Source organism: Coregonus clupeaformis, chromosome 20 (genome assembly GCF_020615455.1).
Source record: "Coregonus clupeaformis isolate EN_2021a chromosome 20, ASM2061545v1, whole genome shotgun sequence".
In the NCBI taxonomy this organism is placed as follows: Eukaryota; Metazoa; Chordata; class Actinopteri; order Salmoniformes; family Salmonidae; genus Coregonus; species Coregonus clupeaformis.
Window position 1 is genome coordinate 56,680,707 of NC_059211.1, and position 116,720 is coordinate 56,797,426.

A 116,720-nucleotide genomic window follows, 5' to 3' on the forward strand; every position below is an offset into this window, starting at 1 on the left:
GCAGGCTCAGAATCTTGAGGGGGCGGTGCTGCTCAAGTAGGTCTCTGACCGTATTTATTTCTCTGTTTAGGCTGCATACTCACAGCAGGTCCATAAAAGAGATGGGAACTTCTCTTTGGTGTATGGGTCGCTCAGGTGGGTGTCCAGGTTATAGGGTTAGGGATCTTTCCATCATGATAGGACAATGGAAAATTAGATTAGATGTATACTATATTTAAAAATGTATATCCCTCATCTACACAAAATTGAAAGCTCTCTCTCACTACCCCTGCTCATAGACCCCCGGTCGGCTCTGGGATATGCAACCATTTCCCCTCTCACTCACTTAACGCCGCACCTTTTCAAACACAAAAATGAACACCACATGGTTGACTGTGGAAGAAATGGGCCGAGCGTGCAAACGCACCCGCATCCACATCTGCTGAAAGGGGGAAAGGACGCCAGAGAGAACACAGGACCAACCACAACAACCATCCGCCAAAACAACAACCTCCCGCCAAAAAAGCCATGTTCTAATTATTTGTATTATTCTGCTTGTTATGTCGTTTTATCATTTTATAAAATACTATACTTACTATAAATGTTATTTAATATTACAATCCCTATCATTGCTAGTATCAGGTGCTCCAATATTCGACTCCTCTATTACAACTTTTAGAATAGCCATGGAGTAGTCTTTGTGTCTCTGAACATTTGGTTGTCAATATATAGTTTATCCACCACGAGTGCAACACGTTTCCCTTTTAATCTGTTTTCCTTGAAGATTGGATACAGAACTTTGCGCCTGTCACAAGAATTTCTATCTCTAATTCAACCTAAGCTTGAATCATTACCAGGGGTTGTAAGGCCCTGGTTTTAATCATAAATGATTCAAGGTCCACAACCAGCAAGAATGATCTGTATTTTTATTCATGGAGAGCTCTGGCGCCAAAACCCATACACTCCTGTTTTATACCCCTTGACACACAAAGGCACTTTGCTCCGCCCACCTTTAGGAGGCTTTTTTTAACCCGTTTTCTCAGTCCCCTTCACCCTGGAATGTTTAGTCCCGCCCCCCTCTGTTAGTGGGTTGCCACTACATTATAACTCTAACACCGTTCACACATTTATACTGTATTTGGGGTGAAATCCTTTAGTCATTATTCTTAAAATACAAATTAATCTAACAGCACCTGTGGTGTAAAGACAACTATGCTGATAATGCCGTGATGATAAGAAGATCCGCTGACACTGTACTTTGATTATAAAGGTTTATTATAACAAAGAGTTTCAGCGTCAGATTTACAGATACCTGCAGATATCTGAAGAACAGCCGGACCCAATTCTGTGATTTGCTATTCTTCCCTTCTTTGTTCAAGACATGGTATTTATATCCTATGTGACATAGTATGGCGTGATTTTAATACACCAATCCCTGACTTTTCACATATCTTCCCATATCCTTTTTTCCAGGAACTTAGTAATGTTTTCCAGATGTTTCCGAAAGCAGAGCCAAGTTTCCTCTAACACACTTTTGCAAACGTCAGCACAATCATAGACCCTCAGACACTACATATTTCCCCCCTTCGAGACTAATTAAGTCTCGAAAACAAAAAGAATAGGATTATGACAAATAACAATTTTTGTTCTTGAGTAACTTTAGCAATAAATCAAAATGTATGGAGAGTAAACACATGTTTATATAGACACATTTTTGTATGTAGTGTAAATACATTGTTATGGAGTGTAAGAGCAAAAAACCTGTCTGGCAGCTTTCATTCCAAATATCCATCAGTCAATCAAGACAGGAAAATTCTCTCACGGCCCCTCTGCCCTAGGCGACCACCTAAGTACTCCAGATCAATTTATAAATCTTTATCAATGCATTTTAAGCTATGATGCAATTGAATACATATGAAAACCCCAGCAAACAAAATACAATCAAAAATGTCCACATTCAGGCTGGTCGACCCATCGGACCCTCCTGTGGATGCTCTCTGTCCCTGCCTAGACCCAATATCCCTAAACTTCAACGAAATAAACAAAAACATCTGAGGTCCCCACATGTACCCAACAACAGAAAACATAATTCTTCAAAAAAAATTATACAGAAAGAATATAACACTGGAATGTAGTCCACTACACTGCAGCTCCTCCACAGTGTCGACTTTCAATGCATCGTTGATGATGGAATCGGAACATTTCCACACCTTCCTTGTTCCACTTTCTCCAGTCCATTCATATTGTCCATGTTTGAGTATTTGAGTCCCTTCTACACATTCCCATATGCTTCTGGAAGAAAAGAAAAGACCAAACAGTATATTTTGCAAAACAACACATGCAAATTAAAACATCAATATCAACTAAAAATGATATATAAAATGATATATAAAATGAATCACATTCCATTTCCCCCCTTTGATTAATAACAAAACACTAAATATCACAATAATATAATTATCCCACAATCAGATAGTCCAAATTTCCTAGAGTTATTTCAACCCTAGTTTTCATAACATTTTAGTCTGACTTTTTTCCAAAATCATCATTTTGAGAAATCGCTGATCTTCACTCCTCCAAATCCTTCTCATAATTAGTTGATTTGACATAGTGAGATGTGTAACCTCTTCAGGCTGAACACAGATAAAAGCCTTTCTGCTATCCATCATCACTTCCCACAGTCCATTGTTTATTTTCACTTCAATTGTTGGATCTTTTCCCCTAACTGGTGCTACCAGCTGACACCCCCCTTTCGGATCTTCTGGGCACCTCTAGAATCCTTGCTCCTTTCCCCTAAAGGGTTCACCTGTCCTCCAGATGATCTTCACTTGCTCCTGTATCTTCCTCTGAAATTCTTTCTTTCCAGAAACTATCTATGGATATGAAACAACTTGTACCACTAGTTGTGGCTGGTACAGTTGCATTTGACCTTGTTCAGTTGAAGCTGTAGCAGTGATTGTTGATTTGGTTCACACTGATTCTTCATAACCAAAGCTTTTCTTCTCCTTCTTCTTCTCCACCAGTTGTATTTGATTGAGTTTTCTGAGAGTTTCTTGGTCCTGTTCTTTCTGGTTGTGTTCCTTTTTCCGGTACAGATCCACTTGATGGGCTATATGATCTGTATAGACACCTTTTGTCATGCTTCCAAGTCCAACCACCTCTGCCAGTTTGCTCCTTACTGGTGAGGGCAGTCCCATCTGTAGTTTAGCTCTCAAGATTGACTGCTCAATTTGACTCACATCTGGATCATTTCCGGTAATATTTCTCCACACTTGATGAACTCTTGACACGTAGGCTCTTGGATTTTCTTGTTGTCCTAGTGGGTCAATCAGAATGTTGTCAGGATGCACATTTGTTGGAAACGTATCTCTCAGTGCTCTCCACAGCCGATTTCTACTTGCAGCCAACAATTCAGGGTCGTTCACTGCAGTCCCCACATATCTATGAAGTCCAGCTCTCTGAAAAATTTCTTCCATGCCTGGAATCCCAAGGAGATTAGCCAAAAGTCTCTTAATGTCTCCTATGGCAGACTGTGTTCCCACCGTAATTTATTCCAACTTTGAAATCAAAGGATATGCTCCATCTTGAAGAGTAGGCAGCTTCTCAAGTATATCTGACATATCGGTATTCTGCAAAGGCTTATATTCTAGGTTTTGTCCTCGAATGATCACTGGCATCATCTTCTTACTTATGCTCCCTTGTCTTGGCCTCAATGTATACTTCTCCAATTATTGGGATCCTTTTTTTCAGCAGTTTTTTCTTCTGTATCTTCAGCTTCTTGAGTTGTTCTTCCAATTGGCTTACTTCTTCTAAATTATTGGCCTTATCCAGGCATGATATGCATCGGTCTATATATCTCTTTCTATTTCTTCTGTGCTAGTCATTGTAGGATAAAATCCTCTTGAATATGAAGCACCTTTAATCTCCAAATCTTCATCGTTGTCTCCATCTTCATTTTTATCAGAACTCGAATCTCTTGTATTCTTCTTCTTCCAACTTCCATCACCCCTTCTTTCCGCTCTGGTCAACCTCTGTCTGATGACAGGGTCATATCCACCCATGATCTCTTCTGAATCACTCTGATCATCATCATCATCATCATCAAGTTCCATCCTCCTGAACCTCACTCTACCCTTAGTTTCCAGACATCTCGTTTTCTTCCTACTTTTGGAGTTTGGATTCATCTTTATGGTCGTTTCTGCTTGTCCTCTCTCTATTATTCGTTCATCTTCATCTCTGATGCAATAATCACCCTCCTGAATGATCACTGGAAGCTGAGGATAGACGTCCTTAAACTTGACTTCTTTCTCATAAGGTGGGGGTGTTTTTGCTGAATCCATATGTGAGAAAGGTGTATTGACTTCTGCCATTAGTTTTTCTGTCACCTTCACCTCTTTTGCCATTGTCTCTGTACCTCTGTCTCTCTTATCTTTTGTATCTTTTATCAGTTTTTGTCCTTCATTTTCAAACAGCTTAAGAACACCCAGCTCTCTTTGTCTCTTTTTTATTTACGTTGTTGTCCTTTTTCCCCCTTCTTTTGATCTGCCTTATACGTGGATACAAGCACTTGCATTATCTTGATGACGTCTGGGTTAAGAGTCCCTTCCACTGGCCATGGTTGTTCAATGTCAGGCCAACGTTTATTCCATTTTTCAGATAACCTTGCAATACCATTAACTAGAGGATTACTATTCTGTACTACATCAAGAGGAGTAATTGCTTTTGTAGTTTTGATGTCCTTTTTCCCCATTGTAACGACTCTGTTATATATTTCCCTCTTTTTTTTCTTCTTTTTTTTCTCAATTAAAATTAATTAATTAATCAATCAATCAATCAAATAATTAATCAATATATCAATTTATTTTATGAATTTTATTTTACCAAATTATTGATTAGTGGCAATCTTACCACATCTGATCAGGAAAAGTAAAGGAAAGTAGTCAACTTCAGAGCAATCCAAAAAGAAAAGACCTGTAATCCAGCAACACTACAGCACTCACAAACCAATTGCTTATTAATCACCCAATTACCTTAATTTTACAGAATAATGTCAATGCTGGATTTCCAACACAACTCTAATCAAAACAAGTCATTCACAAAAACTCTAATGTGCAATTATCAATTACATCAATTAATCAGTCTGTTGCTAAGTTCCTGCGAAATGGTCGCAACATGAAATATTCTATGTATACACAATGTATGTATTATATCCTGTAAGGGAAAGTAGGTTTTGTGGATAAGAACAGTACTGGCCTTTAATTGGACTTGATTGTTGTCGCTTAATGTACTGGTCAGCACCTCCTCTCTCTCTCTCTGTCTCCTCCTTCTCGTCTCTCATATGACAGAAGAACAAAGGAACAGACAAGAATTTAGGATTTTATGCATACTTATATTCACATTCACGCTAAGAAATAAGCAAACAGCTTAACTCAGGAATATTATAAATAGCTCAATAACATTTTATTTTATTTATTTATTTTATTATTATTATTTTTAATCCGTCAATATATCTCTCATTCACCAAACAGTTCCACAGTCAAGCAACAGTTAATTCAACAAGCAGAACATTCCACTTGTGTGCAAGTTTCCCCCTCCGTCTTTGTCTGCTCTAAGACTGCGTCCCCCAGCAGTTCAGTGCAGGGGAGTGGCACATCTGTTCTACGTAACTCTAAACTCATAAAATCCCACGCGTGCGCAGTTCAGTCACCAATGCGATTTCAGAGTGAACAGAACTCTCCTAAACAGCTCTCTCCCAGCTAAACAACAGAGTAGACAAACCAGCTGTCGCTCCGTTCTCTCCCCCTTTTGACAAACAATAACACTTAACAGAGCTCACAAACGAACACGAAAAACATAGAACATAGAACACAAATCCTACTTCCAAGTTTGTTATCTGCACTTATCCTAATCGGCAGATTTATAGTTATGTTGTTATCAATTACAAAACATCTCTATACACTTCTTAAAAAGTCCTCCCTGTAGGCTCATGCTATTCTAATAGTTAGTGAACGTTCTCTTTTTATAGAGACTCATAAGGTTTTAGCCATAACTAACATATTTCCTTACAAAAAACTAAAACCCCTGTTGTCATAGCCTTAGTCGACACACAGCTGGAACACATCAGAGACCTCTTTTTTTTTTCTCTCACACAAGTAGGTTCTCCTCTCATACACACACATACACACATGAAAAGAATGCATCAGTTCATACAAAGCATGCTACCGCCGTTCCTATTTTCCTTTATATTCCTTTTCTGCTACCTCAGGTTGTAGACATTCAATGAGAGGATTACTTCAGACAAATACTTCGTCAAATAGATTCTGAGAGGTAACATACAATTGAATATATCTTCTACAATCTGCAGTTCCCAGAACTGACTTGAGAGTTAATCTAATAACTATCAAGATTCATGGCCCATCATATTGATCGCCTTGTTTCAAGGGCTTCCTTAAATCAACGGCGTCCTAAAAGTATACTTTTTCCTTATTCCTGGCCTTATTCCTTCATGCTTTTCCTGGACACTCCTTTTACTTTTATTCAAGCCAAATATCGGTGTGCCCTATCGGTGTGCGCTATAGACACTCCCCCCTTTTTGCGTTGTTCCCAACGCAAACGAATTTAGAAGATTTTGAACGGAATTCTCATCACACAGCAAATACCAGCAAAACGCACACACAGGTTATTTGACGGTACATCTGAACGCACACACCCTGGACTCACAAAACGACCAGCGCCCAATGTTTGTGATTAAGCTCACCTTACCTGCCGGCCTCTTGAGCGGGAGTCACTTTGTAGCCCAGGAATGGAATGCAGAGAAAAGACGTAACACGTCCCAAAAACCTCGTGTCCATTAAAATGTGGTGTAAAGACAACTATGCTGATAATGCCGTGATGATAAGAAGATCCGCTGACACTGTACTTTGATTATAAAGGTTTATTATAACAAAGAGTTTCAGTGTCAGATTTACAGATACCTGCAGATATCTGAAGAACAGCCGGACCCAATTCTGTGATTTGCTATTCTTCCCTCCTTTGTTCAAGACATGGTATTTATATCCTATGTGACATAGTATGGCGTGATTTTAATACACCAATCCCTGACTTTTCACATATCTTCCCATATCCTTTTTTCCAGGAACTTAGTAATGTTTTCCAGATGTTTCCGAAAGCAGAGCCAAGTTTCCTCTAACACACTTTTGCAAACGTCAGCACAATCATAGACCCTCAGACACTACACGCCTTTCTACAATCTCCCTCGGGAACTGATCATTCATGCCTATTTTCGTGCCAGCAAGTCTTTTCCCTAGGCTTTTCACCATAGCTTTATCTTTTAAAAAAAAGCAAATTTGGCACGATTGGGCGCTCATATTTCTGTCCTCTTTTTCAGAAACGGTGTACACGTTCGAGTTGGATTTTATCGACAGCCTCGAGTGGGATTTGTAGCGCTGTATGCAGGAAGTCCTTCATAATATTCTCTGTTATTTCTCCCTCCTTTTCCTGAATACCCGTAAGTACTAGATTTTACCTCATCGATCTAGTTTGGATGTCTAGTAAGGCTTCTCTCAGAAGGTTGTTCTCCTTTTTTAGTTCCCTAACGTCCGTTTCTATTTTAGAGACTGTCACGTTTAATTTTTTGGTTTCTTTCTCCATTACCAAAGCTTTTGTCACTCATTTGAAGACTCGCTTTCAACTCTTTTACGTCTTTACTGACCAATTCTAGTATGCCCAATTTGTCATTTATCGACTTCAACAGGTCGCTTTCCACACTTACCATACCCAGTGGTGAAAAGCATATATCATCTGTATCAGTCGATGAGTCGCATTTCCTTTTGGGGATCGGCTCTCCACGCTTATCTTCAGTCATGTTTGGGTGTTGCGTGTTGTTGTAATATTTGTCGATATATTTCTCTAGCCTTATGATCTGTTTTGTGTTATTATCCAGATTGAATTATATTAACTGCGAATATATGAAATGCTAATATTTAGTCTAACTTACTGATTTTGAATATTATGTTTTTATCTTGAGGTGTTTTGTACCACATTCTATTCAATACGCCATCTTGTCATTAGGTAATGTTGCTTTTTATTTGTATTATTATTATGTAAGTTATATGCACGTTTTTGTATTATTATTATTATTATTTAATTGTTATTAGTTGCCATATTATTATTGTTGTTAAGTTTTGTTTTTTCATTTGGGCACTTGAAAACGAGATGGTGCATCTCAAGAGATTTCGTCCTGCAACATCTTTTATAAATAAAATATGTAAACTCAGCAAAAAAAGAAACGTCCCTTTTTCAGGACCCTGTCTTTCAAAGATAATTCGTAAAAATCCCAATAATTCACAGATCTTCATTGTAAAGGGTTTAAACACTGTTTCCCATGCTTGTTCAATGAACCATAAACAATTAATGAACATGCACCTGTGGAATGGTCATTAAGACACTAACAGCTTACAGATGGTAGGCAATTAAGGTCACAGTTATGAAAACGTAGGACACTAAAGAGGCCTTTCTACTGACTCTGAAAAACACTAAAAGAAAGATGCCCAGGGTCCCTGCTCATCTGCGTGAACATGCCTTAGGCATGCTGCAAGGAGGCATGAGGACTGCAGATATGGCCAGGGCAATAAATTGCAATGTCCGTACTGTGAGACGCCTAAGACAGCGCTACAGGGAGACAGGATGGACAGCTGATCGTCCTCGCAGTGACAGACCACGTGTAACAACACCTGCACAGGATCGGTACATCTGAACATCACACCTGCGGGACAGGTACAGGATGGCAACAACAACTGCCCGAGTTATACCAGGAACGCACAGGTGTGAGAAAATTACAGTTTGGGCTATATTTTTTATACAGTGCTAAGAAGTTGAAATTGTAAAATCTGGAAGATTGCCCCTTTCCCTAATAAACATGAAGTGGTGCCAGTGGCTTCCTGCTTGTTTCTACTGTATATTCTTAAACACGTAGGATCACACTGGAACATACCAGACAAGCTTGATTTAATGACATGAGTAGGAATGTGTGTGATGATCTACAGTGGCTTGCGGAAGTATTCACCCCCCTTGGCATTTTTCCTATTTTGTTGTCTTACAACCTGGAATTAAAATTGATTTTTTGGGGGGGGTTTATCATTTGATTTACACAACATGCCTACCACTTTGAAGATGCAAAATATTTTTTATTGTGAAACAAACAAGAAATAAGACAAAACAGAAAACTTGAGCATGCATAACTATTCACCCCCCCCAAAGTCAATACTTTGTAGAGCCAGCTTTTGAAGCAATTACAGCTGCAAGTCTCTTGGGGTATGTCTCTATAAGCTTGGCACATCTAGCCACTGGGATTTTTGCCCATTCTTCAAGGCAAAACTGCTCCAGCTCCTTCAAGTTGGATGGGTTCCGCTGGTGTACAGCAATCTTTAAGTCATTCCACAGATTCTCAATTGGATTGAGGTCTGGGCTTTGACTAGGCCATTCCAAGACATTTAAATGTTTCCCCTTAAACCACTCAAGTGTTGCTTTAGTAGTATGCTTATGGTCATTGTCCTGCTGGAAGGTGAACCTCCGTCCCAGTCTCAAATCTCTGGAAGACTGAAACAGGTTTCCCTCAATAATTTCCCTGTATTTAGCGCCATCCATCATTCCTTCAATTCTGACCAGTTTCCCAGTCCCTGCCGATGAAAAACATCCCCACAGCATGATGCTGCCACCACCATGCTTCACTGTGGGGATGGTGTTCTCGGGGTGATGAGAGGTGTTGGGTTTGCGCCTGACATAGTGTTTTCCTTGATGGCCAAAAAGCTCAATTTTAGTCTCATCTGACCAGAGGACCAGAGTCTCCCACAAACGTGTTTGCTTATTTTTTTCTGGCCACTCTTCCGTAAAGCCCAGCTCTGTGGAGTGTACGGCTTAAAGTGGTCCTATGGACAGATACTCCAATCTCCGCTGTGGAGCTTTGCAGTTCCTTCAGGGTTATCTTTGGTCTCTTTGTTGCCTCTCTGATTGATGCCCTCCTTGCTTGGTCCGTGAGTTTTGGTGGGCGGCCCTCTCTTGGCAGGTTTGTTGTGGTGCCATATTCTTTAAATGTTTTAATAATGGATTTAATGGTGCTCCGTGGGATATTCAAAGTTTCTGATATTTTTTTATAACCCAACCCTGATCTGTACTTCTCCACAACTGTGTCCCTGACTTGTTTGGAGAGCTCCTTGGTCTTCATGGTGCCCCTTGCTTAGTGGTGTTGCAGACTCTGGGGCCTTCTTCTTCTTCTTCAGTGGGGTTTATCGGCGGTTGGCATCCAACATTATGGTGCATTACCGCCACAGACTCTGGGGCCTTTCAGAACAGGTGTATACATACTGAGATCATGTGACAGATCATGTGACACTTAGATTGCGCTCAGGTGGACTTTAACTAATTATGTGACTTCTGAAGGTAATTGGTTGCACCAGATCTTATTTAGGGGCTTCATAGCAAAGGGGGTGAATAGATATGCACGCACCACTTTTCCGTTATTTTTTTTTAAATTACTTTTTTGAAACAAGTTATTTTTTTTCATTTCACTTCACCAATTTGGACTATTTTGTGCATGTCCATTACATGAAATCCAAATAAAAATCCATTTAAATTACATGTTGTAATGCAACAAAATAGGAAAAACATGCAACAATTTCAAAGATTTGACTGAGTTACAGTTCATATAAGGAAATCAGTCAATTGAAATAAATTCATTAGGCCCTAATCTATAGATTTCACATGACTGGGAATACAGATATGCATCTGTTGGTCACAGATACCTTAAAAAAAAAAAGTAGGGGCGTGGATCAGAAAACCTGTGAGTATCTGGTGTGACCACCATTTGCCTCATGCAGCGCGACACATCTCCTTCGCATAGAGTTGATCAGGCTGTTGATTGTGGCCTGTGGAATGTTGTCCCACTCCTCTTCAATAACTGTGCGAAGTTGCTGGATATTTCCAGGAACTGAAACATGCTGTCGTATGCGTCGATCCAGAGCATCCCAAACATGCTCAATGGGTGACATGTCTGGTGAGTATGCAGGCCATGGAAGAACTGGGACATTTTCAGCTTCCAGGAATTGTGTGCAGATCCTTGCGACATGGGGCCATGCATTATCATGCTGAAACATGAGATGATGGCGGCGGATGAATGGCACAACAATGGGCCTCAGGATCTCGTCACGGTATCTCTGCATTCAAATTGCCATCGATAAAATGCAATTGTGTTCGTTGTCCATAGCTTATGCCTGCCCATACCATAACTCCACCGCCACCATGGGGCACTCTGTACACAACGTCGACATGAGCAAACCACTCGCCCACACCTTTGCCATCTGCCCAGTACAGTTGAAACCTGGATTCATCCGTGAAGAGCACACTTCTCCAGTGTGCCAGTGACCATCCAAGGTAAGCATTTTCACACTTTAGTCAGTTACAACGCCAAACTACAGTCAGGTCAAGAGCCTGGTGAGGACGACGATCACGCAGATTAGTTTCCCTGAGACGGTTTCTGACAGTTTGTGCAGAAATTCTTCAGTTGTGCAAACCCAGTTTCATCAGCTGTCCAGGTGGCTGGTCTCAAACGATCCTGCAGGTGAAGAAGCCAGATGTGGAGATCCTGGGCTGGCCTAGTTACACGTGGTCTGCGGTTGTGAGGCCGGTTGGACGTACTGCCAAATTCTCTAAAACGACGTTGGAGGTTGCTCATGGTAGAGAAATTAACATTAAACTCTGTCAACAGCTCTGGTGGACATTCCTGCAGTCAGTATGCCAATTGAACGCTCCCTCAAAACTTGAGACATCTGTGGCATTTTGTTGTGACAAAACTGCACATTTTAGAGTGGCCTTTTATTGTCCCAGCACAAAGTGCACCTGTGTAATGATCAAGCTGTTTAATCAGCTTCTTGATATGCCACACTTGTCAGGTGGATGGATCATCTTGGTAGAGGATAAATGCTCACTAACAGGGATGTAAACATATGTGTGCACAGCATTTTAGAGAAATAATATTTTCTGGGATCTTTTATTTCACCTCGTGAAACATGGGACCAACACTTTACATTGCGTTTATATTTTTGTTCCGTGTAGAAGAAAAAACCCTCCCATATAAAGGCCATTCCTAAATACATTCATCTTGAATGGAGGCAGAGACTGTATACTTTTTCCCAGGACCAAATTAAAATAGACATGATGCCACCCCCTCAGAGCAAACAGCTGCTCTTGGTAAACCCCTTCTCTCCAACTCTTTAAACACAGTTGTGTCTGTAAGGATGTAGCTGTGCATGGAGACAGGCCGTGTTCGAGAGCATCGAAACGACTGCCAAGTGACTGACCTACAAATCACCTTGCATCATAAATAACCACTCATTATTACGTGTAGATCTGTTACTCAGTGAATTTACCCATGATACATTGCGGTTTTGATCCTCTCGAACACAGCCACAGGCCTCATCCCAAAAGGCACCCTATTCCTCATATGGCAGTTTGTTGGCGGGTGTGAACAGTCATCTTACTCTGTCCAAACACATACACTTTCAATTGCATTCCAAACTAACCACAATTCATAAATACTTGTCTTTACCGTTTCCTTTAGAGTATTGGCAACTATTTTATGTGTCTTTATGGAAACAATGGACATGACTTATGATGATGCTTATGTTGTTAACCTCAAAGTACTCAAACTTATGACGTTTCTTTTGTTGTAATTTAAAAAAATGTCACAAATAAAAGAGACATTTTAAAAAGAAACGAGAAAATGAGACCTATTTAAAAGATAGGAATGAACTTGTGCATTTTCTATGCAGCAAAATATAACCACACTAAAAAACAATAATGGCATTCTTCCCCCAAAAAAAATCCAATCAGCAAGGAACACACCTTTTGATTAACAGAGATCATGAGGGGCAGGTCTAGGCCTGTACCACGTTGTCAGTGTCTCTAGGTTCTAGGAGATTGGCTGAGTAACTCTGTTCCACACTGTTACCCTCTGGTCCATAGTAACTGTTTCATAATTGGCTAGTTCAAATGCCTATTACACAGAGAGATTTTTTCCATGACAACATCAGTGGAGAGGTTCATGTCTCATGTTGAGTGAGTGTGTGTGTGTGTGTGTGTGTGTTCTCAGAACAGTTCAAGCAGCATGTTGAGTTTGCGTGTGTACGTGAGCGTGTCCCCTCAGAAGAGTGCCATCAGCAAGGCGTAGTTGACGGGCAGGTTCAGGCGCTCCTCTGTCACTGGCAGGACCTTGAGCAGCTCTGGGGAGGCTAGGAGACTGGCCGTGGGGCCGACACGCTGCAACACACACGCCCCACACATAGGACCTCCATCGTCTGCACTATCCATCTACAACACACCGAGACAGAGTCAGTCACACACACACTTCACTCAAGAATAAGCTTTGTGAATGAACAGGAGTTCAGCATCTCAACTACCATCAACTGTATGTCCTAAATCCCTTTTATGACTTAACATTCACCGCCTCATCACAGCTCAGGCACACTAAATGTAACAGTGATAACATTATTTCCCCGTAGGTGCCCTTTGACCAACTGACTAACTATTCCAGTTGGTTAACAGGTCTGACTTGTTAGCGGAATGTGGGCCAATTTTCTAAACCTCCTGCACCCACACCTGTCTGAAGTGATCAGGTCTGGTTGAGAGACATCGCAAATCAGAATTTGGTATGGTGGCGGGGAGGAGGATGCGGGGCCTTACGTATTTGAGTGGCAGCTTGCGCATGGCGAGGGGCCAGTCGGGCATGATGTGGTTATGACACTCCCGCACGGAGCAGCGGGGGGGCTGGCCCTCGGTCAGCAGGGCGCTGGTCAACTCTGTCCTCAGGAAGTACTCCTGGGGAACAACAGGAAGTTAAAGGGTTAACCATGGGAGAAGTTAGCCTGGTCCTGTATTCACAAAGAGTCTCAGAGTAGGAGTGCTGATCTAGGATCAGTTTGGCCTTTTAGATCACAAGGAAAATAATTATATGGACAGGGGGACCTGGTCCTAGATCAGCACTCCTGCTCTGAGAAGCAGAGAAGCCTTGGTCCCATACTGTACGTGCTGTAGTGTTTCCTACTGTCCTATCACTGTCAAGCCATACACACAGAGGGCTGGATAATAACACAGACTGGACCACCAGGCTATGGGAGGAGGCTTTCACAGAACACAAATTCAATTGGAACACATTCACTTGCACAGTGACGTGCTCATTTGCGTCACATAAAATGTCACCCACAGAAGAATAAGGCTTTCTCAGAATTACATAACCACAACATCTTGCTTCAATGAACAGCTAGTACATTTCTCTGAGATCTGAGATGGTGTTTGAGAACAGTACACACATAGAAAAAAGAACGACTGGGAATAGGAGAGAGTTAAGTAGAGCAAAGGAGTGTTTTAGAGAGTGATGGAGAGGATTATGGAGGGGTAGAGGGAGACAAGCGAAGAGGGAAGGAGTGTAGTAGAGGGGGTCAGTGCCAGTGGAGGCTGCTGAGGGGCGGACGACTCATAATAACGGCCGGAATGGAATGGAATCAAACATGGTTTTCATGTGTTTGATTTCACTCCATTCCAGCCATTATTATGAGACGTCCTCCCCTCAGCAGCCTCCACTGGTCAATGCTCTCACCCCAGCCAGTGTGAGGATGTTGGTGATGTTCTTGGTGATGACCAGAGAACTCTTGGCCCGCGTCACCGCCACATACAGCAGGTTCCACTCATCCTCTAGGATGTCACCTAGAGGAGGGAGAAAACAGCCAACAGTCATTGGCCTTAGATCAGAGTTGGTATATGGATAGTTTTTCCAAATGCCTAATGATTGCTTGGATCATCTTCCATGGAATGCTTAGTGTGTCTTTAGTAGTCTAGTTCAAAAGAATTGTGGTGCAGCCATACACACACACACACACACACACACACACACACACCTCCTGAGCAGCTGGAGAGTCTGGGTAAGTTGTGGGCGGCACAGGGGACCTTAGCGAAGTCATCAGTGATCACCACCGTCTCAAACTCCAGACCCTTCGATTTATGGACTGTCCCCAGGATAAAATCTAAGAGAGAGCAGGGGAGGGTTGAGAAACATTTGAAAGATCACTCTCAAAATACAAATACAGCAATTCATAACGCTGTGTGTCTGTACAGTTGTGTGTGTGTGTGTGGCATGTACTGTACTTGTGTGTATGTCTATGTGTTTGCGCGTGTACAGTATGTACCTGTGTGGAAGTTTGTCAGTACAGTGTGTGTGTGTGTGTACCTGCGTGTTGGGCCTCTCTCTCTGCGCATCCGTAGAGGCGCTCCACCAGCTCAGGGATGCGGCTGTTGTATTTCTCCACCATGGAGAGTTTGCCCTCCAACTCACGGTCCTCTGTGTTTTTAGCATAACTCTTCAGCCCACAGTAGCCCCCCAGACTCTGCTTGGTGAACCTACGGATGAAGCTGTCCTTGATGCCTAGAGAACAGGGAGAAGAAGAAGAAGAAGGGAGCAGGTTTAAAAAGGGACAGAGCTAGCTACTGTTGGGTTCTAGTTTGAAATACTTGCTATACTAGAAGTTAATGGTTACACGTATGAGGAATGTATATAATATAATAATATAAAATAATATGCCATTTAGCAGACGCTTTATCCAAAGCGACTTACAGTCATGCGTGCATTTTTTTTTTTTGTATGGGTGGTCCCGGGGATCGAACCCACTACCTTGGCGTTACAAGCGCCGTGCTCTACCAGCTGAGCTACAGAGGACCACATGGTGGTCGATGGAGGTTGGATAAGAGCCAAGGCCCTGGAGAGTTACTAAGTAAGGGAAAGGTCAATCACATGGTTGCGGTCACTGATGAAGGTGGATAGCTGTGCATTCGTGAGGAATGTGGGCAGAGGTCAGGTCAGCTCACATGAAGGGAGAAGGAACAGTTTATTACCCACATCATTTAACTTCCTGCCTAGCAACAGAGATGTAGTGTTAGAGAAAAGGAGGACACTGCCTAAAGGGGGGTATAAATACTTGTGCTGGTGGAAACATGTCTTTGTCTTATGCAGCTGTTTGACCCAGTGGGTGAATAAAATTGGTTTGAGCTTTGACTAATTGTCCGTTAAGAGTAAAAACTAACACTACTCACACTGTAGAGTAGAGCTATTGACTGACACACAATAATCTACCAATAAAACAATGAGCATTGAGAACCAAGGCAGAATACTGTCTTACCAAAAACAGATATATCACACAGGTACAACATACTAATTCACTTGTATTAGAATTGCGGAACTGAGGCAAGGGGCAGTGTGTGTGCCACTCACCTCGAGAGCGGTTGTTTTCTGGCTGCATCAGAACCCAAATGTCCATGATTCTGTTCAGCCCAAAATTCTCCAACCCCTGGAGTGGAAAATATATGTCTTACCATGTGTTACACAAGACCCAAACACATTGTGCGTGTGTGGGTGTGTATGGACACTCACCCCTACGATGTGCAGCCTACAGCGGGGGTTGTCGTCGGTGAGTCTAACAGCTTGGTCGAACACAGAGACGTTAGAGCGAGACAGCACTGCTAACTTGCCCCGGCCAGGACTCAACCCTGTAGTCAGGGGACGCAGTGAGTCCACAGCCTTACCCTGCACACAGCCTGTGGACGGACACACACATTAAAAGGGCAGGTTGCACTATATATTTCCACAAATCTAACAACGTAGATTGATGATATTCCATCTAAAAACGGTCTTTACGCTCTTAGTTGTTGCTGAAATTGACCCACTATGCTGTTGACTTTGTGCACCTACTTCATATTGCTAGGTCTAAGGATGATTTTCTGAACTGTGTAATCATGCCAGTAAAATATCCATGGTGTTCCATGACTACTGTGCTCTTATTTGGTTTCTTTGGTTCTGATTGGATCAGTTTGTTTTAAAGGTAAGATTTTTTTTTTTTTATTACACAGTTCTATTTTCTCCATTTGAATTACATTGATCAAAAACGCATACAAACAATATATTGCATCTTTGATGTCAAGAAGAGAACAGCCTGGTGGTGGCGGCAGTGAACTACAACTGCTGTTTACCGGCATGCATGTTTGGTCGAAATGCGAGAAGTTGGGAAGAAACTGCTTCATGAGGATACGGCGGGCAGACTGGGCCAGGGAAACCCCTGGCGCTTCAGTCATATGCGGGGCTCAATTTTCCCCTAAACGATTGCGATGGCTACAAACAGTGGAAGAGTGATTTAAAAAAAAGCTAGCCTGCTAAGTGCACCGGGCCGTGCAAAACGAACTGGCCCACTCTAGCACGGTGTTTGGTGAGGGAATAAGTTAGCTACCTAGCAAGCAAGCTACAACAACTCCATCAACAGAATACTGCATGTTTTAAAGAAACGGACAGTGGCTTCACTCCTGCTCGTGTATTGTTCCTCTTTAAGTCACTTTTCCGACATATCTTTGGTCAAATAAAATATTAAATTCTCCCAAAATACAAATGTAAAGTGATATGTCGTATTGGGACTTTTAGTTAGAAGGATGAAACAAATCAGAATGTTTAACAGCAACCTAATTCTACAATCTTACCTTTAAAACAAACTGATCCAATCAGAACCAAAGAAACAATAAGAGCACAGTAGTCATGGAACACCATGGATATTTTACTGGCATGATTATACAGTTCAGAAAATCAACCTTAGACCTAGCAATATGAAGTAGGTGCACAAAGTCAACAGCATAGTGGGTCAATTTCAGCAACAACTAAGAGCGTTAAAGCGTGAGGCTAAACTTCTCCGTTTTGGTTCCATTCCCACCACGCTCTAACAACGTGAAGCGAACCCATGCACATGCGAAGATACTGTGTGTGACCGTGTGAGAGTGAAGTCTTGCATCTCGCTCAATGCAACGTCATTTCGCTGAGTCAACCTTTAAAAATGTCCAATGCAGCCATTCTTATTTTAATATCAAATCATTTGAGTAACAATTAAGTCCTTTAGTGTAATAGTTTTACATAAAAAATGGTCACAAAAAAACAAATACCCTTTTAGCAAAAAGCTATTTCTCAAGCAAGAATGTTGCTGTCTGAGTGGGGGCGGGGAAGGGCACCAAAGCGGTGCATTAACCACAGTGTGGATCAATCGCCGGAGCGGTGAGGCCTAATAGGAGGGATATGTAATCTGAAAACTAGCTATTGGCAGAGAGGTTTGGAAATCTATTTGTTATTGGTCTATTAACTTATACCGCCTGGTGATGTCACCAGGCAAGCCAAAACTCCACCAATAGGCCCACACGGGAAAGTGACGTTTTCAACGAAAATCACAGGAGCAGGGTATGGAAGCAATCTTTCCCCATTGAAAGCAGTGCAGCCAAGCCTGAAGTCAAGCAATAACGACACACATAATTTACATTTTCTTTATAGCTCCCGTCCAAATGTTGTGAATTATATACACAGTTTATTAGGTACACCACCCCCGTTCACAAAAATGGTTCGCTCCTACAGACAGTGAGTCGCGCTATATAAAGCAGGCAGACGGGCATCGAGGCATTCAGGTTACTGTTCTTTTGAACGATAGAATGGGCAAAACGAGTGACCTAAGCGACTGAGCGTGGTACGATAGTCGGTGCCAGGCGTGCCGGTTCCAGTATCTCAGAAACCAGAAGCGGCTCTAGTGGACACGCAATCACCAACACTCGACAATTGAGGAGTGGAAAAACATTGCATGGTCCGACGAATCCCGGTTCCTGTTGTGTCATGCTGATGGCAGAGTCAGGATTTGGAGTAAGCAGCATGAGTCCATGGCCCCATCCTGCCCGGTGTCAACAGTACAGGCTGGTGGCGGTGGTGTAATGGTGTGGGGAATGTTTTCCTGGCACACGTTAGGTCCCTTTATCCCAATTGAGCAACGTTTCCATGCCCCAAAGAATTCAGGCTGTTCTGGAGGCAAAGGGAGGTCCGAGCCGGTACTAGATGCTACTAAGTGTATATTCATGTCATCGTCACCAGTCAACTCCATTACACTCAAGTTACTTCAACTTCAACCAGTGAATGCTAGCGATGGCTAGCTATTCTACCAGTCTTTTCTAATGATTGTTAGCATGCTAATAGCACACCTGCACACTATTTGTTGTATTTTTAAGGGGTATGCAGTAGGTTGATAACTATCACCAAAGTATGTTGCATTGGACATTTCAAACAACTTTCCCAGCTAATGAGAAAACAGACATGGTATTTAATTTAAGAGAATGAACAAGATTGGACAAGGCAACCTTGGGGATAATTTGAATGGGTGCCAACAGCAGATTGAGGGATTTTGAAATCCGTTCCCCAACACGACCTACATGACCATAGTGGGCCAGGAAATAACACTGATACATTTTTTTTTACAGTGTTCGTTACATCTGCTGTTGTACAATGTGATACAAAACACAGGAAAACTGTCATTAGTGTTTTTTCACTCACCTTCCTGTTTTCCTCCTACCAGAATCTTCTTCACTTTCTTACACACTTGGAGAATCGTGGCTCCAATGTAGGCAATCTCAGAACCAAACCTAAAGCTCTGAGAAGAGAAAAAATACATATTCAATACAAACACTGAGCTTTTGTTTAGAGAGTATATACCTGAGCGAGGGAGAAGTGTGTGTGTGTGTACCTGGGTGAGGTAGTAGAGGTGTGTGTGTTCCACCAGATTCAGAGCATTGACTGCTCCTCTGAAGGTGTAGATCTGCTGGTGAGGGTCTCCCACCAGGATCTTCCCACAGTGCTGAGGCAGCATGATGTCCATGATGGCTAAGACACATACACACACACACTTATCATGGACCTGCTATCAGGTGAGTGGTGCCTGGTGCAGGTGTAATGTAGACCCAGGTTTGGTCCAGGTGTGGTACAGTGCAGTGGTGTAGTTAAGTTGTGTACCTGGAGTGCAGTCCTGTGCCTCGTCTATAAAGATTACATCATACTTGTCCAGAGTCGGCCTCTGCAGCTGCCACAGCTTCAGATACCCTGGAAGACATTCAGTAAGGACCCAATCCTAAAACACTGACATATTCAAAAGTTCAAACACATCTCCAATGGATTACTAAGTAGGCTTAAGTTACACCTGTGCATCTCAAGTTAGGATTTGGAAAAAAGCTAACCGTTTTTGGGCTTACCATCATGGGTCATGTGGTATGCAGACTCCCTGGTTTCTTCTAAGGCAACCATTTTGTCCCAGATCCTCTGAGCATCCCTCGCAAACATCTGCAAAATAAAAAGTTTGTTCAATTGTGGAGATGACCTGTGTGTGACCTGTTTGTGTGTTTTCTGGAGTGTGACTATATGTGTGTGTGGGATGTTTCTTTGGGAGGAGAGGTGTTTGTGGATTTGGGTATAACACTTACCCTTTTTGCATTGCGGTCAGGCACGGTCAATGTGCCATGTGTGTTTTTGTACATGTTTGGGACGTGGTTGGGGGTGATGTGTGTGTCGGCCGACGCCATGTAGGCATTGAGGGTCAGGGTGACCACCTTGGCGTTGACGAAGCCCCCGCTGCCCTTAGGCAGCACCCAGGCCACAGAGAAGGGCTTCACGTTACCAGACAACTTCTTCAACTCCTGGTACCTGGGAGAGGGGGGAAAGGGATATGAACTACTGACCAACTGGATGACTGATTGAACAACTGATTGAATAGCTTTACTGAAAGACTTGACGACAGCCAGACATACGGACAGAAACTGGTCTAGACCGACAGACAGAAAAGTAGACCTCTTGCCGACGGCTCCGAAGGCCATGGAGTGGACCGTCCTGCAGTCCACGTTGCTGGGGAAACAGCTCTGGGCCTGGGTGGCCACCGACTTGTTGAAGGCCATATAGAGGAAGTGGAGGTGTGGCCTCTGCTGGGCGTACCGAACCAGGGTGGTGGTCTTCCCTGTGCCTGAAACACAGCAACAACATTTAACCCCTACACTGCATTCTAGCAGGAACATTCACACATAAGGCACAATCAACAGCTCACAATGTGGGGTGGACCATGTGTGTGTATCCACTTGAAATACTCTGCAATTGTCACGATATAGAAAGAGTACTCTCATTCTCATCCTGAACTGATGAATCACAGACTGAGCTGAACTGACAGGGAGAGGGTGCCCTCTAGCGATAATTCAGAGAATGCTAGCAAAAGTACCAACTCTATATCTAACTTGTTTTCTGTTAAAAAATATTTTAAAAACACAGGTGTGACATGATGTTGGTAGTAGCGGTCTGGTGGTACCTGCGAAGGCCATGATCTTGACCACGTGGTCTCTATGGATGTCGTGGTTGAGGATCTGCTGCTGTTCGTGGGTCACCTGAACCTGGGCTCTCCTGGGAGAGAGAGGACTAGGCATGAGACTCAGGTTATGACTGATTCATTAAAAATACTTCCTTCCAGAAAGATATCAGTCCTCACCCACTCTGATTGGTTATTGCTGTGGGCAGGGCGTTCTCCATCAGGTGAAGGACGTAGAAGATATTGTAGTGCCACCTGGAGTGGAGGAAGGAGAAGAGAGGTGCAGAGAGAGACAGTCAATGTCCGCCTGTCTATCCATCTGTTTGTACATGTCTGTATCTTTCCATCTGTATATAACTTATATCTTGACCTGTTGCTGATGTTGATGTCCTTCCTCCTCATGGCGAGCAGCATGGTTGCCATGGCGCTGAGGTACTCTGTGATGGCACTGGCTGAAGGCAGGCAGCCTCTGAGACAGACCACCAGGTCCAGAACATCTCCCACCCCGTCACACAGCACCAGCATCAGGGCCATGGCTGCCCACGGGTTAGGGCCCTGACAAACACACACACAGTCCAATCAGATCAGCTCAGAAGTATAGTAGTAGTTCCAACCGTGTATACAGTGGGGGAAAAAAGTATTTAGTCAGCCACCAATTGTGCAAGTTCTCCCACTTAAAAAGATGAGAGAGGCCTGTAATTTTCATCATAGGTACACTTCAACTATGACAGACAAAATTAGAAAGAAAATCAGAAAATCACATTGTAGGATTTTTAATGAATTTATTTGCAAATTATGGTGGAAAATAAGTATTTGGTCACCTACAAACAAGCAAGATTTCTGGCTCTCACAGACCTGTAACTTCTTCTTTAAGAGGCTCCTCTGTCCTCCACTCGTTACCTGTATTAATGGCACCTGTTTGAACTTGTTATCAGTATAAAAGACACCTGTCCACAACCTCAAACAGTCACACTCCAAACTCCACTATGGCCAAGACCAAAGAGCTGTCAAAGGACACCAGAAACAAAATTGTAGACCTGCACCAGGCTGGGAAGACTGAATCTGCAATAGGTAAGCAGCTTGGTTCGAAGAAATCAACTGTGGGAGCAATTATTAGGAAATGGAAGACATACAAGACCACTGATAATCTCCCTCGATCTGAGGCTCCACGCAAGATCTCACCCCGTGGGGTCAAAATGATCACAAGAACGGTGAGCAAAAATCCCAGAACCACACGGGAGGACGTAGTGAATGACCTGCAGAGAGCTGGGACCAAAGTAACAAAGCCTACCATCAGTAACACACTACGCCGCCAGGGACTCAAATCCTGCAGTGCCAGACGTGTCCCCCTGCTTAAGCCAGTACATGTCCAGGCCCGTCTGAAGTTTGCTAGAGTGCATTTGGATGATCCAGAAGAGGATTGGGAGAATGTCATATGGTCAGATGAAACCAAAATATAACTTTTTGGTAAAAACTCAACTCGTCGTGTTTGGAGGACAAAGAATGCTGAGTTGCATCCAAAGAACACCATACCTACTGTGAAGCATGGGGGTGGAAACATCATGCTTTGGGGCTGTTTTTCTGCAAGGGACCAGGACGACTGATCCGTGTAAAGGAAAGAATGAATGGGGCCATGTATCGTGAGATTTTGAGTGAAAACCTCCTTCCATCAGCAAGGGCATTGAAGATGAAACGTGGCTGGGTCTTTCAGCATGACAATGATCCCAAACACACCACCCGGGCAACGAAGGAGTGGCTTCGTAAGAAGCATGTCAAGGTCCTGGAGTGGCCTAGCCAGTCTCCAGATCTCAACCCATAGAAAATCTTTGGAGGGAGTTGAAAGTCTGTGTTGCCCAGCGACAGCCCCAAAACATCACTGCTCTAGAGGAGATCTGCATGGAGGAATGGGCCAAAATACCAGCAACAGTGTGTGAAAACCTTGTGAAGACTTACAGAAAACGTTTGACCTGTGTCATTATCAACAAAGGGTATATAACAAAGTATTGAGAAACTTTTGTTATTGACCAAATACTTATTTTCCACCATAATTTGCAAATTAATTAATTAAAAATCCTACAATGTGATTTTCTGGAGAAAAAAAATCCTAATTTTGTCTGTCATAGTTGACGTGTACCTATGATGAAAATTACAGGCCTCTCATCTTTTTAAGTGGGAGAACTTGCACAATTGGTGGCTGACTAAATACTTTTTTTCCCCCACTGTATATACACACGTGTGTGTGTGTGTGGCTACGTACCCCCTCGATACCCTCCAGTTTTGGGAGTCTGTGTTTAATGCAGGCCTCAGCCTGAGGGAACAGACAATGTGTCCTCACACGCTGTAACACTGCCTCAGGTTTCACCCTCTGACTGGGCTTATACTGGGCCATGAACCTGAAAAAAAAAAAAAACACACACACACAGAATAGATCAGAAATGATCAGAAATGGCCCAAAGGAACAGTTTACAGTAAAGAGTCCTTACTCGACTATATGGAGGATGCTCTCCTGGTCGTTCTTTTTGATTCTATGGGTTTCCAGGATGGCGTCGATCTCCTTCACCGCCTCGCTCTCCTTCTTTGTGTAGCGGTAATACAGCTTCTTCCAGGGCACAAACTACACATAGGGCCCAAAGACACAACTTAACCCCCAAAAAATCTACACAGCACATATATTAACATTTTCACACTAGCTAATCTTCATAACTTGAACCCTAACTTCCTCCCCCTGTCCCAGGTTCTCACCAGTGACTGGGTGACAATGTTCCTCCAGCGTTGGCAGACCAGGCTGACATGACAGTAGAGGTCCTCAGCAGGCAGGAGGCTCAACACCAGCATCAGCACCTCCTCTGGGAGGTCGTCCACGTGGCCCTGGGGATGGGCCAGGCTCCTGCTGCTTCCCAAGAGGCCGTAGTGGGCGTCAGGCAGGGCCTCCACCTCCTCATCATGGTGGTTCATAAAGGCTGGGGCTGGATCTAACCAACAGCGCTCAAACTCTTTGTCGTCCCCAAACATGTCCGTTGTCAGCCCCTCCAGATAGTCCACCTTCTCATCCTCAGGTTCCTCCTTCATAGGGGTGGCTAGTGCCTCCTCCTCCTCAACAGGCTCCTTTTTGGGGATGAGCTCTCCGTTGAATCCCTCTGTCTTTATGGAACTTGAGCCCTGGGACAGGGCTGCTTTCTGAGGACTTAACACCCTGACCACACTGATCACAGGGAAAAACTGAGTGATCCCCTGCTGCTGCTTGTCATTACTCGCATCTGAGATCCAGGCAAGAGAGAAGAGGGAGCAATGGGAGGGGATGACAAGGTAAATGATATGTGTACAAAATGTTACATCACTTCAGGTCTCAAGAGTTTAAAAACTAAAAGACACACAAATGTACAGTACCTCTCTTTCTCTTTGTGGGTGTTCTGGGGTACAACCCCCGGTTGGGGTCTGAGTTGCTGTGCCTGCGAGTGACGGAGTGGGGCTGTGTGAGGGGTCGGCTGCCCTCTGGTCTCCTACTCATTTCACGACACTCCTCTGAGCTCAGGTGCCTTCGCTTGGCTTTTCCTGCAACATCACCAGGGCTTTGAGTACATCTCTACATCACTGCTACACTCTCTCATACACCTTAATGGCACCAGTCCTGTGTTTTGGGTCAGTACTGAGAATGCGTAACAGATTAACGTTACAGACGCCGTTGTAGAGCTAAGATTACAGATGTGTGACATGCATTAGCAAGTTACAGTAGTTGGCTACCTAGCAAGTGCCATTTACCATCCTCAAACAAGCACCATTACCTTTAATGGATGATTCCATCTTGTTGTTTCAAGAAAACCTGCTGATATCCAATCATTCGTTTCCTGCTTTTTCGAAAAAAACAAGTTCTCTAAATGTTAGCGTACATGCTAGCTAGCTAGTGTGAGCACCCAAACAACCCTAGGCGAAGTTGGCTAGCCCGTGTTTATATCAGCTAATGTACAGCGCAAAGTAAAGTTCGCTTGTGGATTTAGACATTCACCTTTTTAAATACTATTCAATATTACTGATAAAATATCTAGCATAGTTGTTGTTGATAACTCACAGCTAGCTAAGCGTTTATTGGATACTTGGTTCTTCTTTGGTGAATTTACGGAGTTCAATGTGTTTTTGTTTGTATAGCGCCACCTATTGGTCAGTAGGAGAATAGCAAAAGAGGCTGAAAAGAAAAGTAGGCCTACATGTTGCTGTAAGAATAACATGTTTATTGACACCAAGTGAATTCAATTAATGCTAATTGCTAAATAAAATGTGAGGATCATCTGCATGTCAACCTTATACTAGTAAGGAGACATCTACACCTTGGTCTAACAGAGCATTGGTGTGAACTAATGGATGTCAACGTAAATGCACCGACATGCACAAAAGTATTGCCGTTTCGAGTAACATCTTTCAAGGCACATTATTATTAGAACAGTACCTTTTAAAAGTTATTTTACAGTGAAGTTTAGTCAGTTGAGTTAGTGAAAGTTAGGAATGTTCCAGTATGTAATCACAATTATTATTTAGAACTATATTCAGATCAGGGTAAGAATGTATTATCAGACAGCTTGTAATATCAAATTAATCACAAAGATGGTATCTAATTGTGACTATCCCCACAGGTAAAGGTGCATGGACGTATGGCGCATACCTCAATATAAAGAGAGAAGAATTCCGTTGTAGGTGGTGGGTCTTAGATAATACAAGCTGTAGGGTAACACTCCATGAATCTCATGGACTGATCCCCAAGACAACAGCTTAAAGCCACAAAATGGCCACCCTGTTGACAGTGCCATCCCTGGTTTAGTCCATATTCGTAGTATAACAGAGACTACAACAAAGGAGTAGGCAGCCTAATGCCCTCTCCCTCTATTCCCATCAATCTAGTTTACTCTCTCCACTTTACTTTCTCTCCCCATCATTCTCTCACTGTTTGAGCACTCTGAGTTCATTGGGTTTAAAGAAGGCCTGGGACATCCCCATGCCGTAGATGTAAACCTTAGAGTCCACCACAATCTTCTCCTTCTTCATCAGGTCTGTAGGAGGGGGGGGGGGAAATCATGCAAATATGATCTCTTCAGGTAATCACTAGCAGAATATAATAACGGTAATAGTATGCTTTTCTGTCTCAAATTGGATTCCACTATGACTTATGAATTGTGAAGAAGAAACTTCAATCGTTGCTCACCATCAATTTTCCTCTGGAATTCATCAAGAGGTAGAAGAAGAACTTCAACAAATTCTGGAAGTAAAACAGAGGCCAGAATAGGATTTAGGTCAATGTTATTCTAATAGTGGAAAAATACCAACAGTGTGATTATGAAGAAAAAAAGATTTACCTCCATCACCTGGAAAAGAGTAAAAGAGAGGGAGGAAAGCAGAGAAATAAGAACAAGTTCAGGACAATGTACAATACATATCAGCTTGACAATAAAAAACATTGTATCCCATTTTCTAGATTCATAACATTCCAAGAGTCTGACCCCTAACTTACCCAGCTGCTGTGTGGGGTTGGTGTTTTCAAGGTCATCTCCATTGATGTTCACCATGACGATCTGTGTGGTGCAGTTAGAGAGGCCAGGGTCCAAGCAGGTCACTGCGAGGTCAAGAGGAGGGGGAGAGGAAAGGGGGATGAACGGGAGTTCAAACTTGTAATCAGCTGTGTGTTACTGCCCCACTAGTCACTGACATCATACTGCACTCTCTCATTCCCAATGGTAAAACTGGCAACTCAGAAGATCACAGGCATATTGAATTTCTCCTCGCTGATGGAACATGGACATAATCTGCCCTGTGTTTTGAGTGTGTGTGTTCATAAGACCCTACCTGGGGTGACTCCCACCACCTCCCCCTTGTAACCAGTCTCCTCCTTCAGCTCTCGCAGAGCAGCAGTCTCTGCACTCTCACCCTCGTCAATCAGACCTGAGCAACAGCAAAAACACACACAGACAGCAAACACAGATATCAGAACACAGAAGGCAAAACACAGCAATGACAGGCCTACATACAGTGAGGGAAAAATGTATTTGATCCCCTGCTGATTTTGTACGTTTGCCCACTGACAAAGACATGATCAGTCTATAATTTTAATGGTAGGTTTATTTGAACAGTGAGAGACAGAATAACAACAACAAAAATCCAGAAAAACGCATGTCAAAAATGTTATAAATTGATTTGCATTTTAAATTAGGGAAATAAGTATTTGACCCCCTCTCAATCAGAAAGATTTCTGGCTACCAGGTGTCTTTTATACAGGTAACGAGCTGAGATTAGGAGCACACTCTTAAAGGGAGTGCTCCTAAGCTCAGCTTGTTACCTGTATAAAAGACACCTGTCCACAGAAGCAATCAATCAATCAGATTCCAAACTCTCCACCATGGCCAAGACCAAAGAGCTCTCCAAGGATGTCAGGGACAAGATTGTAGACCTACACAAGGCTGGAATGGGCTACGAGACCATCGCCAAGCAGCTTGGTGAGAAGGTGACAATAGTTGGTGCGATTATTCGCAAATGGAAGAAACACAAAATAACTGTCAATCTCCCTCGGCCTGGGGCTCCATGCAAGATCTCACCTCGTGGAGTTGCAATGATCATGAGAACGGTGAGGAATCAGCCCAGAACTACACGGGAGGATCTTGTCAATGATCTCAAGGCAGCTGGGACCATAGTCACCAAGAAAACAATTGGTAACACACTACGCCGTGAAGGACTGAAATCCTGAAGCGCCCGCAAGGTCCCCCTGCTCAAGAAAGCACATATACAGGCCTGTCTGAAGTTTGTCAATGAACATCTGAATGATTCAGAGGAGAACTGGGTGAAAGTGTTGTGGTCAGATGAGACCAAAATCGAGCTCTTTGGCATCAACTCAACTTGCCGTGTTTGGAGGAGGAGGAATTGCTGCCTATGACCCCAAGAACACCATCCCCACCGACAAACATGGAGGTGGAAACATTATGCTTTGGGGGTGTTTTTCTGCTAAGGGGACAGGACAACTTCACCGCATCAAAGGGACGATGGACGGGGCCGTGTACTGTCAAATCTTGGGTGAGAACCTCCTTCCCTCAGCCAGGGCATTGAAAATGGTTAGTGAATGGTATTCCAGCATGACAATGAACCAAAACACATGGCCAAGGCAACAAAGGAGTGGCTGAATAAGAAGCACATTAAGGTCCTGGAGTGGCCTAGCCAGTCTCCAGACCTTAATCCCATAGAAAATTTGTGGAGGGAGCTGAAGGTTCGAGTTGCCAAACTTCAGCCTCGAAACCTTAATGACTTGGAGAAAATCTGCAAAGAGGAGTGGGACAAAATTCCTCCTGAGATGTGTGCAAACCTGGTGGCCAACTATAAGAAACGTCTGACCTCTGTGATTGCCAACAAGGGTTTTGCCACCAAGTACTAAGTCATGTTTTGCGGAGGGGTCAAATACTTATTTGCCTCATTAAAATGCTAATTAATTTATAACATTTTTGACATGCGTTTTTCTGGATTTTTTTTTTGTTATTCTGTCTCTCACTGATCAAATAAACCTACCATTAAAATTATAGACTGATCATGTCTTTGTCAGTGGGCAAACGTACAAAATCAGCAGGGGATCAAATACTTTTTTCCCTCACTGTACACTGCGTCTGAACAGAGTTTTGAGATGTGACTGTAAACCCATGTCACCTGCAGGGAACTCTAGGGTACAGCACCCCATTGGTGGACGGAACTGCTTCACCATGACAACGCAGTCTTTGTGGAGGGTCCTCTTCAGAAGGGCGATGATCCCCACACCTGGAATATAACACAGGAATCAATTTATATAATGTCACTGCTTATCCATCAGTATGAAATGTACACACACACACCATCTGCTGCGTTGGCCTGTCTGGTTGTCCTTTTCGTAGTCTCCCAAGTTCTATTGAAAGACAAAGATGAATTGTAAAATGGAGAATGGAATAAAAAGTTAGCAAAGGTAGCTTATGCAACTGATTGATGTGTTCCATACCTTGTGTTTCCAACAGGGTCCACATAGGTGGTCTTCTCAAGTTTCAACCATTTCCCAGATGCAATGACCTGAAGATAATACAGTTGAGTAATGTGATATAGCTAAACCAAGAGACTCATTTACACCACACAATGTACATGTCATTATATCATATCTACCTCCTCTTTTACAACGTGAGGTATGGTTGTCGATTTGGGAGGGCTGCTCATCTTTCCAGTGTTGTTCTCAGGGAAATGGATGGAGGATTTTTTTTTTGTCTGCCCAAATCCAGAAAAACTATTGATTACTTGCATGAGTTGATAATTAATAGAGATATATGCAATGCAGATAGTTAAAAGGCATACATTAAGTTTATTTTTAGCATGGCTGAAGCAGCTAGCTAGCTAGCTAGTCGGATTAATCAGGCTGTAATACACAATTAATTGGTATATACAACCTGAAACAAATGCCTGCAAAATCGCGTAAATGTTCCTTACAAGCCAGAACGCTGTGCGTTACAGGGAAGACATCCTCCTCCCTCATGTGGTACCCTTCCTGTTGTCTGTGGAAATGGTTCCAATCGTTTTTCCACCATTAATTTTTCTCATAGGGGATTTTAGAATCACTTAAAATAAGGGCTGTGTTTCATGTAGGCTTACCCTGGCATGACGTTTTGATAAACATGTAAATCTCTTACGGTCAAGGTGACTTTTATCAATATATTTGGCTCTATTTATTTTCAGATAAAAAAAATGCTACTTAACATCAAAGTAGACATCTTGTCAGACTACAAATCCCTTATATTGATAAAAGTCATCTGAGAGAGATTTACACGGTTATCAAAACGTCACGCCAGGGTAAGCCTACACAAAACACAGCCCTTATTTTATGTGTTTCTAAAATCCCCTATGGGAAAAATGAATGGTAGAAAAACGATTGGAACCATTTCCCTGTTTGACAGCTAGGTATTATGAATCATAATGTGGTACTCTACCTACGTGCCAACCCGAACCATATAAACTCAGCAAAAAAATGAAACATCCCCTTTTCAGGACCCTGTCTTTCAAAGAGAATTCGTAAAAATCCAAATAACTTCACAGATCTTCATTGTAAAGGGTTTAAACACTGTTTCCTATGCTTGTTCAATGAACCATAAACAATTAAATGAACATGCACCTGTGGAATGGTCGTTAAGACACTAACAGCTTACAGACGGTAGGCAATTAAGGTCACAGTTATGAAAACTTAGGACACTAAAGAGGCCTTTCTACTGACTGAAAAACACCAAAAGAAAGATGCCCAGGGTCCCTGCTCATCTGCGTGAACATGCCTTAGGCATGCTGCAAGGAGGCATGATGACTGCAGATGTGGCCAGGGCAATAGATTGCAATGTCCGTACTGTGAGACGCCTAAGACAGCGCTACAGGGACACAGGACAGACAGCTGATCGTCCTCGCAGTGGCACCACGTGTAACAACACCTGTACAGGATCGGTACATCCGAACATCACACCTGCGGGACAGGTACAGGATGGCAACAACAACTGCCCGAGTTACACCAGGAACGCACAATCCCTCCATCAGTGTTCAGACTGTCCGCAATAGGCTGAGAGAGGCTGGACTGAGGGCTTGTAGGCCTGTTGTAAGACAGGTCCTCACCAGACATCACCGGCAACAACGTCGCCTATGGGGACAAACCCACAGTACCTAGACCAGACAGGACTGGCAAAAAGTGCTCTTCACTGACGAGTTGCGGATTTGTCTCACCAGGGGTGTCGGATTCGCGTTTATCATCAAAGGAATGAGCGTTACACCGAGGCCTGTACTCTGGAGCGGGATCAATTTGGAGGTGGAGGGTCCATCATGGTCTGGGGCAGTGTGTCACAGCATCATCGGACTGAGCTTGTTGTAATTGCAGGCAATCTCAACGCTGTGCGTTACAGGGAAGACATCCTCCTCCCTCATGTGGTACCCTTCCTGCAGGCTCATCCTGACATGACCCTCCAGCATGACAATACCACCAGCCATACTGCTCGTTCTGTGTGTGATTTCCTGCAAGACAGGAATGTCAGTGTTCTGCCATGGCCAGCGAAGAGCCCGGATCTTAATCCCATTGAGCACGTCTGGGACCTGTTGGATCGGAGGGTGAGGGCTAGGGCCATTCCCCCCAGAAAAGTCAGGGAACTTGCAGGTGCCTTGATGGAAGAGTGGGGTAACATCTCACAGCAAGAACAGGCAAATCTGGTGCAGTCCATGAGGAGGAGATGCACTGCAGTACTTAATGCAGCTGGTGGCCACACCAGATACTGACTGTTACTTTTGACCCCCCCTCCTTGTTCAGGGACACATTAATAATAATAATAATATGCCATTTAGCAGACGCTTTTATCCAAAGCGACTTACAGTCATGCGTGCATACATTTTTGTGTATGGGTGGTCCCGGGGATCGAACCCACTACCTTGGCGTTACAAGCGCCGTGCTCTACCAGCTGAGCTACAGAGGACCACATGCCATGCCACATTATTCAATGTCTGTGAAACTTGTTCAGTTTATGTCTCAGTTGTTGAATCTTGTTATGTTCATACAAATATTTACACATGTTAAATTTGCTGAAAATAAACGCAGTTGACAGTGAGAGGACGTTTCTTTTTTTTGCTGAGTTTAGTTGTAAATAGGATATTCGGTTATCTCGTCAATAACTATTGAACCAAGTATGCCATGACAATGGAAATTGTATATTCTGAATCAGGGGTGGATGGTGAATAATTTACACCTTTTTTTGTGTGTGAATTTTTCATTGTTGGATTTTCATTGGATTTCAATCTTTAACTTTTTTTAGATTCAGAATATAGCATTTTCATGGCATGCTTGGTTCAATAGTTATTGACGAGAGAACCTAATATCCCACATAAAACGAACTTTACCTCGATGCTGAACCGACCCATATAACTACCAGCTCTCTAAAATGTCGGGTAAACAATAGTTTTGACAAACCGGTAGAGCAAATTTAAATGTAATTTTATTCAACATTCCGGCTTGTACGGAACATTTACACGATTTTGTAGGCATTATTTTGAGGCTGTAACTTTGCTAACTAGTTAGCTATATACCAAGTAATTGTCTATTACAGCCTGATTAATCAGACTACTAAATTAGCTAGCTACCAAGTTCATTTCTAGGGGACTAAACTCCTCTCCATGGTGAAAGAAGTTTCTGATTAACTTCAAACTTCCTTCACCATGGAGAGGAGTTTAGTCTGCTAGCTCATTCCTAGCAAAACCCACATGCTGTTATGTAAATATTCTTAAGAGTTACAATATTAACCTAGAAAAAAAGCATAGTTACTTGTAAATTGGATACATGTGCAGTACTCACATGAAGATGAAGTGGTTTTAGTCACAAGTCAAGTAAAGCAGTGATGACTCCCTGATTAAAACAAAAAAAGCCCCCCAGCATTGACGACGCCTATGTGTGCAACGCAAAAATAATCTCCCTCTTCTGAAAAATATTATAATAGATTAGAGACGGTCTACAACCATTCCAGATAACCTAACCTGAAATATAATTCAATTAAAACTTGGTAATAAATACAAGCCATTCTCATTTTGTTGTAATGGAAAGGTTGTAAACAACATGGAAACCAATGTCAATAGCCTTTATCTTAGGGGAAGTATATGTGGCTGGACTCATTTCCGGTAAGGCATTTGCAGTATGAAGAAGGAGCAAGTTGTAAATTGTCAGTTTTCGGTCTGGTATCCGATATTTAAGAAGCATACTATCAAAAGGTGAACTCCTTAACTTGACCAGCACAGTCTCAGATATGTTGTTGATATCGTCACTCTCAAATAAACACTGGTTGTGCTATAATTTGTGTAGCTAACGTATAGTTGTCTGTTTAGCTAGCAAACTGTGTTAGCCAATGTGACGTCACCTGTGTGTGTGCGCGTCTGATATTGTAACACAGCCAAACTGTACTTTTATTAGCTAATTGTGAATTCTCTCAAACCACACCTGTCCTTTACTGATATTAAACATGTTAATCTGTTAGAAGTGCCTTGTGTAAATGCTTGTGTGATGATATTGTCATTGATATTGCATCAGCTCAATATCTACCTTTGAGACTGTTTGTTTTCAGGTCTCTTATCTTTGGTCAATACTAGTCTGATAGTTTGTGTTGTGTTGGCCTAATGTTTGGTGTTATCTTTCTTTCAGTTTGATTCTCCCACTGCCTCAGAATGTAATAGATTATTTGCTGGACGACGGAACACTAGTAGTTTCTGGAGGGTAAGCATAACTTGACTTACCCCTAAAGCACATACATCTAGTGTCCTGTATCTATTCCCATACACTGTGCAGATCCAAAGTGGTAATAGAAATACGGTAAAATCTCCCTCCGTGTTATTCTGTTGCCAAACTTTGTATCTGCACAGTTCTTCCTGTAAATGAGTTTGTCTCAGCGTAATTCCATTCCATTTTTTTTTTTTTGTCATTTAGCAGACGCTCTTATCCAGAGCGATTTACATGAGCAATTAGGGTTAAGTGCCTTGCTTAAGGGCACATCGACAGATTTTTCACCTATTCGGCTCGGGGATTAGAACCAGCAACCTTTCGGTTACTGGCACAACGCTCTTACCCACTAAGCTACCTGCCGCCCATGGCGTTGCCCTTATATTCACTGATACAATCTCTCCTCATTCCAGGGACAACAACACTCAGCAAAACCAGACCAACAACAGTGACTCAGAGGAGGAGGAAGACATTCAGGTAATTTTGCTCCAGACATAGAGGTGCGCTCCATCTCGCTTTCTAGTAAAGTGGAGACTGAAAAAGCAGACTTTATGCTCAATGCTTAAATGTTTGATTTACTGATTGATTTAATTTTCTTCTCTCAATAAAATTAGTGGTCAGATGATGAGACAACCACCACTGTAACAGTAAGTAATGTAGATCATGTTAAATATTATCAATCCATCTGTATATCATTTTTGTCAAGTTTGTAATATGATATGCATACAGTGAAGATGTGGAGATTTGTTGTGGTTGCTTTGTGTTCCAGGCTCCAGAGTTCCCAGAATTCAACTCCAAAGTGCTGGAGGCCATAAACACCCTAGGTGGGTGTGTCTTTCCCAAACTGAACTGGAGTGCGCCACGGGTGAGAGACTCAACCCTCTAACACAGGGGTGTCAAACTCATTTTAGCTCAGGGGCCACATGGAGGAAAATCTATTCATTCATTCATTCATTAAAATCATGGTATATATAACTTAAAAACAACAACTTCAGATTGTTTTCTTTGTTTTAATACGATCAACATACAACATAAAGCTGGAGCCTGAGGACAGTGTGTCCAAAATAGTACAAGCACAACATCACTATTAATCATAAAACACGTCAAGTTTATTTGAAAATTCTAAAGAAAAAGAACACACAAACACACAATGCCTCAGTGATTAACAGAACTGTTTCACAGATCACAGAACTATATCAGGGTGTCATTTCTCAGGCAGAAATGTAGATAAAAATAATGAAATCCTGTTCCCCAAACAAGTGCAAGAACCACAGAGTCAAGAATAGGTTAAATATACAAATAAAATAAAATCAATTAAAAACAATAGCACATCAACATAAAAACATATAAACATAAAGCTGGAGCCTGAGGACAGTGTCCAAAAGCACAACATCACTATTAATCATAAAACACCTCAAGTTATTTGAAAGTTCTGAGGACAAAGAACACACAAACACACAATGCCTCAGTGATTCACAGAAGTATATCACAGATCACAGAACTATATCAGGGTGTCATTTCTCAGGCAGATATGTAGATAAAAATAATGAAATCCTGTTCCCCAAACAAGTGCAAGAACTACAGAGTCAAGAATAGGTTAAATATACAAATAAAATAAAATCAATTAAAAACAATAGCACATCAACATAAAAACATATAAACATAAATCTGAAAGCGTTGCTCAAACTCCCGTAACAGTCCAGTTATTTTATCTTTGAACCGTTTCATGTCTGCCACATGTTGGGTCGCGCACACATTTTTCAGACAGGGGAAGTGAGCTGCATCACCACCGGCAAGTTGCGTCTCCCACAATGACAGCTTCAACTTGAAAGAACGTATGCTGTCATAATACTGCGTGACAACTTTGTTGCGCCCTTGCAGCTGTTTGTTCAAGTTATTCAGGTGCTCTGTAACATCCACCATAAATGCAAGGTCCGGCATCCATTCTGCGGAATGAAATTCTAACACTGGTTTGCCCTTTTCTTCCATGAACTGTTAAATTTCTTCTCGTAAATCAAAGAAACGCCTCAGCACAGCACCTCGGCTTAACCATCTTACCTCAGTGTGGTATGGCAGGCCATAGATGTGGTCTTTCTCTCTGAGAAGGCTGTCAAACTGACGGTGATTCAGGCTTCTGGATCGGATGAAATTAACAGTTTGGATGACCACCTTCATGACGTTATCCATCTTTAATGACTTGCAACACAAAGCCTCCTGGTGCAAAATACAGTGAAAAGTCAAAAAATCACGTCCTCCATTTGCAGATTGCACTTTCTCTCTGAACTTTGTCACAACGCCTGCTTTTTTTCCCGATCATTGAGGGCGCACCATCTGTAGCCAGGCTGACAGCGCGGGACCAGTCCACTCCGACCCTGTCCAGCGCACCGACGAGTGCGGTAAAAATATCAGCTGCTGTCGTTGTATCTGTCATCGGCACCAACTCCACGAACTCCTCGGTGACGGTCAATGTGTCATCAACTCCGCGGATGAGAAAATGGCCAGTTGTGCAACATCTGTAATGTCCGTGCTTTCATCAATTGCAACCGAAAACGCAATAAATGACTTTACTTTTTGCTTCAACTGGCTGTCCAAATCCACTGAAAGATCGGAAATCCTGTCTGCAACTGTGTTTCTTGTCAGGCTGATATTTGCAAAAGCCTGCCGCTTTTCAGGGCACACAATCTCCGCTGCCTTCATCATGCATGTTTTTACAAATTCACCCTCACTAAATGGTTTTGAAGCCACTGCGATTTCATTAGCAATGAGTTAGCTAGCTTTCACTGCAGCGTCACTGATGTCTCGGCTGTGAGTAAACACAGACTGCTGTTTCTTCAGACCCGCCAACAGTTCATTCACCTTCTCTCATCTCCGCTGTCCTTGAAAGTTGTCATATTTGTCGGCATGAAGACTCACATAGTGGCGGGAAGGTTATATTCTTTCAGCACTGCAACATGCGCTGAACACACCAAACATACAGCTTTCCCATTCAATTCCGTGATTAAATAGGATGACCATTTTTCTTGGAACACTCTGCACTCTGCGTCCACTTTTCTATTTTTTGACAGAGACATATTGGGGCAATGAGGGTGCCAAAGCACATAATGTTAAAAGTAGAAGCCGTAATAAATATCGCGGGCAAAACAAAGTAGCTCATTGGCTGCACGTGCTTGACCTACTTGCTCTGCCCCGGTATAAACAGTTTGCTGGCTTAACACAATTGCTATTGCGCCATCCAGTGGACGCAATTGGAACAGCAGTTTATTTTATTGAAAAATTGCAGCGCATTTTTATACTTTAAAAAATTATTTTATTTTATTATTTTTTTGTGTGTTTTTTTCTCCAAAATCATCTCGCGGGCCGGATTACACCCGTTTGCGGGCCTGATCCGGCCCGCAGGCCGTACATTTGACACCCCTGCTCTAACACCATCAGTATAAGGATTAAATACTGTCCACAGTGTGTCTGTCTGAGTGGTGATTTTAAGTGAATAAGTGTGTGTGTGTTTCCTTCTCTCCTGCAGGATGCTAACTGGATTGCTCTGAACAGCTCCCTGCAGTGTCAGAGTCTGAGCGATATCTTCCTGCTCTTCAAGAGCTCGGACTTCATCACCCACGACCTCGCACAGCCGTAAGAATACCCTCCACGGACTCACACATTCTCACTAGGGCTGTTGCGGTGACCGTATTACCGCCAGTCATGAGTCATGACTGCAGTCAAATTCCACGTGACTGTTGAGTCACGGTAATCTCTTATTATGCACTCTGGACATGCGTTGGTAGTACCCAACTCGCTAACGACCTTCAGCTCGCTAATGTCCTGGTACTCAGCGCTCTATTGTCCCTCTAACCACTCTGACATCAATGCAAATGCAATCGAAAATCACATCAAACACTTATTATCATGCTTTTAAAACTCACTGTGATGATCAATTTGAAAAAAGAAGTTCAACAACAGGTTGAAACTGAGTGAAAAACATGGTTGTTGTAGATGTTGGTTCAAAGCCAAATACAACGAAATGGACAGTGCTTTCTAAGGTGATGATTAATTCAAAACACCCATACCCATATATGAGCCCAAGCCAGAAATAAAACTGGATTAATATGATTGTGCCTTTATACAATATGTAGCCTAATAGCCTACCACATATTATGCACGGAAAAAAACAAAAATGTCTTTGGTACATAATTGGTCTAGCCTATAAAATTAAACAAGTTCTAGTTATCCCTTTGAATGTGGACTGTATTATTATGCCTACTGAATGGACTGGTTACCTTATGATACGCTCCAAACTTTCTATCCATGAGTCTGGGCGAGAACATATAGGCCATTGATTGTGCAGGGCTGCTTACAAAGTTAGCCTACAATTATAGTGAATTGGATTTTGAATAATGGAGCATTTTTTTATATACAGTACCAGTCAAAAGTTTGGACGCACCTACTCATTCCAGGGTTTTTCTTTATTTTTACTATTTTATACATTGTAGAATAATAGTGAAGACATCAAAACTATGAAATAACACATGGAATCATGTAGTAACCAAAAAAGTGTTAAACAAATCAAAATATATTTTAGATTTTAGATTCTTCAAAGTAGCCACCCTTTGCCTTGATGACAGCTTTGCACACTCTTGGCATTCTCTCAACCAGCTTCATGAGTCACCTGGAATGCATTTAAATTTACATGTGTGCCAATTTTAGCATGTAAATCTTGGTGGGGCAAACTCAACATATTTTTTTTTTATGCATGCCAGCAAAGCCACTACACAACACAACACAACACTAAACAATACATTAATTGCACCACAATGGTGACAAACAGTGCCCACAAATGGTTAGGGCCTACATAAAGCTGTCCCAACAGCAGAGCTTTCTTTTCAGAGCCATGGAGTGAACCCTTACCACCGCTACACCTGGCTATCAGCGGAGCCTTGTCTGGCAGCCTCATTTACTCCCTTTTTTAAAAACATAGCTGATATGGCTGACTTGTTTAAACAAATGTGACCCGTTTCAGGAAACTAGATGTATGTCGCAGGTCACTACTTCACAGGAGAGCCGTTTGAACGTCAACTTAAAAAAAAAATAATAATAAGTTTTTTGGCAGAAATGCCTTCTCGAACATGTGAACTATCATGTGCCTTAATAACAAACTTGTATGCCGTCTGTAAATACAAATAAAATGGTTAAATTGCGAGCCTAGTTGGTTAATCCACAGAAAACACAGCATAAAAAGAAAAGATTAAGATGGGCAGTCTGAGATATGGCTTTTTCTTTGCAACTCTGCCTAGAAGGTCAGCATCCCGGAGTCGCCTCTTCACTGTTGACGTTGAGACTGGTGTTTTGCGGGTACTATTTAATGAAGCTGCCAGTTGAGGACCTGTGAGGCACCTGTTTCTCAAACTAGACACTCTAATGTATTTGTCCTCTTGCTCAGTTGTGCACCGGGGCCTCCCACTCCTCTTTCTATTCTGGTTAGAGCCAGTTTGCGCTGTTCTGTGAAGGGAGTAGTACACAGCGTTGTACGAGATCTTCAGTTTCTTGGCAATTTCTCGCATGGAATAGTCTTCATTTCTCAGAACAAGAAATAGACTGACGAGTTTCAGAAGAAAGTTATTTGTTTCTGGCCATTTTGAGCCTGTAATCGAACCCACAATTGCTGATGCTCCAAATACTCAACTAGTCTCAAGAAGGCCTGTTTTATTGCTTCTTTAATCAGCACAACAGTTTTCAGCTGTGCTAACATAATTGCAAAATGTTTTTCTAATGATCAATTTGCCTTTTAAAATGATCAACTTGAATTAGCAAACACAACGTGCCATTGGAACACAGGACTGATGGTTGCTGATAATGGGCCTCTGTACGCCTATGTAGATATTCCATAAAAAATCAGCCGTTTCCAGCTACAATAGCCATTTACAACATTAACAATGTCTACACTGTATTTCTGATCAATTGTATGTTATTTTAATGGACAAAAAAATTGATTTTCTTTTGAAAACAAGGACATTTCTAAGTGACCCCAAACTACATATATGTATGTATATATTTATTATTATTTGTGTTATTTTTTAGCTAAACAGTTGGGGCTCTGCTCCACCTGACCTGAATGACGGGTTGCCACTGATTACTGGAACATAAGCATTTCGCTACACCCGCGATAACATATGTGTACGCGACCAATAAACTTTGATTTGATGGGTGAAAATATGATGATACTGGATGAGAGAACAGCGTGTGTAGCCTGAGGCAAGCTTTTTTTGCTATTTTCTCATCATCAATAGCCTATTGTCGCATCATGAAGCCCATATATGTTTTGATTTCTAAGACATTCTAAGGTTTGTATCATTCACAACTGAAGTTGCCAAATAACTCTAAATCTAGCATATAGAGGCCTGTTTCAAATGTTCACTTTTATGTTCAACATAGCCACTTTATATGCGCCCTCGCTCCGGATTGGTAAAAATGTCCTTTCTATTTTATTCAGCTAAGTTCAATTATATTCTTCTTACTATAAAATAATGGCACGAGACTTATAATCATATCTTCTCTGCTAAATGAACTAGCCTACGTTATGGTGCATAGCTAGATAACATACAGTAGGCTGACTCATATTCTGTTCTTCTGAAATACACATTTTCTTAAATCATAATGTTTCTTTAGACCTGCCTAAAATAAATAATGGATTTATTGTGATGGTGTTTATTAAATGGATTTATTATACTTTTTAAAATGTAGTTCAGCGGCTTGAGTGGAGGCCTGGAGATGCTAAACGTGTTTATGTTCGTTAACGGTCAATTACTGTGAGACCGGCAGTCATTTGCATGGAAATTAGCTGAAATAAAAGATCCCCGAAATTTGCCATATGCACAGAAAGCTTATTTCTCTCAGATTTTGTGCACAAATTTGTTTACTTCCCTGTTAGTGAGCATTTTATACTTTTTTTTCAAGATAATCAATCCACCTGACAGGTGTGGCATATCAAGAAGCTGATCATTACACAGGTGCACCTTTTGCTGGGGACAATAAAAGGCTGCTCTAAAATGTGCAGTTTTGTCACACAACACAATGCCATAGATGTCTCAAGTTTTGATGGAACATGCAATTGCCATGCTGACTGCAGGAATGTCCACAAGAGCTGTTACCATAAGCCGCCGCCAATGTCGTTTTAGAGAATTTGGCAGTACGTCCAACTGCCCTCACAACCGCAGACCACGTGTAACCACGCCAGCCCAGGACCTCCACATCCTATGCCATCCCAGGCCCACCCATGGCTGCGCCCCTGCCCAGTCATGTGAAATCCATAGATTAGGGCCTAATTTATTTATTTCAATTGACTGATTTACTTATATGAACTGTAACTCAACAAAATATTTGAAATTGTTGCATGTTGTGTTTATATTTTTGTTCAGTATAGATGGGTTTTCTACCCGCTGTGGAAAACACTGCAGGTAGTGACTCAGCCTTTCTGAGAGCAATGGGCCAGGCAGTGGGCTGGGAAGATTGCTTCAGCAGTGGGCTGTGGAGAGGTTTGGTGAGATTGCTTGATCGTAGATTTACTGCTCCCATTGGGGCGCTCTGATAATGGGCACAGTTGGCAGACAGCTCTGGCATGGTGGAAGACTTAATACAGCACCGTCCAGCAATTGATTTAGTACTGAGCTTTCAAACGTGAAGGGGCCACTGAGGAGCATTTGTGCAAGTGTGTGACGCTTACTACTCTTGTGTTTGTATTTGTGTGAATGCTAGTGTGTGAGTTTAATGTGAGTTTATAACCGAATGGTCACTGTTCCAATCTCCCTCTACAGATTCCTTCACTGCAGTGACGAGGATTCTCCAAATCCAGCCATAAACTATGAGGTATTTAACACGCACTCACCTTGCTTACATGCACACTGTCTTTTCCACACACACACACACACACCTTTTCTTCCAATTGTTTAATAGTGTTGGGTTATACCCCTGAGGTCAGCTGGTCCTGAGGAAGTGGAGTGAGCTGCTACCTGGCGGGGAGTTCAGGTGTTTCATCAAAGAGAACAAGCTGATCGGTAAGTACTGTATGAAGAGGTTAACACACCATTCACCTTTACTCTCACCCTCCCTCAGCGACATTCAGAGAGCCTGTATTCACTTGCACTGTTCCCAAGACAGTGTGGCAAGCGTTAGGGCTGTTGTGTGGACTGAAGATCTGTTCTGAGAGCTGTGTGTGTGTGTTCTTTAGGTATCTCCCAGAGAGACTATACCCAGTACTACCACCACATATCTAAGCAGGAGGCCCAGATCTGCCACTCCATCCAGGAGTTCTTCAGCCAACACGTCCAGTATCAGTTCCTGGATGAGGACTGTGAGTGGGATTCAGTGTGTGTGTGTGATAATTAGAATATATTGTAATAAGAGTAATGCAAAAATGTTTTCTGTTTTACAGTTGTGTTGGATGTCTACAGAGATAGCTGGGTAAGTCTTTTGTCATTTATATTTCCAGCCATTATTTCCTGCCTCTGTTTGGTTGTAGCCCAGGCTTTTCTACGAGTATTGTGCATTTTTGACCCTGTGTGTGTTTGACAGGGGAAGGTGTGGCTGATCGATCTCAACCCCTTTGGTGAGGTGACAGATTCACTGCTGTTCACGTGGGAGGAGCTTACCTCCGGGAACAGCCTGTCAGCCAGTCAAGAGGAGGGTGACACAGCCCAGCAGGTCAGTGACAAATATGCTTTGGTGTACATATACATGTTTATGTGGGCAAGTCTTTCTGTGCTTATTATCCTGTTAACACTGGTTTGTGGTGTGTCTGTATCTGTAGGAAGGCCCTGTGTTCCGCTACACCACCAGTGATGTGACGGTGCAGCCCAGTCCCTGTCTGAGCTACCGGATCCCTAGGGACTTTGTGGACCTCTCCACCGGCGAGGACGCATACAAACTCATCGACTTCCTCAAACTGGTGCGAACAACGGCAGTGCTGGTTCACACGATTTAAGATAATCTTAAAACAACCCTCTGGCAATCTCCATGACCCTCTTAAAATTTCATTTTCCGTCATCAGTTTTTATAATCTCACCCTTTCCCTCTTTTCTCTGCAGAAGAAACGCCAGCAAGAGGACTCTGAGGAAGAGGTACGACAGTGACACACCCAGGCCCTGAGGAGCAGGGTCTCTATACAGTGACTGTTAGCCTAGCATAACAATAACCCTAAAACTGTTAAGCTAGTGTTAGCGGTTAGCACGGAGACTACTGTACGCATGGAGGTTTGTCCTTATTAGCTCTTGAGTCTTCTGATGGAATCCATACACTTTTGGTCATCACCTTAGACCTATCCAGAATACTGCAGATAGAAATGTATTGAATAGGACTAACACAAATAAACCATAATGAGGAGAAAAGCATAATGACCGCTCTATGCAGTACATTTCTACCTGCTACACTAAAATTCCCATTGAATCTCATGGTTGTGTGTATTTAAGAGGGGAGTTCTAAGCAGTGCTCCTGTTCTATTGGCCCGGTGTGTCTAATGTAAGTATAAATACTGTAACTTAATGTTGTGTAAAGGTAAGGAGGAGTCTGTTACAGCAGTCTGTGTATAGGAATAAAGAATGCTCAACTTTATAATACAGCGCTGGGGAAGAGACGTATCATGGTTTGTGTGTATAGCAGGTACATCATGGGATTGCAATTTCTGAGGGAGATACCCAAAGGGTGAGAGTTTTCTGACTTAGTCCACTGGACTTTCTCTCTTCACACACACCAAAAACAAACTTTTCCATGTGCTTTCTAATGGTTTAGTTAGACACATCTGTATGTAATAGCAATACAAAGGTTTACCCATGAAGTCTCTGTGCAACAGTATTTCAAACATTCCAGTTCCTTACTTACTCTCTCTGGTCATTATAGTTCTATCTATGTTATTGTGGAATTCGTTTTGATTCTTGTCATTGGTTTATTTTCTATGTGCTGGCAAAGAGGCGTTCTGATTGGGTAATAAATTGCTGGTGTGTGCACTTTGTGGTCTGTTTTTGGGTAGACTAAAATAGAAGGCATACTACTTTCACTGGTAGATTATTAAATTTCTCTAAAGTGGATGTGATAAGTGGAATGGAATTTGGCACCAATGACTGGACCAGCTGGTTGAGAAAGAGAGTAGTGCATTTTTATTAAGGTCCACTTGGGGGAGATGTTTACCTAAAATGAGAACCATCAGAGATGGTGAGCTGCCCTGGGCTGAGACAGTGGTCTGGGATAACAACTCCACCATTCACGTGAAACGTATTTACATTAGGATGGAATGTCTGGATGTTCTATTCTGTCTTGAATAGTTATCACGAGTGTATAGCATAGTAAGTAAAATGCGATAGCAAAGTACTGTTGGGGCAGGATATTGCTGGTTAACCAATCGATCCTAGCCTGTATACAGACATAGTGCATTGTTGTTCAGAGAGCTGCAGTGTTGTATTATCTGAGCCTGGAGTCAGGTGCTTTTGTTGTTTTCAGCACACTGCCCCTGCATGCAGGGGGGGTGCAGAAAGATGTCAATGATGCCACACCCATCTGAGGAAAGGTGGGTGCCAGACTAATGATAGAAAGAAGAGAGACTACACATCTCCTATCATCATCCTACCTCCCTTTTCAATTCCCCTCGCTCTCTCTCTCTTCTCTTCAGCTTGCCAAGGTGGACATAAATCCTAGCCTACATCTCAGCCTGGGTTGACTAATCATCTTTCTGTGAGGGAGGGAGAGAGGCAGATATGTGAAAAATCTAACTTGAGGGACTTGCTGACTCAGAGCTGGAGATCAAGGGAGGGCGAAAGGGAGAGGTAGGGTAAGTGGACAATAGATTTTCTTGAGCTGAGAGGGAACTGCAGTAGTTTGCAGCTGGAATACTCATGAGCGTCTAGAGCACACACGCAGACACACACTCTCGGCCCCTCTCTCACTCACTCACACACACACTTTCACACACACTCTTTCTCTCTTTTATCCTATACACAAGCTCTGGCAGGCCTGTCAGATGAAAACAGTCTGCAGTAATTCTCGTCACGACTGGAGGATACTATTCCGTGTGTTTTTTTTTTGGTGGATTACAGTGCCTCCAGATAAGACACTGCAGTCGAGACTGCTTTGCTGGAGATGGGAGTATTTAACCATCTAAATATTAACACCCAAACTCAATGTACAAATGTATTTAGTACATCAGATTATAATATGACCATTATAGTGTCTAATATAAAACTTTTGTAGGGCCCATGAATTGCTTTTCATTGCATCGCCTGTCTCTCATGCATGTCAGCACTCTTTTGATCACACGTTTTCACATTTTATCTGGAGACAGGCAATGCACCCTTTCTCAAACTTCACATCAGGTTGCATGGGTCCCAATGTAGACTACATCATCTGGCCTGGTATAGCCTAATATCCACCATAATAAACACAGGCCAATATATAATAATTCACATATTTAGAAACAGGTCTGTCCGTTTGTGATGGTTTGCAAATACTCAGCTTTTGGGAACGTATCTTTGGTGCAATGCGAATTATCTCTAGACATCCAGTCACACACACACACACACTCGCTCTCTCACACATTTGTGCGCAACGCTGTCAGGTCGAGCGATGAGCAGCATCATACCCTCCCTCATTGCCATAACAACCGATGGCACAATCAGCATGGTTAGGTGAAATAATACTCCTCACATTACGCACCGCACGGCTCAACAGAGGACATAATTAAAACGGAATACTTTTTTGGGAGAGAGAGACAAGGTGACACGTAGCCCGAAACAATTTACGTCAAGATAATCTAGACCAGCTGAACCCTGCAGGTGCAACCGCAGACGGTGAACGCTGTAGACAGAGAAAAAAGCGAAGAAAACAGGAGACCTGTTTCGAGAGCTGCGGTGACATTTCTACAGCGGGAAAACAACGAGCTCGAGAAGGTTTTCTGCCTAGCTCATTCTATGCGCGTGGGTCTGCTCCTCACGAGCAGGAAGTGTAACTCGAAGCGTGGGAAAGCTGCATTATCTCGGGGGGCTACTGAGACGCACTGGCATCGTTTTCCCCGGTTTCCCCCTGTTCCACCATGGCTCTGGAGAATGGAGACTCCGGGAAAGGGACGTGGAAAAAGCAAGTCGACGACATCAAGAAAATATTTGAATTGAAAGAGATCCTCGGAACGTGAGTGTGTTATTTCTTAACATTTCCAAAAGCCCTATTGTTGTCAGTGCTAATTGGGCATGAATTTACATCTGGTGAGCAGCCGTAGGCCTCTGAAACTTTGTTGCCGAATGTAGCCGGACGCTCGCGCTGGATACTTTGTATCGGTTTAGGGACTGTTCAGTTCACGGTTTAACTGGAAGCCAGCAGAGATGTTAGGCTTTCTATGACGGACTATTTAACGGACTGTAGGCTAGTGTTAGCCGATATCTCTGGATGAGACGAGTGTTCGTTGGGTACGCTATGATAGAGAAATATCGAATGTCACTTTTTGTAGGCTAGTCTATGTCATTCCAAATTATGTGACACAGGGTACTCTGTGAAATTAGGGAAAGCAATGAGGCCTATTGTAGGCTAAACTATGTAGGAACTGTTTTACAAAAACCTAGACAGTAGCCTATGCCTAAATAAGGGGGTCTCGTGCGTTTTAGTCCATTATTTTACAACCGGTTATGCATGTCTTGTTCAGTTGGCTCTGTTTGTTGTTAAATGCAGTCTTGGCTATTGTTTAGGTTAGCCTACTACATTCATCCTCACTTTCTGCCCCGCCCCACCGCTCTGACAGGTCCAGTTGTGCCGCTATCTATCATATGAATTACCTTTGGAGACGCAGGCAGTAAAACACTGATATTAATTGATACTCCGACCTTATAAAAAGAGATTTGACCAGTAGCGAGTGGTTATCATGGTTTTCTGTGTTTATCTAATCCAGAATTATTTATCGGTCACTGTTTAAGCCTATTTATCACTAGGCCTGTTAGGCCTACAGTGTAACTAACCTCATACATGAAAGATTGGTTTTGGTTTGACAGCATCATAACGGTTAATTTGCAACCCATGTGAACAGCTTGTTCAGATGAAATGCTTGGCCAAATGCCCCAGCCTCTTGTTGAAGACCGTTATGCCTACCGGACAGTGCGGTGCTGTAGGCTATAGCAGATTTTCTCTCTGGCGCTGGTACTTCATTCACCCTGGCACAGAGGAACCGTTTGTTGACTGGACAGGCAGAATCGAGGGAGGACGGTTGGATTAAAGCGGATTAGCGGGCCAGGGAAAACCTCCTGGTCCTGGAATAGGCCACTGGAACAGTTCAGACATGTTGCATAAGAGTGATGGTAATAAATTATGATAATAATGATTACAAGTTTTCAACAGGTCATTTCAGTGGGCAATGTGTCGTGGTTATTGAGTATATTAATAAGGTTGTGGAGTGGTTCTGCATTGTGTGTGCATGATGGCCTTTGCAGAATTCCAGGTATGCCCATTTGGAGCAGAGGGCGCATAAATCAGGCTTAAAGGTCATGTCTGATCCTTGTTCTTCATAACTCAGCATCAGTTTCACTGAACTCAACAATGAGGAGATCTGACTTTCTACTGTGTGCCTGGAATTCACGTAACAGATGGAAGTATGGACAGGTGCGTTTGGGTGTGTGTGTTTTCTGATGGACTAATGGGGGGCCACTCAGTTTCTATGCTTATAGCTCAAGTCTCCCCTGTGTTGCCATGGTGTCTATGTCCTAGCACCATTCACAGCATGACAAAGACACTGATTGGGGTTATTTCCAAAATATTTCCGTAGGTGCTGTTCATCCCCTTCACACGCGCACACACACTGGAACTGAAGACAGGTTTTCTTGTGTATGCTGGTGTTTTGTCTGCACACTTCTGTGTGTTGTTCACTGGGTCCTGATCCTCCAGGTCCCTTCCTGGTGGAGACCTCTTTCTCTGTGACTGCTGACTTTTGTTTCCTCAGGGGCGGGGCTTGGGGATCTGTCCTCCCGTCTGGTCTCTGGCCAGAGCTCTGGACTCTGCAACACATAAGGGCCTTCTGTGCACACGCTTGCACACACACACACTTGGCCTTAGGCTATAAGTACAACCTGGAATTTGTCTTGGTCAGGAAAAAATTCTCTGCCCTAAAAATATTACTCAGACATTTCATGTTAACGCCATAGCAACTCATTAACCAGAGTTCTGCTCAGCCTCAGCCTTTGAACTCCCTCCTGCTGATGTCTGGTGTTCTCCCCTTTAATTCTCCATCAGCAGAAAAATAAAGGGAGAAAGAGAGGAGGGTGGGATGGAGAGAGAGACGGAGAGAAGAGTGGAAGAAAGACAGCGGGGAGTCAGGGACATTGCCTGTAGAGTCTATTAACTTGCTCCGGTCTCTTGACCATTAGAGTCGTGTTTTCAACACTAAGAGAGAGGAGAAGAGAGTGAGTGGGAGGAGAGGGAATTGAACGAGGAGCGCGAGAGAGGGGATGAGAGGAGAGAGGGGATTGGAAGAGGAGAGGAATGGATAAGAGAGGAGATGAGGAGAGGAGGGGAGAGATGGGAGGAGAAAGACTGTTAGAATAGGGGTTAGGTAAGAGTTAGGGCTGAGCTACCACTCTGACACCAGCTATGAGATGAGAGATGAACGTTTTTATTCACCTCGTAAAAAGATGGACAGATGATGTGCCGCAGAGGTTGCTGGGTCTTTCACATGACTGACCGCCAAATAAGGGCATGGCACCAGTCACATTGGGCTTTTGTGCCTTATTACTTTGCTATACAGTTTCATAATGCTCTATGACTGCATTTATAAGTTGTATGCATGTTTATAAGGCGATATTAACACTTCATAAGACGGTGCTTTAAGTCAAGCAGAATGTCACGTCTTTTGACTCCTTATGACATTTTAGTCATTTAGCAGACGCTCTTATCCAGAGCGACTTACAGTTAATGCATTCATCTTAAGATAGCTAGGTAGGACAAGTACTTACTATGACTGAGATATGTGAATTTTTCCTCTAAAGTAGCTATCAGCAAGGTCAGAGCTAGTAATGGGGAAAAAAAGTGTTAGTTCATGAAAGGCAAGATTGTTTTTTAATGTTTTGTTTTTTGTGGGGGGGAGCGGTGAGGAGGGGATGCGATGGGGGTGTTGTGGGATTATTTAAGATGCTCTTTGAAGAGGTAGGGTTTCAGATGTTTTCGTAAGATGGGCAAGGGACTCTGCTGTCCTAGCTTTAGGGAGAAGCTGGTTCCACCGTTGGGGTACCAGGACAGAGAAGAGCTTGGGCTGGGCTAAGCGGGAGCTGCCCTCCCGTAGGTGTGGGAGGGCCAAGAGACCAGAGGTGGCAGAACAGTACTCAGGTTTGGGTGTAGGGCATAGCATGAAGGTAAGGAGGGGCAGTTCCTCTTGCTGCTCTATAGGCAAGTACCATGGTCTTGTAGTGGATGCAAGCTTCGACTGGAAGCCAGTGGAGTGTGCGGAGGAGTGGGGTGACATGGGAGAATTTAGGAAGGTTGAACACCAGGCGGGCTGCGGCGTTCTGGATAAATTGCAGGGGTTTGATGGCACAAGCGGGGAGCCCAGCCAACAGTGAGTTGCAGTTGGTTTGTTATGTTTGGGATTTTCTTTTTTGTATGAGCTGTGTTATGATGTGTGTATATACCTCCTTGGTGAGCGATCTAGTAATCAGGTATGGAATATTTGTTGAGATTGAGTTTTTTTTTTTTTTTTTTTTGGGGGGGGGCAAACTAAGACCTCTTGTAAACCCCCTCAGTTCCATAATGTTTTGCACCCTCCTTGTACTCTAGCCCTGAGCCTCTCTCTTGACCCTGCCCCGGCCTCCACCGCTGATCTGAATTCTGAATCTACAAAAGCATGTTCCCCTATAAACCCCCCCAGCCCCATGTCTTACCCCCTAAACACAACAGTCAAGTGTATTACTTTAGTCCTGTCTTTTTAACCCCTCTACTGAAGCCTCTGTATGGTTCCATCTACTCTGATACCATCTGTAGGGCAGCCTGTGAGGTGGCCCACACAGACAGACATGTTGCTATTATCTATCCCTGTTTTGTTACCGCCGGGACCAAAACATGAAATATGTCAATGGTGGGTGACTGTTGCAACTGTTTTTTTAACAGGAAATGTAATGATGCACACTTATGATAGTTTCCCCTTCTATCCCACAATTATTTGTCAATGAAATAAATATGATCGCCTTTTAAAGTAAATTTGATACTTAAGCCACCGTGCTAAAGTTAGAATTTTATGTATTTTTACAGAGGGGAAAAGGTTGAAATAGGAAATATAAATGTGTCCTTGTTTAAAAGCTTTTTTCTGTCCCTACTTTCCCCCTTGATATGTTGTTTTATTTGTTTTGAACAGAAATCAATGTGTCTGGTTTGATACCCCTGAATTGCTGATAGTATTGTAGTAGATTTAAAGACTTAGCTTTTTTGTAAAGTGTGAATAAAATATGTATCATGTTTCCTTTCTAAAAAATAAAAAAATAAAAAATAAAATTTTATGTAAGGCGGCTGATGGGAGTTAAGCACTATAGAGCCCATAGTAGAGCCACAGGACTCTGTCTGGCATGGTGTCCTGTGTTCCAGCTTTACCGAAACGCTGACACAACACTTTCGGAGCGCCAGAGTAATGTTTACAAGGGGCAAGTAGGGAGGCCTTAGTCAGTGTGCGTGTGTTCGTCCCTGGTGTCCCATTTCCCTGTGTGTGTGCATGCATGTGTGTGCATGCGTGTGTGTTCCTGAAGCATTCTGTTGTTGAATTATTAAACACTGTGAGCGCCTGGGGGGCCCAGGTGTTCATATGATGCTGCAGACGGGTGTGTTTCAGGTATGTCACACCTCTCACTGCTGAACTGACAGTAGGAAAGAGAGAGGAAAAGGGACAGAGGGCAAAGCAGAGCTGCATTGTGGGAGTGTGTAACATCTAGGCCACAATGCCCTTGATTGAATGCTCTACTTCCTGGCTCCTGGCATTGTCCTCTTTCTGGGACTGCAGTTATCTCTCTCTCGCTCTCTCTCTATAGCTCTCTCCCTCTTTTTCTCTCTCTGCCTAGCTCGCTCTTTCTCTCTGCGTAGCTGTCCCTACTATCCGACCTTGCTGCTTCAGGTGAAGTGTATGCAACTTTGAAAGCCAGCCTTGATAGTTTAGCACTGAGTCTTAGGAGTATAACAAGTGTACAGAAAGCAAACAGCGTTTTTGTATTGGGATCATTCACTATTGTGTGTGTGTGTGCGTGTGGGCCTAATGGATTAAGTGTAGACTGTAATCGGGCATCTTCATTATAGGAAGAGACACGGATTACCCCCCCCTTGGTTTCTCTATCCCTCCATCCCTCTATCTCCTCCCCTCCATCACCTCTTTCCCCCAATCATTATCTCTCCACTCTTTGAATCTGTCCCTGTCACTCCCTCTCCCCTGCCTCTTCCATCAGCTGCTCCCTCTCCTCTTTTCTTCAGTGATGGTTATTTTTCCTCGTTGTTGTTGTTATTTGTGACTCCCGGTGCGTGGCCTCCTTTAGTTCCTGCGATTCAATCCTAGATTACGTCTGAGTGGACTCATCTCAATTTGTCTTGACAGTGTTGTCATACCACAGTGGGCTCATTCTGATCTAGACGAGACACACACACACACACACACACACACACTGTATAGAGAGGGCCTGAGAAACATCCAAAACAGTGGTTCCTGGCTACAGCAATGGGTACAATTAAGTCACTTTTTCGCCACCGTGTTTTTGTCGTTAATAGTTTTCCATATGGCAAAACAGATCCAACCTTTTTGAGCGGGAGAGTATCTAGACTCGGAATACACACTTGTTTGTATTATCCAGACATATAAAACATGTATTTTCAGAAGTGCTCTAGTAAACTTAAGGGTGTTTTCACATATACAGTGGGGGGAAAAAGTATTTAGTCAGCCACCAATTGTGCAAGTTCTCCCACTTAAAAAGATGAGAGAGGCCTGTAATTTTCATCATAGGTACACGTCAACTATGACAGACAAAATGAGAAAATAAATCCAGAAAATCACATTGTAGGATTTTTTATGAATTTATTTGCAAATTATGGTGGAAAATAAGTATTGGGTGATCTGAAAAGTCATAGTCAATCGATCAATAATATAATAATACTTTTAGCAAAGATGTTTATTTTCAATTCACAAACTGTAGAAACAATGAGAATAGAAAGGTTCAGAACTTTTGTAAAACATCACAGTACAGTTGAAAAATATATGGCAAATAGAAATCCAATATGGATGGTGTTAAGAGAAGTCGGAAGTTTACATACACTTAGGTTGGAGTCATTAAAACTAGTTTTTCAACAAACTATAGTTTTGGCAAGTCGGTTAGGACATCTACTTTGTGCATGACACAAGTAATTTTTCCAACAATTGTTTACAGACAGATTATTTCACTTATAGATCACTGTATCACAATTCCAGTGGGTCAGAAGTTTACATACACTAAGTTGACTGTGCCTTTAAACTTCTTGGAAAATTCCAGAAAATGATGTCATGGCTTTAGAAGCTTCTGATAGGCTAATTGACATCATTTGAGTCAATTGGAGGTGTACCTGTGGATGTATTTCAAGGCCTACCTTCAAACTCAGTGCCTCTTTGCTTGACATCATGGGAAAATCTAAAGAAATCAGCGAAGACCTCAGATTATTTTTTTTGACCTCCACAAGTCTGGTTCATCCTTGGGAGCAATTTCCAAACGCCTGAAGGTACCACGTTCATCTGTACAAACAATAGCACGCAAGTATAAACACCATGGGACGACACAGCCGTCATACCGCTCAGGAAGGAGACGCGTTCTGTCTCCTAGAGATGAACGTACTTTGGTGCGAAAAGTGCAAATCAATCCCAGAACAACAGCAAAGGACCTTGTGAAGATGCTGGAGGAAACAGGTACAAAAGTATCTATATTCACAGTAAAACGAGTCCTATATCGACATAACCTGAAAGGCCGCTCAGCAAGGAAGAAGCCACTGCTCCAAAACCCCCATAAAAAAGCCAGACTACGGTTTGCAACTGCACATGGGGACAAAGATCGTACTTTTTGGAGAAATGTCCTCTGGTCTGATGAAACAAAAATAGAACTGTTTGGCCATAATGACCATCGTTATGTTTGGAGGAAAAAGGGGGTAGCTTGCAAGCCGTAGAACACCATCCCAACCGTGAAGCACGGGGGTGGCAGCATCATGCTGTGGGAGTACTTTGCTGCAGGAGAGACTGGTGCACTTCACAAAATAGATGGCATCATGAGAACGGAAAATTATATGGATATATTGAAGCAACATCTCAAGACATCAGTCAGGAAGTTAAAGCTTGGTCGCAAATGGGTCTTCCAAATGGAAGTCAAGGTATTGGAGCGGCCATCACAAAGCCCTGACCTCAATCCTTTAGAAAATGTGTGGGCAGAACTGAAAAGGCGTGTGCGAGCAAGGAGGCCTACAAACCTGACTCAGTTACACCAGCTCTGTCAGGAGGAATGGGCCCAATTCACCCAATTTATTGTGGGAAGCTTGTGGAAGGCTACCCTAAACGTTTGACCCAAGTTAAACAATTTAAAGGCAATGCTACCAAATACTAATTGAGTGTATGTAAACTTCTGACCCACTGGGAATGTGATGAAAGAAATAAAAGCTTAAATAAATAATTCTCTCTAATATTATTCTGACATTTCACATTCTTAAAATAAAGTGGTGATCCTAACTGACCTAAGACAAGGAATCTTTACTAGGATTAAATGTCAGGAATTGTGGTAAACTGAGTTTAAATGTATTTGGCTAAGGTGTATGTAAACTTCCGACTTCAACTGTAGATGGGTGGTGTTGAATGGAGTTGAAGGATGGGACTAATAACAACTAACAACAACAAGATAACTAATAATGTAAGCATACTGTGTCCATAATAAGTATATAGGTTGAGAGCTTTTGTGAAAGAGCACAGTTAGAAAGATAAGGCATATAGAAGCAAACTCGATGGACATTATGAAAATGATCGGAGAGGTTGAGGGTAGAGGAAGTTCAGGAGTAAAAACAAACAAAATATAATTATTGTAAAATTGACTGTGTCCATAAAATGTATATAGTATGTATAAGCTGGAAGTAGAGGCCTAAGCGTTGTTGTTCACTAATTTACTCCAATTAGGGAAGGGGTGGTGGGGTTGGAAAGTAATAAAGGGAAATATATTTTTTTAAAGGATATGTGTGTGTGTATATATATATATATATATATATATATATATATATATACACACACACACACACAGTGAGGGGGAAAAAGTATTTGATCCCCTGCTGATTTTGTACATTTGCCCACTGACAAAGAAATGATCAGTCTATAATTTTAATGGTAGGTTTATTTGAACGGTGAGAGACAGAATAACAACAAAAAATCCAGAAAAACGCATTTAAAAAATGTTATAAATTGATTTGCATTTTAATGAGGGAAATAAGTATTTGACCCCCTCTCAATCAAAGATTTCTGGCTCCCAGGTGTCTTTTATACAGGTAACAAGCTGAGATTAGGAGCACTCCCTTTAAGAGTGCAACAACTAAAATTCCATTATTAACTCTAAATTAAGCATTTCTTTGTTAACCGCTCAACACAGAATAGCCCCATGTGCGCACTCCCTCAAATCGTTTGGAGAAAATATTTATATTTCATTCAGCTTTGTTCAATTGTATTCTTCATACTATAAAATAATGCCACGGAATTATAAGCAAATCTTGTCTGCTAAATGAACTAGTATAGCCCACAGCCATTTGTCATAGCCACATCAGGACCTAACATAAGGACAACTCAGAGTATGCTATTTTCTTCTTCTGAAATATACATTTTCTTCATATCATGCTTCTTTAGACCTGTCTAAAATAAATAATGGATTTATTGTGAAGGTGTAGGCTATATTACATGGATTTATTAGACTTTTTGTAATGGATTGTAGGCTATGTGTGGAAGCCAGGAGATGCTAAATGTGTTTATGTTAATTAACTGTCAATTACAGTGAGACCGACAGTTATTTGCTTGACAATCACCTGCTGACGAAATTTGTGACCACCACAGCCCTGTGTGTTTGTGTGTGTGTGTGTGCGCGCGCATACCTGCATGCAGGTGTGTGTACATACATGCATATTTACAGTTGAAGTCGGAAGTTTACATACACTTAGGTTGGAGTCATTAAAACTTGTTTTTCAACCACTCCCCAAATGTCTTGTTAACAAACTATAGTTTTGGCAAGTCAGTTAGGACATCTGCTTTGTGCATGACACAAGTAATTTTTCCAACAATTGTTTACAGACAGATTATTTCACTTATAATTCACTGTATCACAATTCCAGTGGGTCAGAAGTTTACATACACTAAGTTGGCTGTGCCTTTAAACAGCTTGGAAAATTCCAGAAAATGATGTCATGGCTTTAGAAGCTTCTGATAGGCTAATTGACATCATTTGAGTCAATTGGAGGTGTACCTGTGGATGTATTTCAAGGCCTACCTTCAAACTCAGTGCCTCTTTGCTTGACATCATGTGAAAATCTAAAGAAATCAGCCAAGACCTCAGAAAAAACATTGTAGACCTCCACAAGTCTGGTTCATCCTTGGGAGCAATTTCCAAATGCCTGAAGGTACCACGTTCATCTGTACAAACAATAGCACGCAAGTATAAACACCATGGGACGACGCAGCCGTCATACCGCTCAGGAAGGAGACGCGTTCTGTCTCCTAGTGATGAACGTACTTTGGTGCGAAAAGTGCAAATCAATCCCAGAACAACAGCAAAGGACCTTGTGAAGATGCTGGAGAAAACAGGTACAAAAGTATCTATATCCACAGTAAAATGAGTCCTATATCGACATAACCTGAAAGGCCGCTCAGCAAGGAAGAAGCCACTGCTCCAAAACCGCCATAATAAAACCAGACTACGGTTTGCAACTGCACATGGGGACAAAGATCGTACTTTTTGGAGAAATGTCCTCTGGTCTGATGAAACAAAAATAGAACTGTTTGGCCATAATGACCATCGTTATGTTTGGAGGAAAACGGAGGCTGCTTGCAAGCCGATGAACACCATCCCAACCGTGAAGCACGGGAGTGGCAGCATCATGCTGTGGGGGTGCTTTGCTGCAGGAGGGACTGGTGCACTTCACAAAATAGATGGCATCATGAGGAAGGAAAATTATGTGGATGTATTGAAGCAACATCTCAAGACATCAGTCAGGAAGTTTAAAGCTTGGTCGCAAATGGGTCTTCCAAATGAACAATGACCCCAAGCATACTTCCAAAGTTGTGGAAAAATGGCTTAAGGACAACAAAGTCAAGGTATTGGAGTGGCCATCACAAAGCCCTGACCTCAATCCTATAGAAAATGTGTTGTCAGAACTGAAAAAGCGTGTGTGTGAGCAAGGAGGCCTTCAAACCTGACTCAGTTACACCAGCTCTGTCAGGAGGAATGGGCCAAAATTCACCCAACTTATTGTGGGAAGCTTGTGGACGGCTACCCGAAACGTTTGACCCAAGTTAAACAATTGAAAGGCAATGTTACCAAGTACTAATTGAGTGTATGTAAACTTCTGACCCACTGGGAATGTGATGAAATAAATAAAAGCTGAAATAAATCACTCTCTACTATTATTCTGACATTTCACATTCTTAAAATAAAGTGGTGATCCTAACTGACCTAAGACAGGGAATTTTTACTAGGATTAAATGTCAGGAATTGTGAAAAACTGAGTTTAAATGTATTTGGCTAAGGTGTATGTAAACTTCAGACTTCAACTGTATGTTTGTGTGTATTTGTAACCAGCTCCGCTGCCATGGAAGAACTGTCAAACCCAACTGCGATTATCTCAGATGGAGCCCAGCAGCTGCAGACTATCACAGGTCTACCCTGTGATATCTATGTCCTTTATTCTATTTTATTCCCCTTTAACCCTCTTTATTCGCCTTTAGTCCTTACTCACAGTCATGACAATATGAGGTGAGATTTGATCAGTCGAGGTGACGTTATAGTCACAGTATGTGGTTGGGCAGATGTGTGTGTCTGTTAGATAGTGTGTGTGTGTGTACAGCTACCCTTTGGGTCACAGGAGATGAGGGGCACACACACTTCTCAAAATGGAGGAGTGAGCCTTTAGTGATGCCATCAATTAGAATGTACAACATATAACAACTCCTCAAAGGGTTAACAACATTGGTGGGACTCTAGACACACTATATATACACAAGTATGTGGACAACCCTTCAAATTAGTGCATTCGGCTATTTCAGCCTCACCTGTTGCTGACAGGTGTATAAAATCGAGCACACAGCCATGCAATCTCCATAGACAATCATTGGCAGTAGAATGGGCTTACTGAAGAGCTCAGTGACTTTCAACGTGGCACTGTCATAGGATGCCACCTTTCTAACAAGTCAGTTTGTCAAGTTTCTGCCCTGCTAGAGATGCCCCGGTCAACTGTAAGTGCTGTTATTATGAAGTGGAAACGTCTAGGAGCAACAACTACTCAGCCGTGAAATGGTTGGCTACAGAAGCTCACAGAACGGGATCACCGAGTGCTGAAGCGTGTGGCGCGTAAAAACCATCTGTCCTCGGTTGCAACACTCACTACCGAGTTCCAAACTGCCTCTGGAAGCAACATCAGCACAATAACTGTTTTTTGGGAGCGTCATGAAATGGTCTTCATGGCCGAGCAGCCGCACACAAGCCTAAGATCCCCATCCGCAATGCCAAGCGTCTGCTGGAGTGGTGTAAAGCTCGCCGCCATTGGACTCTGGTACAGTGGAAATGCGTTCTCTGGAGTGATGAATCATGCTTCACCATTTGGCAGTCCGACAGACACATCTGGGTTTGGCGGATGCCAGGAGAACGCTACCTGCCCCAATACATTGGAGGAATAATGGTCTGGGGCTGTTTTTCATGGTTTGGGCTAGGCCCCGTAGTTCCAGTGAATGGAAATCTTAACGCTTCAGCATAAAATGACATTCTATACGATTCTGTGCTTCCAACTTTGTGGCAACAGTTTTGGGAAGGCTCTTTCCTGTTTCAGCATGACAATGCCCCTGTGCACAAAGCGAGGTCAATACAGAAATGGTTTGTCGAGATCGGTGCGGAAGAATTTGACTGGCCTGCACAGAGCCCTGACCGCAACCCCATCTAACACCTTTGGGATGAATTGGAACGCTGACCGCGAGCCAGGCCTGATAACCCAACATCTGTGCCTGACCTCACTAATGCTTTTGTGGCTGAATGGAAGCAAGTCCCTGCAGCAATGTTCCAACATCTAGGGGAAAGGCTTCCCAGAAGAGTGGAAGCTGTTATAGCAGCAAAGGCGGGACCAACTCCATATTAATGCCCATGATTTTGGACTGAGATGTTCGACCAGCAGGTGTCCACATACATTTGGTCATGTAGTGTATCTACACGTATTGATGGCTTTGAGCCAAGGGACCTTTCCTCAGTTACATGGGGTTAAACACTATAGCCTTGATAGGATGGGACCTGGCTACCGTTACCATGGATCCTGTTGCTCCCTGCCTTGTCACAACTTATCAACGGTGTGTTCCTCTCACCTACACTTCCTGCTCTCTGAGAGCCAATCATATCACCCCAACTGACGCGAGAGAGGGAGGGAGGGGGGATTTAAGGAAAGGAGAATAAGTGAAGGAGAGGAGGATAATATAGGCCTAGAGAGGGTGAGTGGAGGGATATGAGGACGTAAAAGAGATTTCTCTTGTCATTCTCTATTGTTGCCAAGTGTCACAATAGCATGGCTGATGGTAAACCTTGGGATTGGCGGGATGAAATGTCTCATCCAAGCAACAAAACCTTATGCGACTTCTTACCTCTGACCTCTAGCCCTAACCCTGCCAGCTTTGTCTTTAGCTCAAGCATCTCTAACATCCTTCTTCTTTCCTATCATCCCTCTGTCTCTCTGTCTCTCTCTCTCTCTCTCTCTCTCTCTCTCTCTCTCTCTCTCTCTCTCTCTCTCTCTCTCTCTCTCTCTCTCTCTCTCTCTCTCTCTCTCTCTCTCTCTCTCTCTCTCTCTCTCTCTCTCTCTCTCTCTCTCTCTCTCTCTGATCTCTCTCTCTCTCTCTCTCTCTCTCTCCAGTGCTATAGTTAGTTAGCAGCTACAGTTTCTCTCCAGTTCTCATTACAGTGAACCCCTCTCTCCCCCGAGTCAACACTACTGTCACACCTTACTGTGGGAAAGTAATCGTATGTGCACTATCTGTGTGTGTGAAATGTGTAATATGTGTGTTTGTTTATGTGCAAATTGTAAATAAATTCATCTGAGGATATCAGCCATTGTCTTGGTAATAAAATAACGGTATATGCAGCCCAGTAGTAAGTGATTAGAGGTAATGGAATCAGTGCATTGGCAAACTCATATGGAGAAATAGACACATTGGAATAATATCTCATCTCCAGACAAACCAAAGTTTACATAACGTTTGGCCATATACAGTAGGTAAATGTGTGTTCCAGGCAGGCAATTTAAGCACACACAAGCAGACAGGCACACATGCATGAAAGCACACACACACTCACACACACATTGCACATGTATAGAACCTCTATAAACATACTCACACTACACATACTAAATTCACACACCTTTCTCGGTTTTATAGGCGACACTTACAGAAAGGTCCATTACCTTATTTCTCTTCGGAAGCAGTGTGTGAGTCACATTTTAAAGCATTTCAAAGCCATTGGTGTGTTGTACTGTATCTTGATTCATGATCTGTTAGTGTGTGTTTGTAATAGCTTGGCCCAGTTATGCAGGCTAGCGTTGTCCTTAAACGGCACACAAGGCTACGCTCAGACTGGCTCTGTCTGGCCAGCCAGCAACCGCTGCTATCACACTCTCACACACACACACACACACACACACACACACACACACACACACACACACACACACACACAATGCAGTCTTGGTCACCACCATGGTTGCAGTAATGCTCACAATGTACGCATGCACACGCACGATTCAGTTGGTATCCTCATCCAGCATTTTCCATACACTGTGCTCCATTCCCCACTCCCTAAGGGCTCTGTCTCTCTTTCTCCCCCCCACCTCTCCACCCTTTTACTGCCTCCTCCTGTCAGAATGGTGTTTTAGACTGAGCTCAGATCCCATAGCCAGACTCTATAACTAGCTTTTACAGTTTTAACACCATTATAAAACTGCATGTCCATGCCTGAACGAAAGAGGACCATGTATGAAAAGGGGGGGGGGGGGTAAAGAAAGAGAGAGAGAGATGGGGAGAGAGAGCGAGAGGTGGGATAGAGAGGGAGATAGGTGGGAGGATGGAGCGATTAAGGGTGGAGATAGGGAGACTACCCTGATACATGCCCTTGTAGCTCCAAAACCACTCTATATGAGAGAGTGAGGTGTGGAGGTGGGATGAAGGTCGCTCATCTAGTTGGTAACACCACACAGTGCAGTGTGTGTGTGTCTGCGTCATCGCAGTGATCAGAGGAGCACTCTCATCATGGCTGGTGTTTGATGTGTGCCGCTGATCACATTTCCCCCCGCTGCCTGTCCTTTTTGATTAGCCTGAAGCCAGACACTGAGACTCCATGTGCGCACACACGCACACACACACGGAAATGCTGTGTACCCAGAAAGACAGGACTCAAAGCAAGACTGCCTCATACTTACTACAGTGACGTCCCATATCACAGACATCTGTGTGTGTGCGTGTGAAGGCAGACTCAGAGAATCACACGCCCCCCCCAACAAGATCTCACGGTTTTACCAATTTAACTTCAGATTCTGACATTTCTCCAAATGTCACATTTCAAAGTTGTTCCAAACGTTAAGATTTTGGATAGAGTTAAAACTATAACATTTTAAAAAGAGTGTCTGCCACTGGGATTGAACACGCAATCTTCGGATCCAGAGTCAAGGGATTACCATCCACAACGCCCTAGCAAAACCCAAGCCTACTTCAAGGTAATAGCGCTCACTGTTGCCCCTAGTGGCCAGTTCTGAAGGCATTTCCCGACGTCCTCAGGACATGGACAGACGTCCCATTTCAAAGTAAATCCTGGCTGCATCCCTCACCCCCTCCTCTTAACACACTGTGTGCTCCGGTACAGTGTAACAACAGAGAGGGGAAATCAAACAGTAGCTCCTAAACATCTCCATAATGGCCTTGATAGCATAATTGCCAGCGGTTATTAGCTACGTCAGAGCAACAGGTCTCTGTTTGTTATTAATTGGGGCTTTTGTTGGAGCTGCGGGTACAAAACACTCATGACAGCATCCTACTACACCCCCCAAGCAGCCCTTCTCTCTCCCCCTCCCTCTAGAGTCTACACTCCCCCTCCTCTCCCTCTCTTTTTCCATCCCCTCCCTCACACGTTCTTGTCGTTTGATGAGGCAGTGCTGGAGATGCTCTAGCTAATCAATGACTATGCTAACAAACCTGCTGACAAACAGTTGTGTTGTTGGAGCAGCCTTACCAATCAGCTTCTACTATGACTCATAAGGTTAGGCAACACCCAAACAAGGGACAATCATGCAGTCTTCTGTGTGTGTGTGTGATAAAGTGAATGACTGAGTGAGTGTGGGACTCATGCTAATGTAACATTAATGGTAATTGAAATTAGTGTCTAATCTAGTGGAGATATTGTTGTGTATAATCACTGTAATGCTGTGTCAAACTGTACCCCGGCCTGCTTTCCTGTTAACAACTGTGTGTGTGGTTGCGCACGCTGTTCTTGTGCTATGAAAGAGGAGGAGCACTGAAGGGAAGGGGAACATCTCTCTTTCAGTATCTCTCTCTAATTGCAGATGTGAGCAGTATGAGACTAGCAGGCTAACAGCAAGCCATGTCTGTGTGATTGATGAGGAGTCTCCGTTTAGCCCCAGCCTTCCTCTGACACCATGTGGTGTGCTAGCAGGTGGTGGTGTAGCTGCATTCACTCTCCCTGTTAGCAGACTGTGTGGGTGTGTCTGACCACGTGCCTCTCAGCAGGTGTATGTATAGCCAGAAAGATGAGCATAATGCCCAGTGGTCCCTCAGGTGTACGTGTTTGCGAGGCCTCTTATCAAGGGAACACACAGTACAGTACAGGGTCTGCTGTTGCTGGGCTATCCCTCTTCTCTCTAAGAGTAAATAGGAAAGCTGCAAGGTCATGATAAATATGAACTGCTGAGTCACCTACCTGCTAAACTCCACTGGTATCAGAGAGGCTCTGGTCTGTCATCACAACAGCTCTCTCTCACATCTCAACATACAGAGCAGAGAGCTACTGTTGGCATTATAGATTAACCACAAACACACACACACAGAGGTCATATTGATTTTTGTTCTGTGGTTGACTGACTTAAGTTCCTAACAGCACTGAGCCAGTCCTCCGCTGGTTAACTACTGGTTGCCATGGTAGATACAGGGGGAAGCCTCATAGCTGATATACTGTACTCAGGGCCGGTCCTTGCTGTTCTGCCGCCCTAGGCGAGACCAAAAAATGCCACCCCCCACAAAACTAGAATAGTCCCAGTAAGCAAAATGACGTTGAAAAGACGTCAAAAATACATATTTTCCAGAAGTTGCAGTTAGGTTCAATTTAGGTTATGAATGAAAGGTGAAAATGTATTTTCCGTATGCTTAAAATACATATTTTCCAGGAAGTTGAAAAGGCATATTTTCCAGACATTGAAAAATATGTATTTTCCGGACGTTGAAATCAGGTACATTTTCGATTCTGAATTTAAGTTGAAAATATTTATTTTCTGGATGTTGAAAATACGTATTTTCCAGATGTTGAAATCAGGCTCATTTTTGGTTCTGAATAAAAGTAGAAAATAAGTAATTTATAGATGTCAATGTTTGGGCCAAATCAAGGCTGGTCCAGACCAGACAAAATCTGAACCAAACATAGGATGTCTATGATTCGTTCAGATTTGGTCCGGACCAAAAACCAATGTCCGTGGATGTGGAAATCAAGGCCGGAACGGACTGCACCAAAAAAAGACCTCAAAAAGGCGTCAGTCCGTGCTTACTGAGGTGTAGCCTACAGTGTTGCCTGAAATTGAATTTTATGAATGCCCATCTATGTGGTAATCCTACCGTTTGTAAAACAGGTCGTTGCATTGGCTTTATTCGTCTTGATTCGCTCTGAATATCAGCAACCCAAATGTATCTGGAGTGATCGTGAGCCTATTTGCAATGTGTTTACACAGCGGAAAATGCAGAAGTATTTTCTTTTTCGCTATGATCAGGTTGTCAAACATTTACGGATACGAACTTGAACCCACTGATCATGACAATGGGGTGAAACTCCTGGACAACAGTTGTGATTGTCTGTTCCATATTGTCCATTTTACTTTGACCTGTATTGTTTTTAGGATATGTTGTTTGTTAACATGACAACATTTTTATTTTTTATTTAGCACCATTTAGGTTAGGCTATTTGATTGGAGAAACCTGCATGATGTAAAAGTCTCATTACATTGTCATACATTTGATCTCCAGCCTGTAGGCTACAGAAAAGGCCACATACTCTTTCTACCATATCCTATATCTGCTACATGATTTATGTTAGATCTTTTTTTTTTACGGAACGTTGGTGGAGTGCAGCAGCGATGCCTCTCTCCAACAGCACCCTGGAGAGGCGCTCTGGGAATGGACAAGCAAAATATATTGCGCCCCTGCCTTTGACAAAGTGGGCACTGCTTATCACAGGGCGGCATCAACGCTCACCTAAAAATCCCATATCCCACTGGTTGAGAGAAATTGTCATTGTTTTTGGGCAGAATTATGTGAGGTTTTATGTGTTGTTGTTGGATGTGCGTCTTGGTCAGTTTAGCTCAGAAAATACCGCCCTCGTCAATCTGCTGCCATGGGCGACTGCTTAATCCTGCCTAATGAGCGGGCCGGCCGTGACTGTACAAGCTCTTAATGGCCACTAGCCGTTACCATGGTGAATGTATGCCTTTGTGGTTTGAAAACCTCTATACCTCCCAGTTTGTATGTATACGTTATAAATGTCAGAGAGAGAGATTTTCCATGTTCACTTCTGATTTCCACACATTCAACAATAGGCTGTAGCATTTTGAAGGCAGATTGCAGAGGAAAAATTGGAGAAAACACAGTTAGGATCCCAGTGGTCATGGCTCACATCAACACCATTATCCCAGAAACCCTAGACCCACTCCAATTTGCATACCGCCCCAACAGATCCACAGATGATGCAATCTCTATTGCACTCTACACTGCCCTTTCCCACCTGGACAAGAGGAACACCTACGTGAGAATGCTATTCATTGACTACAGCTCAGCATTCAACACCATAGTGCCCTCAAAACTCATCACTAAGCTAAGGATCCTGGGACTAAACACCTCCCTCTGCAACTGGATCCTGGACTTCCTGACGGGCCGCCCCCAGGTGGTAAGGGTAGGTAACAACACATCTGCCACACTGATCCTCAACACAGGGGCCCCTCAGGGGTGCGTGCTCAGTCCCCTCCTGTACTCCCTGTTCACCCATGACTGCATGGCCAGGCACGACTCCAACACCATCATTAAGTTTGCAGACGACACATCAGTGGTAGGCCTGATCACCGACAACGATGAGACAGCCTATAGGGAGGAGGTCAGAGACCTGGCCGTGTGGTGCCAGGACAACAACCTCTCCCTCAACGTGACCAAGACAAAGGAGATGATTGTGGACTACAGGAAAAAAAAGAGGACTGAGCACGCCCCCATTCTCATCGACGGGGCTGTAGTGGAGCAGGTTGAGAGCTTCAAGTTCCTTGGTGTCCACATCACCAACGAACAATCATGGTCCAAACACACCAAGACAGTCGTGAAGAGGGCACGACAAAGGCTATTCCCCCTCAGGAGACTGAAAAGATTTGGCATGGGTCCTCAGATCCTCAAAAAATTCTACAGCTGCACCATCGAGAGCATCCTGACTGGTTGCATCAACGCCTGGTATGGCAACTGCTTGGCCTCCGACCGCAAGGCACTACAGAGGGTAGTGCGTACGGCCCAGTACATCACTGGGGCCAAGCTTCCTGCCATCCAGGACCTCTATACCAGGCGGTGTCAGAGGAAGGCCCTCAAAATTGTCAAAGACTCCAGCCACCCTAGTCATAGACTGTTCTCTCTGCTACCGCACGACGAAGCGGTACCGGAGTGCCAAGTCTAGGTCCAAAAGACTTCTCAACAGCTTCTACCCCCAAGCCATAAGACTCCTGAACAGCTAATCATGGCTACCCGGACTATTTGCACTGCCCCCCACCCCATCTTTTTACGCTGCTGCTACTCTGTTAATTATTTATGCATAGTCACTTTAACTCTACCCACATGTACATATTACTTCAACTACCTCAACTAGCCAGTGCCCCCGCACATTGACTCTGCACCGGTACCCCCTCTGTATATATAGCCTCCCTACTTTTATTTTACTTCTGCTCTTTTTTTCTCAACACTTTTTTTGTTGTTTTATTTTACTTTTTTTATTAAAAATAAATGCACTGTTGGTTAAGGGCTGTAAGTAAGCATTTCACTGTAATGTCTGCACCTGTTGTATTCGGCACATGTGGGCAATAAAATTTGATTTGATTTGAGTGCCTCTGGACTGGTAGAGTTCTTATTTTTCATTTTGTGATGTAGTGGTGGACAGGAAATTATGCGTGTCCTCTCCTCTGTACATCACTGCTTCCTGCTCAAACAGAGGCCATTTTCCATTGAATTAAACATCCACATGTTATCCTTATGATTATGAACCCTCATCACTATCCCTCCCTCTCATAATTTCTCTCCTGTTTCTCTCTCCCTCTCCTCTTTCTTTCTCTCCCTCCCTCCCTCACCCTCTCCTGAACATCTCTCTTTCTGTCTACCTTTTCCCATAATCTCTCTCTCTCACTCCTTTTTTTTTCTTTTTCTCTCTCTCCATCCCTTTCTCTCTCTTTTTTTTCTCCCTCGCTCTGTTCTGCTCCTCTGCGTTGACTAGTCTGTGTTTACTGGAATGGAAAGAGTCAGGATGAGGGAAGCTGAGGTAATAAGACCGTACGACTGTCCTTTTGGGCTGTAGAAAGGGCTGAATGCTCTCTCTCCTATCTCTCTCTCTCTTCCCCCCTTCTCTCTGTGTGAGGGTGTATCTAGTGCCCCATGCTGTTGGAAAAGGCAGCTTCAAGCCGCTGTATCTAATCATCAATAAGACATTACTCACTCCGTTAGGCTGGGAAGCTCCTTAGCAACACCATCGCTCTGTTGCTAACATCAGGAACAGGGGAATGCAAAACACAGGCTTGTTTTTGCCAGAGTTTATAGCATGATGTTGGCGATAGAGATTGATTGATATGTGACCCACCACCTGGATTCGGTCCTATGTAGCAACATTTTAAATTAGTGTTTTTTACATTGGTTAAAAGTAGAGACTCAGAGCTAGAAAATGGTATATCATACACAGCAGTTGAGGAACAATGGGAAAGTAATTATGCTTTGAAAGTTGATAAACATGTAACCCCACTTTTGAGAAAATGGGCCGTGAATGTTTTGGTACACCTACTGGAGAGCTCTTTGTCTAAACCAATTCAGCATCATTCATGCCCTCTTAAGCCTTAGCCCCACCCATCTCTTTAAGGATTCACATGTGAGGCCATATACTAAGAGTGAATAAGGTAGTGCAGTGAACAACCACAGATTTTAAGACTAAAAGTGGTGAAAGTATTAGCAAAAAGTAGTACTAAAAATACACTTCATCTAGTACTTGGCCTATATCCTAATCTGACTTTGATGCAGGTCATGTTGTTCTTCACATTACAGTCTCTGGTAAACACACACTATATCAAATAAAATAAAAGTTTATTTGTCACATGCACAGGATACAGAAGGTGTAAATGTTACAGTGAAATGGTTACTTGCATAGTGGAGTCTTTTGTTTAGACATGTAGCTAGCTAAACAATGCACCATAATCCCAACTCATACGACCATGCATGAATCTGCAGGTAGCTAAAGCTAACCAACTAGGTTCAATGTTAGCGATCTAGCTAACATTAGGCTATAACTATCAATGCAAATGGATTTCTGAGATATGAATAATATTACAGATCATACACGTAACGTTAGCTAGCGAGCCAGCCAGCTAACGTTAGCTAGCTAACTAACAGTACGCTTTAACTTGCAATGAAAACAACTTTCGGACTAAATTAGAAACTTCTAATATCTGAAAATGTAGCTAGGGCCTCCCGAGTGGCGCAGTGGTCTAAGGCACTGCATCACAGTGCTAGCTGTGCTATTAGAGATCCTGGTTCGAGTCCAGGCTCTGTCGCAGCCGGCCGCGACCGCACAATTGGCCCAGCGTCGTCCAGGTTAGGGGGAGGGTTTGGCCGGCAGGGATATTCTTGTCCAATCGCGCACTAGCGGCTCCTGTGGCGGGCCGGGCGCAGTGGATGCTGACACGGTCACGAGGTGTACGGTGTTTCCTCCAACACATTGGTGCGGCTGGCTTCCGGGTTAAGCGGGCATTGTGTCAAGAAGCAGTGCAGCTCGGCTGGGTTGTGTTTCGGAGGACGCTCTCAACCTTCGCCTCTCCGGAGTCCGTACGGGAGTTGCAGCGATGGGACAAGACTGTAACTACCAATTGGACACCACGAAATTGGGGAGAAAAAGGGGTAGCGTGGAACCCCGTATTATCGGCATATTCAACAGCGTTTAAAAAAATATATTACCTTCAACAGTGTTATCTTGTGATCAAGCCATCAATGTTATGTGATTATTGGTGTCGTATAAATGTTAGCTAACAGTTTAGCAATTAGCAAGTTTGACATTTCAGTAGAAATATTACTATTATCAGCTTTTTGATAAGCGATTTAGCAAATAAAATACTTCCCGTATTATCGGCATACGGGCCCCAGTTATTGGCCACCTTACTATTTTGTTCAATTACAAGATATATCTGTTTAATTTTGTTCAGAAAAGAGACACCAACCACGTACCCGAAGTGTTTACTAGATAGTTGACTAGTTGGCTAGCCTTCCGGTAAAAAATAATGACTTGCCTGTCAACTTTTCATTGCGTAGCCTGGTGCGCCCTCCTGTGGACTCTTATTATTATTATTATTATTATTATTATTATATTATTATTATTAAAAAATGGTTCTTCACCAACATATTCAGTGTTGTAACCAAATAATGTCTCATTTGTTTTACAGATTAATCTTATGTTTTGAGAAAGTAGATAACAGTTGAATACTAAAATATGAGTATTAATAATTTACATCACATAAAACTTTAATTTCAGTTATGTGCATTGACATAAACAATGAAAACACTGTTGGAGTTTGTGTTGCAGAGGTTCACTTGAAAAGTAAAGGAAGAAATACACAAGATGGGTTCAATAAATATATATTATATTTTAGACATTTATTATTTTGTACAAATAAATAATTGAATATGAACACAAACAAAACAAACAATTAAATCTCGACCTCCATCCCTATATTGTCATAAAAATCACAATAAAAATCCAGCTCCACCGCTACCTCTTGATCCCACTGCACACACCTGCAGTGGAACCAGTGCTGGCAGAAGTCACAGCACACCCATGGCACCTCGGATCTACACTCCTGAGAGGAGCTTGCAGGCGGATCATGCTCCCCGCAGCAAGCACAGCAGGTGGTGTCTTCTTTTATAAAAAAATAATAATAATAATAAAAATGGATTAATATGGTTTTGCAAAATGTAGAAGTTCTTCAACAACAATAGTAATTGATACAACTGAGAGAGAGAGAAAAACAGATGATGAAGTACCTGAGAGTGGTGGCGTGACAGATGTGACCGGTGGAGCTTTTCTCTTCCTTTTCTGTGCTGCAGTTTGAGAAAAAGTAGTGTTAGACAGAGCATGTTTCATGAAAACCCTTTTAAACTTTTTTACATCAATACCTCTGGAGGAAGCTGCAGAGGTTTTGGAGAAGGTGGAGATGACTTGAGGGCTGGTGCTATGTACTGTAGATATGTAAAGAGAGATTTTTTGTTGTTGTACATTGCTGTTTTATAAAACAGATAACAAACAGTCATTTTTTCGTAATTTAACATGTGTTTACCTGTGGAGGTGGCAGTATTCAAATTGCAGGGGGCAGGTCTCATCCATGGCAGCCTTCTCCTGTGCCCTCTGTGTTCTGAGGGCTGCCCGACGCTCTTTCTCCTCTGCCTCTGCCCTCTCCTTCTCACTCCTCTCCTGCCACTGGCACGTGTATTCCTCCCCGGTGAGGCATGTGGCGACCACAGGGAGTCTTGTGTATCGGTCCAGCAGATACTTCATGACAGTAAGGATGTGCCCCAGGTCCTTCGCTATCAGCCCCCCCTCTATTAGGGGGTGCTCTTCTAGAGCTAGGCCTGGGGCTGGAGCAGGGGCTGAGGGTCCTCCTGTGGTCGCTGGGGAGGAGGTGCTGATGGACGGCACAGTGCTGCTGGTTCCAGGAGAGGCGGTGGTGGGACCCGGTAGGGACCGAGACGACATTAAACGGGACCCTTCAATGGCTGAAGGGTCAAAAGGGAAGAGGCCACACTTCTTAAACACTTCCACCACATAGCGCATGTCCTTGCATCGCTGATATGGGTAGCGGAATACTCTGGCAAATTCTGATTTGTTTACCATGTAGGAGTGGTAAAAATGGCTAAGGTCTCCAGCTACCTTGGATAACTCAGCCTTTAAAGGGCCAAAGTATGCCACGTCCAGCGGCTGCAGGACATGGGTGCAGTGTGGTGGAAGACAAAGAAGTATAACCCCTTCCCTTAGTGCCGCCGCGAGCACCTCCGGGTCCATGTGGCTCTTGTGCCCATCGAAGAGGAGAAGGAGAGGGCGCTCTTTCACTGCATGCTTAATGAAGTGCTGAGACCACTTCCTGAACAGGTCCCCATCAATGTAGCCACTGCTTGACCGTCCATACAAGGCTTGGGGGGAACACTTGGGGTAGATGATAAACGGGGGGACATCCTCCCCAGCTGCGTTGAAGCAGGTCAGCACTGTGATGTGCTCCTTGGTCCCCGGAGCCTGCTGGTACACGTGTTTTGCGCCCCGGGAAGCCAGCACTTTGTGCCTGCTCTGGTCGCTACGAAACCCAGACTCATCGCAGTTATAGATTTGTCTGGGTTTCTCCCTCAACCCACTCTCCTCCAAGTGCTTCTCATAAGAAGTGAAGAAGGTGTCCATCGTCGGACGTGTGGCACGCTCTCCCCCTGTCCAGGGTGTCCGGCCTCCTCATGCTCATTTCCCACCACCTCTTCCCCAGTGGTGCGATTGTTTCCCCTGGGTGCCGAAACCTACAATAGAATAGAATATATAATTGTCCATCCAGGATTAAAATGTTTGTTTTGGCATCACCATGCACATCCACATTTACATCACACACATTGAGAACAGTCATTCCACCAATCTACATACATAAATACATAGAACACCAAATACCTGCGTATTTTGTCGCCGTATTTCATCAGCCTCTGTTTGGTGAAGGGGAACCCATGGCTGTAGATACAGTACTGCGCCAGAGGATTTTCATCCTCTGGTGCAAGCAATGTGGGTGGTCCACTGCGACAACCATGGGTCACCCGGCCGCTCAGCCTGTCCGCCAGGGTCTGCCGAGGTACACCATGCACCTTGGTAGATAAGAAAACTGTTACTAGCAGATAAAATTCACATAAACATGGTAGTCTCCTAAAAACAAAAGATGCCTAACCTTGGCAGCCTGGCGGATAGCCATCCCTGCTCCGCAGTCCTCCATGGCATGGAACATGTCCACCTCACTCCACTGCTTCCTCTTGACTTTCTCCATGCTGTGGTGTTAATACATGTAGCTAAATAACTTGGCATACTATACACATTTTACAAAGATAACTCAACCTGAATATGTATAAACATTTACATTTCAAAGCTAAGGCATTGAAAGGTGATGAAAGTTTTCACAATAACTGAAAGTGTACCCACGTTTTTTGTTTGATGTTATCTGTAATGAAAATTAGTGTCCCAATTAGTTTAATATTGATGCATACATTGTAACATTTGACTAAATACTGCCTCTATGTAGCTGTTGTAAGATGAAACATAGCCAACAGTGACAGGTGTCAAAAAGTTCAAAGTTCCAAATACATTTTTGCAGATTGTGCAAAACGCCTTTGTCAGAGGACTCGAATTTTGATACGGTAAAGCTTGACAACATTCCGCTGTTTTCATGATATGTATTATCTAACGCTTACAATTTCTTTCCTTTTTGCTGTCTTAGCAGTTTTATCAACATTTAGCAACTAAGCTAGCAACATTAGAAAATCTGTTAGCTATATTTCAGAGGTAAAAAGTTGGATATTAAATGATGAGTGGTCTGTCACGCAGTCGAATTTTACAATATGCAGCGTGTTCCACAAAATGTGTACAAATAACTTTTTTGAAAACTCTCAAAACCTAACTTAACTTACATAAATTGCACGGAAAATTGGTGGTCAGCTAGCTAAAAGGGTGTCGTTAGTCGCAAAACTTACCGTTATTTTCCAGTCCATTTAAATGTTGAGCTCGAGGTGATTTAGTTATCCAACCGCTAGAGAGTGTCCGAAGTTAGGGGGTGTCCGATGTTGGGGGAAAATTAGCTAAAGAAAAAGAAAAGAACATGTAGCTAGACTCTTAACCGTATACATGGATAAACGCTTCTCCCTCTCTGTCATGGATGCCATGGTTGCCCTTAGTTTGAAGATGTAATCTGAAGACAAGTATTTTATACAACAGCCTTCTGTGTTTTCTTTTCGACTCGCTCCGCATTTGGCAGTCGTCTCTCTGCTTCTACTGGGCATTCCACTGATTTCAAAACTCTGTCAACTTCTTCCTTGACAACAACACTGATCGCCATTTCTTCCCCATCACTGTCATCAGAAGACACTACAATATCTGGTTCAATTAAAATGTTTTTAACTAAATCAGGGATTTCCTCATCATCTGATTCATTTTCAGAGTCAGAGAGTCAGCATGGCACGATCGTCCTCCAGAAAGTAGTCTATCATAACTTTCCACTGATCTTTGTCGATAGCGCTATTAACTTCAGGGCAGCAATGTTGAGAGCAGTAGCAAAACTTTTTCAGTTCTTCGTGATATCGTTAAAAAAAGCAGCGGTAGAACGGATTATCTACACATACGGAGCAGCTCATGTTATAGACAGAAGCATGCTACATGGCAGACCAATCTGAACTCATCTATCGGCATGTCCAGCCAATCCATTATCTCAGCCAATCATCGCAAGCGGAATGGTTCCTGTATTTTTCCGTGGCTAAACCAACTAGGCTCGTAATTTAACAATTGTATTCGTATTTACAGATGACATACAAGTTTGTTATTAAGGCACATGAAAGTTCACATGTTCCAGAAGGCATTTCTGCCAAAAAGCATTTTGGTTAAAAAAAATCACTTTTAAATGCCACTCCTGTGAAGTACTGACGTGCGACATACGCCTAGCTTCGTGAAACGGGTCACATATTCCCTGACCTGTATCCCTGTGGTGATTTAGCTGTATTTGAACAGCGATGTTGATTGAGAAGATGTAGTCGTTTACTCCTACACACACACACGCACGGATACACACACACACACACACAAGCACGGATGCACAGACACACAAACATATGCATGCACGAATGCCTGCATACACTCACTCACAAACACACATACACACACCGACACACACACATTCTAGTCTCTCACTCACTCATACACTAACAGCGCAGACAGGTCATCCATAGTCATAATTAGTGGAGCTCATTGTCACCTCAGGGACAGTCAGTGATCATGTTGATCAGTCACCTGTCACTACTGTAACTAGGCTACAGACAGGCACAGGGCCCAACGACCACGGAGACAAGGCTGGAATAGGAGAACGGGGTCCTAGTCAATAGGATTGACTAACTAGCAATGCATCACATCTTTACTAACAATACATTTTCTTTAGAGCATTTTTGATCTGAGGGTATAGAAATAGTATTTATTTATAGTAGCTTGGGTGTTGTTATCTCCATGTCAGCCTTCAACTCTGTTTTATTGTGTCATTACCTTTTACAGAGTGGCCTTCTGTACCTTCTATTATCACACTGCTGTCTGCTGGAAGAACTGCACTTAAAGACATGCTCCGCTACTTTGGCGACTAAGAAAGTATTTTTTAAACCTCCTGCTTTGGGCTCGTTGTGTCAATGTACATACATACATACATACATAATCTATGAGCAGAATTACTGTTTTACCTCAATTAGACATGACATTCCTAGTCCTAGTTTGAAGCTGTGCTGTGCCATTTTCCCTACATTTTCCCCCACATGGGCCAGCCCCTAGCAATGTAAGTTCTAGCATATTGAGCTTCAGCCCCTCGCATTTGAGTGACAGCTAGCAAGAGGCCTACCCAGCGTTATCCAATGAGGTTGCATGGTGAGCCCAATGGCTGAGTGGACACAGCAGAGAGCGAGAGGTCAGCAACACAATTAGACCCAACCAAATCATGATGAAACAAAAAGAGAATTACTTGACGCATTGGAAAGAATAAACCAAAAAAACAGAGTAAACTGTAATGCTATTTGGCCCTAAACGGAGAGTACACAGTGGCAGAATACCTGACCAAAATTAAGGAAAGCTTTGACTATGTACAGACTCAGTGAGCATAGCCGTGCTATTGAGAGAGGCCACCGTAGGCAGACCTGGCTCTCAAGAGAAGACAGGCTATGTGCACACTGCCCACAAAATGAGGTGGAAACTGCGCTGCACTTCCTAACCTCCTGCCAAATGTATGACCATATTAGAGAAACAGACTTTCCTCTGATTACACAGACCCACAAATAATTTGAAAGCAAATCCAATTTTGATAAACTCCAATATCTACTGGGTGAAATCCCACAGTGTGCCATCACAGCAGCAATATTTGTGACCTGTTGCCACAAGAATAGGGCAACCAGTGAAGAACAAACACCATTGTGAATACAACCCATATTTATGTTTACTTATTTTCCATTTTGTACTTTGTACTATTTACAAATTGTTACAACACTGTACATAGCCATAATATTTTGTGAGTGTAATGTTCATTTCAATTTTTTTTATTTCACTTTTGTTTATTATCTATTTCACGTGCTTTGGCAATGTAAACATATGTTTCCCATCCCAGTAAAGCCCTTTGAATTGAATTGAATTGAGAGAGCGCAATGATGTGGTGCACATATCTGCACAGACACTGAGTGTACAAAACATTAGGAACACCTGCTCTTCCCATGACACAGACTGACCAGGTGAATCCAGGTGGAAGCTATGACCCCTTATTGATGTCACCTGTTAAATCCACTTCAATCAGTGTACAGTCGTGGTCAAAAGTTTTGAGAATGACACAAGTATTGGTCTTCACAAAGTTCGCTGCTTCAGTGTTATGAGATATTTTTGTCAGATGTTACTATGGTATACTGAAGTACAATTACAAGCATTCCATAAGTGTCAAAGGCTTTTATTGACAATTACATTTAGTTTATGCAAAGAGTCAATATTTGCAGTGTTGACCCTTCTTTTTCAAGACCTCTGCAATCCGCACTGGCATGCTGTCAATTAACTTCTGGGCCACATCCTGACTGATGGCAGCCCATTCTTGCATAATCAATGCTTGGAGTTTGTCAGAATTTGTGGGTTTTTGTTTGTCCACCTGCCTCTTGAGGATCGACTACAAGTTCTCAATGGGATTAAGGTCTGGGTAGTTTCCTGGCCATGGACCCAAAATGTCGATGTTTTGTTCCCCGAGCCACTTAGTTATCACTCTTGCCTTATGGCAAGGTGCTCCATCATGCTGGAAAAGGCATTGGTCGTCACCAAACTGTTCTTGGATGGTTGGGAGAAGTTGCTCTCGGAGGATGTGTTGGTACCATTCTTTATTAATGGCTGTGTTCTTAGGCAAAATTGTGAGTGAGCCCACTCCCTTGGCTGAGAAGCAACCCCCCACATGAATGGTCTCCAGATGCTTTACTGTTGGCATGACACAGGACTGATGGTAGCGCTGTTTTCCGGATGCCCCAAACAATCGGAAAGGGGATTCATCAGAGAAAATGACTTTATCCCAGTCCTCAGCAGTCCAATCCCTTTACCTTTTGGAGAATATCAGTCTGTCCCTGATGTTTTTCCTGGAGAGAAGTGGCTTCTTTGCTGCCCTTCTTGACACCAGGCCATCTTCCAAAAGTCTTCGCCTCACTGTGTGTGCAGATGCACTCACACCTGCCTGCTGCCATTCCTGAGCAAGCTCTGCACTGGTGGTGCCCCGATCCCGCAGCTGAATCAACTTTAGGAGATGGTCCTGGCGCTTGCTGGACTTTCTTGGGCGCACTGACGCCTTCTTCACAACAATTGAACCTGTCTCCTTGAAGTTCTTGATGATCAGATAAATGGTTGATTTAGGTGCAATCTTACTAGCAGCAATATCCTTGCCTGTGAAGCCCTTTTTGTGCAAAGCAATGATGACGGCACATGTTTCCTTGCAGGTAACCATGGTTAACAGAGGAAGAACAATGATTTCAAGTACCACCCTCCTTTTAAAGCTTCCAATCTGTTATTCTAACTCAATCAGCATGACAGAGTGATCTCCAGCCTTGTCCTCGTCAACACTCTCACCTGTGTTAACGAGAGAATCACTGACATGATGGCAGCTGGTCCTTTTTTGGCAGGGCTGAAATGCAGTGGAAATGTTGTTTTGGGATTAAGTTCATTTTCATGGCAAAGAGGGACTTTGCAATTAATTGCAATTCATCTGATCACTCTTCATGACATTCTGGAGTATATGCAAATTGCCATCATCAAAACTGAGGCAGCAGACTTTGTGAAAATTAGTATTTGTGTCATTCTCAAAACTTTTGACCACGACTGTAGATGAAGGGGAGGAGATTAAAGAATGACTTTCAAGCCATGAGACAATTGAGACATGGATTGTGTATGTGTGCCATTCAGAGGGTGAATGGGCAAGACAAAAGATTTAAGTGCCTTTTGAATGGGGTATGAAAGTAGGTGCCAGGCGCACCGGTTTGTGTCAAGAACTGCACCACTCAACATTTTCCTGTGTGTATCAAGAATGGTACACCACCCAAAGGACATCCAGCCAACATGAAACAACTGTGGGAAGCATTGGAGCATCCCTGTGGACTGCTTTCAACACCTTGTAGACCATGCCCTGACGAATTGAGGCTGTTCTGAGGGCAAAAGGGGATGTAACTCAATAGTAATAATGTTTTGTACACTCAGTGTATGTGACGTAGTACGCAATTCTCAGGGACCACTTTTGGCTCGTGATTGCTGCTTTCTCTTTGAGGTTCTCTTGTCTCTGTTTGAACCTGAGAGACACAGTATACACACGCACCGGCACGTATATGTAGGCATAACAAATGCAAACCCATTCCTCTCTCTCTCACACACACACTCACAGATACAAAGCTTTCACAATCACACACAGTCTTCCGCGTGTAGATCCGTAGATCCGCTCGTAGAACACGCATACAAAACCATAATTGGCAGATAATTGCTGCCGTGGCAACAGCGCTATTTTAAACCTGCAAGCCCGGCACAAAGCATTGTGGACGAGAGGGTTGGTCTCGTTGTAGGGCTCGATCGCCTGGTTAAACACGCATCACACAACACCAGGCCTCTGGGGCTGAATCACTGGCATTCACTGCTCTCCAGTGCTTTAAGACAGACATACACTGAGTGTACAAAACATGCTCTTTCCAGGACATAGACTGACTGACCAGATGAATCCAGGTGAAAGCTATGATCCCTTATTGATGTCACCTGTTAAATCCACTTCAATCATTGTAGATGAAGGGGAGGGACGGGTTAAATAATGATTTTTAAGCCTTGAGACAATAGAGCCCCACTGTGGAGGTGTCATCATACCCATAAAACCTAGCGGTCAAACAGGGAGATGGTTCCAATCGTTTTTCCACCATTAATTTTTCCCATAGGGGATTTTATAAACATTGAAAGTAAGGGCTGTGTTTCATGTAGGCTTACCATGGCGTGACCTTGTCCTAGAGAGATCTACACGGTTATCAAAACGTCACGCCAGGGTAAGCCTACACAAAACACAGCCCTTATTTTCAATGTTTCTAAAATCCCCTATAGGGAAAATGAATGGTGGAAAAACAATTGGCACCGTTTCCCTGTTTGACCTCTAGGTTTTATGGCTATCATGGCTCATACTGTGGTACTCTATAGAGACATGGATTGTGTATGTGTGCCATTCAGAGGGTGAATGGGAAAGACAAAATATTGAAGTGCCTTTGAACAGGGTATGGTAGTAGGTGCCAGGTACACCGAATGTGTCAAGAACTGCGACACTGCTGGGTTTTTCACGCTCAACATTTACCCATGTGTATCAAGAATGGTCCACCACCCAAAGGACATCCAGCCAACTTCACACAGCTGTGAGAAGCATTAGAGTCAACATGGGCCAGCATCCCTGTGGAACACTTTTGACACCTTGTAGAGTCCACGCCCCAACGAATTGAAGCTGTTCTGAGGGCAAAAGGGGGTGCAACTGAATATTAGGAAGGTGTTCCTAATGTTTTGTACACTCAGTGTATAGGCTCACAGGACTTGACCGTTCAGAATTGAATAGGCTCAACCATTCATCCCCCCAACCTATATCTTACTCACTGTTAACATCACACGTGCCCAGGCCAGTCTTCATGATTGCACACCATTTTCAATGCAAGTTTTGTAGATAATATTGTAGCATACAGTACTGTGTGGTACAGTGAAATTTTATGGTGGAGCTGTAATTGAGATATGAGGATAGGGATCTCTGTTATAGAGCTGATGGTGGGTATATTGATGAGAGGGCTGATAGTGGGTATCTTGATGAGAGGGCTGATAGTGGGTATCTTGATGAGAGGGCTGATAGTGGGTATCTTGATGAGAGGGCTGATGGTGGGTATCTTGATGAGAGGGCTGATGGTGGGTATCTTGATGAGAGGGCTGATGGTGGGTATCTTGATGAGAGGGCTGATGGTGGGTATCTTGATGAGAGGGCTGAGGGGTATCTTGATGAGAGGGCTGATGGTGGGTATCTTGATGAGAGGGCTGATAGTGGGTATCTTGATGAGAGGGCTGATAGTGGGTATCTTGATGAGAGGGCTGATGGTGGGTGTCTTGATGAGAGGGCTGATATTGGGTGTCTTGATGAGAGGGCTGATATTGGGTATCTTGATGAGAGGGCTGATAGTTCACTATCTTCCACAGTGAATGTATTTGATGGAGGGATGTTTTGAGTGTGTTGAGGTCAGAGCAGAGAGATTTGTGCATGGGGACATTGGGAACAGAACAGTTTCTGCTGGGAGGACAATGCAGGCCAGGGATCAGCCAGGGAGATTAATTTAATATGAGAGGCCCTGGTAATCTTGGCTGTGTTTAATATCCGTTTTGGGGATTGGAGTGATGATGCTGGCTCCCTGCTGTTTCTGGGTATTTTAGGGAACCAAACGTGTGTGGGTGGGTGGTGGGTGGTGTGTGTGTGTGTGTGTGTGTTTGCATTTGTTTTCTCCTAGTAGAACACATTCTGCAATTCGATGCAATACTTTTTTTATTCACATTTTAGTTGATCAGTTCGCTAATTCTGAGATGTTTTGTCCTGAATGCTAAATGGCTGTTATGCTCCATTTAAAATGAAGATGCTACATTCTAACCTCATAGCAAAGTTTATGACTCTGGAGGAGAGTTAAGAGGAGAGAGAGAGGGAGCAAGAGAGAGAAAGGGAGAAAGAAAGAGAAACTCTAGAGAGTCTCAATGGCTGATAGTCTCCATCCTGTAAATCCTAAAACATGGCACATTTAATCAGCTCTAATGAGAGCAGTTTTGTAGATTAGCTTCTCCTTCTTTTTTAAGTCATTTAATCACACACGCCGTTCCTCTCCATACCCCTCCTCCTACTCCTCCTCCTCCTCCTCCTCCTCCTCCTCTCCAGCACCTGTTCTAACTCCCACCTCCTATCTGAGCGATGCCTGTATATTGATACATCTCTATCTGAGCAGTGTGTGATAAAATTAGCCAGTTAGCTATATGAAGACCATACAGGAGCTGTTCTATCTCATACCGGCCAAGAGCTCCATCTCATCTGCAATCAATCTCATCATCCTCTTTTTCTATCTCTCCTTCTCTCACTGTTGTAAAACTAGCGCATGCATACACACACACACATGCTCGTTCTTGGCCGCTTCATCTGTTTTTCTCTCACTGTGTCCCTCTCTCTCGCCTTCCTCTCTCACTCTCTCCATCCCAGCTCTCTTTGAATTCCTGTGTGTGTGTGTGTGGCGTTAATGTGGAGCTCGGCAGTGATGACGGTAGTTCGGTGGTGTATAATTGTCCTTGTCCATGCTCTGCCATTATCAGCCCCTCTGGTGTGTGTGGTTCTCTCTCTCTCCCTCGTTCTCTGCCTCGCCCTTTCTCTGATGGGTAGTGGGTCCAGTCACAGTCTAAACAGAGAGAATTCTGTTGTTCTGCAGTGCCCTGTTTGATTAAAATGGAATTGAACAGACAATGTCTTTCACCCGCCCAAACCAACGGCCGGAGAGATGAAATTATCCCCTTATTTCTCTGTGTGTGTGTGCCTCAGCTCTCAGCCTTACCCAGTAACACAAAGGGAAAGGCGTTCAGTCTAAATGTCATTATTGCACCCAGCCTCTCTATTCAGACACCAGCATTATTCAGAACCCCTTTATTCTCAACACCTCGAAGGCCTTTACAGAGAATACATAGATATATGTGTAAGAATGGGCCCACCTTACATCTGCAGCAGTGGTTGGTCCTTTGTCACACTGCGGGGTGGGTGGTTCTCTCTAGATGGATCTGAAGTCTACACTGCAGGTATGTTGTGGTGCGTACAGGGCTAGAATAATGGCAGGCAAAATCTAAGTTGCACTTCTGAAGTACAGTAGTGCTTCGATAAAGGCTTTTCACGTTCATACTCCCAGTACCTCATGGGAAAGAATCCAACAAATATCAGACTGGCCTCTTGAAGTCGTCTCATGTAAATGTATTTCAGCAGCAATTGTCATCAGCATACCTAGGGCTGTGGCGGTCACGAAATTTCATCAGCAGGTGATTGTCAAGCAAATAACTGTCGGTCTCACTGTAATTGACCGTTAATTAACATAAACACTCCTGGCTTCCACACATAGCCTATAAGCCACTGATGCTGACCTTTGGAACATCTACAGTTTAAAAAGTCTAATAAATCCATGTAATATAGCCTACACCTCTACAATAAATCCATTATTTATTTTAGACAGGTCTAAAGAAACATGATATGAAGAAAATGTAGTCTATTTCAGAAGAACAGAATAGCATGCTCTGAATTGTCCTTATGTTAGGTTCTGATCTGGCTATGCCAAATGGCTGTGGGCTGCACTAGTTCATTTAGCAGAATTATGTGGCATTATTTTATACTATGAAGAATACAATTGAACAAAGCTGAAAAAAATAGAAAGGATATTTTCTCCAAACGATTTGAGGGAGTGCGCACATGCGCCTATTCTGTGTTGAGTGGTTAACAAAGAAATAGGTATTCCTATATGCTTAATTTAGAGTTATGAATGTAACTTTAGTTCTACAAACGTTGGGCTATATGTTTTGATTTTTAATACATTGTAAGGCTGCATGATTCGACTCTAATGATTATTTGAAATAAAGTTGCTTGAAAGGCATGAGCACTGCTTTGTTTTTTGCGCAGGCTGTCGCTACATCAGTCTCTCATTCACAATTTGACAAGTACTTGATAATTTCTAGAATTTCACGGCGGCATCCCCTTTGTGTGGCCGTAATGCACCTTAATAAAATCCATGCCTTTTGCGGCCAGTGGCCATTGTGCCCTTCTCCCTGAGTGCTGCGCGCTCCATCACGTGATCGGGTCTTTCTCACAGGCTACAGGTGAAGACAGACACATCCGGGGCGCAACTGCGTGCGTCCTTATCCAATTCCGTCAGCCAACAAGATGAGTAGGCCTAACGAAGACTTTACTAGCCTATGTCTATCTACTATCCCCCATAGTACAAAAGTTGACCTATTCTGTGTGAGAAATAAATATTCCAAACGTAGTCTGGGACAGTTGTGGGATGTGATAGATCCCAAATGAATACAACTACTAGCACCAAAAAAACATTTTTTATGCAATGTGGCTGACGCAGCAGATCAGAACGTTTGGCTTCAAATGCTGATAAACTATTAGGCTATTTCTTTACATTATAAGGGCAGCAATGCTCACATGGTAGTAGGCTATGAGCGCGAATGTTCCATAAGCGGAAAACACCATTATCGAAAAGTGACCGCAAATGCAATTATGCATGTAATGCTTTTATTATAAAGGTGCATTTTTATGGTGAAAAATGTCTTCCCCAAACTTGAAACTCACGCGCTGCTTATGTATGCCAGTTAGGCTCTACACCCCTTGTAAAGTGGATTAATGTGCTTAATTTTAAAAGTTATTTGGCCACTTTAGTTGTGATACAAACCTTATTAAAACATATAGGCCTATGTGCGAGGCCACATGAGGTGTGCGACTATGATTTGAAAAAGTCGCGCAAAAAAATACATTGTTTCTTATGCTGGGCATCATTCACAAGTGATAATATATAATTCACAAGTGATAGGCTAATATTGTCACCATCAGACTATTCTTGATTTAATCTTGTCTTTACATATACAGTGAGGGAAAAAAGTATTTGATCCCCTGCTGATTTTGTACGTTTGCCGACTGACAAAGACATGATCAGTCTAATTTTAATGCTAGGTTTATTTAAACAGTGAGAGACAAAATAACAACAAAAAAATCCAGAAAAACACATGTCAAAAATGTTATAAATTGATTTGCATTTTAATGAGGGAAATAAGTATTTGACCCCTCTGCAAAACATGACTTAGTACTTGGTGGCAAAACCCTTGTTGGCAATCACAGAGGTCAGACGTTTCTTGTAGTTGGCCACCAGGTTTGCACACATTTCAGGAGGGATTTTGTCCAACTCCTCTTGGCAGATCTTCTCCAAGTCATTAAGGTTTCGAGCCTGACGTTTGGCAATTCGAACTTTCAGCTCCCTCCACAGATTTTCTATGGGATTAAGGTCTGGAGACTGGCTAGGCCACTCCAGGACCTTAATGTTGTGCTTCTTGAGCCACTCCTTTGTTGCCTTGGCCGTGTGTTTTGGGTCATTTTCAATGCCCTGGCTGAGGGAAGGAGGTTCTCACCCAAGATTTGACGGTACATGGCCCCGTCCATTGTCCCTTTGATGCAGTGAAGTTGTCCTGTCCCCTTAGCAGAAAAACACCCCTAAAGCATAATGTTTCCACCTCCATGTTTGACGGTGGGGATGGTGTTCTTGGGGTCATAGGCAGCATTCCTCCTCCTCCAAACACGGGGAGTTGAGTTGATGCCAAAGAGCTCCATTTTGGTCTCATCTGACCACAACACTTTCACCCAGTTCTCCTCTGAATCATTCAGCTGTTTATTGGCAAACTTCAGACAGGCCTGTATATGTGCTTTCTTGAGCAGGGGGTCCTTGCGGGCGCTGCAGGATTTCAGTCCTTCACGGCATAGTGTGTTACCAATTGTTTTCTTGGTGACTATGGTCCCAGCTGCCTTGAGATCATTGACAATATCCTCCTGTGTAGTTCTGGGCTGATTCCTCACTGTTTCTCATGATCATTGCAACTCCACGGGGTGAGATCTTGCATGGAGCCCCAGGCCGAGGGAGATTGACAGGTCTTTTGTGTTTCTTCCATTTTCGAATAATCGCACCAACTGTTGTCACCTTCTCACCAAGCTGCTTGGCGATGGTCTTGTAGCCCATTCCAGCCTTGTGTAGGTCTACAATCTTGTCCCTGACATCATTGGAGAGCTCTTTGGTCTTGGCCATGGTGGAGAGTTTGGAATCTGATTGATTGATTGCTTCTGTGGACAGATGTCTTTTATACAGGTAACAAACTGAGATTAGGAGCACTCCCTTTAAGAGTGTGCTCCTAATCTCAGCTCGTTACCTGTATAAAAGACACCTGGGAGCCAGAAATCTTTCTGATTGAGAGGGGGTCAAATACATATTTCCCTCATTAAAATGCAAATCAATTTATAGCATTTTTGACATGCGTTTTTCTGGATTTATTTGTTGTTATTCTGTCTCTCACTGTTCAAATAAACCTACCATTAAAATTATAGACTGATCATTTCTTTGTCAGTGGGCAAACGTACAAAATCAGCAGGGGATCAAATACTTTTTTCCCTCACTGTACTAAATGATATATGTGTGATATTTGTTTTGATTTAGAATGGCCCATTATTATGCACCTGTATCGAAACAGGGGCAGCGGGTAAAAAAAAGTCATCTATGCACTTAAATAGCGAATGGAGGACGCTTTTCCCCATGGTTTATTTTCATGCCAGCCAGGTAGGCTATACTCCTGTTGTAAATATAAGCAATGTGCTTAATATTAGGAAAGTTGAGAAATAAATATAGTAGGCCTAGCCTATAGAAAGCTGATCCTCCTCTTTTTAGTAGAGGCCATCACTCTGTTTACTCGCACAATTGCATAGCCTATTGAAATGTTGCGGAACATGAGCTCATGGGATCTCATTAAGTGTTTGATTAGATTTTCGAAAACATTTGCATTGATGTCAGAGTGATTAGAGGGACAATAGAGTGCTGAGTACCAGGCAGTTAGCAAGTTTGGTAGGCTGCTAATGACCATCAGCAGCATCAGAGCTTGGAGAAGCCTAATTACCGTGACTAAACGGTCACGTGGAATTTGACTGCCTTCATGACTCGAGACCGCCGGTGTGGCTGTAATACGGTCACCGCAACAGCCCTAAGCATACCTCCCCTGCAATCAGGGTTTAATTGTAGAGGGTTGTTTTGTCAGGGGCATTTCCATCGAAAAGGACCCATGAGCACCAACATTCGAAGTTTATAGGAGCATGTCAAATGAAAGCTAAGAGTCTATATTTTGGGGAAATGAAGGCATAGATACATTGTTCAACCATTTTCCATCTTAAAGATTAGGCAAAGTACTGGCTTTGATTTCTGGTCAAACAGATGGAAAATGGTTCTTAGTAAACATCTACCAGAAAAAGTCTTAAAAGGTATCAGAAATACACAATAATGTTTACGTAAAGAGCCCTACCAACTAATATCAACACTTGTATTTCATTTTGGAGCATTCAGCATGTCAACTCTGCTGTGCTGTGGTGTACTTTACTGCACTCTACTGTACTCAACTCTACTGTTCTGTGCTATGATGTCCAAACTTGTGAAACATGAGGAGAATGACATTCAAATCCATAATTATGCATTTCTGTATAGTACAGATCAGGGACCCATTATGTATTTTTGTATTTATTAGGGATCCCCATTAGTTCCTGCCAAGACAGCAGCTGCTCTTTCTGGGGTCCAAACACATAACACATAAAACAAAATATAAAACAGTACATCATATAACATTATTACACCACTACATATGTATAATACCACCATACAACAATATTACAGTGTACTTGTGTGTAGATTGCGGGTGCTAGCATGTGTGTGCATGTGTGTGTCTGTTCCTGTGTGTGTGTATCTCTTCACAGTCCCCGCTCTTCCATAAGGTGTATTTTTATGTTTTTTAAATCTGATTCTACTGCTTGCATCAGTTACTTGATGTGGAATAGAGTTCCATGTAGTCATGGCTCTATGCAGTGCTGTGCACTTCCCATAGTCTGTTCTTGACTTGGGGATTGTGAAGAGACCTTTGGTGGTATGTCTTGTGGGGTATGCATGGGTGTCCGAGCTGTGTGCTAGTAGTTTAAACAGAGTCCTCGATGCATTCAGCATGTCACCACTCCTTAGGAAAAACAAGTAGTGATGAAGTCAATCTCTCCTCCACTTTGAGCCATGAGAGATTTACATGCATATTATTAATGTTAGCTCTCCGTGCACATTTAAGGGCCAGCCGTGCTACCCTGTTCTGAGCCAATTGTAATTTTCCAAGGTCCCTCTGTATCACCTGACCTCACGACTGAACAGTAGTACAGGTGCAACAAAACTAGGGCCTGTAGGACCTGCCTTGTTGATAGTGTTGTTAAGAAGAGCAGCGCTTTATTATGGACAGACTTCTCCCCATGTTAGTTACTGTTGTATCAACATGTTTTGACCGTGACAGTTTACAATCCAGGGTTACTCCAAGCTGTTTAGTCACCTTAACGTTCTCAATTCCCACCTTATTCATAACAAGATTTAGTTGCGGTTTAGTGAATGATTTGTCCCAAATACAATGCTTTTAGTTTTTGTAATATTTAGGACTTATTCCTTGCCACCCATTCTGAAACCAACTGCAGGCCTTTGTTAAGTGTTGCAGTGATTTTACTCGCTGTAGTAGCTGGCGTGAATAGTGTTTATAGACACACTGGCTTTACTCAAAGATTGAAAAAAGTAAGGGGCCTAGACAGCTTCCCTGGGGAATTCCTGATTCTACCTGGATTATGTACTCCGAGCATGTGCTGACCAACTGGCAAGTGTCTTCACTGACATTTTCAACATGTCCCTGACTGAGTCTGTAATACCAACATGTTTCAAGCAGACCACCATAGTCCCCGTGCCCAAGGACTCTAAGATAACCTGCCTAAATGACTACCGACCCGTAGCACTGACGTCTGTAGCCATGAAGTGCTTTGAAAGGCTGGTCATGGCTCACATCAACAGCATTATCCCAGAAACCCTAGACCCACTCCAATTTGCATACCGCCCCAACAGATCCACAGATGATACAATCTCTATTGCACTCCACACTGCCCTTTCCCACCTGGACAAGAGGAACACCTACGTGAGAATGCTATTCATTGACTACAGCTCAGCATTCAACACCATAGTGCCCTCTAAGCTCATCACTAAGCTAAGGATCCTGGGACTAAACACCTCCCTCTGCAACTGGATCCTGGACTTCCTGACGGGCCGCCCCCAGGTGGTAAGGGTAGGTAACAACACATCTGCCACACTGATCCTCAACACGGGGGCCCCTCAGGGGTGCGTGCTCAGTCCCCTCCTGTACTCTCTGTTCACCCATGACTGCATGGCCAGGCACGACTCCAACACCATCATTAAGTTTGCCGACGACACAACAGTGGTAGGCCTGATCACCGACAACGATGAGACAGCCTATAGGGAGGAGGTCAGAGATCTGGCCGTGTGGTGCCAGGACAACAACCTCTCCCTCAACGTGACCAAGACAAAGGAGATGATTGTGGACTACAGGAAAAAAAAGAGGACTGAGCACGCCCCCATTCTCATCGACGGGGCTGTAGTGGAACAGGTTGAGAGCTCAAGTTCCTTGGTGTCCACATCACCAACGAACTATCATGGTCCAAATACACCAAGACAGTCGTGAAGAGGGCACGACAAAGCCTATTCCCCCTCAGGAGACTGAAAAGATTTGGCAAGGGTCCTCAGATCCTCAAAAAATTCTACAGCTGCACCTTCGAGAGCATCCTGACTGGTTGCATCACCGCCTGGTATGGCAACTGCTTGGCCTCCGACCGCAAGGCACTACAGAGGGTAGTGCGTACGGCCCAGTACATCACTGGGGCAAAGCTTCCTGCCATCCAGGACCTCTATACCAGGCGGTGTCAGAGGAAGGCCCTCAAAATTGTCAAAGACTCCAGCCACCCTAGTCATAGACTGTTCTCTCTGCTACCGCACGGCAAGCGGTACCGGAGTGCCAAGTCTAGGTCCAAAAGACTTCTCAACAGCTTCTACCCCCAAGCCATAAGACTCCTGAACAGCTAATCATGGCTACCCGGACTATTTGCACTGCAAACTATTTGCACCCATCCTTTTTACGCTGCTGCTACTCTGTTAATTATTTATGCATAGTCACTTTAACTCTACCCACATGTACATATTACCTCAACTACCTCAACTAGCCGGTGCCCCCGCACATTGACTCTGCAACGGTATCCCCCTGTATATATAGCCTCCCTACTGTCACTTTATTTTCTTCTGCTCTTTTTTTTCTCAACACTTTTTTTGTTGTTGTTTTATTTTTACTTTTTTTTGTTTAAAATAAATGCACTGTTGGTTAAGGGCTGTAAGTAAGCATTTCACTGTAATGTCTGCACCTGTTGTATTCGGCGCATGTGACCAATAAAATTTGATTTGATTTGAGAGGCTTCCATTAAAGAACACCCTCTGTGTTCTGTTAGACAGGTACGTCTTTATCCACAATATAGCAGGGTGTGTAAAGCCATAACACATACGTTTTTCCAGCAGCAGACTATGATCGATAATGTCAAAAGCCGCACTGAAGTCTAACAAACAGCACCCACAATATTTGTATCATAATTTATTCTCTCAGCCAATCATCAGTCATTTGTGAAAGTGCCGTGCTTGTTGAATGTCCTTCCCTATAAACGTGCTGAAAGTTTGTTGTCAATTTGTTTACAGTAAATAGCATTGTATCTGGTCAAACACAATCTTTTCCAAAAGTTTACTAAGGGTTGGTAACAGGCTGATTGGTCGGCTATTTGAGCAAGTAAAGGGGGCTTTACTATTCTTGGGTAGCGGAATGACTTTTGCTTCCCTCCAGGCCTGAGGGCACACACTTTCTAGTAGGCTTAGATTCAAGATATGGCAAATAGGAGTGGCAATATCGTCCGCTGTTATCCTCAGTAATTTTCCATTTAAGTTGTCAGACCCCGGTGGCTTGTCATTGTTGATAGCCAACCATTTTTTCACCTCTTCCACACTCACTTCATGGAATTCAAAATTACAATGTTTGTCTTTCATAATTGTATCCGTTATACTTGGATGTGTAGTGTCAGCGTTTGTTGCTGGCATGTCATGCCTAAGTTTGCTAATCTTGCCAATGAAAAAATCATTAAAGTAATTGGCAATATCAGTGGGTTTTGTGATGAATGAGCCATCTGAATGATGGAGCTGAGTTTGCCTTTTTGTCAAAAATTTAATTTAAGGTGCTCCAAAGCTTTTTACTATCATTCTTTTATATAATTTATCTTTGTTTCATAGTATAGTTTATTCTTTTTATTCAGTTTAGTCACATGATTTTTCAATTTGCAGTACGTTTGCAAATCGGTTGTACAGCCAGATTTATTTGCCATTTATTTTGGTATCATCCCTCTCAACCATAAAATGTTTCAATTCCTCATAAATTCACAGGGATTTAACAGTTTTTACAGTCTTTTTTTTTATGGGTGCATGCTTATTAGTAACTGGAATAAGCAATTTCATAAATGTGTCAAGTGCAGCGTCTGGTTGCTCCTCATTACACACCACAGACTAGCAAATATTATTTACATTCTTAACATAGGAATCACTACAAAATGTATTGTATGACCTCTTATACACTATATTGGCCCAGCCTTTGGAACTTTGGTTTTCCTAGAAGTGGCTACTGTCGTGACTTGACTTTAACATTAATCTGAAGACTGTTATTTCTCTAATTAACTAACTACACTACCAGTCAAACGTTTGGACACACCTGCTCATTCAAGGGTTTTTCCTTATTTTTACTATGTTTTACATTGTAGAATAATAGTGAAGCCATCAAAACTATGAAATAACACATATGGAATCCATGTAGTAACCAAAAAACCTTCAAATAGCCACCCTTTGCCTTGATGACAGCTTTGAACATTCTCTCAACCAGCTTCATGAGGTAGTCACCTGGAATGCATTTCAATTAACAGGTGTGCCTTCTTAAAAGTTAATGGAATTTGTGGAATTTATTTCCTTCTTAATTCGTTTGAGCCAATCAGTTGTGTTGTGACAAGGTAGGGAGGGTATACAGAAGATAGCCCTATTTGGTAAAAGACCAAGTCTTTGAAAGTTTCTTCAAGTGCAGTTGCAAAAATCATCAAGCGCTATGATGAAGCTGGCTCTCATGAGGACCACCACAGGAATGGAAAACCCAGAGTTACCAGCCTCAGAAATTGCAGCCCAAATAAATGCTTCACAGAGTTCAAGTCACAGACACATCTCAACGTCAACTGTTCAGAGGGGACTGTGTGAATCAGGCCTTCATGGTCGAATTACTGCAAAGAAACCACTACTAAAGGACACCAATAAGAAGAAGAGACCTGCTTGGGCCAAGAAACACGAGCAATGGACATTAGACCGGTGGAAATTTGTCCTTTGGTCTGGAGTCCAAATTTGAGATTTTTGGTTCCAACCGCCGTGTCTTTGTGAGACGTGGTGTGGGTGAACGGATGATCTCCGCATGTGTAGTTCCCACCGTAAAGCATGGAGGAGGAGGTGTTATGGTGTGGGGGTGCTTTGCTGGTGACACTGTCTGTGATTTATTTAGAATTCAAGGCACACTTAACCAGCATGGCTACCGCAGCATTCTGCAACGATACGCCATCCCATCTGGTTTGGGCTTAGTGGGACTATCATTTGTTTTCCAACAGGACAATGACCCAACACACCTCCAGGCTGTGGAAGGGCTATTTTACCAAGAAGGAGAGTGATGGAGTGCTGCATCAGATGACCTGGCCTCCACAATCCCCCGACCTCAACCCAAGTGAGATGGTTTGGGATGAGTCGGACGGCAGGGGTGAAGGAAAAGCAGCCAACAAGTGCTCAGCATATGTGGGAACTCCTTCAAGACTGTTGGAAAAGCATTCCAGGTGAAGCTAGATGAGAGAATGCCAAGAGTGTGCGAAGCTGTCATCAAGGCAAAGGGTGGCTATTTGAAGATTCTCAAATATAAAATATATTTTGATTTGTTTAACACTTTTTTGGTTACTACATGATTCCATATGTGTTATTTCGTAGTTTTGATGTCTTCACTATTATTCTACAATGTAAAAAATTGTAAAAATTAAGAAAAACCCTTGAATGAGTAGGTGTGTTCAAACTTTTGACTGGTACTGTATGTTTAATTGTTACCCGATTTTAAATTAATCAGGTAATAATGAACTCATTAGGATCTGGGGCACCACGAGAGCGGTTCTTTAAAGAATTACCATCTCCCGAATTAAACTCTAAAAGGTCTTTACCAATCACATCTATAAATAGTCAACTTATTGATCATAAGCTCGCGTCATATCATCATTCTCAACAGTCGTAACCACCTTGCATTTGCAAAAACCCGAGCCTTACTTATGATTCAGTACTACACAAATTGGTTTAATTATTTATTTACTAGCTAATTAAATGGGAACACAGGATAAACACACACACTCTGCACCGGTTATTGACTGGAGACTTAATAAGTTGAAAACAGGTCCCTATCGGAATGACAACAACATGGAGGCTTGTTAAAGAAGAGATGGAGAGAGAGGGACAGAGGCACTTAACATTGCCACATTCAGAAACGACTCCCACCTACAGTAACCATATACTTTGCACACGAACCGCCACCCGCTTTAAGCAATAAATCATGAATGTATTTATGTGAAATGCCTGGGCTCGCCGGAGATCTCTTGGTGAACGGGGCAGCTTTGGAAAGGGGGTTGGGCCCTTTCGCGGCACGCTTGTAAGGCTCTGATTGTCCGAAATGGTTCCAACAACTCTTCTCATGTTGTCCTTCTTCGTAGTTGTCCGGTATCCAGATACTGACTGTTATCACTTGATGGTCTCTAGCAGCTTCCCACAAGAATGGGCTTTAGATGTTATTCCGTAACCGGGTGTAAATCTACTTCACTTACTATAGTTCAGTAACCAAAATAGATTTGTTCAAATTCAAGGTGGCGTGTCATAGCTGACACCCCATTCTTTCTACAGACATCTTTGAATCTTAATACGGAGCAAGTATTTAAGTTTTTGGAAAACTTTGTTGAATAGAAACCGGAAAGATAGATTTTACCGTAATTCCGTTACCAAAGTTTGCATCTGCACAGTTCTTCCACTAAATTAGTTTTTTTTTAAATGTTCAGTGGAAATTGTTAAAAGTAGTCTTGTACATAGATCTGTATGTTTTGTTAAACCTTGAAATCAATGGTTATTGTTTGGCATACATTTTAAAGTGGAAAAAAAGCGTAATTCCGTTACCGTGGAATTGCCACCAGTCTTTGTAGTCAATTCTCCACTAACAACTGAACCCTTCAACTGAAGAACCATATATCTCAGTTTTGGAAAATGTTAGTGATATGATATATTTCTAGATTGTATATTGGATATGAATCATCAAAAGTATTGATATTCCATACAGACTATAAATAGACATTTACGTTTACATTTACGTCATTTAGCAGACGCTCTTATCCAGAGCGACTTACAAATTGGTGCATTCACCCTATAGCCAGTGGGTTAACCACTTTACAATAAAAAATTTTTTGAAGGATTACTTTATCCTATCCCAGGTATTCCTTAAAGAGGTGGGGTTTCAAATGTCTCCGGAAGGTGGTGAGTGACTCCGCTGTCCTGGCGTCGTGAGGGAGCTTGTTCCACTATTGGGGTGCCAGAGCAGCGAACAGTTTTGACTGGGCTGAGCGGGAACTATGCTTCCGCAGAGGAAGGGAGCCAGCAGGCCAGAGGTGGATGAACGCAATGCCCTCGTTTGGGTGTAGGGACTGATCAGAGCCTGAAGGTACGGAGGTGCCGTTCCCTCACTGCTCCATAGGCAAGCACCATGGTCTTGTAACGGATGCGAGCTTCAACTGGAAGCCAGTGGAGTGTGCGGAGCAGGGGGGTGACGTGAGAGAACTTGGGAAGGTTGAACACCAGACGGGCTGCGGCATTCTGGATGAGTTGTAGGGGTTTAATGGCACAGGCAGGGAGCCCAGCCAACAGCGAGTTGCAGTAATCCAGACGGGAGATGACAAGTGCCTGGATTAGGACCTGTGCCGCTTCCTGTGTAAGGCAGGGTCGTACTCTCCGAATGTTGTAGAGCATGAACCTGCAGGATCGGGTCACCGCCTTGATGTTAGCGGAGAACGACAGGGTGTTGTCCAGGGTCACGCCAAGGCTCTTCGCACTCTGGGAGGAGGACACAACGGAGTTGTCAACCGTGATGGCGAGATCATGGAACGGGCAGTCCTTCCCCGGGAGGAAGAGCAGCTCCGTCTTGCCAGGGTTCAGCTTGAGGTGGTGATCCGTCATCCATACTGATCCATACTGATCCATACAGTCATCCATACTGATCCATACTCATCCATACTGATATGTACAATACATGTCCATGTTAGTTGACAACTCTGGACATTACAGTGAACTTATAGTAAGATACAAAATCACTAATCATCTGAAAATGCAAACGCTTACTGACACCTGCTCAGAGGAAGCCAAGCATTACGGCTTGCAGCTGAGCACAGGCATGGAATGGAATGACAATGGAGGCTTCTAGGTAGTGTAGTCACAGGAGGGTTAAAGCAGCCACTCAATCGGCCCCCCTAATGCCACTGTATTTAATGGGGAAGCCACTCATCCAGCATGACAGTATCAGTGTTATTGTGTCACTGTCACCTTGTGAGTCTGTTATAGTTCTCTCTCTCTCTCTGCCACAGTCTTTCTCTCTCTCTCTCTCTGCCACACTTTCTCTCTGCCATTCTCTCTCTTTAGAGGAGAAACCCTGGATGTGTGTCTAATTTGTAAACTCTTCCCTTGGGAGAAAAATTACACTCACACACATACATCATACAGCCATGTGCGTGTGTGGCCATCTTTTGCTCTGTAGGAGAGATCACTTCACGCCAGCAGTATTCAATTGGGCCCCCGTTAATCAAGAGGACCTGCCACTATGGATATCTGTCTGAGAGTGACACACACACTCTACACTGGCTGCAGGCTGCCAATGTAGATCCCATTCAATGCAATCACAGACCCACTGGCGCCTCGCTGAGACAATTACACAGGTTTATACACATGAGGAAATGCAATCGCCCAATGTCGCCGGCAACTGCAATAGCAGCAGGGCCAAACTTGAACTGCATAACACCTAGTCAACCCCCAATAACCACACACACACTCAAAGCCCCTTTGTGTGTGTGTGAACACAGCTGGGGAGATACTGCATTACACAATCCCTCTGTGGTGGATCTATCTCTGTTCTGTGTGAATGCTTTAAAGGTTGTCTTTGTTGTACTGTAGTGCCGCCGTTCAGCTTTTCTCTTATGGATCTCATTCACACACACAGCTCTTGTCTGTCTCAAACCCACACACAGGATTCTCTCTCTCTCTCTCTCTCTCTCTCTCTCTCTCTCTCTCTCTCTCTCTCTCTCTCTCTCTCTCTCTCTCTCTCTCTCTCTCTCAATTACAGGATTCACCCACGCTTGCCTCCCTCTCTTCTCTCCCATTTCTACTGTATATGTCTCTATCTCCTGTTTCCTCTCCCCTCCCTTCCTCTCCTCTTCTCTCTCCTACCCTGTATTTTGTGGCCTTTTGGTTTCACGGTATGTGGTCAGTCTTTTTCCTTCTCCCTGGGCAGTGACTAATATATAGAGTACAGACATAGAGACCCAGTCCTAGCCTTCCTAATGGGAGTGCTGCTTACACAGACCAGCGAGTCTGTGTGTGGGTGGGTGGGTGGGGACCAGCTGGCTCTCACAGCCCATGGATATGGGTGGAGGCTGGGTGACGTCGCCCTGGGTACGAGGGGTTGCCTGTGTGTGTCTGTGTGTCTGCACAGGTCATGCTGGTAGGAGAGGGATTAGGGAGCAGGGGATCTTAGTACAGTTTGGAGCTCAGTTCAGACCCCTCTGTAGGGTGTGTGTTGCTGTGTGTTTCATGTGTAGCAGGTGTGTGCTTGTGCTCTCTCTCTCTCTCTCTCTCTCTCTCTCTCTCTCTCTCTCTCTCTCTCTCTCTCTCTCTCTCTCTCTCTCTCTCTCTCTCTCTCTCTCTCTCTCTCTCTCTCTCTCTCTCTCCATTCATGCAGTGAGTGAAAGTGACATGAATGAAAGGATCAACAACATGGACCAGCACCCAGCTTAATCACAGATCACTTGTTTTAATGTGTTTACAGTATTCTATAAGGCTGTGTGTGCTTTGATGAGCTTCAATGGGTCTGTTACTAGTTGCCACTGAGAATAAACCTTATTCACATGAAGAGACCTGAACATCCATATAAGATCAGCTACCAGTGTGACAGATGTGTGAACGTGTGAGCAACTCAGCGAAAAGGAGAGAAAGAGTGAGAGAAGAGGAGGTGAGGTGTGGAGAAGGGAAGAATCTTTTGGTGATAAAGGTGAGAAGAATATAGGGGAGAAAAGGATTCCAACAGAGAGAGAGAAATGGAGGAAGGGAGGATTACAGGCTAGGAGAAAGAAAGAAAGAAAGAAAGAAAGAAAGAAAGAAAGAAAGAAAGAAAGAAAGAAAGAAAGAAAGAAAGAAAGAAAGAAAAAGAGACGGAGGAGGAGAGATGTATGAGAAAGATTAATAATTTGTGCTTTGCCGAACAATGTCTGGCTGTTATGTCTCTGGCAATAGTAATTGAAACAGGTGCGATACCGAGCGAACACTGAGACCATGATTTTGTGAATAATCGGCCAACCATCAAGCTGAACCAGAACTATCCAGTTTGTAATTGTGAATCACACATGAAAGGGAACGTGTGTGTGTGTGTATGTAGCATAGCGACAGGCCTGCATTGCTGTTTTATCTCTGCGTCAGTGTTTTTAGAGCTTTTCAGTGTAGTGTCAGATGCTGATGTCTTGGAGTCAGCTGTCATCAGCAAATGGGGGCTTCTAAATGGCTCTATGGCTATCTGGACTATAGCACTAAACACACACACACACACGTCACACACGCGCATTAATAAGATATGTTGAATATTACTAAGGTTATATTAATAGTGTATTACTAAGGTTTTACTCAAATGTTACACTTTCCGAAATGATGTTGTCATGCTTGATGTGCCATCAGCAGAGTGAAATAGGACAGAAAGGAGGGAGGAGATGAAGAGAGCGAGGAAAGGAAGTATGAATTAATTCATAACCAGCACCATGTCCCAATGGCAGGAGAGACGAGAGGGGGATGAGGAGAGGCGGGGAACGGAAGAATAGAATAATAGTGGAGAGGAAGAGGGTAGAGAGGATGAGAGGAAGAGGGAGGACATGTTCCCTGTCTCCCCTCGTTCCTTCATTGCTGATTGACACAGCAGCTCGCACCATTAGTCAGCTGATGAATGAAAGCAAACCAGATATGAAATTTGATTTCCTACCGCAAAAAAAACAAGAAAAACGCAGCAGGAAAACAAGAGGTGAGGGAGGGAGAGAAGGAGAGGAAGGGGGAAGAAGGGAGCCGATATATGGAGGAGAGAACATAGTGAGAATAAACATGAACTGTGGAGAAAGGGAGAGAGGGAGGAGAGGGAGAGAGACCAAGGGAAAGAGGGAGCTGGGACAAAGGATAAGGAGGAGATAAAGCATATTATAGAGCAATTGAACATGAAACAATGAGTAAAGGACAACAAGAGGGAGTGATAGATGAAGAGAAAGGAGAGGGGGGGAGACGGTGAGGGAGAGAGCGATAGAGTGATAGCTGAGTGGCTGTGAAGTGTGTGAGAGATGGTGATATAGTGAGTGAGTGGTTTGGAGGGTTTCAGATAAGCAGGACAGAGAACAGTGTGATTCAAGGAGCTGAGACTGCATTAATGAACTCTGCTTTATAAATCTCTCTCCCTCTCTCTAGCTCCCCTCTGCCACCTCTTTCTCTCCTTCTCTCTCTCCTTCTCTTTATCCCTCTCCTCCACCCTTCTCTCTCTTTCCCTATATCTCTCTGTCTCTCTCATGGAAACCTTGTTAACTTTTTTTTGCTGTTTCATGTCTGTGTTGAGTTTCTGCACTTGTGTTGAACTGTCTTACACAATTGCTAATTTCTGTCTCCATCTCTCTCCTAGCGGGGCGTTCTCTGAGGTGGTGTTGGCCCAGGAGAGGTCTACAGGGAAGATGTTTGCTGTGAAGTGTATCCCCAAGAAGGCCCTGAAGGGGAAAGAGAGCAGCATCGAGAACGAGATCACCGTGCTCCGCAAGTATGTCTCCCACCTACCTTCTCCTCCCTAACACCTGTTACCCTGGCGACCGAACGGAAACACTGCCGCCCCTCACCACCGCGCATTACGCTCGCATCCCTCCCACTACTCCCCATTCACTGTTGTCTTTAGGTCACGATCCACAGTCTCACACTGACAAAACAGGTCATACATATTGTCAGGTACTGTAGCTGAGTAGAGACCTGTATGAACACACACATACACCAGGGGATAATATGAAAGATATGCATCTCCACGTTTCTGGATAATACAGTAATCCCTCTCCACAGCTTGGACTCAGCTGTGCTTGTGAGCGTCCACCTGTGTGTATGTAGTCAGATATCACCTTGGATCTGGCCCAATGCTCAGTAGTTCCACAAGGTCTCACTCACTCACTCTACATTCTCTCGCACACTCACTCAGTCACTCACTGACCGGAACTAGGTGTCTACAGTATGTGTTAGTGTTAGTGTTATTATTGCAGTATACCATGTGTGTTCCCTAGGGACAGGAGAGACACCACTGACCCTGACAATATTTATGGGGGATAGGTGTTGTTGTCATGGTGATCCAGTCAGTGGAGGGGGGTGTGGCCTAGCCTCTGACGCGTTCCATGTTTGTCCTTCGGCTTTCTGCCGCTCAGCATCTCCTGGCAACCAGCTGATTGACAGGCTAATATGGCCTGCAGAGGTCACAAGACACAGCTTCCCAGGGTCATTTCTACATACCCAAACATTGTCATTCACATGTACACTATATATACAAAAGTATGTGGACAACCCTTCAAATGAGTGGATTTGGCTATTTCAGCCACACCCTTTGCTGACAGGTGTATAGAATCAAGCACACAGCCATGCAATCTCCATAGACAAACATTGGCAGTAGAATGGCCTTACTGAAGAGCTCAGTGACTTTCAACGTGGCACCGTCATAGGATGCCACCTTTCCAACAAGAGTTCGTCAAATTTCTGCCCTGCTAGAGCTGCCCCGGTCAACTGTATGTGCTGTTATTGTGAAGTGGAAACGTCTAGGAGCAACAACGGCTCAGCCACAAAGTGATAGGCCACACAAGCTCACTGAATGGGACCGCCGAGTGCTGAAGCGCGTAGTGCGTAAAAATCATCTGTCCTCGGTTGCAACACTCAGTACCGAGTTCCAAACTGCCTCTGGAAGCAATGTCAGCACAATAACTGTTCGTCAGGAGCTTCATGAAATAGGTTTCCATGGCCGAGCAGCCGCACACAAGCCTAAGATCACCGTGCGCAATGCCAAGCGTCGGCTGGAGTGGTGTAAAGCTCGCCACTATTGGACTCTGGAGCAGTGGAAACGCGTTCTCTGGAGTGATGAATCACGCTTCACCATCTGGCAGTCCGACGGACGAATCTGGGTTTGGTGGATGCCAGGAGAACGCTACCTGCCCCAATGCATAGTGCCAACTGTAAAGTTTGGTGGAGGAGGAATAATGGTCTGGTGCTGTTTTTCATGGTTCGGGCTAGGACCCTTAGTTCCAGTGAAGGGAAATCTTAATGATACAGCATACAATGGCATTCTAGACGATTCTGTGCTTCCAACTTTGAGGCAACAGTTTGGGGAAGGCCCTTCCTGTTTCAGCGTGACAATACCCCCGTGCACAAAGAGCGGTCCATACAGAAATGGTTTGTCGATCAGTGTGGAATAACTTGACTGGCCTGCACAGAGCCCTGACCTCAACCCCATCGAACACCTTTGGGATGAATTCAAACGCCGACTGCGAGCCAGGCCTAATTGCCCAACATCAGTGCCCGACTTCACTAATGCTCTTGTGGCTGAATGGAAGCAAGTCCCTGCAGTAATGTTCCAACATCTAGTGGAAAGCCTTCCCAGAACAGTGGAGGCTGTTATAACAGCAAAGGGGGGGACCAACACCATATTAATGTCCATGATTTTGGAATGAAATGTTCGACGAGCAGGTGTCCACATACATTTGGACATGTAGTGTATATATATGTGTATACGCTTCACGTGGTCACGTGTGTACACACATGCAGAAACACACACACGTGCGTTAAGAATAGAAAACTGCTAGACACACATTCACTAAGATATGATTCTCCCTCTCTCCCTCTATGTGAAGTTAGGGTATAGTGTCGTGCCACAGTCTCTGCCCACTCGGTCACCTACTAGTTTATTTGGATCCTGCAGCTCGACAGGGATTCACACACACACACACACACACACACACACACACCCTTCTCTAAGAGACAGAGAATCAGTTGTCAAATAATTTTCCTGCTGTGTGTCTGTCAGGCAGTGTGATAGTGTCACATTAACTGTGGAAGCATTTTTCATATAATGACTGGAGACCAGGAATCATTTTCTATCTCTACTCTTAGAGGTTCATATCTGCTTTTACCCTTCCATTATCCCAGGGAGAGTTTAAATATACATCATTATCCCTGGTGATCTCATCTCAGCCATCTCTCCTCAGACTGTCTATGACTCATATCTCTATGCTCCACTGCTCGCTACGAGCTCAGAGATCACACACTCCTAATGTACAGTTGAAGTCGGAAGTTTACATACACCTTAGCCAAATACATTTAAACTCAGTTTTTCACAATTCTTGACATTTAATCCTAGTAAAGATTCCCTGTCTTAGGTCAGTTAGGATCACCACTTTATTTTAAGAATGTGAAATGTCAGAATAATAGTAGAGAGAATTATTTATTTAAGCTTTTATTTCTTTCATCACATTCCCAGTGGGTCAGAAGTTTACATACACTCAATTAGTATTTGGTAGCATTGCCTTTAAATTGTTTAACTTGGGTCAAACGTTGCGGGTAGCCTTCCACAAGCTTCCCACAATAAGTTGGGTGAATTTTGGCCCATTCCTCCTGACAGAGCTGGTGTAACTGAGTCAGGTTTGTAGGCCTCCTTGCTCGCACATGCTTTTTCAGTTCTGCCCACAAATTATCTATAGGATTGAGGTCAGGGCTTTGTGACAGCCACTCCAATACCTTGACATTGTTGTCCTTAAGCCATTTTGCCACAACTTTGGAAGTATGCTTGGGGTCATTGTCCATTTGCGACCAAGCTTTAACTTCCTGACTGATGTCTTGAGATGTTGCTTCAATATATCCACATAATTTTCCTTCCTCATGATGCCATCTATTTTGTGAAGTGCACCAGTCCCTCCTGCAGCAAAGCACCCCCACAGCATGATGCTGCCACCCCCGTGCTTCACGGTTGGGATGGTGTTCTTCGGCTTGCAAGCTTCCCCTTTTTCTTCCAAACATAACGATGGTTATTATGGCCAAAGAGTTCTATTTTTGTTTCATCAGACCAGAGTACATTTCTCCAAAAAGTACGATCTTTGTCCCCATGTGCAGTTGCAAACTGTAGTCTGGCTTTACTATGGCGGTTTTGGAGCAGTGACTTCTTCCTTGCTGAGCGGCCTTTCAGGTTATGTCAATATAGGACTTGTGTTACTGTGAATATAGATACTTTTGTACCTGTTTCCTCCAGCATCTTCACAAGGTCTTTGCTGTTGTTCTGGGATTGATTTGCACTTTTCACACCAAAGTACGTTCATCTCTAGGAGACAGAACGCGTCTCCTTCCTGAGCGGTATGGCGGCTGCGTGGTCCCATGGTGTTTATATTTGCGTGCTATTGTTTGTACAGTTGAACGTGGTACCTTCAGGCATTTGGAAATTGCTCCCAAGGATGAACCAGACTTGTGGAGGTCTACAATTTTTTTTCTGAGGTCTTTGCTGATGTCAAGCAAAGAGGCACTGAGTTTGAAGGTAGGCCTTGAAATACATCCACAGGTACACCTCCAATTGACTCAAATTATGTCAATTAGCCTATCAGAAACTTCTAAAGCCATGACATCATTTTCTGGAATTTTCCAAGCTGTTTAAAGGCACAGTCAACTTAGTGTATGTAAATGTTTGACCCACTGGAATTGTGATACAGTGAATTATAAGTGAAATAATCTGTCTGTAAACAATTGTTGGAAATATTACTTGTGTCATGCACAAAGTAGATGTCCTAACTTCACTTTGTTAACAAGAAATGTGTGGAGTGGTTGAAAAACGAGTTTTAATGACTCCAACCTAAGTGTATGTAAACGTCCGACTTCAACTGTATGTACTGAACTCCCCACCTGCTCACGCTTCGTGTGTGTGTGTCAGGTGTGTACACTATTATTCCCCCTTGCAATAACGTCATCCGCAAACGGGTCATGTGGCACAGACCACCACCACAGCACAAGCATGTGGAGAGAGAGAGAGAGAGAGAGAGAGAGAGAGAGAGAGAGAGAGAGAGAGAGAGAGAGAGAGAGAGAGAGAGAGAGAGAGAGAGAGAGAGAGAGAGAGAGAGAGAGAGAGAGAGAGAGAGAGAGAGAGAGAGAGAGAGAGAGAGAGAGAGAGAGAGAGAGAGAGAGAGAGAGAGAGAGAGAGAGAGAGAGAGAGAGAGAGAGAGAGAGAGAGAGAGAGAGAGAGAGAGAGAGAGAGAGAGAGAGAGAGAGAGAGAGAGAGCTGAGGTAAAGGGGGTGTAGATGGGGTTGAGACAGTCTGGGATCTGACAATCTGTTTAAAGGGTTAGAGTTATACAAGACTAACATTGTCTCTTGTTTTCTCTCCCAACAGAATCAAGCATGAGAACATAGTAGCTTTGGAAGACATATATGAGAGTTCCAACCACCTCTACCTGATCATGCAGCTGTAAGTTCTCTCGCTCTCTGTCTGTCTCTCCTCCATTCATTTAGTCTTATTTCTTGATCTTAATTTCTGTCATTGTCTCTCTCTCCCCTTCTACTTCTTATGGTCTCTCCTTATCACTCTATCTCCTTCTCTGTCTCTTTCTCTGTCTCTCTCTCTGTCTCTGTCACTGACCTGTTGTACCCTCAGACTGCCTCTATAATCAGCACCTAGGAATGGGGCAGGGGTGACGGTTTTAGCTTACACACACACACACACACTTTATAAGCCCTCATTACTCCAATTATACTTCCATTAAGACGGTCGACAGGAGAGGGAATGGGACCTGGCTCGTAGCGATCAGCTAACGTTTACATAACGTTACTCTAACGTTACAGCAAAGCTAACGTGCCACTATGCACTCCTGGCCACATTAATCAGCTTGAGTTATATCAGTCTGTAGAGGAAGGCGTGTGAGTTATGGATTAAAGTGTGTTGTAAGTGTGTGTGTGTGTGTGCAGGAAAGTAGAGCAGTTTTAACTTTGATCATTTCATTTTATTTATTGCTGAGTCATGGCCCACTTAATGTTATTAGTTTCAGTGCTAACAGGCTGTCGAATTGAGAACAGAGGAGAAAAACATCCACCCATCAGAACCGTCTTTCACTTCACTCTTCTTCCAGTCTTCTGCCTCTCTCACCCTCCCTCGTCTGTCTCTCTTCTCCTTTCTTTCTCCTCGTCTTTTCTCCTTTCTTTCTTCTCACCCCTGTCCTCCTCCCCCCTCACACCTCATCTGTCCTCCCTCCTCTCACCTTTTCCCCTTACCTCTCCCCTCACCTGCAGCAGGCATGAAATTATTCTCCCCTGTCTCCTCTGCAGCAAGGCACCATCTCATATCAGGCTCTGTTACCACGGATACAGAGGTGAAAGGTCACCACTCCACTTATGACAGGGCTTAACTTGGTAGCAGCAGGAATAACACCTCAGCAGGTGCAAATCTCAGTACTCATCTGTGCTCTGAGTCGGTACCTATCTGAGTCACCTCAGAGTAGGAACGCTGGACCAGGTCTCTCATCTTTACCAGCCCCCTGTGATCCTGCCTGGGTATGAATCATCCTCAGAGGTTGACAGGTGTGGTCTGAGTTTGACACGTCGGGTTTGATTTTGACGTCATGTCTGATCTAGCTGTGATTAGTTAGTTGGGTCTGGTGTGATGCTTCCATCTCTGTTTGGATAAAGATCTGCTGTCTACAGTAATCTACAACCATGTCATCACCACATGGCTGATACATCCAATCCTGTTCAAATTAATGAGAGAGAGAGCGAGATGGATGGAGAGGGAAAGGTATGGGAGGCAGATGAAAGTGTGATGGAGAGAGGGAAGAAGAGAGAAGGGGGGGAGAAAGAGAGTGAGAATATTGGATGCAGAATATACTCAGTGGATCAATGTATCAAGGAGATTGCTTTGGGGTGAATTTGGTATCTGAGTGAAGCCAAGAACAAGAAGAGGGGATGAGGGAGACCGAGAGAAAGGAAGGAGGCAGAAAACAAAGAGCAGGAAAACAAATCTAGAGTGGCTAAGAGTAGAGCATTGCTTGAAACTTTTCCACTCAGTCAGTGGCTATTTAATGAATGAATGAAAAGGGTTGTGAAAGTGTGTGGTGTTTTACAGAAAATACAAACACAGGTATGGTTTTTCTCTTTTCTCCCCAACAACACTGAGACCATGTGAGTTAAGCAAACCCAACAGTTGTACAGTCAGATGTGTTCTGCAGAAGCAGCAGGTGGCTGTTCCAATAGCTTCATACCACTACCTTACTGTAGGAAACACTACAGCAGGGGTCAGCAACAGGCGGCCCGCGGGATTTTAGTTATTCCCACGAATAAAAAAAGAGACGTGATTGTGTCTCAATGTAGTCAAGGTATGAAATTATTGTTATTTTAAAATAACAATCTCTTTTTGGGCTAAGTTGGGGTCAATTTGCAGTATATACATTTTTATACTTATGTTCCGGCCCCTCGGCCATCCTCTAGTTGCCTACCCCTGCACTGCAGTGTTTGGCACTGCTGAGCCATACAACTACACAGGAGCACACAGGGCCACTGTACAGCTCAGATTACACTCAGATAAAGGGACAACTTGATACTGTTCTGACAGAGAGATAGGGGGGATGAAGGATGGGAAAGGGACAGAGAAAACAAGAAAGAGACTGGAGAGAGTGAGACCGAATGGAAAGACAATAGAGGGGTGTATGTGTGCACAATTAGTGTGTGTGTGTGCCTGCAGTATGGTGTGTGTGTATTGAAAGGGAAGTAGATTTGGCTCCTGTCTGATTGCCATGGTCTCCCTACGCAAATGGTTACGCAACCCTGCAGGCTGGTGGCCCATCTCCTCTGTCACTACCACACCGTTATGTCCAGCCAACGTGTGTGTGTTTTCAGCTAAGCCTTTTGCTTGTCATTTCCTGCCACGCTCGTCTCGGCTGGAAAATTTAACAAGTCACTGTCGGCAGAGAAGAGAGAGAGAGAAGAGAAAGGGCAAGAGAGAGTGGAGCGGATTAGCAATTCATTTCTTATCTCCTTTTTTCAGAAACCTCATTAGAATGTAACTTTCTTCCAGCTCTTATTTGATCTGTCACTGTGATGATGCCCCCCAGATTCACACTCTCCGCCAGTGTGTGTGTGTGTGTGTGTGTGTGCGCATGTGTTTTTTTGTTTGTTTGTGTTAGAGTGAGGGATGAATATTCATCCAATGCAAATATGTGCAGTTTTAGAGAGACCCTATGCTCATTCTCCATCAATCTCTCTCAGTGCAGTAACGAGAGGTGCAGTGAAACTGGTCGATCTTCTGTGGTATAGGTTGCTATTTTATACTGACAGTTATGTCTGTATCTTAAGGTGGTTAAGGTTAGAATTGTGATTGATTAAGCTGATCCAAGATCAGTATTTAGATTCAGAGAGTAGCTAGAAGACAAAAAGAGAGGTCTAGTTGAGGCTGTTTTAGGTTCAGTGTGTGGGTGAATAGGAATACCAGTAATGATCATGGTTACAGCGCCCCCATGGGGATCAGAGGAGAGGAGCAGCCCCTCAGGCTCCTGCCGCACCATCTGTCAACTCCTTACTGAGAAAGAAGGTACAGTATATCTGCCTCCCAAACGCCATACACAGGGACAGAGAGAGAGATACACTTTATTGGGTCAATATGAAAGCACAGTGGATCAAAACAGTACTTGTTGTCACTGCTGATTCCTGGTAGCCCTTTGCGTGACATGACATGGCATTCTATTGAAGGTCAGCTGTCTGTTTATCAATAGACAGCTGATAGATAGAGAGACAATAGAATCAGTGGATGGTGTCAATACAGGAACCAGGAGAGGGAGCTGTGTACCTGTGGAACTGCACAATTCCCTTCCTCCATTTTTTCCATATTGTGCTTGTCAATACCAACAGAGGCTGTCATAAGAGACAGATTCTACCTCTTTAATCCTCTTACTGTACATACTTGACAATTGAATTCCTCTCTTGGTTCTAAAGCATGTTAAACCTAATATAGAGTCATTTTACTTCAATTGAACTTTTATATCCCTCCCTTCCTTCCTCTGAACTAGTCTTTAAGGACTATGGCACTGTTAGAGATGTGGTTGGCTACTCCCTCTTGTGGTGGAATGTGACAGAAAGATACTTTACCTCTACGGTCAGCCAGAGACCTACAGTATTTACATAGGTTTTCTGCAGTGCTACACATACAGCTGAGTGCCACTAAGCTAATGACCAGTGCACTGAGCTGTTCTGCTAGTGGCAGACCGAGGATCAGTTTACCCTCTCCATAACCATAAGGGACAGACAGACAGACAGACTGCAAATCTGTCCTTAGATCAGTGCTTAGCAGCCATCTATACTGCCCTGTGCCAGCTAGCTGTAGAGGACTGAGGAAAGTTATGGGATGTTCAGCTCCTGCCCTGTGGCTGTTCTGACGCTTTAAAAAAGCCCATAATCTGGCTAAGAGTCTTAAAACAAACCTGTAAAACAGCAAGGGCACCGTCTGACACACAAACACTCTGAAACTTAACTATCCTCCACTGTGTGACTCTATGGCCCGAGAAAAATGAGGCACCTTTTTCTCTGTTTCTTTGTTTAGATTTTGTATCCCTCCCATCTCCTGTCCTGTCTCTCTCTGCTACAGTTCTCCCTATACTGTTCATTTTAGACTGTATGGTGTACTTTGATTGATGGTGATAGTATGGAGCATGTAGGGTTAAGTTTAGTGGAGCAGAGGGTTGGAATGGGTCAAAGCACACCCCCACTGTGGTGTAAACACACGCACACATGGTTGAATGGAGGCAGATTCATATAGCTCATAAATGAAGTCACAGTGGATCTGTCTCATATGATAACAGGTTCCCTCCAGATGTGTGTCTGCGTGTGTGCACATCTGTTTTACTTACCTCTTTTACTGAGCCCCTCTCTCTGTCTGTCTATGTCTACAGAGTGTCGGGAGGTGAGTTGTTTGACCGTATCGTGGAGAAGGGGTTCTACACAGAGAAAGATGCCAGTACGCTCATCAGACAGGTGCTAGACGCTGTCGACTACCTCCACAAGTTGGGCATCGTCCACAGAGACCTGAAGGTGATGGTGACACACACACGCTCGCACTCACACTCTCACACACACACAACACACACACACACACACACACTGAAACACACACACAAAAACCCTGTCTACTCCCACCTGCATCTCGACATGAGCGGATCACTTGTGTTTTATGGACCATGATTCATTGTGGTGGTGAGGTGCAGCACGCGTTTGTGATTTAGGCCGCTCAGCGGGTCACAACACGCAGTGGCTTCTGGGAAATATACCACAGAGCGGAATCCCCTGAGGGAGAGGAGTACGGCCTCATAAAACAGACAGCAACATAACTGTATTGTGTGGAGGGTCATAGACTGCCTTTAACAAATGATTACAGTTTTATATCTACAGGATGTTCAGGGTATGTAAGTAGAGAGATCAAAGGATGGGAGAGCTCCGTTTGTGATTAACACACTCACTCTATCTCTCCATCTATCACTCCATCTCTCTCTCTCCAGCCAGAGAACCTGCTGTATTTTAACCCCCAGGACGAGTCTAAGATCATGATCAGTGACTTTGGTCTGTCCAAGATGGAGGGCAGCGGGGATGTCATGTCTACCGCGTGCGGCACGCCGGGATACGTGGGTAAGAGATGCCTCCCCCACCCCATAACCTTAAATGTCCCTACTTATAAGTTAATGCCACTGTTGTTAATGTACCTTGTGTCATCAGCTACATAAATGTTAATACTGGAAAGTAAATGAATGCCTTTTGGGTTTTAATGCTACCATCCTTTCCAGAAGTTGTGTGCTACATTGTCTGAGTGTTCACTCTTACTTACTGAGTGTGATGCTATCACTGTGTTTTACATAAATTATTATTATTATTATTATTACATAAATGACACAACTGCATAATACAGTATACTATAGGTAAAATCACACTGCTTTAATTATGTGTCTGCAATGGGGGAGAGCACATCTGTGTGCAGCTCACACACACAGACATCCTGCCTCTGGAGTAAAAAGGCCTTATCACACGCTGACAGACCCTGCCCCCAGTCGCCTGCTTTCCCCTTTTTAACAGAGCGACTGAGTCAGACAGCCAAGATGCCGGTGCGCTCTACTGCAGTGCACTACGCGCCAGAGGGCTGTCATCTCTGTGCCACACATGGGGATTTATATACTGCATCCCTGGCACTGTGTGTGTGTGTGTGTGTGTGTTTGTGTGTGTGTGTGTGTGTGTGTGTGTGTTTGTTTGTTTGTTTACGTGTGTCTGTTTGTTTGTCTGTCTGTCTCGGCAGAGTGTGTGTGAGAGACAGATGTTTTACATTGATTCCATGACAGATCCTTTCATGTTGACGTGTAGGTCGGTGCCTCTGGTAGTCCGACACACTGAAGACTCATCATGTTGACATCTTTTAGCTGCTGGCTCCTATCCATGCACCTACATTGACATGCAAGTCAGTTAGCAGACACTTGTTTAAGCTTATCCATAGGGAACTATAGTCAGTGTGTAGGCTACAGTAGGGAAGCTAAACAACACATTACAAGTTAATGACATTGAAACGGTCCCATCCACATGACATTGGAACTGTCCCATCCACATGACATTGGAACTGTCCCATCCACATGACATTGGAACTGTCCCATCCACATGACATTGGAACTGTCCCATCCACATGACATTGGAACTGTCCCATCCACATGACATTGAAACGGTCCCATCCACATGACATTGGAACTGTCCCATCCACATGACATTGAAACGGTCCCATCCACATGACATTGGAACTGTCCCATCCACATGACATTGAAACGGTCCCATCCACATGACATTGGAACTGTCCCATCCACATGACATTAAAACGGTCCCATCCACATGACATTGAAACGGTCCCATCCACATGACATTGAAACGGTCCCATCCACATGACATTGGAACTGTCCCATCCACATGACATTGGAACTGTCCCATCCACATGACATTGGAACTGTCCCATCCACATTACATTGAAACGGTCCCATCCACATGACATTGGAACTGTCCCATCCACATGACATGGAACTGTCCCATCCACATGACATTGGAACTGTCCCATCCACATGACATTGGAACTGTCCCATCCACATGACATTGGAACTGTCCCATCCACATGACATTGAAACGGTCCCATCCACATGACATTGAAACGGTCCCATCCACATGACATTGGAACTGTCCCATCCACATGACATTGCCTTTAAATGGTCAGACCTTCCTTCATTCTCCCTTCTCATCCCTCTATCCCACAATCTCTTTAGATGAGGCCACTGCAGTTTTTGTCCCTCTATCCCTCCCTCCCCATCTGTGGGCTGCTGTAGGGCTTTTCCATTCTAAAAGGCTGTAATATGAGGGTTGCTGCATTAGAAATGCTGATAAATATAACTGGTCCTGGATGATGGCATTGAGAAGCCTGCATTCCTGAGGTATTAATAGCCCAGGGTTAGCGCCTGGGATGGGTGAATTAAGACCAGACTCTGTGGTTTGGACAGGTCCACCGTCAGAGAGAGGACACACACATACACATACTGAACACACACACACACATTAGAGGAGATACACAACACTCACACACTCTCAGCCCAGCACAAGTGGAAAAACGTTTCACGTTTGAGCCTCTGTGTGCGCTCGCGTGTGTATGACTGTGTGTGTGTGTCTATGCGCGTGACTGTGTGTGCTTGTTTCCTGTTCCCTAATCTGTACTTACCTCAATCTTCAATAATGTTTGGTCTGGCGGCCGTTGTTTGGGTGAGCTCAGTTCTATTTAGGCTGGGCTGTTTTCATTGATTTAGTCTGGACAGGCTTCTCTCAGTCTTGATAATCGCCCACAGAGTGGGGGTCACAGCCTCTGATAGGATGAGCTCCAGCTCTGAGCTCGATAGCAGGGTAATCCAGGCAGGAGAACATGTCTCTGTCTGTCTCTGTGTCTTTCTGTCTCGGTCTCTGACTGTCTGTCTGTCTACAGTTATGTCATCAAAGTTTCACCCCTCTCTCTCTATATCTCTCCCTACATCTCTCTTCTCTCTCTCTCTACATCTCTCTTCTCTCTCTCTCGCTTCTCTCTCTCTGTCTCTCTCCCTGTCTCTCTCTCTCTCTCTCTCTCAGCTCCAGAGGTTCTTGCTCAGAAGCCCTACAGTAAGGCAGTGGACTGCTGGTCCATAGGAGTCATTGCATATATCCTGTAAGTATCTACAGTTTATTGTACAACTCCTCTAGACATGCTATGTGTTCCCATACCCAGTCAATGCCATGAGGGCAGAGTTTACAGCTTTACATTGAGGGCCTTGGTTTGGATCCTTGTTCACTCTGTGATTTTCATGTCTTCTGGAGTGCAGATGTTCACACAAGTTTGACTTATTGTGTGTTTGTGTGTTTTGCAATGGTCATTAATGGAGAATGATACAATGTCCTGCCTCTCTCTGTCCTTTCATCAGACCCAGATGTTAGTCTACTACATTCTGCTCTGCTCAGTCACCATGTATGGACATAGTGCTTCTGAGGAGAAAAAACAGACTTCAACGTTTCTCTCTTTTGTTTTTCATTCGTTTTTCACCCCTCTGTCTGTGTGTGGACAACCTCTGAGTCAGAGAGCAGATTTAGGGCTGTGTGTTCCAGCCCTCGCTGACTGAGTTCAAGGCTAGAGTGTGTGTGTGTTTAGGGGTTAGAGTTCAGGGTTAGGGACATGGTGAATAGGGGCAATAGAACAGTAAAGAATGAAAGAAAGGTGTGAGTTACCACAGTCATTAGAGCATCAGTGCAAATCTTCCTCATCCGCTGAAAACGTTCCTCATTTTTGCTCCCCTCTCTCCCTTTCTGTATTGTTCTTGGCTCTCGATGGTTTGTCGCAAGATGAGCTCTGTGATGTGCAAAGCAGGCTCTGCCCTCTGGTTCTCTCTCTCATCCTTCTCTGTTCCCTATTTTCACCTGTTTATACATCTCTGTCCGTTTATTGGTGTAGTTGTTATGTAACTCTCCATGCTTACACAGCTTTGGATATAAGGATCACTAGGTGTCACTGGGTCCTCAGAGGGAGCTGTGTGTGTGTGTGTGTGTGTGTGTGTGTGTGTGTGTGTGTGTGTGTGTGTGTGTGTGTGTGTGTGTGTGTGTGTGTGTGTGCGCGCGCGCTCCTGTCACCTCTACACATGTGAGGGAGAAGAAATAAACGTCTGAGAAAAAGCGTTCACACAGTCAGTCAGTCCAGCTGGTGGATTAAACTGTGAATGTTTGTGTATATTCAATACGTAGTCCTTAAACATCCTTGTGAATAGCCGAGGCAATATTAAATTAGAGAAAATATGTGTTTAGAGTTCAAGTAAATAGATTAAATCCAAGAGTATCCAGTTCTGGATGGTAGTGTTGGGTTGAGGCTTGATGTTGGACCCCTGGTGTTTCCTCAGTGAGTTCCCATTGATCATTGAGCTACTCCCCTCTTGTCATTTAGCCATTAGCACCATTCGCACGAGCCTCAGACCTCGTTAGCCGATCCTGAGCACCTCCACACAATCCGGCTCGTCATGCCTGGTTGGGTCTCTCCTCAGGTGTGAAGTGATTGCATCAGGTAATCAGGTGGAATAATCGCTCGGGCTCCTGCGGGGGAGTGACGCGCAAGTCTTTAACCAAATGTGAAAGCACAAAAACAAAAAGCTCATTGCGACCACATCAGGCAGAACAGCTTTCGATGGAGAAAGGCATTTTAATGAGGTTTGATCATAATGGCGGCTAATGTTTTCTATGGAAATCATTTTGCCACTTGAAGAAGTTCAATTAGTCCAGAATTAGGTTAGGAAAGCGGACAGAGAAAGGTTTAGGATACATTACATTAACCTCGTGAGTTTATTGTTATCAATTGAATAGTTGTTGAAGCATTTTTCTCGTTCATCCTCATGGTATTCTATTATCATATTAAAAGTAAACTATTCCCTGAAGTAGGAAGTGAATGCATGTGTTGTTATTAACTTTTATAAGCTCACTTCCTGTCTGTGTCTGCAGGTTGTGTGGCTATCCTCCATTCTACGATGAGAATGACTCCAAGCTCTTTGAGCAGATCCTCAAAGCAGACTACGAGTTTGATGAACCATACTGGGACGACATATCTGATTCAGGTAAGTGGTGTGTGTGTGTGTGTGTGTGTGTGTGAGCATGTATGTGTGTTTAATGGAGTGAGAATCCCCTTCAGACAGAGCATCTTCCTCCTCTTCCACCTCCCATCTGGCACATATGGACTCCACACCACCATGGCTACTTTCTCTATGCTGTGATGTCATCCTCTTGGAATTTGTGTATAGTGTGTGTGTGTGTGTGTATGTGTGTATGTGTGTGTTTTAAGAGGTCATCACAGACATGATAGTTGAGCCCTATAGTCTCCAGTTTGGCACCAGTCTAACCATTCCCCCTGTCTGCCAGTAAACCACAAAACAATAATAGTGATTACAGGAAAGAGAGCTGAGGCATCGTCCAGGTATTCGGTACACTGGCCAGGGAGTGTAGGAAACCATGTGCCTTACACTGACTGTTTACTGTTTGTGTATGTTGTGATGAGTGTGAGCAACTGTTCTCTAATGTTTTTCACAGCCAAAGACTTTATCGGCAGTCTGATGGAGAAAGACCCGGCGAAGCGTTACACCTGTGACCAGGCCCTCAGACATCCATGGTGAGAGAAAACACACACTGATCATAAACACACACACACACTCTCGTGTGGGTATTATGAGATGATAAAGTGTCTGTGTGTGTTTTCAGGATCGCTGGGGACACGGCCCTCTGCAAGAATATCCACGAGTCTGTGAGCAGACAGATCAGGAAAAACTTTGCCAAGAGCAAATGGAGGGTACGTTTGTATGTACAGTACCAGTCAAAGGTTTGGACACACCTATTCATTCAAGGGTTTTTCTTTATTCTTTACTATTTTCTACATTGTAGAATAATAGTGAAGACATCAGAACTATGAAATAACACATATGGAATCATGTAGTAACCAAAAAGTGTTAAACAAAATTAGATATTTGAGATTCTTCAAAAAGCCACCCTTTGCCTTGGTGACAGTTTTGCACACTCTTGGCATTCTCTCAACCAGCTTCACCTGGAATGCTTTTCCAACAGTCTTGAAGGAGTTCCCACATATGCTGAGCACTTGTTGGCTGCTTTTCCTTCACTCTGCCGTCCGACTCATCCCAAACCATCTTAATTGGGTTGAGGTCGAGGGATTGTGGAGGCCAGGTCATCTGATGCAGCACTCCATCACTCTCCTTCCTGGTCAAATAGCCCTTACACAGCCTGGAGGTGTGTTGGGTCATTGTCCTGTTGAAAAACAAATGATAGTCCCACTAAGCCCAAACCAGATGAGATGGCGTATCGCTGCAGAATGCTGTGGTAGCCATGCTGGTTAAGTGTGCCTTGAATTCTAAATAAATCACAGACAGTGTCACCAGCAAAGCACCATGCACCAGCACCATGCTTTACGGTGGGAACTACACATGCAGAGATCATCCATTCACCCACACCGCGTCTCACAAAGACACGGCGGTTGGAACCAAAAATCTCCAATTTGGACTCCAGACCAAAGGACAAATTTCCACCGGTCTAATGTCCATTGCTTGTGTTTCTTGGCCCAAGAAGGTCTCTTCTTCTTATTGGTGTCCTTTAGTAGTGGTTTATTTGCAGCAATCCGACCATGAAGGCCTGATTCACACAGTCCTCTCTGAACAGTTGATGCTGAGATGGGTCTGTGACTTGAACTCTGTGAAGCATTTATTTGGGCTGCAATTTCTGAGGCTGGTAACGCTAATGAACTTATCCTCTGTAGCAGAGGTAACTCTGGGTCTTCCATTCCTGTGACGGTCCTCATGAGAGCCGGTTTCATCATAGTGCTTGATGGTTTTTGCGACTACTTAAAGTAATGATGGACTGTCATTTCTCTTTGCTTATTTGAGCTGTTCTTGCCATAATATGGACTTGGTCTTTTACCAAATAGGGCTATCTTCTGTATACCCCCCCCTACCTTGTCACAACAACTGATTGGCTCAAACGCATTAAGAAGGAAAGAAATTCCACAAATGAACTTTTAAGAAGGCACACCTGTTAATTGAAATGCATTTCAGGTGACTACCTCATGAAGCTGGTTGAGAGAATGCCAAGAGTGTGCAAAGCTGTCATCAAGGCAAAGGGTGGCTATTTGAATAATCTCAAATCTCAAATATATTTTGATTTGTTTAACACTTTTTTGGTTACTACATGATTCCATATGTATTATTTCATAGTTTTGATGTCTTCACTATTATTCTACAATGTAAAAATAAAGAAAAACCCTTGAATGAGCAGGTGTGTCCAAACTTTTGACCGGTAGTGTATGTTAATAAATGTCTGAGTGTCTCTGAGTGTTATTCAAGTGTCCAAGTGTGTCTGAGTGATTGCTTATTTAATGTAGTGTTTATAAATCATACACTGGTCTCTCTCTCTCTCTCTCTCTCTCTCTCTCTCTCTCTCTCTCTCCCCCCTTCTCCCTCTCCAGCAAGCCTTCAATGCCACCGCAGTGGTGCGACACATGAGGAGACTGCAGTTGAGCAGTAGTATGGGCCACAGCATGGACAGCTCTCACCCTCACCCTCCTAACAGCCGGGCAGCACAGATGCAGAATCAACGGAACCAGGCCAACCAGAACCAGGCCAACCAGAACCAGGCCAACCAGACTCCCAACCAGATCCCTAGCCAGAGCTCTACTCAACCCTCTCCGAGTCCAAGCCAGACTCGGAGCCAGAGCCAGAACCCTAATGCAGCCATTATGAAGAGCTTTTCTGTGGACTCACCTCACAAGGACTGTAAGTGGACATGTATGCATGCATCCACACACACATAAACCATGGACTAGTAAAGTTTGCTAGTTCTGACTGTGTTCATAGTCTCTGTTCTCCCCCCAGGTGCCCCTCCCACCCCCTGCAGCCTGGTGTCTGCAACCTCCTCTGCCCCCTCCATGGGGGCGGAGCTCGCCCGGCCCCACCCCTCCACTGTTGCCACGGTACTAACAGAGACTAAGTGACGCCAGGTCCCGCGGGGGACCAGCTGGGAGGCCACGGCGCTGTGAGAGAGAGAGAGAGGGGCGAAAACCGCACCCCCCCTTCCTTACCGTGCCCCTACTACCCCCACCCAGCCTGCCCCCCGCCCTGCCCCTCCCCCATGCCGCATCTGGGAGGACTGGGAGAGCAGAGGACTCTAAACCCATCCCACCAATCACAACACGCCATACTCACCTTGGACAAGCCTATTGTGTCGACTCTGTGGAACCACACCCACTCCGAGATAATTATTGATTGGTTTACCTTTGAGTGTTTGTTTCTGTCAGAGACCATGATGAGTGAAGTGGGTGTGTTTTCAGAAGCTGCCGTCGAATTCGGCGTTGTCTATGTCAGTCAAACCCAATTTCCCTGTAATCTAGTCTTTCCTACATCTTCTATAAGGTCCTACTTATGAGTTTGAATTCTGTTTATTTTCTGTATTTTATCCTCCCCTCTCTGGGTTAACAGTTACCAACTGGATTATTTTTCATTTGTATTTTCTTGCGCTTTTTTTCCATGTTCATGTTGATTTTTCTTTGTTTGCGCGCATGTTTAAGATGTGCTTTAAAAGTACCATAAGACTGAGTGATGTTTCATAAGTAATGCTTTATCTATTTGCACATGAGGTTTGGACACGGTTTTAGACGTTGATAATGTGTGTACAGCTACCGAGTTAGACTCCTCATCCATGTGAATTTATCAAACAGAGAATAGAGATTGTAAACAGTTTTAAAATACCCAAAATGGGGTCAGAGCACTGTACAACTTCTTTGTTAAGGGAAACATGCACTATGTTTCATTATTTTCTTACTTTATAAGACTTTTATAACTACCACCCTATAGGGGACGCATATATAGATATTATGAAACACACTGCAGGTTTAGGATAGAGTTGGAGAGTGCTGGACAGGGATGTCCCCTGTTAAAGTTTTAAACATCTATGGGGTTTCCCATCCTAAAGATCAGGGGCTACAGGTGGGAAACCAGGCAGTTCCAAATGGGCCTCAGAAAAAGCCCACATAAAAGAGCAGCCATCTCTGTTGTGTAGTGTAAGTTTGGGAACCCCTGACGTACAGTATCAGTTTCCCAGGATCCAAGATGGTGGAGCTGTTGTCTCTACCCCCCTCCCTTTTACAAAGCCATGACCTCACCATAAGAGCCATCATCATGATGACATCATCAACCGGCGCCCAGTACACAAGTTCTCAGGGAATTGGACTGGGCGCCGTGGTGACCCTTGTTGCTGTAGAAACTGCTTGCGAGCATAGATTTGTCTACACGGTGTCCAGTGGTCTGCCTATGTCAGATGCAAGTCCAACTATCCCTTTATGTCATTGTAATGTGTAGCCAAAGCAGTGTTGAAACAGAGAATATGTGGACACTGATTATACCTAATTAAACACTGATGGTCAGCTATGAGCTAGACCTATAACCCTGGCCGATCCCCACTGAGAAATGGATTGTTTTGAAACTAAGGGCTGATCTTCAGAAAGATGACAGAATGTTTTCTATGTCTCTCCCCCTTGCCTTCTCCTTTCCTCTCTGTCCCTCCCCTCCCTCCTCTCTTTTTCTTTCTAGTTTCTTTAAGACCAGTTCACTGTATACTGTAGAAGTTTCACCCAACACTGGGACTGTTACGCTCACGACACCAGGGTCCCCCAACCAGACTATGGCCAGACACAGCCTGCATACAGCCTACATATAGCCTACATATAGAGGTCATAGTGCAGTGTTATTACCTGGCTTCGTGGTGCTGGGTCAACCATCATGAAGTGTGATGTCATCGACTGGATTATTTTAGGGGGCGGGTAGACTTTACTTTAGGGCTCCATTTTGTTTCTTTCTTTTTATAGCAAGGCAAGCATTTATTGTTTTCTGAAATGAATGAATATATTTGTTGGAAAGGTATTGTAAATAAATTGTGAATGATCATTTTTAAGATAACCTTTGCGAATGTTGTGCAGTGTGTGGTGTGTGGGTGGGGGGGTTGATTGTGTTCTCTTTGGAATGTTTAATCTGTGTCTAAATGAGCTACAGCCCCCCACACCCCTCCATCCCACACCATACTGGGCTTTGATACCACGATATTCAGAGCATACTGTGCTGAACACTCAGTGGGTTGCACCAACATGGTTTAAATGAATCTAGGATTAGAGCTAATCTAGGTTTTGTAAATCTAGGTTTATAATTCATCAGAGATGTGTTGCACCACTTACTTTTAAATCTGGATCAGTAAATCTATGATTAACAGTTTTAAACTATGATTAGTGACATGTTACACCATAATTATTCTCTGAGGAACTCTGTCGTTTTGGTCTTCCACAGTAGATATGCTGCCATTTTGTCAGTTAAACCACCTCAAGTGGCAGTTTAGAATTAATCTCCAATCTAAATTTATATTCAGGCTTAAAATTAATCTAGGTTTAAAGTGAAAACTAAACTTAGATTAGAGGAAGGATTTAATTTAACTAGGATTAATTTAAAACTAGGTTTAAAATTTGGTTCAACAAGATTAATAGATAAACCTTGATTTAACCCAGTTTAAGAGTTAATCTATGTTGGTGCAACCCACCCTCAGTAACTGCCATCTACAGAGTTACCATGGAGATAACGCCATCAGTATTCTAAACAATATCTGACAAAATAAAATAAAAAACATTTTAAATTTAAAAGTAAACCAACTCAGGCTTTAGTTTGCAATGTGTGTAAACGTTGAAGCTTTGACTAATACGACATCCACTGTTATGGAGCTGTGCTGTTTTTACACATGTACTGTACATCTGCCTAAGTCATCGGTCGTCCACTTTACCCGATTGCTCACTGACACTACCGCAGCCGGCATCACAACACACCTAAACACATGCCCATGATCAACTGTCATGAGAAAACAAATCCCACAATGCATCACAACGTTTTCTAAAGATGAAATGCAAAGCATGTTGAAAAGTGCTTAAAGAAATCCAACTCCACAAGTGTTTGCATTAACCTTATATGCCATTGTATGATGTGTGTATCTATATCTAAAGAAGAAGACCCATGTGTCCATAAAGAGCAGAGTATTGTTGGGGACCACTGCATCTCCCTGTGGGTTCCTGTGAGGTCTAGAGCACGGGGAATGGGCCATATTTACTCTGCATGTGACCAAGACAAACCTCCATCTTGTGTGGTGTCTCACTGACGACTCCTGGTAGATGTTCCCCTCAACCACAGATCTAGGATCAGAATACCCTCCCTTAATCTGAACCTTAACCATTAGATACTAACTTAAACATAGATTTAGGATCAGAATATCCTCCCTCAATCTGAACCTTAACCAATAGATACTAACAGCCATAGATCTAGGATCAGAATACCCTCCTTCGATCTGAACCTAGACCATTAGGGGGATGAGAAAATATCTGACCCTGTATCAGTGGTAAGGGGCAACTTTCTTCCTACTTCGTTAAGCAGACACCTCCTTCCATTTTGTGTGGCAGAGTGAGTTGCCCTGCCACTCTTACTGTGCTGTGATGACCTTCTGTTATGGGGCTTGTATATCCGATGCCTTCGACAATCATGTGCACATATCAGTTACCATTACGATGACAGAGGCCAGAATGACTGATTTGTTTTTTCTCTCTCCTGAAATAAATCCTGAACGATCATAAAGCAACCGTCTCCGTGTGTGTGTGTGCAGGGATTACTACACTTTAAGCCATTCAAAGTTTGTTTTTGTTAATTGGCTTGTTTGTTGACCCCATAGACCAGAGAAAGATTAGAAAGTAGTCGTGTTCCCCCATAACCCCTCCATACAGACGCGCACACACCCCCTGACTTCAAACATACGACACACACCACGGATGCTCAACAGACATATTTGACGGACGTGTAGCAGATGTAGGGGCAGATGTTGCTCCGACTTTTCACAGATGTTACTCTCACAGATCCACTTCAGGTCCAGCTATTACCCTGTGTCTGAGTGAATGTGAAGACGCTGATCTACATGC

At 43.5% G+C, this 116,720-nt stretch overlaps 4 protein-coding genes across 6 annotated transcripts; 2 read left to right on the plus strand and 2 right to left on the minus strand.

The window, feature by feature from the left end:
* Positions 1 to 12,003: 12,003 nt before the first annotated feature.
* Positions 12,004 to 25,329, minus strand: fbxo18 (F-box DNA helicase 1). Its single transcript, XM_041853570.2, has 21 exons — positions 24,986 to 25,329; positions 24,591 to 24,755; positions 23,946 to 24,460; positions 23,687 to 23,817; positions 23,461 to 23,596; positions 21,574 to 21,758; positions 21,384 to 21,458; positions 21,207 to 21,298; positions 20,702 to 20,870; positions 20,338 to 20,557; positions 20,110 to 20,197; positions 19,874 to 19,960; positions 19,608 to 19,744; positions 19,418 to 19,514; positions 16,451 to 16,614; positions 16,292 to 16,367; positions 15,254 to 15,448; positions 14,925 to 15,050; positions 14,627 to 14,733; positions 13,714 to 13,848; positions 12,004 to 13,341 (listed from the first exon to the last, which is right to left on the minus strand). The coding sequence occupies exons 1-21, from the start codon at positions 25,002 to 25,004 to the stop codon at positions 13,174 to 13,176; spliced, it is 3,087 nt and encodes a 1,028-aa protein (XP_041709504.1). The 5' UTR covers positions 25,005 to 25,329; the 3' UTR covers positions 12,004 to 13,173.
* An 83-nt stretch (positions 25,330 to 25,412) lies between these two features.
* On the minus strand, positions 25,413 to 32,783 carry LOC121543580 (ADP-sugar pyrophosphatase). 3 transcript variants are annotated; one of them, XM_041853574.2, is made up of 10 exons: positions 32,548 to 32,783; positions 29,352 to 29,450; positions 29,194 to 29,261; positions 29,054 to 29,103; positions 28,872 to 28,979; positions 27,033 to 27,128; positions 26,701 to 26,802; positions 26,546 to 26,554; positions 26,395 to 26,448; positions 25,413 to 26,242 (listed from the first exon to the last, which is right to left on the minus strand). In XM_041853574.2, exons 2-10 carry the CDS (start codon positions 29,400 to 29,402, stop codon positions 26,133 to 26,135), a joined length of 648 nt encoding a protein of 215 aa, XP_041709508.1. In that variant the 5' UTR covers positions 29,403 to 29,450; positions 32,548 to 32,783; the 3' UTR covers positions 25,413 to 26,132. The 3 variants fall into 3 exon arrangements, with proteins under 3 accessions (XP_041709508.1, XP_041709510.1, XP_041709509.1); XM_041853576.2 differs by having other exon boundaries at positions 29,352 to 29,469; XM_041853575.2 differs by having other exon boundaries at positions 32,518 to 32,783.
* Positions 32,784 to 32,810: 27 nt separating this feature from the next.
* On the plus strand, positions 32,811 to 43,445 carry LOC121543579 (cell division cycle protein 123 homolog). Its single transcript, XM_041853573.1, has 13 exons — positions 32,811 to 32,957; positions 33,385 to 33,456; positions 33,873 to 33,936; positions 34,074 to 34,106; positions 34,229 to 34,324; positions 36,980 to 37,086; positions 41,262 to 41,313; positions 41,426 to 41,501; positions 41,675 to 41,797; positions 41,879 to 41,907; positions 42,019 to 42,147; positions 42,254 to 42,391; positions 42,531 to 43,445. Exons 1-13 carry the CDS (start codon positions 32,884 to 32,886, stop codon positions 42,573 to 42,575), a joined length of 1,038 nt encoding a protein of 345 aa, XP_041709507.1. The 5' UTR covers positions 32,811 to 32,883; the 3' UTR covers positions 42,576 to 43,445.
* Positions 43,446 to 45,042: 1,597 nt separating this feature from the next.
* LOC121543581 (calcium/calmodulin-dependent protein kinase type 1D) lies at positions 45,043 to 112,813 on the plus strand. Its single transcript, XM_041853578.2, has 11 exons — positions 45,043 to 45,615; positions 95,262 to 95,393; positions 100,023 to 100,097; positions 104,560 to 104,698; positions 105,163 to 105,289; positions 107,792 to 107,867; positions 109,676 to 109,788; positions 110,258 to 110,336; positions 110,426 to 110,513; positions 112,194 to 112,500; positions 112,600 to 112,813. The coding sequence occupies exons 1-11, from the start codon at positions 45,521 to 45,523 to the stop codon at positions 112,716 to 112,718; spliced, it is 1,350 nt and encodes a 449-aa protein (XP_041709512.2). The 5' UTR covers positions 45,043 to 45,520; the 3' UTR covers positions 112,719 to 112,813.
* Positions 112,814 to 116,720: the final 3,907 nt, after the last annotated feature.

Coding starts and splice junctions, on each gene's coding strand:
- LOC121543579 (XM_041853573.1), top strand. CDS start 32,884: ATGAAGAAGGAGCAAGTTGTAAATTGTCAGTTTTCGGTCTGGTATCCG. Junction 37,087..41,261: donor ACCCACGACCTCGCACAGCC/GTAAGAATACCC, acceptor CTCCCTCTACAG/ATTCCTTCACTGCAGTGACG. Junction 42,148..42,253: donor AGGGTGACACAGCCCAGCAG/GTCAGTGACAAA, acceptor CTGTATCTGTAG/GAAGGCCCTGTGTTCCGCTA.
- fbxo18 (XM_041853570.2), bottom strand. Junction 19,515..19,607: donor ACCTCTACTACCTCACCCAG/GTACACACACAC, acceptor TTCTCTTCTCAG/AGCTTTAGGTTTGGTTCTGA. Junction 15,449..16,291: donor AGAAAACAACCGCTCTCGAG/GTGAGTGGCACA, acceptor CCTGTTCTCTAG/GCATCAAGGACAGCTTCATC.
- LOC121543580 (XM_041853574.2), bottom strand. CDS start 29,402: ATGAGCAGCCCTCCCAAATCGACAACCATACCTCACGTTGTAAAAGAG. Junction 27,129..28,871: donor TACCCTAGAGTTCCCTGCAG/GTGACATGGGTT, acceptor GCTGTTGCTCAG/GTCTGATTGACGAGGGTGAG. Junction 26,803..27,032: donor GGTGGTGGGAGTCACCCCAG/GTAGGGTCTTAT, acceptor TTGACCTCGCAG/TGACCTGCTTGGACCCTGGC.
- LOC121543581 (XM_041853578.2), top strand. CDS start 45,521: ATGGCTCTGGAGAATGGAGACTCCGGGAAAGGGACGTGGAAAAAGCAA. Junction 95,394..100,022: donor GAGATCACCGTGCTCCGCAA/GTATGTCTCCCA, acceptor CTCTCCCAACAG/AATCAAGCATGAGAACATAG. Junction 112,501..112,599: donor GGACTCACCTCACAAGGACT/GTAAGTGGACAT, acceptor TTCTCCCCCCAG/GTGCCCCTCCCACCCCCTGC.